Below are 127,932 nucleotides of genomic sequence, written 5' to 3'. Positions count from 1 at the left end.
GGTGGGATGAGGTTAGTAGGTAGGAGATGGAGGTGCGGCTTGAGGTGGGAGGAAGGGATGGGTGAGAGGAAGAACAGGTTAGGGAAGCGGCTGGGCTGGTTTTGGGATGCAGTGGGGGGAGGGGACGAGCTGGGCTGGTTTTGGGATGCAGTGGGGGAGGGGGAGATTTTGAAGCTGGTGAAGTCCACATTGATACCATTGGGCTGCAGGGTTCCCAAGCAGAATATGAGTTGCTGTTCCTGCAACCTTCGAGTGGCATCATTGTGGCACTGCAGGAGGCCCATGATAGACATGTCATCTAAAGAATGGGAGGGGGAGTAGAAATGGTTTGCGACTGGGAGGTGCAGTTGTTTGTTGCGAACCGAGCGGAGGTGTTCTGCAAAGCGGTCCCCAAGCCTCCGCTTGGTTTCTCCGATGTAGAGGAAGCCACACCGGGTGCAATGGATACAATATACCACACTGGCAAATGTGCAGGTGAACCTCTGCTTGATGTGGAAAGTCATCTTGGGGCCTGGGATAGGGGTGAGGGAGGAGGTGTGGGGGCAGGTGTAGCATTTCCTGCAGTTGCAGGGGAAGGTGCCGGGTGTGGTGGGGTTGGAGGGGAGTGTGGAGCGAACAAAGGAGTCACGGAGAGAGTGGTCTCTCCGGAAAGCAGACAGGGGTGGGGATGGAAAAATGTCTTGGGTGGTGGAGTCGGATTGTAGATGGCGGAAGTGTTGGAGGATGATGCGTTGTATCTGGAGGTTGGTGGGGTGGTGTGTGAGAACGAGGGGGATCCTCTTTGGACGGTTGAGGCGGGAGCGGGGTGTGAGGGATGTGTTGCGGGAAATGTGGGAGACGCGGTCAAGGGCGTTCTCACTCATACTGGTCTGACTTGTTTTATTTACCTCAGAACAGGGCACCAGTATAACCAGTACATTCATTTCCAAGTACTCCTGTTCTTTTCACATACTGGTTTTTTCCCTCTGGGTCGCTACACCATTTCAAGGGGTCAAATGTCAACCACATTTGGAATGAGGTTTTATTGTCATGTTTACTCAAGCACAGAAGTACAACAAGGAATACAACAAAAAATTTACAATGTCACTAATTATGGCACCATCTTAGGTACAAAGGAACCTGTGTACAAAATAGAGTCTTAGAGCTGTACAGCATGGAAACAGACCCTTCGGTCCAACTTGTCCATGCCGACCAGATATCCTAAATTTATCCAGTCCCATTTGCCAGCATTTGTCCCATATCCCTCTAAACCCTTCCTATTCATACATCCATCCAGATGCCTTTTAAATGTTGTAACTGTCCCAGCCCCCACCACTTCCTCTGGCAGCTCATTCCATACATGCACCGCCCTCTGTGTGAAAAAGTTACCCCTCAGGTCCCTTTTAAATCTTTCCCCTCTCGCCTTAAACCTATACCCCTCTAGTTTTGGACTCCCCCACCCTAGGGAAAAGCCCTTGACTATTCACCCCATCCAAGCCCCTCATGATTTTATAAACCTCTACAAGGTCACCCCTCAGCATCCGACATTCCAGGGAAAACAGCCCCAGTCTATTCAGCCTCTCCCTGTAGCTCAAACCCTCCAACCCCAGCAACATCCTTGTAAATCTTTTCTGAACCCCTTCAAGTTTCACAACATCTTTCCTACAGCAGGGAGACCAGAATTGCACACAGTACTCCAAAAGTGGCCTCACCAATGTCCTGTACAGCTGCAACATGACCCTCCCAACTCCTGTACTCAACGCACTGACCAATAAAGGCAAGCGTACCAAACACCTTCTTCACTGTCCTGTCTACCTGTGACTGCACTTTCAAGGAACTATGAACCTGCACCCCAAGGTTTCTTTATTCAGCAACACTCCCCTGGCCCTTACCATTAAGGGTATAAGTTCTGCCCTGATTTGTCTTTCCAAAATGAAGGATTTATCTAAATTAAACTCCATCTGCCACTCTTCGGCCCATTGGCCCATCTGATCGAGGTCCCGTTGTACTCTGAGGTAACCTTCTTCACTGCCCAGTAACCTCCAATTTCAGTGTAACCTGCAAACTCATTAATCATAACTCCTATGCTCACATCCAAATCATTTATATAAATGACAACATTTTAGGTAAAATGTAGAAAAATAAAGAAATAAGTCAAAAGTTCAATGTTACAGTTCTTCTCGGTATAAAGTAGCAAATAAGAAACAATGTTAAACTCCAAATGACATTGCTGTGGGCCTGGAGTCTCACGTAGACCAGACCAGGTAAGGATGGCAGATTTCCTTCCATGAAGGACATTAGTGAACCAAATGGGTTTTTACAACAAAGACAGTTGTTATGGTTAGTATCCCTGAGTTTAGGTTTGAATTCTCGGATTATTCATTGAATCTAAGTTTCCACAGCTGCCATGGAAGGATTTGAACTCATGTCCTCTGTGCGTTAGCCTGGAACCTCTGGATTAATTGTCCAGTGACATTAAAGTGACACCATCATCTCCCAAATTTAGTGGGTTGAATAAAGATTTGTAATCAGATATTTCTGTACCTTTTGTCAAAGTGAAAGAGAAGACTTATTGTGAGCCTAAGAGCCAAAAGGTGTGGGCAGGCAATTTGACTTACTGGGGTATAAGTGCTGAATCAGATCTGACTTACAGCCAACCTCTCGCACAAAGCAACGGACAGTGGCAAGGAGCATAAATATTGGCTGCTCATGTATACCTTTCACAACTTATTATTTGAACAATCGCTGCTGTTGTTTCGAACCAAAATATAGATTCATCCAAGGCTCCACACACCCTAACCCCTATTTCATATCTAAAGTTCATGATTTCAAAAGAGAATAGCAACACAGAAACATAGAAAATAAGAGCAGGAGAAGGCCCTTCGAGCCTGCTCCATCATTCATCACGATCATGGCTGATCATCCAACTCAATAGCCTAATCCTGCTTTCTCCCCATAACCTTTGATCCCATTCACCCCAAGTGCGATATCTAGCTACCTCTTGAATGCATTCAATGTTTTGGCATCAACTACTTCCTGTGGTAATGAATCCCACGGGCTCCCCACTCTTCGGGTGAAGAAATTACTCCTCATCTCCGTCCTAAATAGTCTACCCCAAATCCTCATACAGTGACCTTTGGTCCTGGACACACCCACCATCGGGAACATCCTCCCTGCATCTACTCTGCCCAGTCCTGTTAGAATTTTATAAGTCTGTATGAGATCCTCCCCGCCATTTGTCTGAACTCTAGTGAAAACTATCCCAACACAGTTAATCTCTCCTCATACGCCAGTCCCACCATCTCTGGAATCAGACTTGTAAACCGTCGCTGCACTCCCTCGAGAGCAAGAGCATCCTTCCTCAGAAAAGGAGACCAAAACTGCACACAGTATTCTAGGTGTGGCCTCAGTAAGGATCTGTATTACTGCAACAACACACACTTCTATACTCGGTGAAAATGAGTGCAGGACAGAATGCCGCACTAGCCACTAAATGCCAGTCGGTGGTGCTGTGTCTCTGTTCTCAGAAACCAGCCCAGCTTGTGTCTGTATCCTATTCCTCCATCTGCCACTCTCCCATCCCACCCCCCAAAAACAAGTACACCTTAAATTTCATCATTAATTCACTGAAAGTGAGCTTTATGAGGAAGCAAAATATAGAATTCCCAGGACATTTTTCAAGCCCGAGGCTGCTGTAACAGTGAAAAGCAGTATAAGCTACGGCAACAGGTTAGAATAGCATTGGCGGGGGCAGGACTTCGACAACACGATGAATAAAAAGCCTCAAGCACTGTCACAGTTGGGATGAGCTAATTTAGCAAAAGAAAACTCCAGACATCAGGTCTTTGATCTTCTCGTTAATATAGCTAAATATTACATTGTACAGTACCAGCTATTGCCAAGTGGTTTGGTTGGGGGGCGGTGGTGAAGAGAAGAAAGGAGATGTATAAAGAAACATTTTTAATCACCTTGCTCAGACGTGTTATGACAGACCTCTGGGGCAGCTGGCACTTGAACCCAGTTCTTCAGGTAGTGCCCCCATCCCCATCTACCAGTGGGCCATGGGTATCATTGAGTGATGAGCTGGCCTCAGGACTGATTCAAGCCATATCTTTTTCTTTCCTTATTCTCAAATTATCCAAAACTGCACTGTTTCGTGGCGACAAGCGAAGGCTTTTCGCTGTATTTGATTGCATTTTCCCTGTAAAATACATGCGATAATAAAATCAAAATCAAATTGAATCAAGATGTGGAGATGCTGGCGCTGGACGGGGGTGGAAGAAGTCAGAAGTCACATGACACCAGGCTATCGTCTAACTGGTTTATTTAAAATCAATTTGCCAGCTGGCTTCTTTTGCTACTTTTCATCTTTGTACATGCCAATAAATTACTCATTTACATGCAGACTAGCTTGGAATGGAATCAGTCTGTGCCTAACCGACCATCAAAAGGCTAAAGCAACACAATTTTCACTTCCATAATGGCAGTCCTGGTAAATCATTCAGTATTTTCAATGCGAAAGAGGAACTTGCTGTGTGCATTATGTGCACAAGTGAGGTCAGAAGAGTTGCTTTTGTATCCGCCCTTTCAGTCATACCACTGCCAAATATTTTTTCAGAAACAAAAGCTCCCCTACCTAATAGCAGAAAGCTTCCTTTCGGCTACCAACCCTTAGGGATGCTAATCTCCGCTAATTCAATGGAGTTACTCATTGTCAGGCAAGTGACATTGGGGGAAACTTCCTGACCCATAATGTCAGGTTTCCATGTGGTTCCTGGAGGGAATTGAAAGGAAGGTTCCCCCCTCTCAGCACGCTCTGAGAAATTCAGAGCAAAACACATTGGAATGGAAGGAGAGCACAGTTTGGAGGAACTTTGAAAAAAGGCAGTTTCCTTTCCTCATATGTACACAAGACTGCTCACGAGTAAGGAAATATTGACTCACAATTGGTCTGCTTCATGGTTCATACATGGGAGTGGGAGGAGGGGAAGAGAAATTCATCACCTCTCCCGAAACTGACACCTTCTCGCAGGACTCCCTGGGCATCGACAGTTTCCCATACCCTCATCCAAGTCGCCCTTCTTCATGGGGCACCCTGGTCGCACATGACCAACAAGTCTATCCCACCATAGAAAGCATCACAGCGGGGCCCAATTTTGCCCTCTAACGTTTCCGATCACCTTCAATCTTCGGACATGACAATATTTCTCTTCTCGAATCCAAAAGTTCACAAGGCAATTGTGGCGTCCATAGTGTCCCGACTTTGAGATTCACTGGCTCAGCACAAACCAAGGATCAACAGTGAGGATTTCTCAGTCTCCTGTAATTGAGTATCAAATTAAACATTGCACTTACACAAAAAATGCGTTGCGTTCAACCCTTTACTGAAAAATAATCACGATGGTTTCCTTGCTTATTTGGACCAAACTCGAGTGGATTGTGCCGGCGATAATCTGGTCAAAAAGACACTGCACAGAAGCAGCAAGCAGAAAAGTTTCTTCTTTGAATTGCTGTTATATCATGCGTTCAGCAGAGATTTACCAGGATGTTGCCGGGTATGGAGGGTTTGACTTATAAGGAGAGATTGGATAAGCTGGGACTTTTTTCACTGGAACACAGGAGGTTGAGGGGCAACCTTATAGAGGTTTATTAAATCATGAGAGGCATAGATAAGGTGAATGACAGATTTGGGGGATTTCAAGACAAGGGGGCATATTTTTAAGGTGAGAGAAAGGTTTAAAAAAAACATGAGGGGGAACTTTTTTACACAGAGAGTCATTCATGTGTGGAATGAATTTCCAGAGGAAGTGGTGGACGTGGGTACAGTTACAACATTTAAAAGTCATTTGGATAAGTACATGAATAGGAAAGGTTTGGAGGGATATGGGCCAGGAGCAGACAGGTGGGACTAGTTGGCAATGGACTGGATGGACCAAAGGGTCTGTTTCTGTGTTGTATGACTTGATGGCTGTGTTGTCTTCTAGATGAAGTATTAAATTAAGGTCCTGAGATGTTAGGACAAAAAAAAACTTCACAGGAGTTCTCTGAAGAGCAAATTGTTTTCATGGCCAGCTCACAGAGTGTACATACTACCTGGTCATTCAACCTTTTTTCAATCTGTGGGACCTCACTGCACTGGTCTGTTTGGATAAGGTAGAAGTTAAATGCATTCTGGTGAGGGAAGAAGGATATCACGTTGAAGACCTGAGTTCCTCAGGGAAAGGGGTACAGCAGGCAGATAATAAATATAGAGGGTACAATACAGAAAGAAATTATAAAATAGAAGTACGGCTAGCAACCAAAATGGGAGATTAAGAAGACAAAATGGTGTATGATTGAAGAACCAAAAGTCAATGAAAGGGAGAGTAACAAATGATATTGCAAACACATAGATAAAGTATATAAAGGCATGGCATCACTTAGAGACGCGAGGGCCCATTTGGTCATATTTACAGTCAGGAATTGACACAAGTACGAAACATATATGAACAGTAGGCACAACAGGGGTACTTAGCAAGAATGTGGAAATAATCACAAGCTTTTAAAAAGTTAATAGGTCTGAAAGTAGCTACGTCCACCAAGCCCAGAAAGGATGCATAGCATACTACTTCAGGAGATAACAAAAAACATACTCCATCATTTTCCAAAAATCTTTGGAAACAGGAATTATGCCAAAAGACTGGATGATAGCAGACATTACACCCTTGCTTGAGAAGGAGTAAAGGAATAAGCCAGAAAATTATAGGCCAGTTAAATTTATGTCAGTTGTGGGTAAACTGTGAAGGATTTGTAAATTGCGAGTCATCCCTGACCTACTAAATTGAGTAAATTATAGGAGTGTTTAAAGGGTGTAGACTGTGTGGATTTTCAGACGGCATTTGATAAGGACTGTAGAAGAACCTTCTGAAAACACACACGAGAGTCAAAAAAAGACACGAATAGAGAGATGGCTAAATAACAGAAAGTAGAGAAAAGTGATAAATGGGTGCTTTATCAATTAACAGCTTACAGGAAGTATCGTGCACCCTAGAGCTATTCCTTGACATTTTTTCTTATCATTAATATAAATTCTTTGGACATAACAAGGTGGGAGTTGAAGGATAAGGCAAACTTTGAGGAAGAATGTTAATTACAGGAGGAAAGGGCTAAGCTTGCAGAGATAGGTGGTCACTGCAGAGAAACTCGAAGCACTTTATTTTGAGACAAAGACTAGGAATAGGAAAAATATACTTCCCAATTTTGTTAAAAGCTTGTAAAAGGCACTGGTGCAGGTGGAGAAGACTTCAAAATGGCAGTAAAAACAGAAAGTGCTGGAAATAACACATCAGGCAGCATCTGTGGACAGAGGAACAGGGTTAATGTTTCAGGTCAAAGATGAGGTATATTTGGATTTCCAGAAGGCATTCAATAGAAGATGCCACATAAAAGGTTATTACTCAAGACAGGAGCTTAAAGTAGTGTGGGGTCCCATGTTGGAACAAAGAACAAAGAAAATTACAGCACAGAAACAGGCCCTTCGGCCCTCCAAGCCTGCGCCAATCCAGATCCTCTATCTAAACCTGTCACCTATTTTCCAAGGATCTGTATCCCTTTGCACCCTGCCCATTCATGTATCTGTCTAGATACATCTTAAAAGACGCTAACGTGTCTGCCTCTACCACCTCCGCTGGCAACGCGTTCCAGGCACCCACCACCCTCTGTGTAAAGAACTTTCCATGCATATCTCCCTTAAACTTTCCCCCTCTCACCTTGAAATTGTGACCCCTAGTAATTGAGTCCCCCACTCTGGGAAAAAGCTTCTTGCTATCCACCCTGTCTATACCCCTCATGATTTTGTAGACCTCAATCAGGTCCCCTCTCAACCTTTGTCTTTCTAATGTAAATAATCTTAATCTACTCTATCTGCATAGCTGGCCTCCTCCATACCAGGCAACATCCTGGTGAACCTCCTCTGCACCCTCTCCAAAGCATCCACATCCTTTTGGTAATGTGGCGACCAGAACTGTACACAGTATTCCAAATGTGGCCGAACCAAAGTCCTACACAACTGCAACATGACCTGCCAACTCTTGTACTCAATACCCAGTGTGATGAATGAAAACATGCCATATGCCTTCTTGATCTCTCTATCGACCTGCTTTGCCACCTCCAGGGTACAAAGGACCGGAACACCCAGATCTCTCTGTTCATTAATTTTCCCCAGCGCTTTTCCATTTACCGTATAGTTCGCTCTTGAATTGGATCTTTCAAAAGCATCACCTTGCATTTGCCTGGACTGAACTCCATCTGCCATTTATCTGCCCAACTCTCCAGCCTATCTATATTCTGCTGCATTCTCCAACATTCCCCTTCACTATCTGCCACTCCACTAATCTTAGTGTCATCTGCAAACTTGCTAATCAAACCATCTATATCTTCCTCCAGATCATTTACGTATATCACAAACAACAGAGGTTCACCTGAACCAGAGCGGTACCGATATCCTGGGGGGGAAATTTGCTAAGGCTGTTCGGGTGGGTTTAAACTAATTCAGCAGGGGGATGGGCACCAAAATTGTAGTTCGAATATAGAAAAGGTTGAGAGTAGGGGGGTCCGAAATAAAGTTTCAGGGAAGCAAGATGGCACCGGCAAGCAAGAAGTTGGTCTGAAGTGTGTCTACTTCAACGCCAGGAGCGTCCGGAATAAGGTGGGTGAACTTGCAGCATGGGTTAGTACCTGGGACTTCGATGCTGTGGCCATTTCGGAGACATGGATAGAGCAGGGACAGGAATGGTTGTTGCAGGTTCCGGGATTTAGATGTTTCAGTAAGAACAGAGAAGATGGTAAAAGGGGCAGAGGTGTGGCATTGTTGGTCAAGGACAGTATTACAGTTGCAGAAAGGATGTTTGGGGACTCGTCAACTGAGGTAGTATGGGCTGAGGTTACAAACAGGAAAGGAGAGGTCACCCTGTTGGGAGTTTTCTATAGGCCTCCGAATAGTTCCAGAGATGTAGAGGAAAGGATAGCAAAGATGATTCTCGATAGGAGTGAGAGAGACACGGTAGTTGTCATGGGGGACTTCAACTTTCCAAATATTGACTGGGAACACTATAGTTCAAGTACTATAGATGGGTCAGTTTTTGTCCAGTGTGTGCAGGAGGGCTTCCTTACACAGTGTGTAGATAGGCCAACAAGGGGCGAAGCCACATTAGATTTGGTACTGGGTAATGAGCCTGGCCAGGTGTTAGATTTGGAAGGAGGTGAGCACTTTGGTGATAGCGATCACAATTCTGTTATGTTTACTTTAGTGATGGAAAGGGATAGGTGTATACCACTGGGCAAGAGTTATAGCTGGGGGAAAGGCAATTACAATGAGATTAGGCAAGATTTAGGGAGCATAGAATGGAGAAGGAAATTGCAGGGGATGGGCACGTTAGAAATGTGGAGCTTATTCAAGGAAAAGCTCCTGTGTATCCTAGATAAGTATGTACCTGTCAGGCAGGGAGGAAGCTGTAGAGTGCGGGAGCCGTGGTTTACGAAGGAGGTGGAATCTCTGGTCAAGAGGAAGAAGACGGCTTATGTTAGGATGAGATGTGAAGGCTCAGTTAGGGCACTTGAGGGCTACGAGGTAGCCAGGAAAGACCTAAAGAGAGAGCTGAGAAGAGCCAGGAGGAGACATGAGAAGTTGTTGGCGGATAGGATCCGGGTAAACCCTAAGGCTTTCTATAGGTATTTAAGGAATAAAAGAATGACGAAAGTAAGATTAGGCCCAATCAAGGATAGTAGTGGTAAGTTGTGTGTGGAGTCAGATGAGATAGGGGAAGCACTAAATGAATATTTTTCAACAGTATTCACTCTAGAAAACGACAATGTTGTCGAGGAGAATACTGAGATACAGGCTACTAGACTAGGTGGGATTGAGGTTCACACGGAAGAGGTAGTAGAAATCCTTCAGAAGGTGAAAATAGATAAGTCCCCTGGGCCGGATGGGATTTATCCTTGGATCCTCTGGGAAGCCAGGGAGGAGATTGCCAAGCCTTTGGCATTGATCTTTAACTCGTCATTGTCTACAGGAATAGTGCCAGATGACTGGAGGATAGCAAATGTGGTTCCCCTGTTCAAGAAGGGGAGTAGAGACAACCCTGGTAATTATAGACCAGTGAGCCTTATCTCAGTTGTTGGTAAAGTGTTGAAAAAGGTTATAAGAGATGGGATTTATAATTATCTAGAAAAGAATAAATTTATTAGGGATAGTCAGCACGGTTTTGTGAGGGTAGTTCCTGCCTCACAAACCTTATTGAGTTCTTTGAGAAGGTGACCAAACAGGTAGATGAGAATAAACCGGTTGATGTGGTGTATATGGATTTCAGCAAGGCGTTCGATAAGGTTCCCCACAATAGCCTATTGTACAAAATGTGGAGGAATGGAATTTTGGGAGATATAGCAGTTTGGATCGGAAATTGGCTTGCTGAAAGAAGACAGAGGGTGGTAGTTGATGGGAAATGTTCATTCTGGAGACCAGTTACTAGTGGTGTACCGCAAGGGTCGGTGTTGGGTCCACTGCTGTTTGTCATTTTTATAAATTCCCTGGATGAGGGCTTAGAAGGATGGGTTAGTAAATTTGCAGACGACACTAAGGTCGGTGGAGCTGTGGATAGTGACGAAGGATGCTGTAGGTTGCAGAGAGACATAGATAAGCTGCAGAGCTGGGCTGAGAGGTGGCAAATGGAGTTTAATGCAGACAAGGGTGAGGTGATGCACTTTGGTAGGAGTAACCGGAAGGCAAAGTACAGGGCTAACGGTAAGATTCTTAGTAGTGTAGATGAGCAGAGAGATCTCGGTGTCCATGTACACAGATCCTTGAAAGTTGCCACCCAGGTTGACAGGGCTGTTAAGAAGGCATACAGTGTTTTAGCTTTTATTAATAGAGGGATCGAGTTCTGGAACCAAGAGGTTATGCTGCAGCTGTACAAAACTCTGGTGCGGCCGCACTTGGAGCATTGTGTACAGTTCTGGTCATCGCATTATAAGAAGGATGTGGAAGCTTTGGAAAGGGTGCAGAGGAGATTTACTAGGATGTTGCCTGGTATGGAGGGAAGGTCTTACGAGGAAAGGCTGAGGGACTTGAGGCTGTTTTCATTAGAGAGAAGAAGGTTGAGAGGTGACTTAATTAAGACATATAAAATAATCAGAGGGTTAGATAGGGTGGATAGGGAGAGCCTTTTTCCTAGGATGGTGACGGCGAGCACAAGGGGGCAAAGCTTTAAATTGAGGAGTGAAAGATATAGGACAGATGTCAGAGGTAGTTTCTTTACTCAGAGAGTAGTAAGGGAATGGAACACTTTGCTTGCAACGGTAGTAGATTCGCCAACTTTAGGTACATTAAAGTCGTCATTGGATAAGCATATGGACGTACATGGAACAGTGTAGGTTAGATGGGCTTGAGATCGGTATGACAGGTCGGCACAACATCGAGGGCCGAAGGGCCTGTACTGTGCTATAATGTTCTATGTTCTATATGGATTCCTGTGGAACACCACTGGTCACAGTTCTCCATTTTGAGAAATGACTTGAGGACTGGATTGCAGACAGATGACAGAGGGTTGGAAGTAATGGGTTGAAACAGAAGTCTCTCCCATACACACACACAGACACAGACACATAAGTATAGTGGAATACACATGAAATAGTTGATATTTCATTTAGACAACAGGACTATCTACCCTGACCATTAGGTAGCTGGCTAATGGGATTAGATAGGACGATAGGACAGAATAGCTGACAAAGTAGGTAGCTGATGAAACGATCAAACTCTGACTAAACTATCAAACTAAAATGAGAGCACATGATGTGCCCGAGGGAGTGACCAAACTAGAAAGAGCGGGGCGGAGGAGGCGGGGGGGGGGGGGGGGGTGGTGACTGCTGGACAAGTTGTTTCTGTGTATAAAAAGCTGTAACTCACGCTCATGAATTAGAGAGGGTTCTGTATTCCTGCATGTCTACCTAGAACTCCTCTCCCTGCATTTACCAGTAACTGCTTGTAATAAACTGCCCCGTTCACTTAAACAAAATCCTCTGCCTCTGAGTAATTATTGCTCTTATATGGGTCTTTTTCAGGTCGGAAAGATATAACCAGTGGAGTGGCACAAGAATCAATTTCAGGGCCTCAATTATTCACTCACTATATTAAATGACTGGTAGAAGGGGCAGAGTGTAATGTATTTGCTGATAATACAATACTAGGTGGGAAGGAATGCTGTGATGAGGACATGAGGAAACTTCAGGGGTGTAAAAATGGATGGAGTGAGTGGGCAAAACCGTGGCAGATGGTGCTTAATGGAAGAATGTGTGAGGTTTATCATAGAATCCCTACAGTGTGGAAACAGGCCCTTTGGCCCAACAAATCCACACTGGCCCTTGAAGCATTCCACTGGGACGCATCCCCTTATAACCCACCTAATCTACACATCCCTGAACACTATGGGCAACTTAGCATGGCCAACCCACCCTAACCTCTACATCTTTGGACTGTGGGAGAAAACTGGAGCATCCAGAGGAAACCCACGCAGACACGGGGAGAATGTGCAAACTCCACACAGACAGTCACCCAAGAGTGGAATTGAACCCGGGTCCCTGGTGCTATGAAGCCGCAGTGCTAACCGCTGAGCCACAAAACGTTAGCCTTATGGTGCAGCAAGCAATTTAGAAGGCATATGGAATTTTGTTATCATTGCTAGAGAACTGGAGTTTAAAATTATTGAAGTTTTGTTCCAACTGTACAGTGTGTTGGTGAGCCTGCAACCTGGAGTAGCGTGCACAGCTGTGGTCCATATTTAAGAAAGGATGCGTCACCATCAGAGGCAGTTCAATAGAGATTCATTTGGCTGATTCCTGGGATGAAGGAGTTGACTTCTTAAGAATGGTTAAATAGGTTAGGCCTGTATTTATTAAAGTTTAGAAGAGTGAGCCTGATTTTATTGAAACATACAAGATTCCGAGAGGGCCTTACGGGGGAAATGTTGAGATAATGTTAGGGAACCGCAAACTAAAAGACATAGTGACAGAGTAGGGAGACACCATTTGAAACCCAGATGCAAAGGAATTTCTTCCGAGGGGAGTGAATGTCTGGAATACAGGCAGTTGTGGAGGCCCGTCCAAAAAGTATTTGAAGAGGAGTGGGATTTCTGAAATATCAGGGAGTTGAGGGCTACGTTGTTCCAGCATGGGGCAACTCAGCGGTTGGCACTGCTCGCTCACAGCGCCAGGGACCCGGGATTGATTCCACCATTAGGTGACTGTCTGTGTGGAGTTTTCACATTTTCCCGTGTCTGCGGGGGTTTCCTCCCACAGTCTACAGATGTCCACATTAGGGCGGATTGGCTATGCTAAATGGCTACAGAGTCCAGGGCTGTGCAGGCTAGGTGGACTGGCCTTGGGAAATGTGCAGTTACAGGGATGGATGGGCCTAGGTGCAACTGCACAGGGATGGGATGGGATGCTCTTTGGAGGGTTGGCATGGGCTGAATGACCTACTTCCACACTGCAGAGATTCTACGATAAAAGAGTTGAGGCCTGCAGTAGATCAGTCATGATCTTGCAGAATGGAGGCAGTTTGAGGGGCTGAATGGCCTATTCTAGCTGCTGTTTCTTATGTCTTAAAGACCTTTCATCAGAACTTAAAAAGGGGAATTGATTTCTGAGTTTTTAATATATGCGGTCATTGAACACATAAAAAGAAAGGAGCTGATGATTAATTAATACAAAATGTTGTTTAGGCATAATTGGGGAACACATTCAGTTACAGAGACTCCATAACAAGGCAGACACCAGAAGCACAGAACAGGCACAGCAAAGACTTACCAGGACAGCACAAAAAAAGGCTGTAAATACAAATAATAGTCTCAAAAATTAGAGCCTTTTCCAATTGAACAGGAAAAGCTAAGGGGTGGGGAAAATTTAATCGAGGCTTTGAAAATTATGAAATGTTTTGAGAGGTTAAATGAAAAATTGTCTCCAGTGGCTTGCCATATTATTAACAGATGGAGGATTATCAGAACAGCAAGGAAGGGGGAAGTTTGAAGGAATTTTTCCCTATGCCGAAGTTGCTACTGAAGCAGAATCGTTATCATTTAAAAACAGGGCTGGATAAACATTTCAAAAGTGAAATGGGATTAAGGGTGAACATCACCAGTGACAGTCCCAGCCAGCTGCAACATGGAAATGGTGGGAAGAGTGTCCCTCTTTCTGTGTAGTTTCTGTGCATCTGCCTCTGGTCTCTTCACAAAAACCCGACAGCAGGTTCTGTTTTTAAAAAGGCCCATATGGATGCAGAGCCAAGCATGCCTGATCCTACAAGGGATACAATCAAGTGTCTCCCATTAAAGTTGAGACACCACAAGTATTTGTTGGGAAAATTGGTCTACCCAAACTATATTATTTTAAATTAAAAAGCAAAAGTGACAAATGAAATCCAAATACTGCAAGCATTTAGTTTTAGGGCACGTGACAGGGATACTGTCATCTCTTTCCATTATACTAGAGAACTAGAACTTGATGTAAACTACTAGTTCCCATTCGAAAGATCGCCTATTGAATCCTTTTACCAGATTGTCAGTGTAGTCTTCATCATGGCCTGATAAGACCATAAGAAATAGGGGCAGGAGCAGGCCATCTGCCCCCTTGAGCCTGCTCTGCCATTCAAGAAGATCATGGCTGATCTGTTCATGGACTCAGCTCCGTTCATCCGTTCACTCACCATAACACTTAATTCCTTTACTGTTCAAAAATCTACCTTTGCCTTAAAAACATTCAATGAAGTGGCCTCAACAACTTCACTGGGCAGGGAATTCCACAGATTCACAACCCTTTGGGTGAAGAAGTTCCTCCTCAATTCAGTCCTAAATCTGCTCTCCCTTATTTTGAGGCTGTGCTCCCTTGTTCTAGTTTCACCCACCAGTGGAAGCAACCTCCCTGCTTCTATCTTATCTGTTCCATTCACAATTTTATAGGTTCCTGTAAGATGACCCTGCTCATTCTTCTAAATTCCAATGAGTATAGTCCCAGTCTACTCTATCTCTCTTGGACAATTGGAAAGAATGGGCTTGAGATTACCCTAAATCAGTCTTTAGCATTGCAGGCAGAGATGATTTTCACTCTGGCTGGGCTTAGCCCAAAAAGGCAAAAGGACAATGCGGTAAAACTGCACTGTGTGATCAAAAGATCATCTCAACCACACTACATACACACCAGGGTCACTGGGGGCAAATGCAAACACAGCAACACAATCAGTAAACAGTGAGTTTATTTGCATCAGTGTTATTTATCATCTTACATGATTAAATCAACACCAAGAATACCTTTCAGTCACTCATTTATATACATTAGTATGCAGAGAAGCTTTTGGGTGGGGCAACATTGTACTCTGACACAAAAAGACTGGCACATTTAAACAAAGAAAAAGCATCTATTTTAATAAGGATCCCACATTCTGAGGAATGCCAGAACACAGCAACAGAACACAAGCGAGTGAGATCTATCTCAATAAGAACAGAAAGTAGTAGTGACAAGACGCTGGGAAATCAAGTTATCTGTTTGGCAAACTGCAGAAAGGAAAAGCAACAGATAAAAAGAACAAGCTGGCAAATGAGGCCATCCATCAAGAATGCACTGCAGCAACAGGGAAGCAGCAGCTGCTGTGCGAAGTCTAGCAAGGAAGGTGATTCTAGTGACAGCGCAGTCGAATGAGAAGCGATAGCTGTAGTCTGGCAATTGACATCATCGCAGACAATAGACCGCAGGAAGGAAAAGTAACAATGTCCTCCAGCGGGACAAATAAATACAAGTGTACAAAATACAGCAACATGTGATGTTAATTGTCTGGCACAGAGGACTGAGCTTGTGGGAAAATTTGATCAAAATGGAATTAGTTTGGTTTCAACTGGGCAGTAGTCCACCGAGTATTTCTATCAAGAATTCTCTCTGGTGTCTTTTTAAAAGAAAATTTGCCAATAACAACCAAAGACTCGTACAAATTGTTTTAGCAGTGGAGAATGACATGGGCCTAGATATATTTCATTCGAGACCTCAGGATTTATACATTATCCTTCCTAGATGATTGCACTCTGGGAAAACAAATAAACGCACAAAGTCATAGATATCTGCATTCAAGTTTAGGATATTGAAATTAACAGTCAGACAGTGGGTGGATAAGAGTCCCCAACAGGAAAGGGATTGCAGCATTAATGCAACTTTCCTGTTGGAAATCCTGTTGTACAGCTTGTTTAGAATGTCAGCTTTAAATTCTGAAGATGCTTCAACTTCTTCCTCACAAAATGCCCATTTTGCAGGCTCACATTTGAAACTTCATGTTGCAGGCTGTAGCTGTCCTTTATAGACGTATTCTAGGGCAGTGGCGATAGTTCTCATGTCCATCTCAATACTTCTTGCCCAATTCTCGACATCACCAATTTCCTGAAGAGAAAACAAAGAGATTCAGTGAGGCCAGACCAAAGAAATATCCACTTGCTGCTTATCTGTAAGGCTAGCATCCCTGGCCCTTTAAAATGAAACATGCACAGCTAGTTTTTGGGCACTGCCCTCAGATGCCAGTCTTCCGGTAAAAAAAGAATGAACTTGTGTTTCAACAGTATCTCTGTTTTGGTGGTGTTGACTGAAGGATAAAATATTGGCTAGGACAATCGGAAGAACTCCCCTGCTCTTCTCTAAGAAAGTGGCATGTGATCTTTTGTATCTACCCGAGAGGACAGACGAGAATCATGGTTAACATCTCGCTCAAAAGCCAGCGCCTTTGACAGTGCAATGATCCCTCAATACTGCAGTCGAATATTGATTGGGATTATTGCATGTGCTCGAGACCCTGGAGAGAGACTTGAATTCACAACCTTCTGACTCAGAGGCAAGGATTATGACAAGATATTTGCTGATAGGAGCTATTATAGCCAACTGAAATCCTGTCCCTTTGTTAGAACTTATAGCAGTGGTTACTTGATACTAAGCAAGAGGAAGGATGTGGACCGATTTCCTGCTCCCAAGCTGATTTGAGCATCTGCAATGAATGCCTGGAAATCACATCTGAGACACCCCACTCACCCTGGCAGGTAAGATATCTGCTCACTAGGCCATCAGAGAGTTTTCTCTATAATAAACTGGAAAAAGGAAACAGCTGTCTGATTCAAGCACTCCATCAGTAAGTCATAGAATCAAAGCATCCCTACAGTGTAAAAGAGAGGCCATTCGGCCTATTGGGTCTGCACCGCCTCTCCAAACAGCATCCTACCCTATCCCCGTAACCCCACATTTATCATGAGTAACCCATGTAGCCTGCACATTATGGGGCAATTTAGCATGGCTAATCCACCTAGCCTGCACATCTTTGGGCTGTGGGAGGAAACCCACATGACAAAGGGAAAATGTGCAAACAGACAGTTGCTGGAGGCTGGAATTGAACCCAGGTCCCTGGTGCCGTGAGGCAGCAGTGCTAACATCTGAGCCACCCTAATCCCATGATCCCACTGTTCCCATTTCCCTCTATTCTACTTTCTTTCAACCACCTATCCAACCTATCTTCAAGTTTTTTTTAAATGAACACTCTGGAGTAGGTGTGACCTGAACCTGAACCTTCTGACCCAGAGGTAGGGACATTACCACTATGTCACAAGAGTACTAAAGCTTACAGCACTGGGTATTTCTTGGCAGTCTCCCATCCAATACTAACCAGGTCAGAGCTAACACAATGTGGAGTGCCCACAGTCCAAAGATGCGCAGGTTAGGGCAGATTGGCCATGGGAAATGCAGGGTTAGTGTCTGGGTGGGCTGTTCTTTGGAGGGTCAGTATGGACTCAATGGGCGAAATGGCTTGCTTCCAGGCTGTTGGGATTCTATGAACTCAGCTGCCCCTCCCAGGTCCAAAACCATATCAAAGTACATACTGGGGACAGTCTGTAGGGTGATTTGGTATGGCGGCAGAAACAATCTCCTCTGATATATTGAGTGTTGACCCACTTCTTCACGTCTTCCTTTGTATTTACACCTTCTTAAATCAAACAACATGCTCATGAATCTACACTGCACCTTCTGAATGTCTGAAATTGCACATCACATGTCAACTGCAAATGGGTTAGCGTACAGGTGAGATTCTTTTCATTGAATTATATAGTTTCCACTGCCCACCTCCTGTGGAAGACAAAACAGGCAGGTTGGTGATCTGCTCCCAGTCCTGCTTAGGAGAGTAGGCACCGTGACCGGATTTTCTCTCATGTGAAAATGTCTGCAATGGGTTCTGTAGATAATGAGACTAGGATTATGCAAATAAACACAGTGAGGGGTACATCTGCATCCCAGCAGTCATTTGCACTGTAACTTGCTGCTTGACATGCTATTCTAGGACATCTCTATCCATCTTAAACTGGGTCAGTGCCATGCAGGAGGTACAGAACAGTAAAGGCAAGATGGTAATAGTCAATCACGTTAAAGGCATTACAGTTGAACTTGACAACAGCAGGAAACTGGTGATTTGGCTCCTTGAATTCCATTTATATTGTGGAGGGGTGTGCTTCCATGAAAGCTGAAGATATTTCAAAGGAAAGCAATGAAAACTCAATTGGATAGGGCTTGCCAGATTTTGCACAATTTATCTGGTCATCACATGACCACAATTATGCAGCTGTGAAGTTGTTAGCCAGTGTGAGAGACAATTCAAAATCTGCAGCTCAGTCTATCAGTGAGCGTAAAATTTTATACTCTCTTTATTGCTGCTATTGTGCTAATTAGTGCAACATGAGGACAATTTGTGCTAGCTTGTGTATATGGACATGAATGAGCCCCACTATGATGCCCCATACAGCTACATAGCTTACTAACACTGCCACCCAGGCTCTCCCACAGAATGGGTAGTTGGATGAGATACTGAAGGACTTTCTGTCTTTTCAGAGTTGTACCCGTGTTTAGAGCAGGTGAAGGCAAAAAAACAATTAAAAGTCTGAAATTAAAACAGAAAATGCTTTATACTCAGCAGATCAGAAAGCATCTGTGGCGAGAGAAACAGAATTCATGAAACATCCCTCTTTCATTAAAATGTCACGGGCCTGAAGTGTTAGCTCAAGTTTTTCTCTTCACAGGTGCTATTAGGCCTGTTAAGCAGTTCCCTTATTTCCAATTTTTGTCATTCTGACTATTTTGCTTTTATTTCAAAAAGTCTGAAAATGCACGAGAAGCAAGAGTCCTCCATCTAACCTGTGGAACATGATTCAATCCGGATCAGAAGCCTCTGCCCCACACCCTCCAACAAAAGTCAGAGTGAGACCAAATATAAACTGGAGGAACAATGCCTCATATTTTGCCTTGGGAGCCCGCAGCCCAATGGCCTGAACATCGACTTCACCAATTTCAAAATCTCTCCTCCACCAGCCTGTCCACCCTTCCCACTGGCCACCTACAATAACCCGCTACTTGCATCACCAGCTTCAAAGTCTCCCCACCCCCAACCTGTCCATTTTCCTACCCACCTATGCAATCCACCTTTCCCACTGCCCAATCACAATACCCCCTACTGATCTCCATCTCACCTACACTTGCCCCGGCCCCACGCCCCTCCATTTATTTCTGGGTTCCCCTCCCCCTCCCCAATCCTGACAAAGGGTTTTGGCCTGAAACATTGCTCCCTGGATGCTGTCTAACCGGCTGTGCTTTTCCAGTTCCACAGCTAGTGATTCTGGCTTCCAGCATCTGCAGTGCTTACTGTTTCCAAAAAAAGTCATGCCTGATTTAAAAAAAGCAAAAGGAGAGTCTTCCAAAACGTGGGGATCTCCCTTACATTGGAAAATTGTGGTCTAATGACATTAGTGTTGTAATGCCATTTTGACTTCTGTATTTGGAAGGTTCTCAAGAGGCCAAGCCCAACAGCAGAACCAGAGAGTGGCCAGAAAAGGCTGAGCATAAGGTCTAAGAACAGCCTATTTGTTTGTACCTTTGCAGGCGAGGAGCAGAGTGTCTTCCTCCTCTAGACCGCACAAGGATTTCTCAGGTCTTCCCAGCTTTAGCCAGGCCTCTCTGACCCAGCACTGACATTGACTTCCAAATCCCCAGTCCAACACCAGTTTTATTAACTACTCACCTGGGCACCCAACTGGCGCTGTCAGACTGTAAGACCATTGTAGGAGCAGAAATAGGTCATTCAGCCCATTGAGTCTGATAATCTGTTTTAGATGTGTGGCCTTGTAATCTGAGGTGATGTCCTCTGGTCCTAGACTCTCCTACAAGGGTAAAATAACCACCTCTGCCTATCTCCCCTGTTGAGATCCACATCATCTTGTATTTTGTAAGTGAGACCTAGGGTTAAAATTTCCTGGATCTTGTGCCGAAACCCCCTCTGGGGGCTTTATTGCCACAATACATGGTCACCTACCTCCAGGTAAAATTGACTGTTTGAAGTCAGACAGCAGTGGATTCAAACCCAGAGTGCAATACTTGGGCACAGAACCTTGACCAGCTGATCCCAGGACAGGTGAGCATATGACATTGCGAAATAAAGTCACATTAAGCTCCTGTTCCCCTCCTCTTCCCCCAGCTTGTATTGTTCCAGCAGTGAGAATTAGCCAATCATAAAATGAACTCCCAGCACTGGGCTTTGACAACTCTGATCAGTTGGGCTATGAAGTAACTAAAGAAGAAAAGTGTCAACATCCCAGGAGGACCACAGGGCTACTCACTCATCCAAGAGAGACACTGGTTCTCCCTACACTTCTACTTAAGTAGAGTAGAGGTTTCCTGCAGCGTTAGCTATGAAAGTGGATGCAGATTTAGCAACAGGCAGCAGCCCAGTCATTTTCATCACAGGTTTTCATATTTATACAACATATTGTCTCTTGTCATAAGATGTGCAAACTTCATTAATTATATACTGTTATTATGCTACTTTATTGCTGTTTTGCTTTTATTGGCATCTGGGATTGCATTAACCATCGAGTGTTAAATTGGGGTCATATTAGAAAATAATTCTGGAAATGCTGATATAGGCTGACACTTTGATGGACTGGGTGAGTGCTACACTGTTGGAGGTGTCATTTTTCAGATGGGATAGAACATAGAACAGTACAGCACAGAACAGGCCCTTCAGCCCACAATGTTGTGCCGACCATTGATCCTCATGTATGCACCCTCAAATTTCTGTGACCATATACATGTCCAGCAGTCTCTTAAATGACCCCAATGACCTTGCTTCCACAACTGCTGCTGGCAACGCATTCCATGCTCTCACAACTCTCTGCGTAAAGAACCTGCCTCTGACATCCCCTCGATACTTTCCACCAACCAGCTTAAAACTATGACCCCTCGTGCTAGCCATTTCTGCCCTGGGAAATAGTCTCTGGCTATCTGTTAAACAAAAACTAAAATCGGTCTCTAAAAAGATCCCAGTGTACTAATGGAAGAGCAGTGGGGAGTTCATGTAGCTTCCCGGCAAACACGTGCTTCAATCAACACCACCGAAAGTAGATTAACAGCTTATTTCTCTCTGCAGGACCTTGCTGTGTGCAGATTTGTGCCATGTTGACATATTTAACGACAGTTAACTGCTTATCAAAAGGTTAATTAAAGTCAGCAGCTAAATATTTTAGATCGTGAATGCACTATACAGTTGCAACGTCCCTATTTTCATACACCAAAGCTTTAAGACTCCGTTCTAAAGATACCCTCAGTAACAACATTTGGGAATAGATCATAGTTGCAGATTTAGACAGACACACGAACAGGCAGAGAATAGGGGGCTGCAGACCATGTGCCGGCAGATGGGATTAGTTTAGAATGGCATCACGGTTGGCACAGACATAGTGGGCCAAAGGGCCTGTTCCTATGCTGTACTGCTGAGTGTTCTATTGCTTGTGGAAGGATTGGATTACAGCTTCAGGAAGGGAGTAGCCGTCCTAGTCTTAGCAATTCATTATTTCATTACCAAGGCATGCATGATTTTGTTTTTTCTTTGCAAATCAGCTGGATGAACAGAATTGAGAATTTAAGGATTGTGCTGGGCGATGGAGCATAATGGTTCCTGAAACACAGATATACACCAGATGAAAACATGTTACTGCATCACTCTTCCAGATTACATTGTGGCTAAAGTAACAGCTGCCTCTCCGAACTCACCTTTCCAATGATAACAGCAATTCTTCTGGACTGATGATTCGAGTTAAAACTGGATTTGCCAGGGTCATGCTAAGATTGATTTGATTTTTCTCCCCAAGCCAGCAGATGGTGCTCAGTGCGGCATCAATTCAATGTTGCTAACCAAACAGGCTTTATCTTTTCTCCATCTATTTTTCTGCACTTCTCCCTTGACAAAATACTTAACCATGCTGGCGTTTTGTACCTAACAGAGACCCATGAGGTAGGGCTGTCAATCCTCCCAGAGTGTTGCATACATTCTTACAGACAATTAGATGTTGGAGGCATTCAGCCCATCGAGTCTGCTCCACCATTCAATGAGATCATGTCTAAAGTTTTTGAGAAAATTTATAGCTCGGGTTGTGGATGAGGTTGCAGACTTGCTCGCTGAACTGGTGTGTCTAATTGCAGATGTTTTGTCATCGTGCTAGGTAATATCATCAGTGTGCCTCCAGTGAAGCATTGGTGTTCTGTCCCGCTTGTTATTAACATGCCTTTGTTTGCTGGGGTGGTTGGCATCACTTCCAGTTCTGTTTTTCAGATGGTACAAAACATCTGCAATCAAATACACTGGCTCGGCGAGCAAGTCTACAGGATCATGTCGGATCTGATAATCTTCAGCTCCACCCTCCTGCCTTTACCCCATTTCCCTCGATTCCCTTACTGATTAATAATCTGGATGTGAGTTTGCTCGCTGAGCTGGAAGGTTAGGTTTCAGACGTTTCGTCACCATTCTAGGTAACATCATCAGTGAGCCTCCAACGAAGCGCTGGTGTTATGTCCCGCTTTAATTATTTGAATGGTTTAAAAATCTGTCTATCTTAGCCTCAACAGCCCTCTGCAGTAAAGAATTCCATAGATACATTACCTTCTGAAAGGAGAAATTACTCATCTCAGTTTTAAATGTACAACCCTTTACTCTGAAATTGTGCCCTCCATTCAACTAAAGTTGGCACCTCTACTAACAGTATGTCAGACAAAGCGGCTATTCTTTAGGTGTGAGTGTAACAAGTTAATGCCAATCCTCTTACTATCAGGCTAATCCCAACATTCCCAAGCTTCTTCGCTGGACATGATGCAGCACATTTGTTATTTTATCCCCAATTTTGAGAATATTATATTCACATTCAGTCACTGTACATGACCCAGTGAAATCAAAAGGGCTTGATCAATATGGTCATCATAATCCTGGGATTCCTCCTCAAACCGCAGGCTTCCAGTCTTCAAGGCAGACCACATGATGATTTGCATTGCTTCAACACCGGACCGAACCTATTGCAGAGGGTCAGATCATGTGGATTCTGGGCAGACTCCACGAATTGTCTCATTTTAAACTAGCATGGCATGTTCTGTTGGGTCTGTGACTGGGCTCGAGGGACTGCCAATGGAGGGTCCTGGTAGGTAACATCAGCCTTGGCTAGCTCAGAACTGCTTCTTCCACTGAGGGCACCTGTCAGGGCACTCCCCATCATGTGGCCAACAGCTGAGCCCACCGCCACTCCCGCAGCCATGCTTACTATCTGTGCCATCCGACCCAGCTGCCAGAGCTACAGGGTTTGGGGCAATGGCTATTGGTGGAAGATGAGCAAGCCACAGGAAGTTGCTCACTCAGCTCCAGCTTCCTCTGGGCAACGCGAGACCGTGACTGGGAACAGGATCAGAATTGGGCTCCAGCCAAATGGAATGAACTCATTGCCAAAACCTGGGATTGAACCAGGGACCTTTAGATTTTCAATCTAATGCTCTCCCAAGTGAGGGTAGTGGCTAGGAGGATGGTTCCTGGCTGGACAGTGTTGAGCTAGGGTTTACAGTCTAAAAATAGGGCTCTGATCATTTAGGACTGGGAAGCAGATAAATTTCTTGAGACAAAGGATTGTGAATATTCAGAATTCTTGATCCAGGAGCACCGTGTGTGCTTAGTTGTTGAGTTTATTCAAAGGCAGAGATCTATAGATTTTTGTGTACTGAGGGAATTGAGGGATACAGGGCTAGTACAGAAACTTTATACTGAGTGGTGGGGTATGCATGAGGAGCCACAGGACCTATAGATAGGATTAGAGTAGGGAAACATGATAAAGGACAAAATGAAAAGCTCTTACATGAATAGACACAGCATTAATCATAAGATAGATGAATTGATGACACAAATAAGTAAATGGGTACAATCTAATAGCCATTATGTAGACTGGAGTCTGAATTTAATGTTCCTGATGTGAACCCCACCATCCATTTATTCCAAGGATTTAGGATGGCAGCAACAGAAATCCTGTCCACTGAGAATTACCAGGCAGAGGCCAGTAGCTCTCTGTTGCTGGCACTGTCACTAACATCATGGCTGTTACTATATATACAGTGAAGCCTTCACCAGAGATCATTGTGGGACCCACAGAAGAGGCAGATGGAATGCACTGGGGTCACCACCTTTTTTTAAAATGCAAGAGTGGAGGGCTGTCTCTTAGAAGCCACTTGCGTTCCTGATGCTGTGTCCCTCGATCAGGTACTGAAGTGCCTTTGAAAAGAAAGATTCCCAACAGACTGCTGTCGATCCAGACAAGGTTTGCTTGGGTGAACTTCAGGAGAAACAGGAATTCTTTACAAGTCCTGGAGAATCTCTGGGCCACCCTGAAATTTCAGTGAGCTTGTGATAATGATCAAGTGGCCCAATAATGAGCCTGATTAGCCAGCCAGTAGGTTCTCCATTTCAGCCCTACTTCACCACTGTCACAGTGGGGCCTGTTTTCACATTAGTGAGAACAGGATTCCTGGCTTTCCCCAGGATGCAGGCCCACCCATTCCAGCCTGTGGTTGTAAGGTGACCAAGTGTAGGAATGGCACATTCTTGACACTTTAGAAGGGTTGAGCATAGATATGGAAGATTTTCTTTTCCCAGTGAGTCATGAATCTTTGGAATGCTCTACTCCCAGAGAGACTGGGTAAGGCTAGGGTTACTTGCGTGGAACAGATAACACTGACGGTGGGACCTGAATGAGGTCTACGAAATTCTGAGGGGCATAGGTAGGGTTGAAAGGAATAAATTTTTCTTCTTAGCAGAGAGGTCAATTTACCAGGGAACACAGATTGACAGTAAGGGCCAGGAGGTTTGGAAGGGATATGAGGAGAATTTCATCCAGTCAGAAGGTGGCAGGTATCTGGAACTCGGTGCCCGAAAGGCTGGTGAAGGCAGGAGCCCTCAAGACATACACTTGAAATGCCACAGCATACAAAGGTTATGGGACAAATGCTGGGAAATAGGATTAGATTAGATAGGAGTCTAATGACCGGTGTGGATATTTCATAGAATCCCTACACAGTGTGGAAGGCGGCCATCTGGCCCATCATGTCCACACTGATCTCTGAAGACCATCCCAGCCAAGCCCAACTCCCCTACTATGTTGGGCCAATAGGCCTCTTTCTCCATTGTAATATTATGCCTCGAGCCAAGGAGGTGGAATCATTAAAAATATTCAAGGCTGAGATAGACAGGAATTCTTGAACTACAGCTAACCTTTCACTACGTAGCACATGGGCAGGGAGTGGGTTGGTTGATCAAATATTCTGGATAATCAAAAGGTCTGCATAATCAATGTAAAAGCACACACTAAGTAAAAAATGTAATGCAGGAGTATACACATCATTGTTATACTACAGTTGCAGCATAAAACACTGAAATAATTATGAAACTCTGACTTAAGTAAAATTTACTGGCAGAGAGCCTTCTCACCTCGTACCCTCAACTGACCACTTGGACATCACGATGTTTGAGGAGAAATTGACTCGAAAGTTAATCAACTGTCGATATTTTGTGCAGCCATTCGATTGAACAAGTATATTTACACGGAGGTTAATAAATTTAAAAAACTACAATAACTGGACAGAATAATACGGTAAACTATGCAGTATTTTGAGGTACATAAATTTTGCCAGTTTATCAAGCGTGCTGGTTCACAAAGTGCCTGTTAAAACAAAGTTTGTTGCATAAGAGAGTCACAAGGACCAAACAGAAAGGTCAAGTTGAGACTAAAATCAATCAATCTTGATCGTATTGAATGGTGGAACAGGTTTGAGGGGGCCATATGGCCTACTCCAGCTCCCATTTCTGTGATTTCATGTTCTTATCCCTGTTCTTACGAGCCATTAGGAAAAGCCTCAAATAAAAGATTTCTAAACCTTAAAACAAAGATTATACTAATAAAGGCTGAGAATGCGAGAACAGTCAAGACTTTACAAATTGGAGAAAACAGCAAATCACAAATAGCTGAATGAGCCTGTTAAGTTTCAAATTAATGACCGTTAGAAAATGTAAAGAAAACAAAAATCGCTGCAGCACTCTGGCGAATTCATGATACCAGGAATCTTTATCAATTAAATGTAATGCGGAAATACTGTTATCTGTCGGCATTGTTACATTTTCAGTATTTTCTTAAAGTAACAAACTAAGTTGCAATTTTTCATGTGCCCTCATGTGTCATTTTCCTGAAGAAATGATTAACAAATAATATAGAAAACAGTTTACAATCTGCAAGAACCTCCATTAGCATTAAGCAAGGACTTCCAAGCCTGCTGTTCACAAATTTGCAGTAGTCTGGCAGGTGATGAGTTATTGGAGCCACATTGTTCTGAATAATCTTATTTATTAAATTCACTGATCGGCAGAGTGGAAATCTTGTAGCGACTTAATTGCCAGAGTTATAACAGTAGGTTAGAAAAATGAAAATATCAAAGTAACTATCTAAACCCTCCAAATGACAGATCGAGCCACATTTTCCACGAAAATCACAGCCCTCCTGAATGCATTCATTATGAAACAGCTAAGCAGCTTCAAATTCTTGACGCAGAAGGTAAAAGGCTGTTTGAGCAGCAGCTGGAGAGTTGAAAATAATTATAGCATCAATAGTTAACTAGGTCTCTTAAGAGATCAAGCAGCATCACGCCCACAGGTGTGGGCTCTCAATTGAAGGCAAACAGCATACTTGGGTTATTCCACTGCAGTGAAACATGTTTGAGGAGAATGCAATGGGGTGTAATGGATGAGTTCGGAAATGGGTAGAATGCACTACAGGATGATACATAGCTTGTTGAAACATGTTGTCAGATGAACCCGTATAGGACATTCAACTAAAAAGATGGCATTCTTCCTCCCCAGGAAAATGCCATGTGCAAGTGAAGTCTGTTATTTGAGATATTCAACCATGCTTGGATTGTGTCAATTTACAGAGGCCTATCTGAAATGGGGAAGAAAAAGCATTCTATCCGTCCTTCAGAGTGTGGGTAGCATCAAGAAAAACAGATTTACCCAAATGATAGTACGAGCATCCAGTGAAACAATGAGTGAGAGTGGCAAGGGAGTTAAAAAAACAAATCAGTAAATATACCATCACAAACAAAAGATTCTCAGTAACTGAAGAAGGGTAATACCAGAAACGTTGACTGCTCCTTTCCTCTAGATGCTGCCTGGCCTGCTGTGTTCTGCCAACCTCCTGTTTGTCTGTCCTGACTAACTGATTACTGGCTAAGTAATGATGGAGATTCAATTCCCTGACCTGGGACATCAGTGGAGATAGTCATTAACCTGCGATAATTAAGTGATTATGCTGTCCAGACTGTACAGTTTCTCTGACAAGTGCTGGGAAGATGTAGCAGCTCATTATTTCAAAGGGTTAGCACTTCCTAAGTGACTACAGTTAAAGTAGGTATGGCAATGTGCCAAAATCAGATATATTTAATTTCCTGTTCCCACAATTAGAAGCCAAATGTGTACAAGTAAACCAACTCCCCACCTCCCGCTCTCCCCCACCATCACCAATCTCTCAAGGAGAATGAAAATTACAGGAAGCACATTTTGCACATCAGGTTCAGTCAGGGTACAGTGTGTTCACAGTGTTTACAAGGTTACACAGATATTATACACCAAAGCTTCCACCCAGAGATTCTGCAATCTTGTGCATTCTCGGGCAACACTAAGATAGTAAAAATAATTGGTTTTAGATCAAAGCATGAGTATGCACAGAGGATAGCGTTTTCATCCCAAATCAAAATGTCTCAAGATTTAGGCCCCCTTCAGGACATAATCTAGGCTGACACTACAGCACTGCACTGTTGGAGGTAGCCCCTTTTGGTTAAAACATTAAACCAAGGTCACAGCGACTTGCTCGGGGGAGCAGAGATTTGTGGCATTAATTGATAGGCAAAATTCCTAGCTACCAAGATAACAAATTATGAAGCTGGATGAACACAGCAGGCCCAGCAGCATCTCAGGAGCACAAAAGCTGACGTTTCGGGCCTAGACCCTTCATCAGAGAGGATTCCTAGCTACCATTTCTCTTTTAATCAACACCAAAAAAAAGCAATTCACTCGTCATGCATATCATTGCTGCTTATGGGATCTTGCTGCGTGCAACCTGGCTACCAGTTCTATCTACAAAATAATAGTGACAGTGTTTTAGACATTAAAAACAGAAAGTGCTGGAAAAAACTCAACAGTGTGGTTACAGAAAGAGCTAATGTTTCAAGCCCAATGTGACTCTTCTTCGGAATGGAAGACAGGGAGAAATGTGATGGCTTTTATGACAAAAAAAGGGGGACATAGGGCAAATGAGTTAAAAGGGAAGGTCGGGAAAAGACAAGAGGTTGAAGAAGATAGGACACAAAAAGGTGCCACAGAACAGAAGTAATCGTTGTCGAGAGGTGACAAAGAAATCCAGAGTGGGTGCTAACAGCAGAATAACAGGTCAGCTCAAACTCAAGCCAAAGCCATCAAAATGGGATAAGTGATGGTGGAGGGGGTTTATATTTATGCAAATGGAGAACAGAGAACACAGCTCATTGTCTGAAACTGTTGAACTCAGTGTTGAGTCCAGAAGGCCGTAAAGTGCCTGAATGGAATATAAGATGCTATTTTTCCGGCTTGCACCGGGCTTCACAAGAACACTGTAGCAAGTCCAAGACAGAAACATGAGCAAGCAAACAGGATAGTGTATCGAAACGCTAAGCAGCCGGAAGGTAGGGGTCCCACTGGAGGACTGAGCAGAGGTGTTCTGCGAAGTTGGTCACCTGGTCTGCATTTAGTCCTCCCAACAATTTTGGAAGAAATTCATAGGCTGTGAAATGCTTTGGAGACCTTAAGGACATGATGCAAGTTCCTTCTTTCACAGGTCTATGCAGCTCCGACTGTTTCATCCGGGCTACTGCGCAAACATAAGACCAACACCTTGAACACTCTGAAGGGACAAAAATAATTCTTTCCCCCCCGTTGGAGGAAATAAGTCACACTCGCTATTTAAAGTGAATTATTGTAACCAGTCAAAAACACAATCAAGGTAATTAACAAATGTTGGGCTACTTTACTGTATATACAAGGTCCTTGCACTTTTAAATGTACCTTTAGTGCCTGGTTGAAGTTATCCACCATACCAAGCCACTGTTGTGTCTGTTTGGCAAATTGGGCAGCCTGAATCTGCAGCGTTTTTACTTCATTGTCCAGTTTCCGCTGATTCACATATGCCTGAGCCACTCTGAAAGGGAGACAACAATGTATCAATCAGCATCCTTGCAGAGGTTCAGAAATGACAGATAACTTATTTTCCAATTACATGGCTACATATGATGAATAATCTTATCAACATTTGTACTTATTTATTTCACTGAACATTCAGAGTCTATTATTTTGCTGAATAAAGTACAATGCATTTGCACTTTCTTCGTGTGTGTGCTTACACAATCAGTGCATTCTTCAAAAGCATGTCATAGAGGTCTACAGCAAGGAAACAGGCCTAACTTGCCATGTGTATTCCCTGTGCCATTTACTATTAAGACAAGACAGGGCTGCAATGCTATTGGAACACCATCGTGGTCATATTCTCCTTTTAAGTCACACGTACCAGCTTGGTTCAAACATAAATTGCTGTTCCTTAACTGCTGTTGCTAGCAGTACCCTGAGATTCCTGATCTAACTGATCATTGGCTATCACCATGAAAGGACTGCAATCATTCAGTGAGATGTTACCACTACCTTCTAGGGCAAATTTTCCTGAGTCATTCATATTTGAAAACAAAAGTGTTAAAAAATTGTTCCAGCTAACAATTCTCACCCAAACAGGTCACAATTGCTTTTCCTTGAGTCATAACCACAGGCATCTAGATAGAGCAATGCTTTACATAAGGTTTCACTGGTGCTACCAGGCATTGGTTTGAAGGAAATATTGATGGCAACATATAACAGAATGTAAATCAGAATGTAAACCGAGTGTAAATCAGAATGTAGCCGGATTTGAACGTGCCACGATAGCCAAATTCAAGCCCCATTTCCAGAGTCTCTGGGCTGGATTAGTGGCGCCCCAATCAGACAGGAGTACCTACAGCAAAGAAAGAGTTCCTAATTAAGTTTGGGCAAGATGGGGCCAGTGCGGGGAACAAGCCCACTGACCGTAGGAAGCCAATTATTCCTGATCCCACTGTGATTTAATGGTGGCTCAGGGACTGAATAGGATCTTCTCACCTCTCCTGTGCCTTCTGAAGGCCATCCAGCAAACTGTGCTGTGATTAGTTGTGGCCTTGTGAGGGTGGCGGTGGTTTAGAAAGCGGAGGGACCTTACTGACAGGTGCTTAGTGCCTAATAGAGGGACTCGGCATTGGGAAGGGGATGACCATCAAACGCCTTCCTCTCTTATCACAGTATATTACTGGCAGCAGCCACTGTACCAGGACAAAGAATGGCAAACTGTCAGTTTCACAGGCAGGATTTCCTCCCCATTCAGAGCTTGGTTGTGTGGAAGATCCAATGCTTGCAGTAAGTGCTTGAAATGCAGCTAATTGCATCGGGCCTCCCCTTCAGAAACAACGCAGGTGTTCCACCAGTTTTTAAAACTGGTTGGAGCAAGCAGCAAGAGAACATGTTGCTGCGATAAATCCAGCCAACTATTACTGTGTGAGAAGCAAAGACCCAGCTCAAGAGATGGGATGGTCTGCTCTTTCTGAAGCAGAAGTATCTCTGGCAGCAGCTAAAAACAATCTGTTGCTGTCAGGCAGATGATCCTGATAAGACAAACATCACTTTTTTTATGTGCTGCTGCCAATGCTGAGAATCCTTCAACTTCCTGCTGTTTCTTTTTGTTCACCCATGGAATGTGGGTAGCACTGGCTGTGCCCAGCACTTATTGTCTGACCCTAGTTGCCCCTTGAGGTGGTGGGGGCTTCTTGAACCAGTGCAGTCCACCTGCTGTGGCTTGACCCACAATGCCATTAGGGAGGGAATTCCAGGATTATGACCAAGTGACAGTGAAGGAACAGGGATATATTTCCAAGTCAGGATGGTGAGTGCCTTGGAGGAGAACTTGCAGCGGGTGGTATCAGCTGCCCTTGTCCCTCTAGATGGAAGTGGACATGGGTTTGGAAGGTGCTGTCTGAGGAGCTTTGGTGGATTTCTGCAGTGCATCTTGTAGAGGGTACAGACTGCTGCTACTGAGCATCGGTGGTGGACGGAGTGGATGCTTGTGGATGTGTTGCTAATCATGCGGGATGCTTTGTCCTGGATGGTGTCAAGCTTTTTGAGTGTTGTTGGAGAGGCACCCATCCAGGCAAGTGGGGAGTATTCCATCAAACTCCTGACTTGCATCTTGTAGATGGTGGATAAGCTTTGGGGAGTCAGGAGTGGGGTTACTTGCTCAGTATTCCTCACCTTTGACCTGCTCTTGTAACCACTGTGTTTTGCTGAGTTTCTAGTCAATGGTAACCCCCATATATTGATTGGGGAATTTACTCTTGGTAACATCGAGTATCAGGGGGTAGTGGTTAGATTGTCTCTCATTGGTGATAGACATAGCCTGGCATTTGCGTGATGTAAATGTTACTTGTCACTTGTCAGCCCAAACCTGGATAATGTCCAGATTTTACTGCATTTGCACATGGACTGCTTCAGCATCTGAAGGGTCATGAATGGTGCTGAACATCCACGACCATCTTCCTACGTGTCAGGTATGACTCCAACTAGCAGCATGTTTGCTCCCTGATACCCACTGATTCCAGTTTTGCTTGGGCTCCTTGATGCCACGGGCTGTCATTTTCATCTCAACTCTGGAATTCAGTGTTTTTGTCCATGTCTGAACCAAGGCTGTAATGAGGTCAGGATCTGAGTGGCCCCGGCAGAACCCAAACTGGGCATCACTGAGCACGAGCTGCTTGATAGTATTGTTGATGGACACCTTCCATCACTTTACTGGATGATCAAATAGACTAGTTATGCAGTCAATAATCCAAGACACTGTGCATTATCTAATTCAAATTTCACCACTAAACCACATAAGATGATTTCATGACAGCTGACTAAAAGCTTGGTCAAAGAGAATGGTTTTAGGGCTTGTCTTCGAGAGGATTTTGGAGGAAATTTCACAGCCTTTTTTTCCCCCCCATTATTTATTTGTCAGATGTGAGTGTCGCTGGGTGGGCGTCGCTGGCTGGGCCCAGCATTTATTGCCTGTCTCTACTCACCCTTGAGAAGGTGGTGGTGAGCTGCCTTCTTGAGCCGCTGCAGTCCACCTGCTGTGGGTTGACCCACAATGCTATTAGGGAAGGAATTCCAGGGTTTTGACTCAGTGACAGTGAAGGAAGGGCGATATATTTCCAAGTCAGGATGGGGAGTGGCTTGGAGGGAACTTGAAGGTGGAGGAGTTCCCATATGAGCATAGCTCATAAACAGATAAAAAGGTACAGCTAGGGAGGGTAGAACAACAATTGTTTTTAGGATGCTCAAGAGGCCAGAATTAGAGGAGTATGAAGATAATAAGATGTATTCTGGAGCATCCACATATTATGGAATCACATCAATTTGATGGGAACCAATTCTGTACTGTACAGAAGGAATGCACAGGACCATAGAAGGTTACAACAGATTTGGAGAAGGTTGAAAACTCCATTTGAAGATTAACTGGTTAACAATAATTGACTTCCAGGATGAAATATCGCCAACAAGCCAGCACTAATGGCGATACACAATAAGAAACAGCTGACTTAACGTCACTCCAATTAAACAGGCTCGACGTGCTGTATGTACACAATTATGGAGATCATACTTTTCGGCTGTGATGTCCTGCCACAGTTTAGCAGCTTGCCAGATCTCTCTGCCAAGGCTTTTGCACGAGGAATGGTTTGTGCAAGGAGAACATAGTCTAGGCAGACCTTTCAGAAGATGGGGCTGGAATTTAGACGGAAAAACAGAGTATTTGTATCAATATTTATGATTCTCATGCTCACAATGGATATTAGCAATTTCCCAAAAGATTCCTGTGTGATAAATATTCTGTGTTAAGATTCTTGCAAAAACAGCGAAGCAGCTATTTATGGTCCTGCTTCAATTTTTAAGCTACTTTTGTCTTCTTCTTTGGGTTCCTCACATTCAAATTTATTGGAAAGAGTGACAAACAAAATTATTTTGGCTTTCTGCTTTCCGAGATAAAACTGCTCAAATAAAATACATTGAGTAAATACAATCTTAAGAACCTATGCCATTTACTTTCCAGGGTTATTGTCTTTGAAACCCTGAAGCAGTGGCATCTACCTGGACTCAAATCAGCAGGAGAATGTGCCATGGGACGTGATTAGTTTTGTGCCAGAGGCAGCCACTCCTTAACGTCAGCTTATGAACTGAACCGGAGTGATCTTAGGCTGCTGCGGGGAAGCTGGAAGGCATGTGAATCAATGCGGGCTGGGGGTTCTACATTTCAAATACGATTGTCAGAGGCACTCAGACCAGGTTGATAGTTTTTACATAATCAAAAGGTTTGATTAGATTGTTTGAAGATTTATGAAGCAATCAACTACATGGCCAGTTTACTGAATATGCCAGTAAGTTTGTTCAGTGATAAACAGCTAGCAATCCAATGAAGTACCAACATGCAACATCAGGAAAAAATGCTCCGAGCCCAGAAATAAATGATGATATTTGGTCTAAGTCTTTGGAAAACCCAGGAAGGGATGTACAAAACACTGAATCATTATGAGGGAGACACAGGACACTAGTGCAATAAGACCATAAGATGTAGAAGACCACAGGTGTAGGCCATGCAACCAATTGATGCTACTTCATCATTCAATGAGATCATGGCTGATCTGATCATCCTCAGCTCCACTTTCCTGCCTTTTCCCCATAACCCTTCATTCCCCTACTGATTAAACATCTGCCTGTCTCTACCTTGAATATACATTATGACTCAGCCCCTCCAGCTCTCTGCAGTAAAGAATTCTACAGATTTAGCTCCCTCTGACAAAAGAAATTTCTCCTCATTTCTGTCTTAAATGGATGATCCATTAGTTTAAGATTTTCCCCTCTAGCCCTAGAGTCTCCCACAAGGGAAAACAAGTGCATCTACACTGGCCAAACCTCTTAAGAATCTTAAACTGAAGTAACTGGAGGAACTCAGCAGGTCTGGCAGCACCAGTGCAGAGAAAGCAGAATTAACGTTTCAAACCCAGTGACCTTTCTTCTTCAGAAATGATCTTCTTCTGAAGGATCACTTGACTCAAAACGCGAACATTGCTTTCTCTCCAGATGCTGCCCGACATGCTGAGCTCCTCCAGCAACTTCTGCTTTTGTTTCAGGTTTCCAGCAGTTCATTGTTTTAATCCCCTAAGAATCCTGTGTCTATCATTAAGGATGTCTTTCATTCTTCTAAACTCCAATGAGTACAAACCCAAACTACTCAACCTCCCCTCATATCCACAATCAGCCTAGTGTTCCTTCTCTGGGCGGCCTCCAATGCCAGTATATCTTTCCTTAACTTACGATATTCCAGCAGCAGTTATAGTTTTAGCAAAACCTCTATTCCCTCCATTTGCCTTCCCTATTACCCACCGAGCTTGGATGCTAACTTTTTGCGATTCATGCACAAACACTCCCACATCCATCTTTCTGCAGTCTTTCTGGATTTAAATAATAAGCAGCTCTTCTAATCTCCTGCCAAAGTAGATACCTCACATTATATTGCATCTGACAAGTTTATGTCCATTCACTTGTCTGTATCCCTCTGTAGACTCTGCGTGTCATTTTCACTACTTGTCTTCCACATATTTTTGTCATCATACACTTGGTGAGAGTACATTCACTTCTGTCATCCAAGTTATCAATATTGTAAATAATTGTGGCCCCAGCACTAGTTCCCGTGACACTCCACTAGTTACAGGTTGCAATCCTGAAAACCCTTCTGTATCCATCTCTTTGTCTTCTGCGAGTTAGCCTATCTATCCTTGCTGATAGGAGGCCAATACCATGGGCGCTTATTCAATAGACTTATGTGAGATACCTTATCAAATATAAAATCATGAGACGTATAGACAGGGTGGATAGCAAGAAGCTTTTTCCCCCCCAAGAGTGAGGAACTCAATTACTAAGGGTCATGAGTTCAAGGTGAGAGGGGAAAAGTTCTTTACGCAGAGAGTGGTGGGTGCCTGGAATGCTTTGCCAGCGGAGTTGGTAGAGGCAGGCATGATAGCATCATTTAAGATGTAATTAGACAGATACACGAATGGGCAGGGAGCAAAGGGATACAAATTCTTGGAAAATAGTTGACAGGTTTAGATAGAGCATCTGGATCGGCGCAGGCTTGGCAGGCCGAAGGGCCTGTTCCTGTGCTGTAATTTTCTTTGTTCTTTGAATAACATTTAGAAATCCAAATTTGTTACATCAAATGGTTCCACCTTCATCCATCACATCCATTACATTCTCAAAAGAACCCTTAATAGATTTGTCAGGTATAATTTCAACTTTGCAAAGTCATGCTGATTCTGTTTGACTACATTATGAAATTCTAAATGGTCTGTGAGGAAAGCCTTTATAATAGACTCTTTTTCCCTCCCTTTTTGAATAAATACGTAACATTGGCAATTTTCCAATCGTCTGAAACTTTTCCAGAATCTAAGGATTCTTGGAAAATTATTCCTAGTGTATTCACTATCTCTGTAGCTACTTCCTGCACAATCCTCAGATGCAGTCCAACAGGTGAGGGAACTTATCTGCCTTCAGTCCCAATAGTTCCTTGTGCACTTTTCCTCTAGGAGATAATTATTGTGTTTAATTTCTCTCCCCTTTTAGTCCCTTGATTATTTACAATTCTTGGAATGCTATTTCTGTTGTTGACCGTGAAGACTGATGCAAAGTATTTGTTCAACTCTTTGGCAATTTCCTGGTTCGCCACTATTATTGCCCCAGCCTCATTCTCCCAGGCGCCTACATTCACTTTAGCCTCTCTCCTCCTTTTCGTACGTTGAAAGAAGCTCTTGCAATCGGTTTTTAAATTACTTGCTAGTTTGCCCTCAATTTATTTTCTCCCCTTTTACTAACATTTTGGTCATCCTTTGCTGGATTTTAAAACTTTCCCACCCTCTGGTTTACTACTAATCTTTTCTACATTGTATGGTTTTTCTTTCAATGTGACACTATGACTCTATGGCTAGGAGATTTGAAACAGGCCACTATACAAATGATAATGACAGGCAATTCCAGGTCCATTAGTCTTATTTCAAATTTATGTGAAAAAGGAAGACTAGCCAAGAGAAAGCCTGTGCCAATATGCATTCAGAAAGCAGAGACCTGACTTGCTCAGTCCTAAGGCAGATACTAGAAATTTGAAATTAAAATAGAAGATGGCAGATATGCCCAGCAGGTCTGGAACCATCTTGGACGGACAAACAAAAGTGAACGTTTCAGGTCTGTAATGATTCTGAACATTACAGACAAGAAAAATGGAGTTAATGTTTCATGATGTCTAACCTGCTGAGTATTTCCTGTGTTTTGTTTTTATTATTTAGGAAGAAAATACAGGCTGCACTGCCTCCTGAACATTGCTGAAATAAACAAGGGTGACATTGAAAAGACTTACAAACTCCTCATATTCAACATTTCCAGTGGGTATGGACTAGAAATTAACCAAGTTAATAGAATGCTCAACTATATTGCCAAAACAGTGGAATATAAGTCAGGGAAAGCCACGATGCTCTCGTCAGTCTGGCCCTCTGGTTGAAGTTCAGTTCTGGTCACCAAGGCACATGGGATTCATTGTGGTCCTGGAGGCACTGTGTAGGACCATGTGGCTGATTTCCAGCATCAATAGTCTTGGCTATGAGAAAAGGTCTTGAAACTAAACTGTAAAAATAGAAGCAGGTGACAGGCTCATCTCAAAAGCACACACCTTCACAAATATTGTATTCAAGAGAGAATTGGGATGGCAATGTCTGGCATCCAATTTCTCACCTAGGCTTGCAAAAGCCAAAAAATGCCCTCTTCATGACGTATCAGAGCGTGGGAAGGGGAAGCGTGTGTACTGGGAAAAGAGGTGAATTCCAACACCAACTGAGGACAGAACAAGTCATTCCACAGAGTTCAGGAAACAGAACATTTTTTGAAGCCCTCTGGGACCTTACTTTCTGCACATGAAAATGGTATTACAGCTTGATCACAACACTCCAACATTAATTTCCAATAAAAGACAACATTTCTGTTTAGTCACTGAAAGAAAACTGCAGCAAAAGTGGAATAAACTGTTCCATCACAAATTATGTAAAATGATTTCTTTGTTGGCGTTACAGAGATGCCTACTTTCGAAGTCAGTCACAACACTGAGCCATTGTGCTAATGGCAGCATAAATCATTCCCTTGATGAGGGAGCCTCTCAATGCTGGGTAGCCAGTTTGTGTTCTGTAAAAGAGGTCAATCACAGACAACACTGTGCCTTGGATGAAAGCATCTGTATTTTGATCTTCTCAGTCAGTCGATTACTGCAGTGCCAGACAAGTTACGCCATTTTCAAACAAACGAAGAACATTTTTAAAAATGTAAAACCAAAGTCATGTTTTGGTTTGCAATAATCCAGGGAAGTACATGGCTTTATTACACAGTAGAAAGGTCACTTCAGTTGGTTAAGGCAATGACTCGAAGGCAAGCCAGGAGTTCAACACTGAGTAAAATCCTCATCAAAAGGACACAGAAGTTCAGCTTCCCGCACTAGCCTTCAAGTGATCTCATTTGCTTTGTTTGGGAAGGAGGTTGCAGGGAGCACAAGTGGGAGAAAATAGAAGAGCAAAGGGTGAAAGAAGGAACAGTGAGAGTGTAAGAAATTCTGTAAAAGAACAGAACACCCACGAGAAGCAATGGTTCATGCAGCTAATGATGACGCAGGACACAAGGAAAATGGAGGTCTTACTGAGGGAGTTTGAGGAATTTGGCTCTCAATTGAGGTACAAGACCATGTAGGTATCAGGATTTGTTTGGCGCCAGGCACTAGGCACGTTAGGTGTTACATCTCACATTAGACATAGATTAGATAAGAAAGGATTTTCAATTCCTTAGGTATGGAGATACAGCAAGGGGAACCTGTTTAGATGGGATGCCCAACATTTAAACTGGACTGCGGTAACAATATTCCTGCGGAGACAATTAAAAAGATATCTAAACTTCTTAGCCCTGGCAAAAGGGAAAAACCAAAGAGAAAATTTAACAGCAACAAGATCAGTTTTTAAAAAAAATCTTCAAAATGACTGCTTTGAACATAATTGGGACAAATTTCCAGAGATTAGGCTGATAAACTGGCTTAGGTGGGTCAGACAAGGGAGCAAAAATCAAGTGGTGAATCATTCGGCCAATTATCTATCACTGGATCTCACTTCTGGAGCATTGACCACACAATAAATCCAAAAAAACGATGGGAATACATGATGCAATGGATTGTCAGTCACATGCACACGAACCAAACTGGACAGGAAGACTGCATGCAAGTTCTTGGCACAGGGTGTTGTTATGGCTGGGCAAGATGTTTAAATTTTATGGGTACATTTTTACTAATGCAATAAATCAATAGAATTATTAAAAGGAGAATTTTAAAACTTGAAGTAAAATATATCTATCACTTGAGATAATGGGAACTGCAGATGCTGGAGAATCCAAGATAATGAAATGTGAGGCTGGATGAACACAGCAGGCCCAGCAGCATCTCAGGAGCACAAAAGCTTTTGTGCTCCTGAGATGCTGCTTGGCCTGCTGTGTTCATCCAGCCTCACATTTCATTATCTATATCTATCACTTGTTAGTTTTGCAATGGTGTGTGCACTTCAGCAATTTCCCTCCCCAAGCCATCTGAAATGCGTAACCAAAAAGATAGTATAAATGATTTTCTGGGGTTTCACGGGGTAATTTGGAAAGCACAGCAGAAACTCATCCGAAGGGTGAAGAAACATACTGAGGAGAGGATGAGGCAATCGTGACTGACAAGGGACATCAGGACAGCTTAAAAGTTTAAGAAAGTAGGCATATGTGATGAGGTTTAGTGGGAAGCCAGAGGATTGGGAAGCCTTTAAAAACCAGCAGAGGACAACTAAAAACAAACAATAAAGGAGGGAGAAGGTATACACGGAGAGTAACCTAGCTAGTAATATAAAAAGAAGACAGCAAGAGTGTTTTTTAAATATCTAAAAAGCTAAGTGAAATAGCTCAAGAGAGGTCGGTATCTCGTCACCGATTCACCCACTTACACGTGGAGAGTCTTTGACCCTGATCCAGCTCCCTCAGAGCCAGCTCTCAGAGAACAGAACCCTTGACACTCCTGTTTATATCGGTTAGCCAGGGCTTCCCCGATTGGGCCAGATTAACAGCCCCAATCAGGGAATGCAGACTCTATGAGGTCCACCTGGCTGGCCTTGTTACAACTACTACAGTAAGAGACAGGTGAGAGTGGACATTGGGCCGCTGGAAAATGAGGGTGAAGAAGTAGTAATAAGGAACAAAGAACTGGCAAAGGAACCATTTTCACAGGGAAAAACGCCAGCAACATACCAGAGCGAAAAGAGTGTCAGGGGCAGAGGTGAGTGTAGCGGCAATCACTAGGGAGAAGGTGCTGGGACTAGCTGAAACGTCTGAAGGTGGATAAATCACCCAGACCAGAGGGGCTACACCCCAGAGTTCGGAAGGAGATAAAGGAAATTGTAGAGGCATTGGTGGCGATCTTTCAGGAATCACTGGGAGTCGGGGATGGTCCCAGAAGACTGGAAAATCACCAACGTAACAGCCCTTTTTAAGAAGGAAGGGAGGCAAAAGGCAGGAAACTATAAGCTGGTTAGCTTGACTTCGGTCATGGATAAGATTTGAGAGATCATTATTGAGAAGGAGATTGTGGAGTACTTGGAAATACATGGTTAAAATAGGGTGGAGTCGGCACGGCTTTGTCAAGGGGAAGTTTTGCCTGACAAATTTGTTAGAATTCTTTGAGGAGGTAACAAGCAAGTGAGCCGATGGACACAATCTATTTGGATCTCCAGAAGGCCTTTGATAAGGTGCCACACAGGAGGCTGATGAATAAGACAAGAGCCCGTAGTGTTAGGGGCAAGATACTGGCATAGATAGAGAATTGGTTGACTGGCAGAAGGCAGAGTGTGGGGATAAAGGTGTCTTTTCAGGATGGCAGCTGGTGACTAGGGGAGTTCGTGTTGGCGCCACAACTGTTCACGTTTTCCATCAACAATCTGGATGAAGGAATTGAGGGCATTATTGCTAAGTTTGCAGATGAACAAAGATAGGCGGAGGGACAGGTTATGTTGAGGCTACAGAAGGACTTGACTGGCTGGGAGAGTGGGCAAAGAATTGGCAGATGGAATACAAATGTGGAAAAGCGTGAGTTTAAGAACTTTGCAGGAAAAGAGGCGCAGACTAGTTTCTAAATGGCACAAAGCTTCAGGAATCTGAAGCACAAAGGGACTTAGAAATATTGGTTCAGGATCCTAAGATTAACTTGCAGGCTCAGTTGGCAGTAAGGAAAGCAAATGCAATGTTGGCACTCATTTCAAGAAGTCTACAATACAAGAGCAGAGATGTCCTGCTGAGGCCCATTTAAGGCTCTGGTCTGACTGCATTTGGAATATTGTGAACAGTTTTGTGCCCCGTATCTAAGGAAAGATGTGCTGGCATTGGGGGGGGGGGGGGGGGCACAGAGGAGGTTTACAAGATTGATATCAGAGATGGAGGATTTGTCTAATGAGGAACAGTTGAGGACTCTTGGTCAGTATTTGATGGATGGGATGGGAGTGTGTGTAGGGGATGGGTAGTAGGAGAGAAGTGACTGAAACTTTTAGAATATTAGAGAAGCCTGGGTAGAGTGGATGCAGAGAAGCTGTTTCCACGAGTAGGAGAGACTAGAACCCAAGGGCACAGCCTGAGAGTGGTGAATCTGTGCAGAGGGCTGTGAAGGTGAAGTCATTGCGTGTTTGTAAGACAGAGAATGATAGGTATTTGATTAGTAAGGGGGAATCAAGAGTTATGGGGAGAAAGCAGGAAAATGGGGTTGAGAAACACATTAGCCATGATCGAATGGCACAGCAGGCTTGATGGGTCAAATGGCCTCATTCAGTTCCTAACCTTATGGTCATATGGTCTCATTTTGGCACTTGCTCAAATATACAACTACCCTGAACCTAGGAAATCAGCTAGAGCTAGTTCACAGGCATGAGATGGATAGAAATTCCTTCCCACTAAAGACTGATTGCCATCTGTTGTAACAACAGGATTGAATTTCAGGCTGAGACAATGGTGAACTACAATAAAACCTTTGGAAACATGGTTAACCCCAATAGATTTTACTTGACTAATGTAATTCTTCCTTTTTGAGGTACATCCTATATTAAATAAAGTCATACATTGGTAGATATTTAATAAGGTTCCAGGTGAAGAAACTGACCTGACAAAAAACATGAGGCGGCTGAGGAGCTAGGAAGAGAAGCAAATCATAGGGTAGTGAGATTAAGCTGTGATATCCATAGTGAACTTTCTCAGATTCTGGCGCAGAAAGCCCCTTTGTTTCGGGGTTAGAAAATGCCTTGAGTTCAGAATAATGCAAGTTAGCTAGACCAGCTGGTAACATCAAACAGCCTGGGAGATCAGTAGTCTCATAAAACATCTAAGTGGTTACAGAAGGTCCCAGACAGTATTTGTGTGTGGGCAAAATTATAGTAAATTGAAATTTAATGCAGATAAATTCAAAGTTTTTACATACAGGAAGAAAAATGGCAGACATACAGAGTGAATAGTGTTGCACAGCTAATGAGTCCTTCTTGAGAATGACCCTCCACATGAACAGATACCCAATCACGTTTGGTCAGCCTATTCCTACATCATCATTTTATTCACCTCCCTGATCTGATCCCTAGCCAATCTGTGACATCTCACCCTATGACTTTGCTCTCCTTTATAGAGTGGTGCAGGTGAAAAGGCAGGGAAAGAAACAGGAGCAATTTTAAACTCAACCCTAAACAGGTCACATCACTGAATGCTGAGCTACACTGCCAAATCAGTCAAGTCAAAAGCTGAGGCAGTTAAGCCAAAGCTGTATGGTGCTTTTGTCAAGTCGCTGCTGGAATACTGCCCTTCTCATTAATGCACATAAGAAACAACCAAAGTCTGAAGACCGAAGCATTGAGTTGCAAGGAAAGAATGGGATGAATACATACACACACACACACACACACACCTCTGCAAAGAGATAGCAGCTAGTAAAAGTCATCAACATGACCAATAAGGCGTGAGCGAGACTGAGAGTGACAGTGACAGCGAGAGCTCTCACCTTGGATTGCTATTTGATTGGAAGTAGACTGGTGAGTGTAGCAGGTGAAAAGAGTTGGGTGCAGCTGATACTCACTAAGGTTGCATATGAAATTATCGCACAAGAAAGACAGCAGTGTAGATTATTGTACCCCAGCAATAGATGGTGTCTTCAAAAGAGAGAGATAAAAAGAAAATGAAAAACATAACACTGTATTTCTGCTCAGGCTAGATTTCAGAAATTTATAAACAATAAACAGTATTGTCTGTACTACTTGATGGTGCCTGGGACACTCCAGCATACTCTATTCCCATGAATGTTTCAATCAAAATTTGCTGTAATGATCAAACCAGATGTTTGTCACACAAGAACCAAGATTGCTAACATCGTCTCATATTAGATAATCTAACTAAGTTGCAACATAAAACAAAAGGCCTTGTGTTCTGGTGAAAACCACTTTTTAGGTGGATGAACAACTGTGAAGAACATAATTAATTTGGCTGCCAATAATTCTTCCTTGTTACAGCAATTAAAATGGACTCTTCTAATCCTCCGCGCCCTTTAAAAATCTACATGGTTTTAGTCACACATTATTTCCCAAAGACTCTCTGTGGATTCTGTTCTAAATAACATTATTTTCTCAAATAGAGACTGGGATTTGGTTAGCTCAGTTGGCAGGGCAGCTGGTTTGCAATGCATTGTGATGACAACAGTGAAGGTGCCATTCCCACAACCTGTGGTTGGTTCACTCGCCGAGCTGGTTCGTTAATTCACGGGCGTTTCGTTACCCTGCTGGGTAACATCATCGGTGCAGCCTCTGATGAAGCGCTTTTTGTTTTCCCACCTGATATTTAAACTCTGGGCTCCATTGGATTTGTTTACCTCATTTCTAGCTTTCCTTCGCAGTGCTGTGCGATAGGGTTTTGTTCCCCGTGTTTGTTGAAGGCCTTGTTGGTGGAGAACCAGGCCTCTAGGAATTCCCGTGCTTGTCTCTGACCTGTCCCAGGATCCTGGTGTTATCCCAATCGAACTGGTGGTTTTCCTTATCCGTGTGAATGGCGATGAGTCAGGATTGGTCGTGTCTTTTTGTTCCTAGCTGGTGCTCATGTACCCTTGTGGCCGACTTTCTTCCTGCCTGTCCAACGTAATGTTTGTCACAGTCTTTGCATGGAATTTTGTACATTACGTTGGTCCTGTCCATAGTGGGTAAGGGGTCTTTGCGTTGAGTTAGTGCTTGGAGTAGGGTTTATGTGGGTTTGTGCGCTACTCTGATGCCTAATGGTTGTAGAAGTCTTGTTGGTGTGTGGATATGTTCTTGATGCATGGTAGTGTGATGAGTGTGACAGAGTGTGCAATATCTTCCTGCTGTTTTTCATGAGATAGGCACCATTAGATCCAGTTGTTTGGGTATCCATTGTCCTTAAGTTCTTGATGGAGGTACTGCTCTTCTTTTTAGCGTAGTTCTGGGTTGCTACAGTGTGTTGTCGCTCATTTAAATAGTGTTTCCACACAATTTTGTTTGTGGGTGCCGGGGTGGTTACTGTTGTAATTCAGTACTCGGTCAGTGTGTGTGGCTCTTCTGTGTACCTTTGTCAGGAATTCCCTGTAAGCCCTGCGTTCTACAACAGCGTCCAGGCATGGGAGCTGTTGCTCTGATGAAGGGTCTAGGCCCGAAACGTCAGCTTTTGTGCTCCTGAGATGCTGCTTGGCCTGCTGTGTTCATCCAGCCTCACATTTCATTATCTTGGATTCTCCAGCATCTGAAGTTCCCATTATCACTCTTTTCCTCTTGCCTGGTGAATTTCATGCCGGCGAGAGTGTTGTTTATTAGGTGGTGTGTCTCCTCTAGTTTGGTCCATTTGATGATGATGAAAGTGTTGTCCATGTAACAGATCCATAGTTTAGGTTGGATTTGTGGAAGATCCATGCTTTCGAGTCTCTGCTATTAGTCTGGAAACTGGTGACCCCATGGGTGTCCCATAGATTTGGTCATTAAAGGTAAAGTAGGTCGTGAGGCATAGGTCCAGTAATTTCAGTATGTTGACTGTGGAGACTGTGTGTCACTTGGGTCTCGTTCTTTCAGTAGTGTTGCTAGGTGTTTCCCTTGCCAGTGCTATGTCAGTCAATGTGAATAGGGCAGTAATGTCAATCAAAACCATTGTCTCGACAGCGTCTATTCTCACGTCCTTGAGGGATCTGAGGGGCTCCTGGGCTGAGTGGATTGAATGGGGTGACTTGCTGACGAGGTGCTTCAGCGTTTGTTGTAACTCCTCGGCTAATCTGTGTGTTGGTGTGCCCGAGAAGGAGACTATAGGTCTGACAGGTACTTCTAGTCTGTGAACCTTTGGAGGCTGTAGAATTGGGAGGGTGTTTGTCCCTTCTGGTTTCATTTTTAAGTTGCCTGTTTTTTTGATTTCTCTGGTCTCTTTAGTGTGGAGATTATTCTATTACCAATTGCAGTGTTGGGTCTATTTGCACTTGCTGCTATGTGTTCATGCCCGCTAGTAGCGCCTGAGCTTTAGTGAGGTAGTCCTGTTTGTTTAGTATTACCATCGTGCGCCTTTTGTCCGCTGGATGATGTTTTTGTCTTTCTTCCATCCTTCTAGGAACTTCCTTTCTATGTGTTGCGTGTGTCAAGTTCGCTCCTTCTGGTCAGTGTCGGGACCACTGTGCATCTTATGGCTTGTTGTGTTTCCTCATTGACGCTGTTGGTGTTCAGTGTGGCTAGAAGTTCTGTCTTGTTCACACCTCTGTGATTGTAGTGGAGCCCACGTATTAGAACAGCTTTCTCTGCGTCTGTTAGTTTTTGGCCTGAAATGTTTCTTACCCAAATGTCTGACCTATGGTTGTTCTTTTGGTGGGTTAGTTTGGCTAGTTTTTCTTGTAGGATCTGTCCTTTCTTGGTTGATCTATCTTTTGTTGGTTCTTGTTATCTGTTGGCTTATGTTAATGGCTCATTCTAAGTCTGTTATCCAACCTAGGTTGGTAGCGTCTAGGAATAGGGTTTTTTGGTGCGTAATTTCACTGCCATATCTATGGAGCTGGTTGTGTGCATCGTTGATCATTACCTTCACCATCCTGTGGCCAACCCAAACTATGGGTTAGATATGTGGACACTTTCGTAATCAACAAATGGACCAAACTAGAGGAGACACACCAACTGATAAACACTCTCACTGGCATCAAATTCACCAGGCAAGAGGAAAAGAAAAAAAGAGTGAACGGCTCCCATTCCTGGACGTCATGGTAGAATGCAGGGCCTACAGGGAATTCCTGACGAAGGTGCACAGAAAAGCCACACTGACCAAAATGAGATAACGAGGTGTAGAGCTGGATGAACACAGTAGGCGAAGCAGCAGAGGAGCAGGAAAGCTGACGTTTCGGGCCTAGGCCCTTCTTCAGAAAAAGGAAAAGCCACACACACTGACCGAGTACTGAATTACAACAGTAACCACCCCGGCACCCACAAACAAAATTGTGTGGAAACACTATTTAAATGAGCGACAACACACTGTAGCAACCCAGAACTACGCTAAAAAGAAGAGCAGTACCTCCATCAAGAACTTAAGGACAATGGATACCCAAACAACTGGATCTAATGGTGCCCATCTCATGAAAAACAGCAGGAAGATATTGCACACTCTGTCACACTCATCACACTACCATGCATCAAGAACATATCCACACACCAACAAGACTTCTACAACCATTAGGCATCAGAGTAGCGCACAAACCCACATAAACCCTACTCCAAGCACTAACTCAACGCAAAGACCCCTTACCCACTATGGACAGGACCAACGTAATGTACAAAATTCCATGCAAAGACTGTGACAAACATTACGTTGGACAGGCAGGAAGAAAGTCGGCCACAAGGGTACATGAGCACCAGCTAGGAACAAAAAGACACGACCAATCCTGACTCATCGCCATTCACACGGATAAGGAAAACCACCAGTTCGATTGGGATAACACCAGGATCCTGGGACAGGTCAGAGACAAGCACGGGAATTCCTAGAGGCCTGGTTCTCCACCAACAAGGCCTTCAACAAACACGGGGAACAAAACCCTATCGCACAGCACTGCGAAGGAAAGCTAGAAATGAGGTAAACAAATCCAATGGAGCCCAGAGTTTAAATATCAGGTGGGAAAACAAAAAGCGCTTCATCAGAGGCTGCACCGATGATGTTACCCAGCAGGGTAACGAAACGCCCGTGAATTAACGAACCAGCTCGGCGAGTGAACCAACCACAGCATCCACAATCTGAGTGACAAAGCTACTTAAGAACCTTAAATTTCCACAACCAGCTGAGGTTACCTTGAAGGACTTGCCTTCTCCTTCTCAACCTCTCCCCTTGCCTGAGGCGTGGTGACCTTTGGATCAAACAATCACCAGTCACTTTTCTCTAACGAGTACGGACTGTTAGGACTATGGTAACTTTACCTTTTATTTGGTTAAAACATCAAGACCTATGATGCAGGACACCAGCCAAGTTGAAATTTTATTGGATTTATGAAATACAATAAGAGTAGCCTTATTTTTGGAAAGACAGTAAATGGAGGCGCAGGTGGGCAACATTTGAAGAGCAGGAGAATTCACCTTAATGTCCTGGCTAATATTTATCCAAAAATTAACAACTGATTAGCGACACATTCTTTTGATATTAAATGTGTTTCCTTAATCACTTATCAATATCACGGGATTACCATTGATCAAACAAATGCCCGATAAATACTATGGCTAGAACTGAAGGTCGTGGCTGGGAGCTCTGTGGTGTTTAACTCACCTCCAGGTCCCCCCCCCAGGGACCGTTTACCACACAAGCAGAACTGTCAGGAGTGTGATGCAATATTCTCCATTTGCCTGGATAAAAACAACTCCAACACTCAAAGCTCAATGCCTCCCAGGGCAAATTAGTCCGTTTGGGTGGCCCCCATTAACCACCTTAAATATTCACTCCTCGACCATCGACATACAGCATCATTAAGTGGGGACCAAACACAAATGCACGGAAACTGTATATATCAAGGCCCCTTCGACAGCGCCTTTCACACCCGTGACCATCACCACCTAGAAGGACAGCAAATACATGGGAACACCATCATCTACATTCAGCCATGATCTCATTGAATGGCACAACTGACTCAATGGGCTGAACAGCCAATTTCTGCTCCTATGGTTTATGATAATATAAAAAAGTGAGTATACTTCAAAAGTACTTAAGAGCGTAAAGATCAATGGGATCTCCCCAGACCATGGAAGGTCTCAAACAAAAGTTCTCTTTTTTAAAAAAAATCTCAAATGTAAAGATTATTTACTAATTCACTGATATGTATTGTAAAACCATGTGTTGACTATTTCATTTCACCTTTTCTTTGTGCTCGAGTTCTCTTTCAGCACACTCAATACATTCTTTAACTTGACTTCACACAGGAGTCTTGTAACCAGGAAAAGCAGACTCCGATTTCAAAGCCACTAACCCGTACTGAAAGAACTTTAAAACAGTTGAATAATGAGCTGAATCTTATTTTTTTTTTGGTTGTATCAGTTTCATTGAGTTTCATGGAAAATTTCTCCATGAGACGTAGCAAGCTTTCGCACTACATCTTACCAAGCTCACCCCATTAGCGACATTCTCTATTGGGAATGCAATGTGTCACCCACTTCCACCTCACTTAATACTGGACTCTACCCATTCCAGATTGAAAGGAGGCCACAGTAGGACAGCAAGGTTTCAGATGGATGGTGGGCTGCTGACATTCTGCTCCTCAGCCTTGTGGCGAGAATCCAGATTCTGAACACCCAAGTGGTTGGCTGACCGTGTCCAAGCCCACGGACTGGTACTGAAGACTGTCCTCAAATTATTATGCCAGGACCCCCTAACCAAAGGCTTGACGTTAACTGGAGGACTGCTGACAACTGCAATGGTGATAACTGGGGAGCCAGTCAGTAAGAAGCATTACATGGGACAGTGCTGTGCAACATTTATTTTCTTCAGATGGGAAAGGGAAATCAAAGCTTGTACGGTTCTAGCAGTCACAAATACCTTTACATCCAATATCACTTGCTGCTGTTATAGCCATATCACCTTCAGCACACTCAATATGCCTGCTATCCCGCAGAAACAATGCATCAATTAGGTATCACAATTGTAAAGAAACCATTAGCTTGCAGCAGCCTTCAGGCACTAATTCAATGTCTCATATCTCCTGCTGTTCAGGATACACAACACTCTTACAGTTTCTTAAACCATCAGACCTACTCAATGGAATTAATGGCTCAAACCTTGCAATATATCATCAGGTTTACTTTCAAAAAGTCAGGAGAAAAAAGGCTATTGTAACTAATGTAGCTGACATATTTTTCTAGTTATCATCTTTTAGAATAATTCATCACATTCAATGACTACTCTTGAAGGCACTTGTGTCCGTTAAATCCTTGTAATTGTTACGTGCTTAGAAGAGGAGATTTTGTAGTACGCTGATAGTTGGGGAGACAGTGAGAGAGAAAGGAAGTGAGATTTGATTTGATTCAGGCACCATTAGTTCATAGTGGAGCTGGGATGACTGAGGAAAAGAAAGTGAGCACTAGTCCTGCAATGGCATGGGGGATAAGCGGACAGGAGAGAAGGGCTTGCCCCATCATAAGCTCAGAGGCAGCAACAGCTACCGTTTCTTTGTGCCCCTCGTCCCACTCTCACGTGGCTTATATCCCTAACACTTGCTGTCATAGTTCTCCCCACCTTGGGAAAAGTTGATGAACTCTCCTCAAACCAGGACAGCAGTAAGATAACCTCGAACTAGGGTCAGCACTCCCAGGCCTTGGAAGAACCAAATCAAGCTACCTTACGCCTGGCTACTATAAAGGAAAGGTAAAGTCACCATAGTCCTACTGGACCTCAGGACTGCTCTTTCATTAGAGAGAGGTAGGTGGTTTAACCTGAGAGTCACTTCGACAAGGGGAGAAGTTGACAAAGAGTCCTTTGTGGAAATCTCAGCTGGTATTGGAATTGAACCCACACACCATTAGCACCACTCTGCATCACAAACAAGCCATCTATGCTATTATTATAGCCAACACTACAAAGTACATGTGAATGTTACTGGAGGCTAGCATAGCGAGTTTTGAGAAGATTTGTAGCTCAGGTCGAGGTTCTGGATGTGACTTTGCTCGCTGAGCTGGAAGGTTCGTTTTCAGATGTTTCGTCACCATTCTAGGTAACATCATCAGTGAGCCTCCGGTGAAGTGCTGGTGTTATGCCCCGCTTTCGATTTATGTGTTTAGGGTTCCTTGGGTTGGTGATGTCATTTCCTACGTTGATGTCATTTCCTACATTGGTGATGTCATTTCCTGTTCTTTTTCTCAGGGGGTGGTAGATGGGCTCCAAATCAATGTGTTTGTTGATGGAATTCCGGTTGGAATGCCATGCTTCTAGGAATTCTCGTGGTGTCTCTGTTTGGCTTGCCCTAGGATGGATGTCTTGTCCCAATCAAAGTGGTGTCCTTCCTCATCTGTATGTAAGGATACTAGTGATAGTGGGTCATGTCTTTTTGTGTCTAGTTGATGTTCATGTATCCTGGTGGCGAGCATCTCAATAGAGATACCCTTCAGTGTTGAATGGAAAGACAGATATCCAATATTAATGGGCTCTGTAAATGTGCAGACATGAGAGGCATTGTGTGAGTAAGGATTGAGATCACATACAGTCAGCTGGGACATTGGGATGGTACTTTCTTTATATGTTCACAGGATATGGACATTGTTAGATATGCCAGCATTTAAACCCATCCTTAACTGCCGTAAAAGGTGGTGGTGGAGAGGTGCCTTTTTGAACTGCTGCAGTCCATGTGGTATTGGATCTGTCAGGGTGCATTCTGTGAATAAACCTATGAACAAGGAAAAGGATCAAGTCTTGGTCCATCCTTCACCATTTGGCTTGGATCCATTTAACACTCAAGAGGAGGTTAGTTGTTTTTTTCTCCGTACAGATTTGGGCAACCAGAGAGTATCCGCTAACCAACTGATAGTCTGGGCAGGAGACCTGATCCATTTTGAGGGCAGCACCACACTAAAATTTGACCAGAAACAAATGTCCTGAAGCAGCCTGTCAACTCTTGAGTCACTGCAAGGCTTGATGAGCTGGCCAGGGTCTGAGTAAGAAGAAAGTATGTCCCATGAAAACTGAATCTGGTGCAGCAGTCCTGGATAAGTTTGTTCAGGCTGAAGTAGCACTGCTACCCTTCTGAAGCCCTCCGATAAATACTGACAGCTTACCTGTGGGATCCTCTTTGACTGGGCCACCTTGCAAAATACTATTCTAAAATAAACAACGTCCTATCAACATGACTCTGGGTTTACACATCAAAAGGATTTAGGTTCCTGCTTAAGTCAGACACAAGTTTCAGATCAAGGGAGGACTGCAGTAGCAACATCAAACAAATGAGACAGAGACAGAGACAGAGACAGAGACAGAGAGACAGAGGAAGAATTGGTGGCTGCCCATACCTCGGGAGTCGCATCCAAGTATGGGTTAATGCATTTGTGAAAGGAAGACGGGAAAGCAGGAGAGAAGAACTACAAGACTTCACAGGGTACTATTTCTAACAGAGACAGGTTGAAAGGAGAAAAAGGATGGAATATAAAAACCTTTTTTTAAAAAAAAACAGAAAAGCCTAGATTTCAGTTCTTTTCCTGCAGATGTTCTTACTTTTCTAATGGGATTTCTCCTGTTGTACTACTCAGACAATTTAAGCCACAAAAGGTCAGCAATAATGGTGAGTAAAACCCTGTTTTTCAGCAATTTGTCCCATGGCAACTGAGAACGGAGAAATAACATTACAACTTTAAAAGGACTATGTGTATATATGGCTGCGATAATAAACAAAGTTAGGATCCCAGTGCTTACAGCTAGCTGGTTAGCAAAGGTAATTCAAATGAACGTTCTTAAATAGGCTTTCTTTCTGAAAATGGAATCTTTGCTGTTGAAAAGGGAAACATTGAACAACCATAATCACTAGAGCATCCTTTACAAAGTAAAACATCCCAAAGAGCTTCACGGGAACACAGTTTGACACAGAGTGACATAAACATCAGCCATTAGCAAAGATGCCTAAATGCTGGGTCAAAAGAAGAAAGAGGCAGAGGCAGGGAGGTTTAGGGAGATAATTCCCGAGCCTCAGGCTTTGGCAGCTGAAGGCACAAACACCAATGGCAGGACAAAGATAACTGGGGATGTAAAACAGGCCAGAGTTTAAGGAATACAGAGATCTGAGGATTATAGAGCTGAAGGAGGCAGAAATAGGAATAGGCAAGATCATGAAGGGAATTTGAACACATCTCAACTCTAGGACATCTCTGCAGGAGTTCTTCAGTGGAGTGCCCTAGGCGCAACCATCTTCAACTGCTTCATTAATGGCCTTCCTTCATCATAAGGTCAGAAATGGGGATGTTCACATAATGTTCAGTTCCATTTGCGACACTGAACGTTAGATGCTGAAGTAGTTCTGAACCAAATGCAACAAGACCTGGACAATATCCAGGCTTAGGAAGACAAGTGGCCTGGATGGCTTTCACACCACACAAGTGCCAAGCAATGACCAACTCCAACAAGAGAGAATCTAAACACCATCCCTTGACATTCAGCAACATTTCCATTGCTGAATCCTCTAAAATCATCAAGGGTGTTACCATTGCCAAGAAACTGAACTGGAGTAGCCATATCAATACTGTGGCTACAAGAGCAAGCCAGAAGCTAGGAATCCTGCAGTACGTAACACATCTCCTGACTCTCCAAAGCCTCACCCCATCTACAAGGTACAAGTCAGGAATGTGTTGGAATACTTCCCACTTGGATGATGCAACTTCAACAACACTCAAGAAGCTTCCATCCTGAACAAAGCAGCTCGTTTGATTGACACCACATTCACTCCATCCGCCAGTGCTCAGTAGCAGCAGCGTGTACCACCTACAAAGTGTACTAGAGAAATTCATCAAGGCTCTATAGACAGCACCTTCCAAACCGATAGCCGCTACTCTCGAGAAGGACGAGGGAGCAAATAATGGAAACACCACACTCTCTAAGTTCCAATTTACGCAAGACATCATCTGACCTTGGAAATGCACTTGGAACAGAAATTTTGAAATATGGACTGGGAGCCAGTGAGTGTCACAAAGTACATGGAAAATGGGGAAGTGGAACTTGTTGAGTGTCAGAGTAAAACAGTTATAGAGCATGGATACTTGTCCATGCCAACCAGCTATCCCAACCAGCCCATATCCATCCAAACTCTTCCTGTTCATGTACCCATCCAGATGCCTTTTAAATGTTGCAATTGCATCAGCCTCCACCACTTCGTCTGGCAGCTCATTCAATACACACACCACCCTCTGTGTGAAAAAGTTGCCCCTCAGGTCCCTTTTAAATCTTTTCCCCTCTCACCTTAAACCTATGTCCTCTAGTTTTGGAATCCTCTTCTGGGAAAAAGACCTGTCCATTCATCCTATCCATGCCCCTCATGATTTTATAAACCTCTACAAAAGGGCACTCCTCAGCTTCCGACACTCCAGGGAAAATAGCTCCAGCCTATTCAGCCTCTCCCTATAGTTCAAACCCCCATATCCTGGCAACAACCTTGTAAATCTTTTCTGAAACCTCAAGTTTAATAACATCTTTCCTATTGCAGGGAGACTAGTACTGAACACTGTATTCCAGAAGTGGCCTCACCAATGTCCTGTACAGCCGCAACATGACCCTCCCAACTCCTATACTCAATGCACTGACCAATAAAGGCAAGCGTACTTGCAACTCCACTTTCAAAGAATTATGCACCTTCACCCCAGGTCTCTTTGTTCGGTGACACTCCCCAAGACATTACCATTAAATGTATAAGTACTGCCCTGATTTGCCTTTCCAAAAAGCAGCACCTCGCATTTATCCAAATTAAACTCCATCTGCCACTCCTCGGCCCATTGGCCCATCTGATCAAGGTCCCATTGTACTCTGAGGTAACCTTCTTCACTGCCCAATAACCTCCAATTTCGGCGTAACCTGTAAACTCACTAACCACACCTTTACTCACACCAAATCATTTTATATAAAATGACGAAAAGCAGTGGACCCAGCACCAACCCTTGTGACAAACTGCTGGTCACAAGCCTCCAGTCCGAGAAACAGCCCTCCACCACTACCCTCCATCTCCTACCTTCAAGCCAATTTTGTAACCAACTGATTGGCTCCCCTGGATTCCACGTGAGCGAACCGTACCAACCATTCTACCATGTGGAATGGCCAATGCCTTGCTGAAGTCCATGTCAACAACATCTACCACTCTGCCTTCAATTATCTTTGTCACCTCTTCTAAAAAAAAACTCAATCAAGTCAGTGAGACACGATTTCCCATACACAAAGCCACGTTGACTATCCCTAATCAGTTCTTGCCTTTCCAAATGCATGTAAATCCTGTCCCTCGGAATCTCCTCCAACAACTTACACACTGCTGACATCAGGCTCGCTGGTCTACAGTTCCCTGACTTTTCCTTACACCTTGCTTAAGTAATGGCACCATATTAGCTGTAGATGATGCAAATATCTCAGCAAAGGTTCCCACAAAGTTCTGGGAATACACCTGTTCAGGTCCCGAGGATTTCTTTACTTAGATAACATGGTATGAGGCTGGATGAACACAGCAGGCCAAGCAGCATCAGAGGAGCAGGAAAGCTTGACGTTTTGGGTCGGGACCCTTCTTCTTATTTATCTTTGTGTTTTAAGATCTCCAGCACCTCCTCTTCTGTGATTTGGGCACTTTTCAAGGCATCACTATTTATCTCCCCAGGGTCCCTAGCTTCCATTCCCTTCTCCACAGTAAATACTGATGCAAAATCTTTGCTTAGTATCTCTCCCTTCTCAGTCACACACCGTTTCATTTATCAGTTTTACCTCATTCTCTGCTGCGCTCTTCCTTGCCTTGACTATTTGGCTTGCTCCCCTTACCCACAATACCAGCCTCAAATGTATCTCTTTTCAAACTATCTCTTGGGTCCCTTACAGTTTCAGGCCTAGACTTTGAGAGCTCAGCTTGCCCCATGAACTTCCACTTCTCAACCCAGGTCCATCTTCCAATTACCAACACTTTCAGCATTCCCCCCACCTCCACCCATCCCGTCTACCACCATGCTCTCTGCCACTTGGTCCCCTCCCTGCACTGCCATCACTTCTAAATTCTCCTTGTCATGACGACTGACACATGTCCTCCTTCCTTGTTGACTTATCTTTGTCAGCTCCCCTACCAATTAGCTAGGAATTTAGCTTTGATCGCATTCAGTTCAATGACACAGAATTGCAGAGTTTGGTGCAGGCAAAACAGGGAACAGAGCTGGGTGCAGCAAGTGAGCCATTGAAACTTGAATTAGGTCAATTGGACTGGTAAAGAGGTGGCAGCAAAAGACAAAGAATTTGAGTTCATACAGCCTCTTTAGCACGGCAGAACAATTTGTAGGTAAAGAAGTCTTGAACTCTGGTCACAGTGTATCATAGGCAAGCACAGTAACCAAACAGAGCACAGCAAGATCTCACAATCACAGACGTGATAAATGACCAGATACTGGGGAGGAAGAGACAGATAGACAGACACACATACAGAGCAAGAGAGACACAGAAAGAAAGAAACACAAAGCTCTCTGTTCTTATAGTGACATTGATATTTCCATCCACCAATTGGGATCTTGCAGGATCCTGGCTCAGCTGTAAGCACTTGCAGGATGCCCAAGTTGTGGGATTGGAGTACATTGGAGGCTGAAGGCTGAAGGCTAGATCTCAATCCTTCTCAAAAGAGAACCCAATTACCTCTGGTTCTATATCATTTCAGTAAGCTGGTTCAAGGATGTTAATAGTGAGTGAGTGGCGCTTGGGGGCAAATAACATTTGCGATAGTTTGAGGGATGAGGAAGGAAAAAGGAAAAAGGAAGTTAAAACTACTCTGCACAAAACTCATCTGACATCTGGGGGGAAGCAGAGAGAAAAGAAATACACTATTTGCAGTGGTATCTACAGGAAAACACCTGGGATATGGCACTCGGAGGGCCAGAAATTCTACTTTACATTGAGAGAACTGAACCATAATGGAAGGGCGCAAACTTACAGGTTCAAGAAATATGTAGGCATGACAAAAACATGATCCAAGACATGAAAGCTAGACACCAGACTTTCTAACATAATGATGCTAAAAAATTAACTTAAGTCAATAGTTTTGTTTAACAAAGAATTTATTGCTTACTTGCAGCTTGATTCATCTATTTTAGTGTGGTACAGGTTCAGAATAGTTTCATTTTGAATATTTCCGTCAAGTGCCTTCAGCACTGATGGAGCTGGGAACTTGTCACCTTGATGGGTCTAAGTAGCATTGAGGTGTTAGGGAACGCATCTTAAAGTTGGAGTTGAATCTGGCACCTTCTGGAATGGGCAGTTACTCATTTCCTTTACTGAATCATGATGGAAGTCTCTGAAGTGAATATTTGAATGTAATGTCCGTGACAAAAAAATTCCACATATTATATCAACAGAAAGTACAAGTATCCAACTCACAAATACTTCCAATCAATCCAGATTGTTTGAAAACTTGGATTGTTCTGTGCCAAATGAAAAAAATAAAATCCTCAGCACTGTCTTCTATCTTAATGAATACGGATTTCCCCTCACTGGAATTCCTGCATTCGACAAAAAGCTTAATTCTACAATGAGAGGTGAAAAAGATGATTGGGATGGCAGTCAGTAATTTATTTCTGTTTTTAAAAAGACTACTGCAGATGTAAAATGAGAAAACCTGTTGAAAAGATGTCCAAAACATACTCTTTATTAGACATAAAGGGGCATGAACAAGAAATAAAGCAGGTGGGCCAGTTTTTTGTAGAGATCTTGGCTACACAGGGTTATAATTAGAGTGTGTGAATGTCTTGAATTTCTGTTCTCAGAATCTCTGATTTTTTCCATTATTGCAAGGGCTTCTTGCTAGAATTTGCAGGGTCACTGCTCTCAAGCAATCTTGACAGTGATGATAGAGAAGGCAAATGATGGATTGGAATGTACAGCCATTGACAGAAGGAATTTACAATGTTTAAAATTCAGCAGCCTCTTATTTTCTCCTCAGTATATAGAGAACTTCTATTTTAGACTCCTCTTTGTAATATCTGAAATATTTCAGTATTGGAGTCATTCACATCTAATAGTGGATTGACAGCCTATCCACTATCTTAAGCAGTCACTCCCTCCACCACCAGCACACACTGGCAGCACCGTGTATCATCTACAAGATACACTGTCGCATCTCAGCAGGGTCTCTCCCAAATCTGCAGTTTGTACCAACTGGAAGGACAAGGGCAGCAAGTGTGACGAAGCACTTGCAAATCATACACCGGTCTTTGGAACTACATTGTCGTTCCTTCATTAACATTAGGTTAAAATTCTGAAAGCTTCTTCCAAACAGTACTGTCCCTACACCACAAAAGACTGCAGCGGTTCAAGATGGCAGCTCACTTCAAGGGTCATTAGGGCTGATCAACAAATGCTGGCCCGACTAGCAAGACCCCCATTCCACAATTTAAAATCTCTGCGATAAACACAGTTTATTGTACTCTTCAACCCAAAAAAAAGACAAAAAAATCTAAAAAGGTGGATCTGGATCATCAGCAGGCCAATTTCAAGCAAATTATCCTTAAATTCACACAAAAGGAAACTGTACTATCAAAAGTCATTTATTCTAAAATAAACATCTTTTTTTTCCACATATGCCGTTACAATTTATGGGTTCATTTCAGATTTGTATAGTTTTTGATTAAATTCACCAGCAGTAAAGCATACAAGTGGAACTCATGGAATAATCCCAAATTCTTCCTTACCTCTTCCCCACCCTAGCACAGATATTCAAGTTGAGCAGAAAAATGAAATTCACTTAGTTATGGTAGCAATTTTGGATTCTCTGTAAACTGGCAATATTAATCATTGTTATGATAATTCTTAACCAGTACAAGTTACTTCAGCAATATTACTCATCTTTATGAGTCACCAAGCAATTACAAGATATATCTATTTTTAAACTTCCTTCCTAAACCAAGAGTCAGAACAAAGGCTCAACACTACATCTGGACAGGCAGATAAAGCAGTTGACTTTAGATAAACGGTTCTCCATCCAAGTTTGGTTTCGAATGTTTGAGAAGAAACAGTATTCTTTAGTTGGCATCAATGGATAGTCCAAACATTCAGTTCTATATAAAAGAAATTTCAAAATGGAGAATGCTTGCTCTTTTAACCTTTACAGCACCATGCACAAATCACCAGTTCATTTTTCACAAAATCAATGTTTTCACCGTGAACACACAAGTCCTGAAGTCTGGATACTACTTCCACATTTTGCAGCTATGATAATTAGGTTTGTTGTTGTTTCAATGCAAGGTAAATCTCTGCACAGCCTCTTTAAGAAACAGTGCCTTCCTCTGCTAGTGTGACTTTCCCATTTTCCACACTGTTCACGTCACTTCATATTGTTTTTTACACCAATGTTTTATTTTTCCTCTACTGAAGAAGTCCAATTATAGTTAAAAGGACTGATCTGTAAATGTCAGAATCCTTTAGTATCGTGCCCAAGTGGCTATTATTCTTCTGTGAACCATGACAGTACTTGGTCACCAGGGATCCTGATCCTGCACTCAGGCCAGCATTTTCATTTGTATTTACAGCAGGATTCCTTGGATAGAAAACAGGAATGGAAGACCTAGCTGACTTTTTCTTCACTAATTCAGTCAAATCCCTACCTCCAACTCATTCACACTGCTCACTGCATGGTTCTGTGCTATGGATCAATACCCAATGGAAGCTAGGCTAAGCTGACCAGATCTATTTCATTTTGGTACTTTAGAAATTGCATAACAAGAAAACATTTATACAGTGGTTCAAAAATGGTTCTCGATCCACATTTAGTTCACAGTGCCTTGTGAAGAAAGAGGATTCTTTTAACTGGCACCAGAGGAAATCACAAGCTTCCAAACCACAGACCAGTTACATAAGGAAAACTTTCTTCACTCAAAAGGCAGCAAACCTGTGGAATTCTCTACCACAGAAGGCTGTGGAGGCCAAGTCATTTAATACATTCAAGAAAAAGATTGACGAATTTTTAAATTTTAAAGGCATCAAGAGGTATGGAGAGAAAGCAGGAAGATGGCATCGAGAAAGATGATTAACCATGATGATACTGCATGGCAGACTAGCCTCAAAAGTTTGAATAACAACCTACTCCTGCTTATCAGAGATAATGGGAACTGCAGATGCTGGAGAATTCCAAGATAATAAAATGTGAGGCTGGATGAACACAGCAGGCCAAGCAGCATCTCAGGAGCACAAAAGCTGACGTTTCGGGCCTAGACCCTTCATCAGAGAGGGGGATGGGGGGAGGGAACTGGAATAAATAGGGAGAGAGGGGGAGGCGGACCGAAGATGGAGAGTAAAGAAGATAGGTGGAGAGAGTGTAGGTGGGGAGGTAGGGAGGGGATAGGTCAGTCCAGGGAAGACGGACAGGTCAAGGAGGTGGGATGAGGTTAGTAGGTAGCGGGGGGTGCGGCTTGGGGTGGGAGGAAGGGATGGGTGAGAGGAAGAACCGGTTAGGGAGGCAGAGACAGGTTGGACTGGTTTTGGGATGCAGTGGGTGGGGAGAAGACCTGGGCTGGTTGTGTGGTGCAGTGGGGGGAGGGGATGAACTGGGCTGGTTTAGGGATGCAGTAGGGGAAGGGGAGATTTTGAAACTGGTGAAGTCCACATTGATACCATATGGCTGCAGGGTTCCCAGGCGGAATATGAGTTGCTGTTCCTGCAACCTTCGGGTGGCATCATTGTGGCAGTGCAGGAGGCCCATGATGGACATGTCATCAAGAGAATGGGAGGGGGAGTGGAAATGGTTTGCGACTGGGAGGTGCAGTTGTTTGTTGCGAACTGAGCGGAGGTGTTCTGCAAAGCGGTCCCCAAGCCTCGGCTTGATTTCCCCAATGTAGAGGAAGCCGCACCGGGTACAGTGGATGCAGTATACCACACTGGCAGATGTGCAGGTGAACCTCTGCTTGATGTGGAATGTCATCTTGGGGCCTGGGATGGGGGTGAGGGAAGAGGTGTGGGGACAAGTGTAGCATTTCCTGCGGTTGCAGGGGAAGGTGCCGGGTGTGGTGGGGTTGGAGGGCAGTGTGGAGCGAACAAGGGAGTCACGGAGAGAGTGGTCTCTCCGGAAAGCAGACAGGGGAGGGGATGTAAAAATGTCTTGGGTGGTGGGGTCGGATTGTAAATGGCGGAAGTGTCGGAGGATAATGCGTTGTATCCGGAGGTTGGTAGGGTGGTGTGTGAGAACGAGGGGGATCCTCTTGGGGCGGTTGTGGCGGGGGCGGGGTGTGAGGGATGTGTCGCGGGAAATGCGGGAGACGCGGTCAAGGGCGTTCTCGATCACCGTGGGGGGAAAGTTGCGGAAACTTTTCACTGTCCCTGGGTACATGGGACAATAATAAATCAGAAGAAAAATCAAGACATATTTCTTCATTTTGATATGCCTAATCCAACATTACGGGAGGTGGTGTGTAGTGGTAATGTCACTGGACCAGTAATCTAAAACCCAGATTCACGTTCTGGGCAGCAACATCTGTGGGAAAACATGACTACACAGTTCATTCACACAAACCATGGAGTTTTTCCCATAACTGGCCTGTATGGATCTTCCTCAGCTACTCAGAAACCCTCTTGGGAAGAAAGCTGCAAGTGGTTTGTCTACTGCACAAGCTGTGAAATCAGCCCACAAAATACAAGCTATGCATTCCATAGCACTGGGAGCCTTTAAATGACACTGAACTATTTCTACCTGGGGATAATACGCAACATAAAAGGTGGGGTACAATAGTATTTACAGCTTTGGAGAACTTGCTGCAAAAAGTTTCATCCCCTCCCAAATATTAAAGCTTTCATTGTGCAAGACAGAATTTATTGCCAGCACACTGCTTCATTTTGCAAATGAATTTGGTAAATTAAATAAGTGACCGTATTGAGATTGTAAATTGCTCATTTTTGGGCATTTTTTCATACAGTGCACTCTGATCAAAGTACCAGATCTGAGCAAACAAGTTCGGCATTTATCAAGATGCGACTAAATGACTTGCAATAATTACTAGATGTTAGTTCATTACAGATGCATGGTACAAGTAATTATAGTGGGAGTTCAAAGGTTCCACATTAAGGGTGAAATATACAGGGCAGATTCAAAAAAGATATTCATCATTCAGTCTATTATTAAAGAGGTGGGATCCACCTTTTACAAAATGTTCCAAGTGCCATCACTTCAGTCACAGAACAAGACTTACATATTGAATATACCTGAGAAAAATAGAAATTGCTGTATTAGGATCAATTAGCAGGCAAAATTCAACTGGTAGAAACAAAATTTTAGAAACTGATTTTGTAAATTTGTGACTTTCAACCAGTGACACAGTTCCCCGATTTGGGGAAAACACAACAGTGCCGGCCTACAAACTACAGGGAACCTCGCTCTGCACAGGAAATATGTCCAACAAGCATGGGGTTGCTGCCCTCTGGAACTGGGATACCAATCCATGGTTGTTGTGCTCTCCTGGACAGCAGTCCCAAAGGAGATACACCAAGTTTATTTTGTCTTCTAAACATCTGTAACAAGCACATGTCTTGAAAAATATGCAGCTTTCCAACCGAACAGTAATTCAAGAGAACAAGGTGCTGCACAGACTCACAAAGAAGATGCCTGCTTACATTATTAGGTCAGTATGCTCTGCTGCCAAAAGCACATCCCTTCTTGAATAGTATAGTCCTTCAGGTCCAGTTGGCTGCAAGGATTAATGCCCATCCTATTCACCTTTGTGGCTGATCACATGATGGAATCATCACGGCAGTAAACAAACGCTACCACTATTTTGCAGTTACCCCACAGTCCCCTTGACATCGTAAAATATACCAAGACATGTCACACAAAGAAATATCATGAAAAGGTGACTGAAAGTTTAGTTAAATAGATTGGTTTTAAGAAGCATCTGAAAGGGGGAGATTAAGGGAGAGAATTACCCAGGTTAGCACCAAAGTAGCAGAAGGCAAGGCCACCAGCAGTACGGAAATGAATACTAGAGATGGTCGAGAGGCCCGAATTGAAAGAGCACAGCTATCCCAAAGAGTTGTATGGCTGCAAGTGGTGACAGTAATGAGCTCTTCTGATGGCTCAGTTAGTAAATTTCTGATCAGGAGAGAAGAAACACAGTGAGAAACAAATCCTCTACTGATGGGCTTGCTTTTCACATTGCTGCCACCCTATAAAGATTGGCAGAGAATGGGGAAAGAATAAGTTTGCATGGATAATAACTATTCCAAAAATAAATGGGGAAGTCTTGAAATTCTTCTTCCTGCTATGTTAAAAAAAAAACTGACATGTCAAAACCGTGAAAACGTCCTTCTCTTAAACTCTTCCAGAACATGCAGGACACGACCAAGTTACTGTCTTCTGTTGTTAGTCTCCACAGTTGAGTTTGCTATGTAAAATGATTCAACACTGTGCCATGAAAATTGATTTGATCCATTGGTAATCTGGTTAAATAAGGGTAGCTTGAAGTGTAGATATTTTTAATCAACCCGACCAGATGAGGTTTGAATCTCAACCTTCACACTCAGAGATAGGGATACTATCACTATGCCACAAGGGCCACTGGGCTTAAAGAATATGATTCATTAGAATGACTACGCCACATAAACAAGATCTAAATGGCACACCCAGTTCCTGGGAGGAGTCTTCGTTTGAAGCATTGTGTACTGCACTCCTAGCAGTCTTGAAAATTTGTAGTCCACATTCCACTCCCATTACCCATCTTAGGCAAATGCCAATATAAACCAACATGAATGGACTGGGTGGATGCAGGCAGTTCAAGAATGTCCTTCCGAGTAGCACGTTACTTATTCTTCCCACAGAAAAATAAAGAAACAAGCGACAAGTAAAATCTAAAAGGTTACACCATTTCAAATGTTTCAGATTCAGAGGCATTAAAACAAAACATGCAAGATATTTTAGGCTCTTAAATTATTATTTTGCTTGGCCTGTTACATAGTGTAGAGAAGATTTGCTGAACTTGTTTTTATGGATGAAATATAAATCACAAGAGAGTCACAGAAGCCCCTTGTGAAACATGCTTAGCATCTTCACCTCAGAACTAGCAGTGACCTTTTCCCGTTTATTTTAAAACATGGACTTGGGATTTAACAAAGTTTGTTCAGCTGTATACTTCCAAGTTAATGCAGAGCTAAAGCAGAATGAATTGTCTATCAGCTATAGTTATGTATTGTAATATGTTAACATTTACATTCTAAAATTCCTCACCTCTGATGTTCTCATACTCTTTTCGTGAAAGTGTTGACTCTTTCCAGGCAAGGACATCTCACCAATTCTTGACAGTGAAGCAAATTTAGGGTGCTATGTAAATTCAAAGTGTTGTTGGGCAGATTCAAAAATTACAGGGTCAGGACTAAAGGTTCAAAAGTGTTGAGGTATGGAGAGAGGGGCTACATGTCACTTTTTTAAAAAAAAAGTCACATCAACTAGTGTTGCTGTGTTGTAATTCTACAGATGCTAACAGTTATTTGGTACCCAAAGGTCCATTCTTTGCATGTTGAACAAGAGCAAAAGTATCAAAGGGTCATTGCTAAAGCTCAACCATGTCCTCACCCAACATCCACCCGCCAAATTGCACTCTTTCCAGCAGTAGTCATGATATATTTTGCAGACCCTGGGACATTCTAAGTTGTTCTGTCCCTTGCGTGTGGCTGATTTAAGACACTGCAAGGGCATGACACCTTGCACATCATGGTCTGCATGGCTCATGACACCAGTTGATGTTATTTAGCCAACCCATTGCAGTGTGAGGGCAAGGAAAAGCTTAAAATTTTTAAATAAAATGCAAAAAAAAGAGAGGGGTAGGTCAATTCAAAAACATCACAAGTTTCCTCTGATTAGAAACATCCTTCTGAGAACATCAGCTCCAATGTCAGGCTAGCACTTATTATTTGTTATCCACAAAGACAGCTGAATGGCTTAACATTCAGTTCAAAGCATGCGTTCCTCAGCAATTACAGTGCTCGCTCGCTGTGCTGTGGTGCCAATTAATCCTCCATCCAATGCCCTGGGATTGAACGCTCATTATTAATCATCAGTTTCTTGGAATATTAACTGGCATTCTTTTTTCCACAAACCGGACCCGACTCAAGCAAGTTTGAAAGATTCGAAGTATGCACCTACCATTTTGCGTGATGATTTTGCAGTAACTTTTAACACCACAACTGCACTTTTTTTGGCTCCTAAGTCCAACAATTTAGCGCAATTCTGACTGATGATTTTGGAGCAAACTAGGGTTCTTTCTCATGTTACTGAGGAATGCTCCACAAGTATCCCCATCCTCAGTGGTGGAAGAGCCCAGCACCTCAGTGCAAAAGATGAGGCTAAAGCTTTCACAGCAATCTTCAGCCAAGTGGATGATCCAGCTTGGCCTCCTCCAGTGGTCCCCGGCATTACAGATACCAGTCTTCAGCTAGTTCGATTCCCTTCATGTGATATCAACAAAAAAGGGTGGAGGCTACAGGCCCTGACAATATTCCAGCAATAGCACTGAAGACTTGTGCTCCAGAACTTGCCGTTCCCCTAGCCAAGCTGTTCCTGTACAGTTACAACACCGGCATCTACCTGGAATTGTGGAAAATTGCCCAAATATGTCCTGGACACAAAAAGCAGGACAAATCCAACCTAGCCAATTACCGTCCCATCAGTCTACTGTTGATTATCAGTGAAGTGATGGAAGGTGTCAGTAACAGTGCTATCAAGCAGCACCTGCTCAGCGATGCCCGGTTTGGGTTCCACCAGGGCCACACAGGTCCTGACTTCATTACAGCCTTCGTTCAAATCTGGACAAGAACTGTACTCCAGAGGTGAGGGTAGAGTGACAGCCCTTGATATCAAGGCTGCATTCGGCTGAGTGTGGCATTAAGGAGCCCTAGCAAAACCAGAATCAATGTCTATCTGGTGACAAACTCTCCAGTGGTTGGAATCATACCTGACACATAGGAAGATGGTCGTGGTTGTGGGAGGTCAGTTATCTCAACTCCAGGACATCTCTGCAGGAGTTCCTCAGGGTGGTGTCCTCAGCCCAACCATCTTCAGCTGATTCATCAATGACCTTCCCTCCATTATAAGTTCAGAAGTGCATATGTTTGCCAATGACTGCACAATGTTTAGCACCATTCACGGCTCCTCAGAGACTGAAACAATCCATGTTCAAATGCAAAAAGATCTGTACAATATCCAGGCTTGAGCTGACAAGTGACAATTAACATTCATGTCACACAAATGCCAGGCAATGACCATCATGAGTAAGAAACAATCTAACCATTTCCCCTTGACATTCAGTGGTGTTACCATTACTGAATCCCCCACTATCAACATCCTAAGGGTTATCATTGACCTGAAACTCAACTGGACTCGCCACATAAACAGTGTGGCTACAAGAGCAGGCCAGATGCTAGGAATACTACAGTGAGTAACTCATCCCCTGATGCCCCAAAGCCTGTCCGTCATCTACAGGGCACAAGTCAGGAGTGTGATGGGATACTCCTCACTTGCCTGGATGAGTGCAGCCCCAATAACACTCAAGAAGCCTGACACTATCCAGGACAAAGCAGCCGCTTGATTGGCACCACATCCATTCGCTCCACCACCGACGCTCAGTAGCAGTGTGTACCATCTACAAGATGCGCTGCAGAAATTCATTACAGATCCTCAGACAGCACCTTCCAAACACACGACCACTTCCATCTAGAAAGACAAGGGCAGCTGATACATGGGAACACCAGCCCTCCCGGTTCCCCTCCAAGCCTCTCACCATCTTGACTTGGAAATATATTTCCGTTTCTTCAGTGTTGGTCAGTCCAAATCCTGGGACTCCCTCCTTAATGGCATTGTGGGTCAATCCACAGCACATGAACGGCAGCAGCTCGAGAAGGCAGCTCACCACCACCTTCTCAAGGGGCAACTAGGGACAGGCAATAATTGCTGGCCATTCACTAGATGAATTTTTAAAAACTGTTTGGGGTGGGGGGGTGGGGAAGAGGACAAGGAAGGGATGAGGGTTTATAATGAGTACCAGACAAGAAGGATAATTCTAAATCACTTAAAGTCAGAATTTTCAGTGGCTCCCGATATGATTTATCTGTACAGGAAGGAGGGACACCAAGACAGATTGCAAAAATAAAAAATTCAAAGAGTTCAACATCGATGGAACATATAAAAACACTTCTTTAGGTCCATTTCATCATCAAATACTTAATTTTGCATGTTTTAAGGGGATGACGGCTACTGCATTAATGGCTGGTTATTACGGTAATATTTTCAGACATTAGTAACGCGTACCATGCGGATCTGTATTTTTCCTAGCTCCAAAATCAGCTAGGCAGAGCCAGGGAAAAACCCAGCACCAGACATGGGATACTTGGGCCAGAACTTTCAGAGTGGGAAGGGCTCTGCTGCTCAGCCAAAATGATGGTTGAACCCAGATTCCAGAATTTCCACCCCCGAACTCAGCCCTGATAATTTTTGCTGGAGGAAGCTGGGATAATGAGGCAGGATGCATCTTACTTATCCACAATTCAAGGAGGCAGCATCATGTTTGGTAGTGCAGCTACCTTGACTCAGATACAATGTACCTCACTAAGTTGCAGTCGCACAACTTGTAAGCATCAGGCATTTTAGGAAAAGATCTGAACTGATCGGAGTTCTTCCGAGAGCAATGGTACCATTTTGGAGAGATCCAGGTACCCTTTAATAGTAGAGGTTATTGTGTATAAAAAAAAGGTAGATAAGAACTGTCAAGGCCTTAAAATCACTTAAATCCTGTGCTTTTAAATATTGAAATATTAAAAGCTGCCTGCTGTCACACTCAGTTGAAAACATCAAGGTTTTTTCAATTTCAATTGCTGTTTGTTGACAATAAGCCAGAGGGCCTTTGCGTTCCTGGACTGCTTCCACAACCTAACATTATCACAGCAGTGGGGAGCTGCAAATTCACATTTTGATTGACAGCTTCAAACAGTTGTAAATGATTTAGCTGTTTTTGATGCAAGGTTATAAATGAAGTTTTTCTTTGATAGGGAACAACATACTCGGAGTGATTTCAAAGCATTGAATGGGCTTTTATCAATGAAAGTATTTTTCTAACAAAGCGAAGTCCGTAACAGAAATTTAGAACGCTATTTTATTCCATCTCAGCATGGCCCTCCAATATAGGATTTGAGGTTTGTTGGACAGAGAGATGTGGCACATTACACAAATTCTGAAGCCCAAATCCAGTCTTAATCTCACTGGTCAAATTTATTAGTTTGATTTTTCTGCCTTACTATCAGGTAATCCGTTTCGATCAGTAGTATGATGGAGTTTACATGCATTGAATAGATTAACAGGAGTTGAAAAGAATAGAATGCTTTGCTGATAGCAAAAGATAGTGAGGGATGGGTGAAGGAACAGAAATAGCACCACAAACTTGTTTGGCTGAAAGATCTTTTCCTGAGCTGTAAGGTCTAATGTAACTCGACTTATCCATAATGAACTAACACCGAACAGCCCTTTACAAGGTTTATAATATATCCGAGGGGTTGATAGGAAAGCAGAAACTCTAAGCTTTTGAAGCAGATCTGTAGCTTGGGTTGTGGGTTTTGAGAACCAACCTCAAATGCAGAAACTTATGGGTGGAGAGATGACGTGAAAACTGCAGATGCTGAAGCCTGTTGTATAATGCAGTTGATCTGAAAAGGGTTAACTCAGAAGCTGAGCTTTGCCCACTGATGTACAAATGACCACCTCTGGGAAGAACTAGTCAGGTGCCCAGTTTGTTGCTAATTGTTTGTCAGGTCCACAATCTATAGTCATGTATCATAGATTTAGTTGCTATCTCTTAGGAGCTAACGTCTTACCTCGTGTTAATGTAGTTAACGAGTCTTAAACTAATGTAACCTGTCATCTCACTTATATGTAAGAAACTACTTCATATTGCTCAAGTACATGTCACCTCTGGCAAATACCTTTCACTGGTTAAATGATCACTCCTCAATGCGTGGAAGTCCTGTGGACTAGTGTTAGGAGGAGGGTTGGCAGGAGGTAATGTACCCAAAGAAGATCCCAGCTGAACTAGATGCCAGCTGCAGACATCTCTTGCAACAGAGTTAAGAAGTAAATTAAGAAATGGTGGAATTACACAGCAGGTTGATCCAACACTGCTGAGAGAAAAGACAGGCTTGTGTTATAGGTAAAGACCCTTCCTCCAGCCTGAGCATCTTCATGGGAAATAGCAGCTTATCTCCCTTCTTTCAGATGTGGCAGATCTTGTACAAACACAGAAAATATTGGAAATATACACAAAGTGAAGATTAAGCTGTTTATACAGTCAACTAGATTCCCAAGAGCGCGACACAGACTAGCAGCTGAAATTCCCACATTATTCTCTCCCATTTAAGCTTTCCAGTCACCAAACACAGCAGAGAGCATACTCTGGAAACGTAAATGGAATTCTGTGCATATACGGAAATGCACACACAAAAGATTAATAGATTAATAAAAGGTTAATAGATTACTGGTTGAGAGACACATGACAGTAATTGAATTAAGGGCTTGGAATACACCATAAATCACAGGGGAAAAGATTCAGTTTGTAAAGAAATGTTGTCATTGTTATCTTAAATTGAGACAGAGTTTGAAAATACACATACATTGCCAGGATCTATAACTGCAGTATATACATATGAATTAGGAGTAGGCCAATCAGCCCCTCGAGTCTACTCTGCCAGTTGATAAGATCACTGCTGATCTAATTCTGGCTTTGGCGACACTTTTATCTCTCTAACCTCTATACTCTGACTCCCTTGTTAATGAATTACAAACCTATCTAACGCAACTTTAAAATATTCAATGACCTAGCCTCCACTGCTCTCTGGGGAAGGGAACTCCACAAATGAGAAGCCCTCAGGGAAAATAAATCTCATCTCCAAACTGCTTTGGTTATTGATAAATGGCAATTATTACTACCATGTTAAAAAAAAACAGCGATATCTACATTCTATGTACACATTTGTCCATGTTCCTACAAAAACCGAATTGATGCGTTAGAATCCTGTAAAATCCAGCGCAAAACGGCTGAAGTGCTTTTATTAGCTGTGAATCTGAGATGCAACAAGGTGCTTCCACTCTATGTAACAATATAGAAACGAGATCTCAACACAAGTGGGATTTGAAAACAAAACCAGAATAAGCTCTTTAACCACTCGCTAACGCATTGCTGTCATCCCAGCTGGCTGAGCATGTTGCACTGGCCACAAGGATCATTGCACAAACAATGCTCACAGGTGAATCCTTAACATTATACATTTACAAACCGTTGGATGCCTGACTGTAATTCATTCTAATTTGAATTAATAATTCTAATAGCTTGGTTTACAGGAATGGCTTTAAATACTGGATCATCCAGGGTAACAAGAGAGTGGTCCTGCTAACCACTTGAGTACGTTATTGGCTTTACCTTCAAAGTCCAAATTTTCTTGCCTGCTTTCCTGGAAATGTAGATTCCCATTATGGTTTCAGAGAGATGGCCTATCCGCTGGTCCCTTCGTCTGCTGGTCATTTTTAATGAGCCAGCTTAGGTGGTGAAAATTCCTTAGCAGTTCCACAGTGGAGGCATCACAGCAGAGATTGAACACCAGCTCATTCAATTTCTTACAGCTATGTACTTTCTGGCAGAGGTCCCTGAACAACATATAGAACTAAATTGTGATCAGAGATAATGGCAACTGCAGATGCTGGAAAATCCAAGATAATGAAGTGTGGAGCTGGATGAACACAGTAGGCCAAGCAGCATCTTAGGAGCTCCCAAGATGCTGCTTGGCCTACTGTGTTCATCCAGCTCCACACTTTGTTATATAGAACTAAATTCCTGATTTGTCATTTCTTAGCCCAGGAGCAGGGACCAACTGAAGAGTCCCAATTGCTGCAATGTTTGAAGTGAGCTAACTCAGGTACATTGGTGATCATCCTTTGATCAGGATGGTTTAGGTTTATATAGGATTTTGACCAGTAGTATGCCACTAGATAAATATTTGAATTGAACTTTGGGATGCCCTCCACTATGCAACACCATTTAAACATATTCTGTAAAATGTTCCAAGGAAAATGTGAGACAGGGGATTCCAATTAGTAGAAGGTAGCCAGTTGAAGGCACAGCTGCCAATACGGAGGCAAAATGAGAAGATAACAGAAGAGGCCAGAGCCAAATAGATGGGGAGCGTGGAGAAAGGGTCGAAAGGGTGGAGGAGTGTTCAGAAATTGGAGGGGATTTAAAATATGAAGAAGATGAACATTGTAAACTGGAGGCATGGGGTGACTGGAAGCCAATGTGGATCAGCAAGGGTGACACCGGTGAAGATGGGATGCTGGCCAGGAGGTAAGTAAATTAATCAAACCTATACAAATTTAAGAAGTGAATCATTCATAGTTTCACTTTTACTAGTCTGGTTGATTTAAAGAAGGCTTCCTTTTAACATATGCTCAGTGTTGCTTTTAAAAAGGAAAGAGTTAAAAACTGTTGGCACAGTGCTGAAGAATTTCTCTGTTGCCAAATCGGAGAGCCCCAGTCTCTCACAGCTGCCGGCCACTGTAGGCAGCTCAAGGCAGTGTAAACGTCATTCCAGTAAAGTACAATTGCAAGATTTTATTAGTGGGAAACTGGAAAAAATGACAAGAGTTGGTCTGAATCAGTCCAAGGGTGGGGCCATTAAATAAAAGGGTTCTGAACTGAAATACCAAAACCAAACAGCAGTCACGAGCATGAGGGAAAGTCAAGCCAGACGTGGGAAACTTGAAAAGGCAAGCGGCTGTTTGTAGCACCGAACGGGCCTTGCAGTTTTCCAAGAACATGCACACGATTTCTGTCTGAAAACAGATGGAAAGAATAATTTTCTGTAAAAAGCAAAGGATTGGGAGCCAAATACTTCTCACCAAGATGATCTTTCAATTTACATGAACAGCGGTGAATGGGACATTTTATAGAAGAAGAAAATAATTAGAAAGGCTATACACCCTGCGGCTACAAGTTTGATTTTACGTTGGGTTGTAGGGTGTGGTACATCAACAGTGGATAAAATGCTCTAAGTTCTCAGAAATCACCAGCTTAGTGTTAGAAGTTTGAAGAAGAGGTGACTTCGCACAACTTGCATTCTGCTACACTATAATTGAAACTGATAACCAGCCAAACTTTTAAACTCTGAAGTCGAAGTGCATAACTTTTCCAGGCAATTGACTTAATTCCACTATTTTCAAATCAATTTCTCTCTACAACCTCTGTTCAAGCTCTAGTGGGCTTATGTTTCACATATATTTGCTACCTTTGATTATGCACCTATGTGGTCTTCTTCATGGGATCCCAGGCAGATCCTGCAGGCAGGCTATTCAGCTGGGTGTGTCATCATTAAAGAGCCCCGTCATCTGTTCAACAGACATCCACACACACATACAAGCTTTTCACAAGGATTGGGGAAGCCAATTGCAGTTCTTGCTGTGGGCGAGATCAGCTAACTCAGAGCATTTACAGCATCAAAAACATTCCTAGTTTTAACAGAGAAGAGATTATACCCCGTGGAAGCAGAGGTAATTTGGCCAGGCTGTGGGTGCAAGTCTCTTGCCATTCTAACTTTGGGACTTTATTTAAATGTGCTTAGCCTAACTTCGACGGTGAGCCCAGCCTCGATAGCATCAGGCAAGAAGCCAAGGGTTTGGTGAATGCCTCAGGAGGATGCAGCCAGGTACAGACCCCAGCAATCAGGTAAGTGGTGAGGCACTCACTGGGGCAGGGGGTTGAAAGCCCAGGAGCTGAGGTTTCCTGGTGTGGGCACTGCAAAGAAATGTTTAAATAAATGAATAAAATAAAGCAACTTTTTCCATCTTCCTGTGGACTTGCTTCTTCTTCTTGCTCAGTGCTTCTGCTGAAGCTGGCACGAGACAGCACAGACAATTGCTCATTGCGAAATCAACTGACATAGGTCCAAATCATACCATTAGGCTTTAATCTTGGAACGTCAATGAGAACTTCATTGGCTTGTCTGATAGTCTCTGTAAAAACGCTGTTAGGGCTTCAACACCATATATTACAGTGATCAACTGAGACAGCTCAAACAACTCTTATTCAAAAAACATCAGTGCTGACAGGCTTGAAGGTGAAAATGCTTTGGAGAGAATACTGACCACACAGCGACAGATTCAAGGGATGGCTGAAAGCATTTAATCAAAACAAGCATAATATCAACTGGTGATAATTTAGCTCTAACATGCTATTGCGCTGAGCAAACCTTCTCCCCCAAGGTTAATAGTATGTACAAAAATACTACTCCTAAAACCCACAACTTGGCAAAAAATATTGAAAGATAAAAGCATCACTTTTTTTTGTAATTGCTTGGAAATATAAGCGGAAAGAAAAGGCTCTCATGGTGATACTTATTTTTTAAAAAAATCTCAGGATCTCAAACCTCTTTTTTTAAAAAAAGAACAAATTTAAATGCTGCTGTTGCTGTTCTCCAGGGATAGAAGAGGTTGTGGGAGAAGAACTGGAAGCACACTGCCAATCTGCAAGCTTTTACAAAGGTGGGGGGAAGAAAAGAGTGAGTTACACAAGATTGGGAGAAATTATTTTTGCTTGCCTTCCTCTGCAGACCAAGGGTTTTCAATTTGGTTTACAATTCCACAGGCAGCACATGTTACCCAGTACCCTTCCCATGTGGCTTTGCCAGGGATGGTCAAATACCATCAAAAGAATTTTAAAAATGTTGGCAGGTTGTTACAGCGTGGGAACGGGTGAGGAAAGAGGAAAAAAAAAGAAGCAAAGCCAGGCTCAGCTCTGTCCCCTCATACAATTCATGATCATACAGGCACTTAGCAGGGGATGACAAAACATAGCGCTGGGAATAACATGCCCTAGCCAAGTGCATTTTCTGCAGTGGAAAAGGCACACAAAATAAGAATGGGTCCACAACTCACCACCTCCCCAACCATCCCCATAACATGGAGGCTGGGCAGTTGCCAAAAATCAGCTACTGTCCACCAGAGATTTTTAAAATAACCTGTTTTGACACACTTAAAACATAGAATCCTTTCCACAGTGTGGAAGTAGACCACTTGGCCCGTGAGTCCACACCGACCCTCTGAATACCATCCCACCCAGACACCCCATCCCCCATCTTTGTGCCCTGCAATGCCCATGGCTAACCTACCCAACCTACACATCCCTGCCCACTATGTGTAATTTAGCCTGGCCAATCCACCTAGCCTGCACATCTCTGGACTGTGGGAGGAAAACAGAGCACCCAGAGTAAACTCACGCAGACACGGGGAGAACGTCCACACAGACAGTCGCCCGAGGGAGGACTCGAACCCGGGTCCCTGGTGCTGTAAAGCAGCAGTGCTAACCACTGAGCCACCGTGCCACTTCTGTGACAGGTGGGACTTGAACTCCGACCTTCTGGCCCAGAGACAGTACCACTGCATCACAAGACCCCTTTGCTCACCATCATACATAACTGAAGAATTAAGCATCAATTGAGCTTGATAAAACATTGATCAACCTGTCCCACCATAATACGATTGGTATTTCAAATGGCAGTGAGGAAGATAGGTGCCTGCTTGGGTTGGGGTGGGGTGGTGGGGAGTGTTCTTTGTTAATCAGGATACCACCCCCCAAGGTGGCCAAAGCTCCCCACAGATGCCTTTCCTTCCCTGGGTCTTGGATCCATTGTGATCTTCACCTTGGGTCTGGTCTGAAAGCATTCTCCTTCTCCTCTCCCCTTTTCCTCCACATTCAGCAAAGACAACTGCTAACCTTCGATCTGATTGGATTACCTTGTCTGGTGCACACCACATTTAACTTTTCATTAATTGGGGGCATGAGTTTCCCACTCACTGTTGACTTAATCTCCACCATCTGACTTAATTTGGAGAAGTTGTGATTTAATGAGTATTCAGGGCAAGCAAACTTAAGGGAAAAAGGGATTCCCACAACTAAATGGTGTTATCCTAAAGCCCTGCTGAAATGCTGATGATTTAATCCCTTAAACTCAACATGGAATGTCAGCTCCAGCCTGATTAAGTCACCCTACCCAGATTCTTTCCTATTCTTGATAGCTCCATTAAATTCTGTCCACTATGTGAAACCCAGACTCAAGAAATCACAAAAGGGTGCTAAAGATATTCATGTCTAAGCTGTACCATACGAGAACATTCACTGATGCTTCAGCATGAAGCAAATTATCTTGTTCCCTGAAAGCGACAACACAAGTGGATAAGCTGGTAAAGAAAGCATCAGGCATGCTTGCCTTCAGTGGTTGGGGCACTGGCTGTGAAAGCTGGTAAGTCATGCTGCAACTGTATAAAACTTCAGCTAGGTCACATGTAGACTATTGTGTTCAGTTCTGATTGCCACATGATAAGAAGGATGTGGAGGCTTAGGAGAGAATGCAAAGAAGTGATGGACTAGTGGTATTATCGCTGGACTGTTAATCCAGAGGCCCAGATAATGTCCTGGGGACCCAGGTTTGAATCCTGCCATGGCAGATTGAATTTGAATTCAATAAATATCTGGAATTAAGAGTCTGGAATGAATCCATTACCAATTGTTGGAAAACACCATCTGCTTTAGGGAATGCCCTTTAGGGAAGGAAACGGCCATCCTTACCTGGTCTGGCCTACGTGTCACTCCAGACCCACAGGAATGTGGTTGCCTCTTAACTGCTCTCTGGGGCAATCAGGGATGGGCAACAAATGCTGCCTATGATGGGCAACAAATGATGCCCTCATGAAAAAAAACATTTACAGGGATGTTGCCTGAATTGGAGTGCGTTAGGCAGAAGGAGAGATTGGACAAACTGGGATTGTTATCATGAGAGTGTTGCAGGCTGTCCCAAGGGGTGACCTGATGGCAGTATATAAAATTATGACAGGTGTGAATAGTTGGAATCCTTTTTCCCCCAGGGCGGAAATATCAAATACTAGAGGCCATAAGGTTTAAGGTTAGAGGGAAAAGTTTAAAGGAGATGTGCAAAGCAAGTTTATTTTTGCAGAGGGTAGTAGGTGCCTGGAATGCACTGCCAGGGGAGGCGGTAGAAGCTGATATGATAGCAATGTTTAAGAGGCATTTAGACAGACATGAACCAAGGGATCGGTTAAAGTGTGTTTGCTTTAATGCAAGGAGTATCAGGAATAAAAGTGATGAACTTAGAGCATGGATCAGTACCTGGTGCTATGATGTTGTGGCCATTACAGAGACATGGGTTTCTCATGGGCAGGAATGGTTGCTGGATGTTCCAGGGTTTAGAACATTTAAAAAGAATAGGGAGGGGGGGGGGGAAAAAGAGGAGGGGGTGTAGCACTACTAATCAGAGAGGGTATCACAGCTACAGAAGCTTCCATTGTCGAGGAAGATCTGCCTACTGAGTCAGTATGGGTGGAAATTAGGAACAGCAAGGGAGTAGTCACCTCGTTAGGGGTTTACTACAGGCCCCCCAATAGCAGCAGGGAGATTGAAGAAAGCATAGGTCGGCAGATTTTGGAAAAGTGTGGATGCAGTAGGGTTGTTGTAATGGGTGACTTTAACTTTCCTAATATTGATTGGAACCTGCTTCGAGCAGAAGATTTGAATGGAGCTGTTTTTGTAAGGTGTGTTCAGGAGGGTTTCCTAACGCAGTACGTTGACAGGCCGACGAGGGGAGAGGCCATTCTAGACTTGGTGCTCAGAAACGAGCCGGGGCAGGTATCAGATCTTGTGGTGGGAGAGCATTTTGGTGATAGTGACCATAACTGCCTCACATTCTACATAGCTATGGAGAAGGAGAGGATTAGGCAAAATGGGAGGATATTTAATTGGGGAAGAGGAAACTATGACGCGATTAGACATGAGTTAGGAAGCATGGACTGGGAGCAATTGTTCCATGGTAAGGGAACTATAGACATGTGGAGACTGTTTAAGGAACAGTTGTTGCGAGTGATGAGTAAATATGTCCCTCTGAGACAGGCAAGAAGGGGTAAGATTAAGGAACCTTGGATGACGAGAGCGGTGGAGCTTCTCGTCAAAAGGAAGAAGGTAGCTTACATAAGGTGGAGGAAGCTAGGGTCAAGTTCAGCTAGAGAGGATTACACGCAGGCAAGGAAGGAGCTCAAAAATGGTCTGAGGAGAGCCAGGAGGGGGCACGAGAAAGGCTCGGCAGAACGAATTAGGGAGAACACAAAGGCATTTTACACTTATGTGAGGAATAAGAGAATGGTCAAAGAAAGAGTAGGGCTGATCAGGGATAGCATAGGAAACTTGTGTGTGGAGTCTGAGGAGGTAGGGGAAGCCCTAAATGAGTTTTTTGCTTCTGTCTTTACGAAAGAAACGAACTTTGTAGTGAATGAAACCTTTGAAGAGCAGGTGTGCATGCTGGAATGGATAGAGATAGAGGAAGCTGACGTGCTGAAAATTTTGTCAAACATTAAGATTGACAAGTCGCCAGGCCCGGACCAGATTTGTCCTCGGCTGCTTTGGGAAGCGAGAAATGAAATTGCTTCGCCACTTGCGAAAATCTTTGCATCCTCGCTCTCCACTGGAGTCGTACCTGAGGACTGGAGAGAGGCAAATGTAATTCCTCTCTTCAAGAAAGGAAATAGGGAAATCCCCGGCAATTACAGACCAGTAAGTCTCACGTCTGTCGTCTGCAAGGTGTTAGAAAGGATTCTGAGGGATAGGATTTATGACCATCTGGAAGAGCATGGCTTGATCAAATACAGTCAACACGGCTTTGTGAGGGGTAGGTCATGCCTCACAAACCTTATCGAGTTTTTTGAGGATGTGACTAGAAAAGTTGATGAGGGTTGAGCTGTGGATGTGGTGTATATGGACTTCAGTAAGGCATTTGATAAGGTTCCCCATGGTAGGCTCATTCAGAAGGTCAGGAGGAATGGGATACAGGGGAACTTAGCTGCTTGGATACAGAATTGGCTGGCCAACAGAAGACAGCGAGTGGTAGTAGAAGGAAAATATTCTGCCTGGAAGTCAGTGGTGAGTGGGGTTCCACAGGGCTCTGTCCTTGGGCCTCTACTGTTTGTAATTTTTATTAATGACTTGGATGAGGGGATTGAAGGATGGGTCAGCAAGTTTGCAGACGACACAAAGGTCGGAGGTGTCGTTGACAGTATAGAGGGCTGTTGTAGGCTGCAGCGGGACATTGACAGGATGCAGAGATGGGCTGAGAGGTGGCAGATGGAGTTCAACGTGGATAAATGCGAGGTGATGCATTTTGGAAGGTCGAATTTGAAAGCCGAGTACAGGATCAAGGATAGGATTCTTGGCAGTGCGGAGGAACAGAGGGATCTTGGTGTGCAGATACATAGATCCCTTAAAATGGCCACCCAAGTGGACAGGGTTGTTAAGAAAGCATATGATGTTTCGGCTTTCATTAACAGGGGGATTCAGTTCAAGAGTCGTGAGATCTTGTTGCAGCTCTATAAAACTTTGGTTAGACCGCACTTGGAATACTGCGTCCAGTTCTGGTCACCGTATTATAGGAAAGATGTGGTTGCTTAGGAGAGGGTTCAGAGGAGGTTTACCAGGATGCTGCCTGGACTGGAGGGCTTATCTTATGAAGAGAGGTTGACTGAGCTCGGTCTCTTTTCATTGGAGAAAAGGAGGAGGAGAGGGGACCTAATTGAGGTATACAAGATAATGAGAGGCATAGATAGAGTTGATAGCCAGAGACTATTTTCCCAGGGCAGAAATGGCTAGCACGAGGGTTCATAGTTTTAAGCTGGTTGGTGGAAAGTATAGAGGGGATGTCAGAGGCGGGTTCTTTACACAGAGAGTTGTGAGAGCATGGAATGCGTTGCCAGCAGCAGTTGTGGAAGCAAGGTCATTGGGGTCATTTAAGAGACTGCTGGACATGCATATGGTCACAGAAATTTGAGGGTGCATACATGAGGATCAATGGTCGGCACAACATTGTGGGCTGAAGGGCCTGTTCTGTGCTGTACTGTTCTATGTTCTATGAATAGGCAGGGAATAGAAAGAAATGGGCTATGTGCAGGTAGATGGGATTAGTTCAGAATGGCATCATGGTCAGCACAAAGATGGTGGGTCACAAGGGCCTGTTCCTATGCTGTATTGTTCCATGGTTGATAAAAGGAAGTTCTTACTCAAAGCCAAGACTGAACTGACTGCACTCCATCCTCAAAAAATCACGTTGCAAAATTCAATCTTTTTACAGAAAGTACCTCAAAACTGTACACAAAAGTAAATAGAAATTGTAAACAGAACTCTGCGTGTGAATGACCTTACTTGAAAATTTAACCTGTTGTTCTATCTTTACAGACTTGTTTCAATTTCAAGGATTGCCTTCCACAGTTATTCATTCCACGTTGAGAGGTTTGTAAAACTGCCTTTAGCTATGTAGTGTGCTTCAACCACAAAACACTCAACTTTATCAGTTTTTCGTTTGAACAAAGATTAAATTTCACAAATGTAAGGCTAAAGATTTAAAGCTCATGTATTAAGCAAGAAGACTGGCAACATTTATCTATGTTAAACTGCTAGTTTTATATATTGTAATTATTGAAAGGGAGTTGAGCGAGCCCTTGCATTCAACATACCAGGTACGGCTCAGCTACCAAACATTTCCTCCACCCATATGAGAAGCACTTACAGAAGGTCAGAATTTTCTGACAAATACAAAACAAACAAAATCCTCTCCTCTTGTGTATTGCTCAGTTTTTCAATTCTATAACACACTAATGAGTGCTTCTTTGTCTGAACGCTTCAAAAAGACTCAAAAAGGTCTATATTTTTGTCATAACGTGGCAGCTTTTCTTTAAGAACATGGGGTCTCTCCAGCATCATGAAAATGGTTCCAGAGGCTGAAATTTGACCTTCCGGGCGTTTTTCTCTAGGTTGACATTACGGCACTGGGAACTGTCCCAGCTCAACACACCCAGCCAGTAAAAATGTTACTGGCTGTATAGAAATTGCTTCAGTTCTGAGATGGAGTTAGCAGTCTGTGGGCATCTCCAGTTTGGGTGCAGCTTTAACAGTGTTGCTAAAGATAAAATGGCTCATGACAGCTTTTGGAGAAGGGTTCCTCCCAACAGCATGAACTCATGACTGAATAATTATGAGCAGAGCAGCTAATCCACAACAGTAACCATCCAACAAAGAGAATCAGATGTTTATATGTCCCAATCAGTCTACAAGTAGCTTTTTATAATAGAAAAAAAATCTAATTTATGGCTCATATTTCATACAATTAATGAAGATTATATCTGAAACTGAAGTAGTTGAAAAGACAGTCTATGCCATGGACATTCAAGAATCATTGACAAGCAAAGGAACAACAAAAGAGCCGAAGGACAATTCTTAGCCCTCTTGTTAAAAAAAAGTTTGAGTCTACCCATTACTTTAAATGCCCACATAAGGGTAAAGGACTGAAACAAACAAAAACAGAAAGCACTCGAGAAACAAGAGTTAATGTTTCCAGTCCAGTGCCATTTCGAAGGGTCACTGGGCTCAAAACGTTCATTATTGAAATGTTTCTCTCTCAACAGATGCTGCCAGGGCTGCTGAGTTTCTCCAGCACTCTCTGCTTGCTTCAGATCTCCAGTATCTGCAATTCTTTGTTTTATAGAAGAGTAAAGGTCATTTAGGTCAGCCTCAGCAACTCCCCAAATTCAAGCATCCCAGTACCAATGACATGACTTTAAAGCATTTAAACTACTCAACATTAGTTTGATTGACTTCACGTAGCTTGCTGATATTCTCCCGACTATGCACAAACTAAAGGGCTTTTTCGCAAGACAAGCTGTTTTTGATTTTCTGTGGGATGTACCATCAGTTCTCAAGCTTGCTTTTAAAAGACATGGAAAAGTAACATATTAAACTATTGAACTAAATGCTTTCATGCAAATTTTAGTGGACAGATTTTTCTTAACGTTTGAAAACATTACTGCTTCTCCCACTTCACAATTGCTTTACAGTCATATGAAATGGATGAGGCAGACAGCCTACATCGGCATTGTTCAGAGCTGATTGACAGGAAACAGCTTGTGAGATGGAGGATAGGCTCCATCCCAGCCCAACCCCCATCCCCTGTTGATAGTTGTTATGAGAAGTGAAGAATGCTCGAAGAATCGCGAGGCCCATCACAAAGAGCGACTGAATTGGTTCAATCAAGGGTGCAATTAAAGGTGAAATCTAGTTGGCACAATCATTCGAAAAAGCACACAGTATCATCTCCTGGGCCTTGATCGAAAACAAGTAGGAGCAGTGGCAGATGGCTCATTTTCTCATCAGCAATAACGTAGACATTTCTCAGACCAGATGCTGTCAAGAGCTAGTGGCATGTTTTACTGCTAGAAATAAGATTTTTGTGGTCATAGGCATTTATTATTGGCTACAAATGCCTCCACATGTCACACTTCTCACATGGGGAAAGTCATATTGGTTACAAAAAACTTTGCTTAAGAGACAAATGCATGCAGGGGTTTCTAGCTAAGATTGAACACTGGCTGCTAACTCATACAATAAGTTAGACAGCAGACTGAATGAATGCAACAAACTGAGTACCCCCTCTAGCTCCTACAAACATGTCTGTAATAAGCTGTATTGTTTTATAAGTTAGTATTTGATATTTTAATGGTGACTCAAGCTCTGGGTCTTTGCTTTTGCAAACCTATAATGAGGAGAAAGGGCACAGGTGCAGCATATTGTAAATTAGTAAATTTTTTTCATGTGTATCTCAGAAGTTTGATCCGAACATTTAATATTTTTGGCAAACCACTCGTGCATTTATTTGGATTCTACATTACAACAGTTTATGCAGTTTACCCATAACAGTGGGTATTTTACTCTGCAAGTGCTTTGTTATCAAAAGGATCTTTTGTTAAATCTATTTTAAAAACTAAAAGAAAGTGTGGCTTGTTCTAAGTGTCACATAAACTTTGATTTTGACCTTAATTTTGCAATTTAACAGGCTCCCTTTTGTATTCTGCAGAACAACATCAACTGTAGCTTCTTCTGAGCCACCTACATCAGGATTTTGAGAACTACCAAAGCCTATTTCACATCCACAGTTTAGAAGCACTGTAGCCTGGGTGGAATTGGATTGCCATCACAGGCTACAGAATTGTTTACAAAGTGTAGTCCCGCGCTAAAACTGTGACAAAAAACAATTGAGAACGGGCATGACTGGCCAATGTTCAATCAGCACTAAAGCAGCTGCTTTGTGAAGTAACTCTGCATGTCTGCATGTAGAGAGTCAGCAGTGCATGCCACTGCACAACAGATTTTGCTCTTGTATCTCACCATTAAAAATAGAGAGCTTTCCAGATGGTGCATGGGTAAGGGCACTGCGTGGTGTGGCACAAAGCCATATCGGGAATGAATACAGGTGTGATTCCCATCGTCACTGAAGGAGCTGATTCCATGCTGGGATACCAGCTCAGGCTCCAACATCGCTGGCATTATGGAGTGGTGCTGGTGTTAGTAGTTGGGGAGGGAGTGGGAAGAAAATCAGTCATTGTTCCACAATGTATGGCTGTTATCCAAATAAGCTCAATGAGAAATGCATGTGCGTGCCAACTGGTCACATTACACAGAATTTACAGACCAACTGCTGAGGTTGGAGGCCAGGGTCTACCTTCCACACAAGCTCCACCACAATGCCCTTCTCACACACACTCACAGTTTGACTTTACATCCTGATTGGGAATACAGCCCAGTGGCTATCCAGGGAAGCAGAACAGAGGTCCAGATGATTTTAATCTGAGAGCCTTGTAAACACGCCACTGGCTTCCCAATCAAAATGACCTGGACATCAGTGGGAAACAGCTTCCTGGCCAGTGAAATTGGTCAGGAAGGCTTTGCCAGGAACTGTCCCTGGCACTGGGGAAAGTGACCAGGAGTTGGGGCCTGGGAATGCTATGACATCAATAGCAGTTGGTCAGGGTAGGGAATTATCCTGTTCAAGATCCACACAAGGAAACTATTTAACAAAACGTTTTTACATTTTCTTTCTCAGCTTTTCTGGTCCCAGATGGAGTTCCCAATATGTTCAAATCTGGTGGGGAAGCCAGTACTACTCTTTTGCTCGTGGATCAGGTTAATACTGCAATTGGTCCTTGTATATGACAAGAGTCTGACTGGGGCATTTAAATGGTGTGGTTTCAAATGGGTCTCCTTGCCACCTGCAATGTACAGTTACAGTTGACAAGACTGGAGACACAGTGGTAAGTCTTATTGTAACAGCTGTCAGCCTGGCAGAAACCAGGGCAGGGAAGTTCTAATTTCATCCCATTTGGTTCGGGCAGATGAAGACAAAAAAAAATTAATCTATTTTTCTAATAAACCTTTTCAAAGACATTATTGCACACCTCTGGAGATGGTGGGACTTGAACCCAGGACACTACCACTACACCAGAAGACGGCACAGATGAAGACAAGCAAATTGTAGTTAAGTACAAGCAGGGGCCTGTCGCTTACAGATCGGTGCTGCAAATTAAGAGAGAGCAGTAGTTCAAGTCCCACTTGCTCCAAAAGTGTACAATAATATCTCTGAACAGGTTGGTTAGTAAATAGGAGGCAGGAGGTCTAGGTTCAAGACCCCTTGTGCTAGAGGTCTATCATAACATGCCAGAACAGGCTGATCAAGATAATCATAGGTGAGGAAGGGCGAAAAACTGTGGGTGTTTGGGGACGAGTGGCTGGAAAATCAGCTCTAACCATGGAGAATTAATCCAAGAAAAGAATAGAGGCCACACTGAATATAAAATAAAAGTCACTTGGGGCGCATAGCAAAAGACCTACAAAACATTAAGTAGATTAAACACGGCAAGAAACTGTAGGGTAGAACTTCACAAAACAAGGAGGGGGGCATGTCCCTGTCTATATCAATGGTTTCTGGATGTGAGTTTGCTCGCTGAGCTGGAAGGTTAGTTTTCAGACGTTTCGTCACCATTCTGGGTAACATCATCAGTGAGCCTCTGATGAAGCGCTGGTGTTATGTCCCGCTTTCTATTTATCTGTATAGGTTTCCTTGGGTCGAGCTGGGCTGGTTTTGGGATGCGTTGGAGGTGGGGGGATGAAAACGAGCTGGGCTGGTTTTGGGATGCAGTGGGGGAAGGGGAGATTTTGAAGCTTGTGAAGTCCACATTGATACCATTGGGCTGCAGGGTTCCCAAGCGGAATATGAGTTGCTGTTCCTGCAACCTTCAGGTGGCATCAATGTGGCACTGCAGGAGGCCCAGGATGGACATGTCGTCTAAGGAATGGGAAGGAGAGTTAAAATGGTTCGTGACTGCATCCCAAAACCAGCCCAGCTTGTCCCCGCCTCCCTAACCTGTTCCTTTCTCTCACCTATCCCCTCCTCCCACATCAAGCCGCACCTCCATTTCCCACCTACTAACCTCATCCCGCCTCCTTGACCTGTCCGTCCTCCCCGGGCTGACCTATCCCCTCCCCACCTATACTCTCCTCTCCGCCTATCTTCTCCTTTATCCATCTTCGGTCCGCCTCCCCTTCTCTTCCTATTCTCCCCATCCCCCTTTCTGATGAAGGGTCTAGGCCCGAAACATCAGCTTTTGTGCTCCTGAGATGCTGCTTGGCCTGCTGTGTTCATCCAGCTTCACAAATTGTTATCTTGGATTCTCCAGCATCTGCAGTTTCCATTATCTCTGATTAACTAGCCCATGACTGGTTGGTAAGTGGAATGTTTCAGTTCTGACATGACCCGACTGTTTCATTCAGAGGGTCTTGTGGCAAACTAGCAGTTACTACCTCTGGGACAGAAGGTCCAGGTTCAAGTCCCATCTGCTCTGGGCATGTGTCACAGCATGTCTGAACAGGTTGACTGAAATAATTACCACTGTTTTTGGAGGTAGAAATTAAAACTAGCTGCCTCCCTCAAATAAAAGGCAAAGATCTGTGTAAATAGCTACACCATGCTCTCTGTACGCCATAAAGAGGAAGGATGGTGAGGAAACAGCGATCACAAATTCAATTCGACCTGTCATGTTTGCTTTCAGTACAAGAAAAAGCCTGCTAGTGCATTGTCCAGTGCACACTCAAGCAATTCATGAGTCCAGAGCCCAAGTCTCTAGTCCCTCCCTTAAGTGTGAAGTCTCCCATGGAACACACCATATATACATTATAAACCAAGCTGTGCCTGAGTATTTTCAGAATTGTAAGTGTTTGCTTCTATCATTGGCATTTGAGACCAGCAGATCAAAAAACTGATTTGCATCATTATTTGGGAACAGCTTTGGCACCTATAACTTGCCCGAATATTTCCAGTGGAGGTGGGCTGTATGCAAGTTGGGTGCTGCCCCTTCAATCTTACCTGGTTTTCTGAAAAGGAAATTACATTTTGTTTAATTTCTGAGTCCTATGAGCAGGTAACGGCTAACACAGATAAAGGGAAACTCGTGGATATGGTGTACGAGGATTTCCGGATGACATTTGACAAAATGCCACATTAAAGATTCCCACACACAGCAAGAGCCCACGGTGCAGGAAGTAACATGTTAGCATTAAAACAGGAGTGGTTAGCTAATAGGAAACAGAATAGGCATAAAACGGATCATCTTTAAGCTGGCAAGTGAAGTGCTGCAGGGATCAATGCGGAGGCCTCGACTATTTACTTTTTACCAATGACTTGGATGAAGGCATTCAAGGCATGGCTGTTAAATTTGCTTCTAACAAAGAGATAGGTAGCATAATAAGTTGTGAAGACATTAAGAATAAATTAATGGGCAAGAAAATCTGGCAGATGATGGGAAAATGTGGGAAAATGTCAATTTGTCCACTGGCAGAAAGTATGAAAAAGCTGCATATTACTCAACAGTAAGGATGCAGGTACAACAAGTGATCAGAAAGGCACATGAAATATTGTTATTTAATACGAGGGGAATGGAATCCAAAAGTAGGAAAGTTTTGTTTCAGTTATATGGGACATTGGTGAGACCAAATCTGCAGTACTATGCACTGTTTTGTTCTCTTAATTTAGAAGAGGGTATAATTGCATTAGAAACAATTCAGAGCAGATTTGCTCAATAGTTTCCTGGGAAGAAGGGGTATTTTTATGAGACAACCATGGGCTTGTATTCATTGGAGCCTCAAGACCGAGAGAGGTGATGTCATCAAAACATGCAATAGTGAGGGGACTTGACAGATCACATGCTGAATGGATGTTTCCTCTTGTGGAAGAGACTAGAACTAGGGGATAGTTTAAAAGTAATGGGTCTCCTATTTAAGGCGGCAATAGGAGAAAACCTCTCCTCAAATCTGTGGAATGCTCTTCCCCAGGGAGTGGTGAAAGCAGGGTCCTTGAATGTTTTCAAGACAGAGTTTGATTGAAGGTCAAATGGTACGGAGGTAGATAGGAGAATAGAGTAGACAGTATAACTGGATAAACCATGATCTTATCAAAGGGTAGAACAGGCTCAAGAGACCAATTGGCCAATGCCTGCCCTTAACTCACGTACCTCTACGCAGTCGACAGCATAATGTATCGCATTTATTTAAAATGCTTTAACCTAAAAAAAGCCTTCATCACTGTAGCTTTATGCTCAGGCTACACACCTTTCACAGGCTTTCTGCATATAAATCTACTGTTGCGTTGTTAAAAGGTTAAGAAAAGGTATACTTGTTAAGATTTGAAGTGAAATTTAGGCAACTGATTCTAACTAGTTTGCCACGATCCTTTATTTCTGCAGAAGAAATGTTTACCTCAACAGGATTTTCGCAAGCCTTCAAATATGTTCCACTGCAACTTTTGAAATTCAATTAAAATTGCTTCCCTTAGTCTCAGCTATGGTTCCATTAACAGTTCTTGGAATGTGACCCCCCTCATAAACAAACACCTTTTTAAAAAAAAAGTTGGCAAACTGCACACAAACATTTGTAGTGAATTTTCCTTCTCTTGTAACGTTGCCCAGCTGTAATTTTTTGGCTCTGAAGCAAGTGCCACAGCTATAGAATTTCCTGCATTCAACTGAACCACATGTATAGCAGCTAGGAAAGTAAAGTGCTAAAATGTTGCTCTCTCTATCTGCTTGCAAAAGGGTCAAAGCATGAAGAGGACACTAATTCTCTGTAACTTGGCAAAGTTGTGTCTTGTCCGCATCCACGTTCTGGCAATGCCCCAAAGAGACAGAGGCTTTTTTTACATTTATTCTCCAAATGTAAGGATCACTTGAGGCTTAATTAATCGCCCACCATGGGGAAGCGATAGCACATGGGGAAATGTCCCTGAATCAGTAATCCAGAAACCCAGGTTAATGTTCTGGGGACATGGGTTCAAATGCCACCATGGCAGAAGGTGACATTTGAATTCAACAAAAACCTAGGAGTAATAAAAACTCCTACCATTGATTGTTGGAAAAACCCATCTGATTCATTAATATCCTTTAGGGAAGCAAATCTGCCATCCTTACCTGTGTGTGGTCTTCACGTGATCCACAGCAATGAGGTGGCTGACTCTTGGCTGCAATTGGGGATGGCAAATAATTGCTGGCCTAGCCGGCAACATCCACATCCCAAGAACAAATCCAAATAATCTTGCCCTCAGAAGCATCCACTTCTTCATGGTGATTTTTTTTCTGACAAGGAATGGGCATTAAAAATCAAGGTCAAGTCAAGATGTCAAGTACCATTCCCTTAAAATGAAAACTGAAAGAATTGCAGATGCTGCAAATCAAAAACAAAAACAGAAGTTTCTGGAAACGCTCAGCAGCTCTGGCAGCGTCAGTAAAGACAAATCAGAGTTAATTTTTTGGTCCAGTGACCCCTCCCTAGGACCATTCTCTCAAAGATGGTTGGGAATCCGACAGACTTTGACAACAGCACAGCAGCTTTCAGAAACTCATTTGGTCTCCCCAATAAGTAATTTGCTGTTCAACATCTCTTCGTGACTGTGGGTTGTTCTGCAGACAATGAAGGCTGCTCATTTTTGATCCACGTGGTTATATATTTTTGCTTGGTTACCATTGAACTAGTTCTGTGACAACCATGCTCAAACCCAGTGGTCTGGGCACAGGAGTCTAATACTGTTGACTTTATTTGATCCCACTGGACTGAAATTATGTTGAGTGTGTGGAAGTTTTCCAGATTGATCATGAGGTGCACTCAGAATTCCTGATTGTAATTGGTCTACTGTAGGGTTGAAACAATGATCTTCCTTTAGAATGTCTGGGTCTTGCAATATCCTGCTGCTAGTTGCATGTGCATCACTGATCAAACAAGCCCATGATCTGTTCAGTAGGCACCAGTTTCCCAAGTTGATCAAGTGATGCAGATGTCACTTAGGTCACTGACCTGAACAATGATCTAAACCAGGTACTAGATGATCTAGAATTTTTAATAAATTCATTCACAGGATGAGGGCATTGCTGGCAAGGCTAGCATTTATTTTCCATCCCAGTTAATACTCAACCACAATGCTGAGAGTCTGGATTCACATGTAGGATATCAGTTTCCTTCCTAAAGGTCAGTGAAACAGATGGACTTTTACCAACAATCAACAATAGATTCACGGTCAATAGATTCCTAGTTCTGGATATTTTATTGAATTCAAATTCCAACATCTGCTGTGGCAGGACTTGAATCTAGGTCCCCAGAACATCACCCGGGAGTCAAGCTTAACAGTCCAGTGATAATACCATTAAGCTATAATGCATCATTAAGGTTTCATATTTCTCTTTCTGGCAGAACAAGGTATTTGTTAGAATGATGCCATGCTGAGCACACTTTCAGGAGGGAATGACACAACTTGCATTGGCGTTCCCACCCAGTTTTTGCCCCAATGGTTCCACTCCAGACATTGGAGTTATGGCCAACTCTGGCATAAAGTCTCCCAGAAAGATGAACTTTTCTTCTTCTGAGATGGTAGTAAGGACTTTGTAAAGGTCAGAATAGAACTTTTCCTTAACGTTATCAGTATGTAGGCTTAAGCACTGATGATGGTAGCATGTTAATTATTGGCATTTGGTAATTTGTACACATACAAAATCAGCCTGATTAAATGTTGGGATTGAAATGACAAGTGGCTTAATTGCAGGCGTATCATGACAACCCTGAAATTCACAAACTGCCAGACCTTCTACATTCTTCAGTAACTACTTGGCCACATATTTGTTCTAAAAGCTATAAGACAACCAGAATAAAATGTGAAGGATTGATTAGAGAAACAATATTTTAAACTTGAATACAATGTAAGAGACCACATCTTTTCATTTTTGGACTGTGGACTGAAAACAAGAAAAACAGACACTGCTTTTAAGAAGTAAAGAATAATCAAGGAGTGTTTGCAGCTTTGGAAAAAGAAGTAAAGCCTCCTGATACATATGGGACATAGTACCAGCTTGAATCTAGACAACTTGTTGTGGGGCCAGGAGGGCCTGACATAGTAACAACCCTCTGACTGGTTAGGTTGCAGTTTAACACAGACTCTGAGGCAAGAAATAAGGAGAGAAGCAAGGAGACCTCCAGAGGTTGGCTGCAATCAGTCTCTCTTCTCATTCTCTAAAAGTTGCTATCTTCAATTTTATGTTGGAAAAACAGTAAAATACAGAGACACTGAAAGAAGCATTTCTAAAACCCAAAGACAAGCCCATGTCCAACTATGCAACTTGATTATTGCTGTGCTTAATAGAGGTATCAATGAAGAATTTAAATGATCATGAAACTGACCAAACTAATTTTGTGATTTAGACTAGTAATACAGAACGCTGGTCTCCTGACTGCAATTTTCCCTTCCACTCTGTGCCTGTGTTGCTTTTTTTCCCCCCCCTGTGTGGTCATGTATGTATGTGGGAGAATTTTAAAAAGGGGGTGAGTTTAAGTTACATAAATTCAAAATCCTGTTCTTGTCAAGGCAAGGGTTTTACAATAAAGATTTTTTAAAAACTGTTACTAAAGAAAGCTATTATGGTTTGCTTTCACCCTGGGTAGCAATCAGAGGCAAATTGGGAGTACTGGGGCATTTCATTAAATCTTCACATTTGCGGCAACTCAGGAATAGTTCAGCTTGATTTCCAGTGCACACTCCAGTGAGTTGCGACAGTAGAAAAGAACCAACAGCTATCGTGAACTCCTGATTAGATCAACCAGATTGGCCCACAATGTAGCTTTATAGCCCTACCCTAGCACACAGTGATGCAGCCATGTTCAGCTTTGGTTTGATGTTTCAGAAGTCTTGAGCACAACGCCTCTGCAGGCTCTCCTTACAATCCATTTCTTGGCGTTTCCCTGACAGGAACATAGGACTGAGGAGGAAGGGTAGATCATTTGGCCCTTCAAGCCTGCTGCACAGTTCAATAATATCATGGCTGATCTGGTTGTGGTCTCCCGTTTGCCTCCCGTAACCTTCAAATCCCATGTCTATCAAACAATCTATCTAACTGAGCCATGAATAAATTTAAAAGTCCATCCTCCACTACCATCCATGAAAGAATTCCACATGGCTACAAACATTACACAGAAGTGGGAAGGGGTTGGTGTTTCTAAAAGATAGCAGGACGCAGAAGAAAGTGGTGGCAAGGGAATAGAATTTAGGTGTACAAGGTAATGAGAGGCATGGATGGAGTCGATAGCCAGAGACTTTTCCCCAGGGCAGGATTGACTGCCACGAGGGGTGATAGTTTTAAGGTGTGAGGAGGAAGGTATAGAGGAGACGTCAGAGGGAGGTTCTTTACCCAGAGAGTTGTGAGCGCATGGAATACTTTGCCAGTGGTAGTCGTAGAAGCAGAGTCATTAGTGACATTTAAGCGACTGCTGGACATGCACATGGACAGCAGTGAATTGAGGGGAATGTAGGTTAGGTTATTTTATTTTTGGATTGGGATTATTCCATGGCACAACATCGTGGGCCGAAGGGCCTGTACTGTGCTGTATTTTTCTATAAAGGAGGAGCGAATTGTTATCATAAAGCACAGCTGTGAAACCAGAAAGAAGCAGGGGCTTACAGGCCACGCAATCTGTAACAAATTGAGTGCCTGAAGCATTTCAGCACCCCCGCCCACCATCACATCTGCTTCACACAGCTGCTACAGTACTGCTGAGTGATAGGTCACACTGAGGTTAAGCAGCTTCCACTACAGTGAATTTTACCGTGGAAGTAAAACTATGATACCCAACCCGAGCAAAGTACAATCTTGAAGGATACCGCTTCTCAATTACTCCAGGATGATTACATTTCTCGTGTGGAAATCTGAAACACCGAGAACATAACAGCAATAACGTACCCGCTCTCACTCACTCAGCTAATTTCACAAGTAGCCATTATAACGTTTAACTCATTCACTGACTTGACTGGTCTGTTTATGCCTTTTACACAGCTGGGACTTCTTGGTACTTTTGAATGATATGCAATACAATCATCCGTTTCCGTGAGGCGCGGAGACTAGGACCCGTAGGCACAGCCTTAGAATTAGAGGGGGTAAATTTAAAACGGAAATGAGGAGACATTTCTTCAGACAGAGAGTGGTGGGCCTGTGGAATTCATTGTCATGGAGCACAGTGGAGGCCGGGACGTTAAATGACTTCAAGGCAGAGATCGATAAATTCTTGATCTCACAAGGAATCAAGGGCTACGGGGAGAGTGCAGGGAAGTGGAGTTGAAATGCCCGTCAGCCATGATGAAATGGCAGAGTGGACTCGATGGGCCGAATGGCCTTACTTCCACTCCTATGTTTTATGGTCTTATCTCCATAAATATCATACCTGTTATCATGAGAATTATACCCTCGTTGGGATTTAACATTACCTACCACTCCTTTTTGCTCTCATGATACTGCACTTCATTTTCCACTTGTAAAGGCATGCCACCTTATCGATAAAATGAAACAAAGTAAATTGGCTGATTCATCTCAGGCAATGCATGCTCTGAACAACTGGATTTTGTATGGTTTTGTCTGGAATTGTACGTAAATAAAGTAGGACAAAATCTGAGCAAGCCATTCATAGAGGGTCAAATTAATAAATTTAAGGGTGTTATTATGGTTCCATGATTATAAGTGAAACCCAACAAACGGCTTTCATTTGGGTATGAAATAAAAACATTGCTGGTTTCGAATGACTTGCCCAGCATAAAGCCTTTTCTCAATGACTAGACACAGTTACAACATTTAAAAGACATTTGAATAAGTACACGAATAAGAAGTGTATGTGGCAGGATATGGGCCAAGAGCAGCCAGGTGGGACTAGTTTAGTTTGGGATCACGGTTGGCATGGACTCGTTGGACCGAAGGGTCTGTTTCCACGCTGTATGGCTCTATAAATGCTATTTCAAAAGAGACATATGCAGCCAAAATGAGTGCAAGGTTGGCACGTGCTTGCTGTTCACAACTGTACCATTTTCAAATTTGGGATTCATTCAAAGGCAGCTTGTTGCCCAGTGGTCAATGGCCGCAGGTGGGCATCTCGCCAGAGCAGAGTCGAAGTGAGCATGGGACACTAGCAAGCAGCATGTTGAGAGGTTAGCAGCAACATTGCTACTTTTCCTTGTCTCACAAGTGATTGAAACTGTTACTTCAATTTGCAAACGGTATCCTACAACCAGAGAAGGATCCTGAGATGAACAGCAGTTAAACAACAGTTGTTTTGGACTGGAACACGGAACATGCTTTCACAGGCCTGCCTGAAAATTTGTGACTGGAGGGCCCGAGGAGCAGTCACTACATCCCTGCCATTTTCAAACCACCAGCTGCCTCATCAACATAAGGCTGAAAATGGCCCAAAAACAAACCCAGCAGAAGTCACTAGACAGTAACCAGATATGGCTTTTCTAAGCAGGTTAGAGTGGCTCAGTGGCTAGCACTGCTGCCTCACAGTGCCAGGGACCCAGGTTTGATTCCACCCTTGGATGACTGAGTGAAGTTTGCACACATTCTCCTCACGTCTGTGTGGGTTTCCTCTCTCAGTCCAAAGATGTGCAGGTTATGGTGGATTGGCCAGGTGGAATTACTCATAATGCTCAGGGATGTGTAGGTTAGGGTGAATTGGCCATGGGAAATTACCCAGAGCGTCCAGAGATGTGCAGGTTAGGATAAATTGGCCATGGGAAATGCAGGGTTACAGGGATAGGTTCGGGTGGGATACTCTTTGAAGAATTGATGTTGACTCAATGGGGCAAATGGCCTACTTCTGAACGTTAGGGGATTCTAAGAGTACATTGATGATAACTAGAATATCCATACTAATATCAATTTTCAAGCAAAGCCCCAAAGCTTAGGGCCTGTTCCTCCATTGTTCCAAGTCTCCCTGTTCTGTACAGCTGTTAGGATTTTACAAATAAATGTACTTTACAGGATAACAAAGTGTGGAGCTGGATGAACACAGCAGGCCCAGCAGCATCTCAGGAGCACAAAAGCTGATGTTTCGAGCCTAGACCCTCTCTGATGAAGCTGTTAGCCCAATGATAAACACCTTTAACTACTCACTGGCATTCCATCAGTAGATTTTTCTATCTTTAGAGAATATTGAATACAGCTTTTGTGCTCCTGAGATGCTGCTTGGCCTGCTGTGTTCATCCAGCTTCACACTTTATTATCTTGGATTCTCCAGCATCTGCAGTTCCCATTATCACCAATGTACTTTACAGATTGTCTTTGGATTTTTTTTACATATGATGGAGGATTCGTCACAAGTGAAAAGGGATTTGTACTCAGGGAGATACAAATTAGTGGATCTATCTAAACAGGACCTACAGCAGGACATAATCCTGCCTCGGGGCAATCAGACCATTATCCTCTTGTAATTATCACGGATGAGTTGAATATTTATAATAACAAGGCTGTCAGAAAACTGAAGGCAGTGAATCTTACAGTAGTGCCATTTTAAAGGAGGGAGAAACACCTAGCATAAAAATGGTAAAACAGGAAAACAAATGATCAATCATTTTTACAATCATAAGCTCTGAAGAAATGTACAAAAACATGTATTACTTTTTTTTTAAAAAGGTCATTGATAAGAACAAATACCAACCCAACATTAAGATGATCCACCAGTGCCTCCGTGAGACGTGTAGCGGCTGCAACAGCTTCTCTCCTCCTTTTTTCTGAAAGGAAATGAAGACATGAAGTTGGCGAAGAACTGCCTAGTCACTCTATTTTATCCTTGCCCTCTAAAAGGAAGAGAAAAGTAACTACATAGGCACGACCTAAATAAAACCTTGCATTCTAAATACTCAGTGTTGCTATCAAAAATGTGCAATTAGAATAATCAATGGAAATGACTGTCCTCACAGCATACATAGATTAGATATATGAATGGGCTTGAAAACTCGAATGGTATCTAACTGCTCTGCGCTGTTAAGAGGCTTGCGTAAGACAGACGAGAGTGACACACCACGATCCCCCAACAAGCAAGACTGAGAGCTTCACAGGATACACAAATGCCATTCCTTGCTCCCTGTCCTTGACACAAAATGTTCGCTCCTCCAGCTGCATCAGAAGATTGGAGACAACACCACGGCAGCAGGAGTACTTTTCCATTCTATGACCAAACGAGACTGATGAAGAGTCATCTAGCCTCAAAACGTTAGTTTGCTCTCTTCCCATCGATGCTGCCTGATCAGCTGTGATCTCCAGTGTTTCTTGTTTTCAGAGTAAATATGCCAATGTCATTTTGAAATGATTTAATTGCAGAAGAGGTCAATGCGTTTTCACTTTTCAAAAAAAAAAGCACCTTCCCCACCTCTCCCAAGCTGGAAAACTATTCCAAAACAGTTCGTAAATGCCTCTTCAAAGTAGCCACTCTGTGGCCAACCTAAACACAGTTACCATCACAAATGAGTGGAGGCGTTGGGAAAGCAGTGAGGAGTTACCACAGGATGATCAGGAACAGAATTATTTACCCCTTTATTCCCTTCCCCAAAATTAAACCACAAAGTAATTGGGGTAGTCACTGTCTCCCAGTCCCCGAACAGAGATCTGCCCATTCAACACAACCCAAAGATTGAACCAGAGGTCTTTTTGGTCTGAGAAGGTCAGTACCACATTTGCCTTTTATGCTATCTCAGGAGTTTAAGAACAGTAGCGTTTGAATCAACATTGAAAGATATTTTGTTTCTCCATTTTATTTTGCTTAGATTAGCAGGACAGCAAAAGGTTGAATATTGCATCGATGTCTTGTACCACAGAGTGCGCCAGCTCTGTAATTCCTCACATTCTCAATATTGGCCTTGTCATAGGAAAGGAGACATAAAAAGCTTAAGTGCCAAGTGGAAGGCAGGAGCCTGTTCACAAAGAGGAAGAAGCACTGAAGCAAAAATGCAAATATGAGTCACTTTTGGTTAACTTAGCATGCTTTTGGTTAACTTGGAACAATTTCTGGCAGTTGGATTGACAGCACCTTACGAATGCAATTGTGAAACCCAGAGAAAGCATCTACGGATTCTATAATTGAGGATTTTAAGCTGTTTAACACTGGTGGAGAAGTAATAGTCACAGGTCTGTCACTAGTGCTGGAGGTAACTAGAAATAGCACATTAATTGAATCAATAAAAAAATTGATTTCATCATCAAAGCTTGACTTCATATATTTTGAGATCTGATAAAATCAAAAGCATCATTCAAATCAATTCTGACAAAGGAATTGAAAATGACCTGAAACAGAACCCTGTCATTTTGTCTTCTCTGATGCTGACCTATTGTGAATATCCAGCATTTGCAACTTTTATCTTGCTGTTTTGATCTTACTAGAGCACCATTAAGACAATACGGCATTTCCTACAGATTTAGTACAATATGATAAACATGCTTGGTGGTGAAACAAAAACAGCAGTTGCTGGAAAAGCTCAGCAGGTCTGGCAGTATCTGTGAAGAGGAATCAGAGCTGATGCTTCAGAGCCAGTGACCCCTCCTCAAGAAACGTTAACTGATTCCTCTTCACAGATACTGCCAGACCTGCTGAGCTTTTCCGGCAACTGCTGTTTTTGTTTCTGGTTTACAGTATCTACAGTTTTTTTTTCAGTTAAACTTGGTGACGAACTGGTTTTGGTGACTGGGTTGCAAAGGCTTTGTTAGATCAAATGGAATGTAGCGCAGAGTGGCTGCTTAAATATTTTAAAAGGAAACAGGGGTTGCGGGGGTGTCCAGAGAGAACAACATATTATTTTGGGCCTCTGGATACTGGATCCACACCATATGTCAGCAGTTTTTGGAGATTATTATTCCTTACCTAGACTGTGGGAAAAGATGCTGGCCAGACCTCAATGTCTCTGCTCAGAGAATAACTTGGGTCTCCAAGGTAATTAGAACAGGGCCAACTGTGACTGTGGAATAACTTTATCTCCACTAGAGAACACAGATTGCTCTGATAGTGTTTATTCCTTGAAGCCATCTGTTACACTATGGGACGAGGGGTAGAAAATGCTGGACACAGCAGCCAGATCAATCCAGTCAGTCAGTAATTTGGTATTACTGCCACATTTGATTTGATTAGTTTGATCTTGGAAACTGTGGGTAAGTCACAGCCAAGTAACTTAAGGTTGGCCTATTATAACATTTATTGTAATGAGTAGCTTTTACAGTGAATGGCTGGTGAAGGGAAAGCAATAAATGTCATGCAGAAGACTTGAAATATTTCACAAGCTCTTGCTCACTTACAATTGCACAAATGCCAGCATCCCGTGAGACACCTTGCGCAACTTCATGCGTGAGCTTAAAAAGTGAATGCCAACCCGTTATTCAAATTTGGAGGGTATTTCAACTAGACCAACATGCAGTTTGCAGCAGGAGTCACTGGATAGTGAACAGAAGTGGGAACCCTCTTTCAGGGCCAAGATCACAGAGAAACTGGAATTTTCCAAATAGACCGGCTCACTCAGATCAAGAATTAAAGATAAACATTTGTCTGTATGGCTGATTACCACACCAACAGTTCATTTAACCACATAAACACAGGGGAAAGATTGCATTTATTACTTTCACTGCCTGTGAATCATTGCATGAACATGTTACTGTACAGCAACTACATCTCAACAAGGTGGAACTAAAACATATGGTCTCTGCACATAATTTTTAGCAGTGGACAAAGTAAGATGTAGTTGAAATTGCAAGAGCAAAAAAAAACCTCTCAAGAAAAGTGACACCCAGAAAAGAGAATGCCAGTATTTTGGCCACTTGATCAGAATTGAAAAGCTACAGGGATCTCTCCTAAAGGGAAATGGAAAGAAGGGTTGACCTAGTTAGATGACAGATGTCACAACGCAGTTGTAGACAAGCTACAGAGAATGCACGAGGCTCGCGCAAGACAGATGACACACCACGACAGCAGACCTCCTCACACGAGTAGATACAAGCAGCAGCAGCACTTTGTTAATGTAATCTATCTGCTGCAGGACCTATTCTGTCATGAATCACATTTCCAAAATTACTTTCACAGCAATACTAAACATCAGTATTAAACAGCTGCCCATTGGTACCAGGAGAAGTGCAAAGCTCAGTGGAAACAATTTAAAGACCAAGACAGGATTACAAATCAATTTAGCCACAACAAATTGGTTGTTCTGTGCTGGGTAGATATTGCAACTTCAAATCCAGGAGCATTTTATAAAAAAAAATCTTCTGCTATTTTCATTTCCACCTACAAGACAGTGCAGACCAAAGATTTCCCAGAACCCATTGTAAAACACAAGTGGAGATGGCCTCAGAAATTTCACTAGCAATGTGAAGTTCAAACTGAAACAAATTTGCTCACACAGAGAGGTAGCAGTGTCGTGATTGCGCTAAAATATGTAATTTTCAATTTCTATGATCCAATTTTAATGCCCAAGGCCTTTCATAGATGAAGATGGGTTTTCAAAAACAATGGAGAAAACAGTGATTTAAAAGGCCTATTGTAGTCACCTGACAAGACCAAACGAAGCTCATGAAACCAACATAAGATAAACAGTCTGAACCAAAATTAACAATCTATGAAACTCAGCCAGGCACGAAGAAACCTTTGTCTCTTAGTTTTGATATTGACCTTTCTGAAATTTTACACATTTGGATAATTCACACGTAATTTTCATCCATCTTGAAAAAGCAATGATGCCAGACAGGGGAATATACATATAAACTGCATTTTAGGCAAACTGCTTTTGGGCAGAGTAGCACAGAAGAGAAGTAAATGGATTGTAAAGGACTGGAAGCCTGTCTCTCTACAGTTGCGGTCTCTGATACAACGATAATGACTGAAGGATTTCAACTTAATTCTGATATAGTGTTTATATTTTATTTAAAGGATGAGAAAGTTGCGCGTTAAATATAAAATATTTGTTGTGACCAACTAAGGAGGTTCAGAAGAGTGGAATCGATCCATCACTTTTCACCTGGTTGTAGCATTAAAACATAAAATGCTTTCTGTATGTTAATAATAAAGCAGTGGATTGGATTATAATTTCAAAGCGGGGTACTGGATCAGCATTTGAAAATGGGAGACAATTACAAAAAGTGTTTGGAGAACGAGCAGAAAAATGGAATTGGGACAAATGGTTCCCACAGAACTGGCACTGACAAAACTGACTGAACGGCCTCTTCCTGCATTATAGCTCCTATTGAAAATAATTCTATGATGTAATTACAAGCACTGGCGGCGCACTGCAATCAAATTTATAAAACACATACCAATGGCAACCAAGGCCAGATATCCCTTTTGGTTTCATTCCAAAATTAAACATGGAGTCTAAACTGCCTAATTTAACTAGTTTAGATCTAAGTAAGGAGATTCAAAATGTTTTTGCCAAGTACTTCGTTCAGGCAGAGGCCCAAAAAAAAATCAGATCTTAAACTTTCAAAAGCTTTAACTAGCTACACTCTACGCAGCAGCTATTCTATCCTAATTGAAATAACTCCACAAAGGCCAGTATTCCATCACTAAGTCACCTGTTATTCACACGTGCATAGTACATGACACTGACCCAGCTAGCTCAAAGCCAGCTCCTGGAGTGAGCAGAACCCCTGACCCTCCTGCTTATATCTGTCAGCCAGGGCTCCTTGATTAGACCAGATCAACAACCCTAATCAGGGAAATCATACTCAATGAGATCCAACAGACTGATCTCATCCTAAATCACAACTTTATCCGAATTTGAAAATGTGTTCTGGAACTTTCTCTTCAATAGTTTAAAAAACAAAAAGGCGTCCTCAGTGTGCAAGGTCCTACCAGAATGTAGAGTTCCCTCCTGCACCATTCACAGGTGCCGATTTAATACAAATCATCATTCGTACAAGAAACATGCAAAATTAAAGCCAGTACTAGAAGAATAAAAGGCAGCTTTCCAAGCATTGATACAACATGTCCTACTCTCCAGTTTCTCGGTATGTATCCCACTTTGAGCATACCCGGAACCAATGATAAGTGCTATACAGAATGCCAGACGTGGACAGCTAGTTAACAATTAGTCAGTGTGCATTCAGTTTGTGAAAGCACAGCAGTATTAGTTAATGTAAGTGCTATCAGCCTGCCTAAAATTTCCTTCCGTATGCAAGGTTCCATTCTCAATTTGGCAGCTTTATTTATGCTATCACTTTCTTGTAACATTAAAATACCAACAGTAATGGATTCAGAAATGTCTTCAGCAGCTTTCAAAATATTCATTAAAAAATCCTCCTTGGTTGGGGGCAAATGCTGAGTGGACACAATTTGCTGCCACATTACAGGTGGAGTCTTCAGTTCCAGAGTCCACATTCAGCTTGAGTAACCGCACGTGTATGAGTTGGGGACTTATTTTTATACATGTCACTCAGCAAATCTCATGGTGGAACAGGCAGGAAGCTAACTCCTCAAATAGAACCTTAAGGAGTTGGAGGTCCTGACACCAAAGGACATCTCAACAGGCATGCATTCACTGCAAGCCAGAAGTAGCACTGAGGCCCATGGCAGGGACACCTGCAGCTAAACATTCTGGCCCTTGCACTCTTCCCTGGTCAACCTCCTGAGCATGTGCCACTTGCAGTCCATTCTCCCTCCATGCTCTGTGCAACTTAAGACTGCCCACCATGCAGCCTGATCAATCAGGGCACAGGATAGACAAATGCTCTCCAAAGAGGACAGGGCAGCAGCTACTCAGTCCCAAGGCCTGCGAGTACCTAATCTGCTACACACCTCTCATATGCAGTTAGGAACTGGAAGATACATACGGTTTATGCAGGGAGACCTTAGTTGCAAAGATTCATCCTACAATCCATATTCTAAATTTTGGCATCCCACCCAATTAAGGTCAACCGCTTCCCTCTCTTCCTGCTCCTCGGACCAGTGCAAGATTCCACACTATGAAACAGAAAGGGAATCAGTCCAGGTCGGTTACATACAGGTTCTGGTAATCAGTTAAATGCGGCTCTCAGAAACACAGAATGAGAAGTGCAGATGCAGGCCAACCAACCCCTTATCTGTACCGAGTGGCAGAGCTCCTGTGGCACGGTGATAGTGTCCCTACCTCTGAGCCAGAAGGCCTGGGTTCAGGTTCCACCTGCTCCACGGAGGGGTCATAACATCTCTGAACAGACTGATATATAAAATATCTGAGCCTTTACCCTGTAATAGCGCTATACAATGAATCCCTGGCCTTTTCCATTAAAATATTTATCTTATTAACCAACCAGGTTACTCTGCCTTCAATCTCAAGTAAGGAACAGTAGTAAGGGTCTGGATAAGGATTTGGAATTGCTATTACCTATTTCAATCCTTACCAACACTAACAATAGCAACATTAGAATGATCAGTGGATCCCAACTCTAATTATTTTTCACTAAGACAGCATGATAACTTGGGTTAGAGACAATGGGAACTGCAGATGCTGGAGAATCAGAGATAAGAAAGTGTGAAGCTGGATGAACACAGCAGGCCGAGCAGCATCTTAGGAGCACAAAAGCTGACATTTTGGGCCTAGACCCTTCATCAGAAAAGGGGATGGGGAGAGGGTTCAGAAATAAATAGGGACAGAGGGGGAGGCAGACTGAAGACGGATCGAGGAGAAGATAGGTGGAGAGGAGAATATAGATGGGGAGGGGGTAGGTCAGTCCGGGGAGGACGGACAGGTCAAGGACGTGGGATGAGGTTAGTAGGTAGGGAATGGAGGTGCGGCTTGAGGTGGGAGGAGGGGATAGGTGAGAGGAAGGACAGGTTAGGGAGGCGGGGACGAGCTGGGCTGGATTTGGGATACAGTGGGGGGAGGGAGATTTTGAAGGTTGTGAAGTTCAAGCTTCACAATCTCCCCTCCCCACACTGCATCCCAAATCCAGCCCAGCTCGTCCCCGCCTCCCTAACCTGTCCTTCATCTCACCTATCCCCTCCTCCCACCTCAAGCCGCACCTCCATTTCCTACCTAATAACCTCATCCCGCCCCCTTGACCTGTCCGTCCTCCCCGGACTGACCTACCCCCTCCCCACCTATATTCTCCTCTCCACCTATCTTCTCCTCTATCCGTCTTCAGTCTGCTTCCCCCTCTGTCCCTATTTATTTCTGAACCCTCTCCCTATCCCCTTTTCTGATGAAGGGTCTAGGCCCGAACCGTCAGCTTCTGTGCTCCTAAGATGCTGCTCGGCCTGCTGTGTTCATCCAGCTCCACACTTTGATAACTTGGGTTATCCTGGCCAACATTCTTCCCTCAACTAACACAATCACAATGCATTAACTGGTTAATTATCTCTCTGCAGTTTATGTGACCCTACAACATACAAACTGACGGTGACATTTGCTTACAAATAGAATACTACACTTTTCAATGCATCTGGTAACCGAAAAGTGCTTTGGGATATCCTGAGGATATGAAAGGTGCGACAATGAATACAAAGTCTCTTCTTCTTCTAGCTGCTAGATACAATGAGATTGATGCCTTTGGTTACCTATTCTGTGACTCATGGTCTTCCTCTTCCTTCTTATCTTGCTCCTACTTGGCATCCTCAATCACTCCATTATATCTCTTCCCGTCCACTAGAAACTGGATCATTTCACCGCCTGTCCTTTGGTATGTGATTAATTCCAATATATCCCAGTGTATTCACCCATGAATCACTGGAACCCAAAACCAGCCTTCATGTACGAGTTAACAACTAGCTTTCCTTCCTGAGCCTCTTTTAATCCTCTGAAACGTTGTTGTTAACACTCTCCAAATTACTGCTGACATTAAGAACTCAATGCGATAATGTCTCCACCCCCCACCAGTTTACCAATTGGCAAAACTAAAATTATTTTCAGATCTCAACAAAAATTATGCACCCCCTGCTTGCTATGGCTTCATTAACCTTCTTGGCTCTTGAGCTAGGTCAGGATAATTGAAAGCTTGGTGAATGTTTAACCTTAAAACTGAGTTACTTCCCTAGAAAAAAACACTTTTCTCCACTACCACAACATTGTGGTTTCAGCAGTAATATAAATCACAATCTATAGCTTCATCATCTTAAATCTAGACTTCTCCAATTGTCAGCTAAGCTCCACCTCCATGCAGAAAACAAGACGTTGACACTTCCATCAGCCATGTTGCTTCAAAGTTTCAGCGATTCCTACCAAACTTGCCAAGATCCTGGTCCTCGTTGATTTAAACATGCACTATCAATCTTCTCCACCTACAGCCCTTGCATAGTCTCTGCTCCTCTGATATCACACCACTCCTTGCCACCTCCTTTTGTTTTCAAACTCTCCTCAAACTCTTTTTTGTTCAATTATGCCATAATGCTTCCTCTGATCCTCAAGGTTTCCCTTTCTCCATCATGCATGCAATCCAGTTTCATCTTCACAATGTAAAAGATGATTTGAGACATCTTCTTGCGCATGGGATGCATTATGGAGATGAGAGTTGTGGCTGCTGTAAATAAGGTTTGCTAATTCTAACAAGTGTCTAAAATTGCCTGCAACTAATGAAGGGGAAAGTGTGCAGCAAAAACCACTAATACTTCAGCCTTATAATAATCATTATGAAATATTATACAGTATTATCTACATGTTGGTATCAATGTGAAGTGCAAGAAGGTAATTACACACAGTCCAATTGTACAACTTTATAATGATGGCCACTGGACAAACCTTTCTACAACTTGTCAAGCCGTCATGGTAATTATTGGGTTATGGAGATAGAAACATTGCTTTAAGCAAAAACCCCGCTGCTCTTGAAACTCACTCTATAATTTCAGCTGGTTTTAAAAGGCACTTCCTCTACAAAGAAGTGTTTGGCAAATCTTATTAGATCTATTTGTAAACATTGCACTGAAACGTATAATTGAACCACTTGCAAATGTTGTTAGCCAGATATGGTTCCTCTGCCTCCTTATCATAAAGAAAGATTTGTACAACACCGTGAAATCAAAGGCAGTGAGCATCACAACTTAGATTTTCGCCAAGTACATTTTCACGTATCTAGTGAAAAGGACCGCTCTCCAAAAACACCCAAACTCCCAGGAATCCGCAATTTTTTTGCATAAAATCATCCAGGACAGCATTGCAGACTGAACGAATGGCATTCTGTGCCTATTTTAAAATTTGTCATGATGTAATTAATGGGTAATTTTCCATAAAAGAAACTGTAGGTAGAATTACAGAGAAGATATTACACAAAAAAACCCATTCAGTCCAACCAGTCAAGCCTCTTCCCTTCCTCGTCCAACTACAAACCCTCTATTCCAATCTCCCAAATATACGTATGCAGCCATTCCTCAAGATGCATTTATACCATTCAACTCAGCTCAGCTTGCTAGACAACAAGCATGTAGATCGCATTAGTGCTAACAGCTTGGGCTTTGATTCCTGTTCCAACCAGGGCAGACTCGGGAACTGCCTCCTCACCCTATCTGTAGGAAACATCACAGCACTACACTCCGGTTCAGCAAAGGACCAAGACCTGCCATTTGTTGAGGAAATGACAAGGATGAAGAAGAGGAGGAGATGGCGGGGTGAGGTTCTATTTTTGCCTTTTCTGGGCATTCTATTATTTTTGTTGTCATCAACGGTCTATAATTTCTTGGATATGTTCTATCCCCTTGTGAGACAAATATCAGTACATTAACTATCTGCCAGGTCTCTGGCACTACACTCTTATCTACTGAAATTTAAAAAGAAGGCATAAAATTGCTTCTCTGCCATCTCTCCTCTGGACACTTAAAATGCACAAATGCAATCCATCCACACCAGGAGTTCTGAAGAAGGGTCGCTGGACTCAAAATGTTAACTCTGCTTACTCTCCACAGATGCTGCCAGACCTGCTGAGTTTCTCCAGCAATTTCTGTTTGTGTTTCGGGAGTTTTATTAGTTTATTTAGTAATTTTCCTCTTTTGACTTTAAATGGGTATCAATTTTATCTCCTTTTCCAATATCATGTCCAGCTGCTTCACCTCTTCGATAAGTACTGAAGCAAGCAATTCTTCGCTTTTCGGCAATCTCGCTATCACTGACAATATTTTTACTTTTTCCATCCTTTAGCGATCCCATTACGAAATTACTTTTGTTTCTTTTCCATTTTTTAAAATAGTGCCTATAGAATAGAATGGAAAAATTCCATATAGAAACCATAAGACAAATGAAAAGGTAGTTGAAATTGCAGAAGAAAAAGATCTCTTAAAAAAGTGGCAGCCAAAAAAAGAGAATGTCAGTGTTTTGGCCATGGCGTGGAGGTGCTGCTGCTGGACTGGGATGGACAAAGTCAGAAGTTACCCAACACCAGATTATCGTCCAACAGGTTTATTTGAAATCACAAGTTTTCAGAGCGTATCCCTGTCGGCAGGTGACAAGCACAACACCACATAACCCTGCCACAGCAAACTCTGCAACACATCAGATTATCGACATAGATACTACCACCACACATGGTAACACCACCCATTATGTACTCATCACACACTCATGTGGCTCGGCCAACGTTGTCTACCTCATACACTGCAGGCAAGGATGCCCTAAGGCACGGTAGATTGGCAACATTTCACAGATGCTACAGCAACGGATGATTGGACACCGTGCAACAATCGCCAGACAGGGGCGTTCCCTCCCACTCAGGGAACACTTCAGTGGCCAAGGACCCTCAGCTTCCAATCTTCGGGTAAGCATCCTCCAAGGCAGCCTTCGAGATAACAACGCAGAATCACCGAGGAGAAACTGACAGCCAAGTTCCACACCCGTGAAGATGGCCTCAACTGTGATCTTGGGTTCATGGTGCGCGACGTGTGACCCCACCACACTGTTCTGTATCTGTAAAATCTTCCCTACTGTCCTGTTTTGACACCATCACCTTGATAATTTGTTATGATCTCTCTACCTCAATTAGTTCATACAGTTTTGGATTACTTGTTATTTTGCTTAGATCCTTGGCATGCGACTCTTCTACATATCATGTTATTTCCGCCATTTGGTGCATCTCTCCAACACTACCTTATTTTAAATTTTTCTGTTATTATCTCCCTGTTAATCAGTTTATACATTATCTCCTTGACAGCTGTTATTCAGCTGTTGACACTTTGCTCACATTGTCTGACACACTTGACGACCTGCAGAGATTTATTATTCGACACTCCACTCACATCATTTGTATGAGCTTTTGATCGCTCTGCCTATTAATGTCTCCAGTTATAAATTCTGCACCTGTATGCTTTTTTTTCACTTCACCTGACAAAGGGGCAGCACTTCGAAATCTTGTGATTTCGAATAAACCTGTTGGACTATAATCTGGTGACATGTGACTTCTGACCTGGTTCACCCCAGTGCAACATCGGCACCTCCACATCACGCATGAACTGCAGTGGTTCAAGAAGGCAACTTACCAGCACCTTCTCAAGGGCACCTAGGGCAATAAATAGAAATAATAATAACAATAATAATAATAATAATAATAATAATAATAAGCACCCATCTCCTATGAGTGAAAATTTTAAAAAAATTCATGTGATGAGAGTGTCACTGGCTGGGTCAACATTTATTGCCCACGTCTAATTGCACGAGAAGGTGGTGATGAACTGCCTTCTTGAACCACTGCAATCCACGCACTGCAAGTACGTCCCTATGACTTCAGGGAGGAAGTCCCAGGATTTTAACCCAGGGACACTGAAGGAACAGTGATGTACTTCCAGTCAGGACGGTGAGTGGAGTGGAGGGGAACTTGCAGGGGGTGGCGTTCCCATGTATCTTCTGCCCTTGTCCTTCTCGATGGAAGTGGTCATGGTTTGGAAGGTGCTGTCTGAGGACCTTTGGTGAATTTCTGCAGTGCATCGTGTAGATGGTACACACCGCTGCTACTGTGCATCAGTGATGGAGGGTGTGGATGTTTGTGGATATGATGCCAATAAAGTGAACTGCTTTGTCTTGGATAGTGTCAAACTTCCTGAGTGTTGCTGGAGCAACATTCCTCCAGGCAAGATGCAACAAGAATGGATAAAGGAAGCTAATGGATTTACTTAACTTGGATTTCCAAAAGGCATTTGACAAGGTGCCTCACAAAATAGAGAGCTCAAGGTGTAGGGGTAACATCTTAACATGGATAGATGGTTAGTTAGCCAACAGAAAAGAGAGTAGACATAAACAGGTCATAAGACCATAAGACATAGGAGTGGAAGTAAGGCCATTCAGCCCATCGAGTCCACGCTGCCATTTAATCACGGCTGATGGGCATTTCAACTCCACTTATCCGCACTCTCCCCGTAGTCCATAATTCCTTGCGACTTCAAGAAATTATCAATCTCTGCCTTGAAGACATTTAACGTCCTGGCCTCCACTGCGCTCCGTGGTAATGAATTCCACAGGCCCACCACTCTCTGGCTGAAGAAATGTCTCCTCATTTCCGTTTTAAATTTACCCCCTCTAATTCTAAGGCTGTGCCCACAGGTCCTGGTCTCCTTGCCTATCAGAAACAACCTTCCAGCGTCCAGCCTTTCTAAGCCATACATTATCTTGTATGTTCTGATTAGATCTCCCCTCAACCTTCCAAACTCTAATGAATACAATCCTGGGATCCTCAGCCGTTCATCGTATGTCAGGCCTACCATTCCAGGGATCATCCGTGAGAGTCTCAGCTGGACACGCTCCAATGCCAGTCTGTCCTACCTGAGGTGTGGGGCCCAAAATTGGACACAGTATTCTAAATGGGGCCTAACTAGAGCTTTATAAAGTCTCAGAAGCACATCGATGCTTTAATATTCCAACCCTCTTGAGATAAATGACAACATTACGTTCACTTTTTTAATCACGGACTCAACCTGCAAGTTAACCTTTAAAGAATCCTGGACCAGCACTCCCAGATCCCTTTGCACTTCGGCTTTATGAATTTTCTCACCGTTTAGAAAATAGTCCACGCCTATATTCTTTTTTCCAAAGTGCAAGACCTCGCATTTGCTCACCTTGAATTTCATCAGCCATTTCCTGGACCACTCTCCTAAACTGTCTAAATCGTTCTGCAGCCGTCCCACCTCCTCAGTACTACCTGCTTGTTCAGGGGGTAAACTACAATGAGTGGAATGCCAGAAATCAGTGTGGAACCTCAACAACTATTTACAATTTACTCCACTGATCTGACTGAAGGGACCCAACGTATGTCAGCTAAATTTAATGACAAAGATAGGTAGGAAGGCAAGTCGCAGAGTATGCAAGGAGTCTATAAAGGGATGTAGATAGTTTAAGTGACTGGGCAAAAGGTTGGAAGATGGCTGATAATGTTGGAAAATGCCAACTTGTCCATTTTGACAAGAAAACTTTAAAAGCAACAATATTGAGGGGGATAATAAAATGTGAGGCTGGATGAACACAGCAGGCCAAGCAGCATCTCAGGAGCACAAAAGCTCTCGTTTCGGGCCTAGACCCTTCATCAGAGAGGGGGATGGGGAGAGGGAACTGGAATAAATAGGGAAAGAGGGGGAGGCAGACCGAAGATGGAGAGTAAAGAAGATAGGTGGAGAGAGTGTAGGTGGAGAGGTAGGGAGGGGATAGGTCAGTCCAGGGAAGACGGACAGGTCAAGGAGGTGGGATGAGGTTAGTAGGTAGATGGGGGTGCGGCTTGGGGTGGGAGGAAGGGATGGGTGAGAGGAAGAACCGGTTAGGGAGGCAGAGACAGGTTGGACTGGTTTTGGGATGCAGTGGGTGGGGGGGGGGAAGAGCTGGGCTGGTTGTGTGGTGCAGTGGGGGGAGGGGACGAACTGGGCTGGTTTAGGGATGCAGTAGGGGAAGGGGAGATTTTGAAACTGGTGAAGTCCACATTGATACCATATGGCTGCAGGGTTCCCAGGCGGAATATGAGTTGCTGCTCCTGCAACCTTCGGGTGGCATCATTGTGGCAGTGCAGGAGGCCCATGATGGACATGTCATCTAGAGAATGGGAGGGGGAGTGGAAATGGTTTGCGACTGGGAGGTGCAGTTGTTTGTGGCGAACTGAGCGGAGGTGTTCTGCAAAACGGTCCAGCTCTTCCCCCCCCCACCCACTGCATCCCAAAACCAGTCCAACCTGTCTCTGCCTCCCTAACCGGTTCTTCCTCTCACCCATCCCTTCCTCCCACCCCAAGCCGCACCCCCAGCTACCCACTAACCTCATCCCACCTCCTTGACCTGTCCGTCTTCCCTGGACTGACCTATCCCCTCCCTACCTCCCCACCTATACTCTCTCCACCTATCTTCTTTACTCTCCATCTTCGGTCCGCCTCCCCCCCTCTCCCTATTTATTCCAGTTCCCTCTCCCCATCCCCCTCTCTGATGAAGGGTCTAGGCCCGAAACGTCAGCTTTTGTGCTCCTGAGATGCTGCTTGGCCTGCTGTGTTCATCCAGCCTCACATTTTATTATCTTGGAATTCTCCAGCATCTGCAGTTCCCATTATCTCTGATAATATTGAGGGGGACTGAGGTTGTCCAGGATGCTGGTGGGGCCACTTTTGGAGTACTATATACAGTTCTGGTCACCCTGCAATAGGAAGGATATTATTAAATTGGAGAGGATACAGAAAAGATTTACCAGGATGTTGCCAAAACTGGAGGGTTTGAGTTATAAGGACAGGCTGGGACTTTTTGCTGGAGCATAGGAGGTTGAGGGGTAATCTTATTGAGGTTTATAAGATCATGAAGGGCATAGATAAGGTAAATAGCAAAAGGTCTTTTCCCGGGGGATGGGGAGGGTTCAAAGCTAGAGGGCATATTTTTAAGGTGAGAGGAGAAAGATTTAAAGGGACCTGAGGGGCAACTTTTTCACACGGGGTTGGTTCGTATATGGAATGAACTGCCAGAGGAAGTGGTAGACGCATTGTTTCCATGCTCTATCACTCTGTAACTCTGAGGTACTGAAAGATGTGTGTCCTAGTCCATAAATCACAAAATGTTAGTCTGCAATGAAAGGCAAATAGAATGGTGGAATGTAAACAGAAAGGGTGCAGAAACTCAGTGGTCTGGCAGCATCTTCAAGAGACATTCTGGACTCAGAACATTAACTGTCTGTCTATCTGTCAGTCTCTCTCTCTCTATGGATGACGCCAGACCTGCTGAGTTTCTCGAGCACTTGCTGCTTTTACTTAATATTTCCAGCATTGCAGTATTTTACTTTAAAATTGAACATTATTGTTTATTGCAAAGGGAAATGGAATATAAAAGCAGGGATGTTTTGTTATAGTTGCACAGAAAAGTGGGATAAGTTTAAATGGGTCAGCACAAACATGATGGGCCAAAGGGCCGCATCTGTGCTGTTGACTCCACTACTTCAGATGTGATCTCAGGAATATACTGTACAGTTTTTGTATCCTTATTTGAGAAAGGTTAGAAATAGTTTAGAGAATGCTTACTTGACTGATTTCTAGGGTGCAGGGAATGTTTTATGAGGAAATGTTGGGCCAGTAGCCTTTGGAATTTAGAAGAGTCAGAGATGACTTAACTGAACTACACAAGATCCCGAATGGGCTCGACAGGGTAAATGCTGAAAGAGACAGTAAGAAAGTCCTGACCTGAAACGTCAGCTTTCCTGCTCCTCTGATGCTGCCTGGCCTGCTGTGTTCCTCCAGCTCCACACTGCGTTATAAATGCTGAAAGGAGGTTTTCGCTTGTGTGAGGTTAGAACTAGGGAGTACTGTTTAAAAATAAGACTTCTCCCATTTAAGATGGAGATGAGGAAATCTCTTTTTCTTCAGCTGGTTACGGGTCTGTGGAACTCTTTGCCAGAGAGTGGAGGAACCTGGGTCATTGAATATTTTTAATGCAGAAGTAGACAGATTCTTGACTAACAATGGAGTGAAAGGTTATCAGGGGTACGTGGGAATGTGGGGTTAAGGTCACAATCAGATCACCCGTGATGTTATTGAATAGTAGAGCATGCTTGAGGGACCAGTCCTATTGAGGGTCGAGTCTTGACTGGTACGTTTGTACATTTTGAGGAAAATTGTGAAGAAGGACAGCGGGGTTTACGATGGGAATTTTATCATTTAGGACAGAGACAATGAAAAGGACAGCTGTCAAGTGTGGAGCAATTAAAATCAGGGATGCGCAAGAGGCAAGAATTGAGGGAATGCAGAGACCTTGGCACAACATGTTACAGTGGTATGTCAACATCATGTGTAGGCCCAGGCAGGAAATATTTGAGAGGAAGTTGGTAGACTGACATGAAACAAAGGGTTCCAGTTAAAAGGAAGTTGTTTTAAGTGGAGAAAGGTTGCAAGTGGGGAAGTGATGACCTAGTGGTATTATCGCTGGACTGTTAACCCAGAGACAGATAACGTTCTGGGGACCTGGGTTTGAAGCCCACCATGGCAGATGGTGGAATTTGAATTAATAAATACCTGGAATTAAGAGTCAAATGATGACTGTGAATCTTTTGTCAACTGTTGGAAAAACCCATCTGGTTCACTAATGCCCTTTAGGGAAGGAAACTGCCATCCTTACCTGGTCTGGCTGACATGCGACTTCAGATCTACAGCAACGTGGTTGACTCCTAATGACCTCTGGACAATAAATGCTGCCAGGCCAGTGACAGCCTCATCCCGTGAACGAATAAAGGCAAAAAAGAAGTCCTCCAGTGTTGGATGACTTTGTACATAGTTTGCATTTGGGGCTTACACTCAAAACATCAAATGGTGTTGTTGATAAAAAGCATGGAGGATTGAAATACTTCAGGTAAATATGATCGAGTTGCAAGGGTTTGGAGTATGCATTCAAATGGAAAGATGCTGAAAAGTGTTGGTAGAGTTAATCTAGGAAAAAAATGATAATTCCTTGCAAGTCTGAGTATAAATAAAAAGAAACTAAGAGCATTTGGGGCTTCAGAAATACGGGAATAGAGTATAACAGAAAAAAGGATAACTGCTAGGTCCACTGCTTGTCATCATATTTGGATGTGATCATAGGAGGTATGGTTCAGTGAAGTAGTGGACAGCGAAGATGTACAATGGGATTTTGATCAGATGGGCCAATGGGGCAAAGGATTGGCAGACAGACTTCAATTTAGATACATGTGAGGTGTTGCATTTTGAAAAGGCAAATCAGAACATATACACTTAATGGTAAGGTCCTGTGGAATGTTGCTGAACAAAGAGGCCTTGGAGTGCAGGTTCCATAAGTGGAGCGCAGATAGACAGGACAGCAAGGGCATTTAGTATGCTTGCCTTTATTGGCCACTGCATTGAGTATAGGAGTTGGGAGGTCATGTTGTAGCTGTACAGGACATTGGTTAGGCCACGTTTGGAGTATTCTGTGCAATTCTGGTCTCCCTGCTATAGGAAGAATGTTGTGAAACTTGAAAGGGTTCAGAAAAGATCCATGAGGATGTAGCCAGCGTTAGAGGGTTTGAACTATAGAGAGGGGCTGAACAGGCTGGGGCTGTTTTCCCTGGTGCATTGGAGGCTGAGGGTTGACCTTATAGAGGCTTATAAGATCATGAAGACATAGAACATAGAACATAGAAAAGTACAGCACAGTACAGGCCCTTCGGCCCACGATGTTGTGCCGTGGAATAATCCTAATCCAAAAGTAAAATAACCTTACCTACATTCCCCTCAATTCACTGCTGTCCATGTGCATGTCCAGCAGTCGCTTAAATGTCACTAATGACTCCGCTTCCACAACTACCACTGGCAAAGTATTCCATGCGCTCACAACTCTCTGGGTGAAGAACCTCCCTCTGACGTCTCCTCTGTACCTTCCTCCTAACACCTTAAAACTGTGATCCCTCGCGACAGTCAATCCTGCCCTGGGGAAAAGTCTCTGGCTATCGACTCTATCTATGCCTCTCATTACCTTGTACACCTCGATCAGGTCACCTCTCTTCCTTCTTCTCTCCAGAGAGAAAAGTCCGAGCTCAGTCAACCTCTCCTCGTAAGACAAGCCCTCCAGTACAGGCAGCATCCTGGTAAACCTCCTTTGCACCCTCTCCAAAGCCTCCACATCTTTCCTATAATAGGGCGACCAGATCTGGACACAATATTCCAGTGTGGTCTCACCAGGGTTTTGTAGAGCTGCAGCATAACCTCGCGGCTCTTAAACTCGAACCCCCGATAACGAAAGCCAAAACACCATATGCTTTCTTAACAACCTTATCCACTTGGGTGGCAACTTGGAGGGAGCTATGCACTTGAACACCAAGATCCCGCTGTTCCTCCACACTGTCGAGAATCCTGCCTTTAATCCTATATTCAGCATTTAAGTTCGACCTTCCAAAATGCATCACTTCGCATTTATCCAGGTTGAACTCCATCTGCCATTTCAGCCCAGCTCTGCATTCTATCAATGTCTCGCTGAAGCCTGCAATAGCCCTCGATACTATCAACGGCACCTCCAACCTTTGTGTCATCAGCAAACATACTAACCCACCCCTCAACCTCCTCATCCAAGTCATTTATAAAAACTACAAAGAGCAGAGGCCCAAGAACAGAGCTCTGTGGGACACCACGCAGTACTGACCTCCAGGCAGAATACTTACCATCTACAACCACTCTCTGCCTCCTGTCAGCCAACCAATTCTGAATCCAGACAGCCAAATCACCCTGTATCCCATACCTCCTGACTTTATGAATGAGCCTGCTGTGGGGAACCTTATCAAATGCCTTGCTGAAGTCCATGTACACCACATCCACTGCTCGACCCTCATCAACCTGTCTCGTGACCTCCTCAAAGAACTCAATAAGATTTGTAAGGCATGACCTGCCCCTCACAAAGCCATGCCGACTCCCTTTAATCATGCTATGCTTTCCCAAATAGTCATAAATCCTATCCCTCAGAATTCTTTCCAAAACCTTGCTGACCACAGACGTAAGACTGACTGGTCTGTAATTTCCAGGGATTTCCCTATTCCCTTTCTTGAAAAGAGGAACAACATTTGCCTCCCTCCAATCTTCTGGTACAACTCCCGTGGAGAGTGAGGAAGCAAAGATCTTCACCAGCAGCTTAGCAAACTCCTTTCTCGCTTCCCGGAGCAACCGAGGATAACTCTGGTCTAGCCCTGGGGATTTATCAATCTTAATGTTTGCCAAAATTTCCAGCACATCAACTTCCTCAATCTTGATCTGTTCAAGCCTGTTTTCCTGCTCCTCAAAGTTCTCATTCACAACAAGGTCCCTTTCCTTGGTGAAAACCGAAGCAAAAAACTCATTTAGGGCTTCCCCTATTTGCTCAGACTCCACGCACAAGTTCCCTTCGCTATCCCTGATTGGTCCTACCTTCTCCCTGATCATTCTCATATTCCTCACGTAAGAGTAAAATGCCTTCGGGTTCTCCCTAATCCTTCCTGCCAAGCCTTTTTCGCGCCCCCTCCTGGCCCTCCTCAGTCTACTTTTGGGCTCCTTCTGAGCAAGCCTGTAATCCTCTAAAGCTGTACTAGACCCTTGCTTCCTCCACCTTACGTACGCTACCTTTTTCTTTTTGACAAGAAGCACCTCTGTAGCCGTCATACAAGGCTCCTTAATCTTACCCCTTCTTACCTGTCTCAGAGGAACAAATTTATACATCACTCGCAACAACTGCTCCTTAAACAGCCTCCACATGTCTGCTGTGCCCTTTCTGTGGAACAATTGCTCCCAATCTATACTTCCCAACTCCTGTCCAATAGTGTCATAGTTTCCTTTACCCCAATTAAATATCTTCCCCTGGTAACTGCTCCTTTCCCTTTCCATGGCTATGGTAAATGTGAGGCTGTTGTGGTCAGTGTCGCCAAAGTGTTCTGCCACCACGAGATCGGACACCTGTCCTGGCTCATTGCCGAGCACCAAATCCAAAATGGCATCCCCCCCCGCCCCCCCCTCGTCGGCCTGTCCACATACTGGGTAAGGAAACTCTCCTGAACACACCTGGCAAAAAAGGCTCCATCCAAACCATCTGCACTGAGGAGGTTCCAATCTATGTTGGGAAAGTTGAAGTCACCCATAACAACAGCCCTGTCACGTTTGCACTTTTCAACAATCTGCCGGCCTATGAATTCTTCGATCTCCCAACTGCTATTTGGGGGTCTGTAGAAAACCCCCAGTGAGGTGACTGCTCCCTTGCTGTTCCTAACTTCCACCCATACTGACTCGGTCGATTAACCATCCTCGGCAACCTCAGCAGACGAGTCCTCGTCAAAAGTTCTTTCAGCCGCCGTTATACTGCCCTTGACCAACAAAGCCACACCTCCCCCTCTTTTACCACCTTCCCTGACCTTAACGAAAGATCTAAACCCTGGAACCTGCAACATCCATTCCTGACCCTGCTCTATCCATGTCTCTGAAATGGCCACAACATCGAAGTCCCAGGTACCTATCCAAGCTGCAAGCTCACCTACCTTATTCCGGAGACTCCTGGCATTAAAGTAGCCACACTTCAATCCAGCTTGCTGTCTGCCAGCACACTCCTGTGACAGTGAGGTCCTGACCATGTCCTCCCTACGCTCATCTTCCTGTGTACTAGGACTACACCTCAGTTTCCCATCCCCCTTCTGAGCTAGTTTGAATCCACTCGAATAGCACTAGCGAATTTCCCACCCAGGATATTAGTGCCCCTCTGGTTCAAGTGGAGACCGTCCTGTTTGTAGAGGTCCCACCTTCCCCAGAATGAGCCCCAATTGTCCATGTACCTGAAGCCCTCCCTCCTGCACCATCCCTGCAGCCAAGTGTTCAGCTGAAATCTCTCCCTGTTCTTTGCCTCGCTATCACGTGGTACGGGTAACAACCCAGAGATAACCACTCTGTTTGTTCTAGCTCTCGGCTTCCACCCTAGCTCCCTCAAATCCTGCCTGACATCCCTCTCCCTCTTTCTACCTATGTCGTTGGTGCCTATGTGGACCACGACTTGGGGCTGGTCATGATGAGGGTGAATAGACATAGTCCTTTCGTTGAGGTAAAGGTGTCTAAAACAAGAGGGCGTAGTTTCAAGGCGAGAGAGGAAAAAAAGGAACTTGAGGGGCAAATTTTTCACACAGAGGGTGGTGTGTGTATGGACTGAACTGCCAGAGGAAGTGGTGGAGGCTGGTACAGTTACAACATTTAAAAGGCATCTGGATGGGTACATGAACAGGAAGGGGTTAGAGGGATATGGGCTAAGTGCTGGTAAATGGGACTAGGTTTATATAGAATATTTGGTCAACATGGACAAGTTGGACCAAAGAGTCTGATTCCATGCTGTATAGCTCTACGACTCTATAAGTGAGCATGGATAGGGTGAATAGCCAAGGTCTTTTTCCCCAGGGTAGAGGAGTCCAAACCTAGAGGGCATAGGTTTAAGAGATGACAAATTGTAGAGCTGGGTGAACACAGCAGGCCAGGCAGCATCTTAGGAGCACAAAAGCTAATGTTTCGGGCTTAGACCCTTCATCAGAACAAAAAAGCTTTAAGGTGACTGGGGAAAGATATGAGAGACCCAAGGGGCAACATTTTCCACACAGACGGTGCTGCACGTATGGAACGAGCTGCCAGAGGAAAGCAGCTGGTACAATAACAACATTTAAAAGGCATCTGGACGTGCACATGAATTCAAAGGATTGAGGCAGTTATGGGCCGAATGCTAGCAAATGGGACTAGGTCAATTTGGGATATCTGGTCAGCATGGATGGGTCGAAGTGAAGAGTCTGTTTCCATACTGTACAGTGACTCTATGGCTCCATAAATGAGATTTCAGAGTATTTAGAAAAATATATTCAGACAGTTCTGAGGTGAATTAGTCTAGAGGAGTCGTCAATTTAAAATGTTCATTTTAAGAGAGAGAAGCAAGGAAATTTCTTTGCAGAAAGTTGTTAGAATATGATATGCTTTGCCACTGGTAGCAGTTTAGGCAAAAACCATTGCATAATCTCAATCAGAGAAAGATATAGAGCAAGGGCATATGAGAGGAGTGAGATTAGTTTTGGATTGCTTCAAGGAAGAGCATAAATGAGGTGAATAGCAAAGGTCTTTTCCCTAGGGTAGGGGAATTCAAAACTTGAGGGTATAATTTTAAGGTGAGAGGAGAAAAATTTAAAAAGGGACTGGAGGGGGCAACATTTTCCACAAAGAGGGTGGTACATATGTGTAATGAATTGCCAAAGGTAGTGGTAGATGCAGATACAGTTACAACATTTAAAAGACATTTAGACAGGTACCATGAAAAGGAAAGCTTTACACGGATATAGGCCAAACACAGTCAAATGGGACTGGTTTAATTTGGGAAACCTGGTTGGCATGGACGATTTGGACTGAAGAGTCTGTTTCCGCGCTGTATGTTTCTAAGTTCCTCCTTCTGTGCTATAAACATCTGAAGGTCAAAACAAGTATTGGACATGACATATCACATATACACAAAATAAGACAGTTGTGGGAGAGGATGTAATCAGGGTAACATGGTGGCTCAGAAATTAGCACAGCTGTCTCACAGCACCAGGAGCTTGGGTTCGATTCCACCCTCGGGTGACTGTCTGTGTGGAGTTTGTACATCCTCCCCATTTCTGCGTGGGTTTCCTCCGGTGCTCTGGTTTCCTTCCACAGTCCAAAGATGTATAAGTTAGGTGGATTGGCTACGGGAAAATGCTCCATAGTTTGCAGGCTAGATGGGATGATGGGGGTAAAGAGGGTGGGAAGCTCCAGAGGGTCGATGTGGACTTGATGGGCTGAATGGTCTCTATCTGTACTTGGGGGATTTAATGATTCAGAGTCAGAATTACTTGGCTTCAGCCTGGAGTGAGCAGGAATCCTTCAGTCTTAATATTCAAACATCTTGCTCATTAATGACAGAGAGTAATTTTGTCACATAAGTCAGTCACTCAAGTGGTTTATAACAGCCATCTGAGCCTTCAGATAAAATTAGCAGGCAAAACCGGCATAATCAACTTAGTAGGCCAGTAAAAACTGAGCAGCAGCTTAAAAAGCATTAATATAGTACGTAGAAAACTAACAACTTAAAACCAATGCGGGGGAGGCCATCGCCTAGTGGTATTATCACTCGACTGTTCATCTAGAAACCCAGATAATGTTCTGGGGGCCTGGATTCGAATCCTGCCATGGCTGATAGTGGAATCTGAATTCAATAAATATCTTGAATTAAGAGTTTAAATGATGACCATAAATCCATTGCCGATTGTTGGTGGAAAATACCCATCTGGTAAAGGAAACTGCCATCCTTCCCTGGTCTAGCCTCCATGTGATTCCAAACCCACTGCAATGTTGAACTGAAGGGTCTGCTGCCACTGAAATATGGGCAATTTGGGATGGGCAATAAATGCTGCCTAGCCAGTGACACCCTCATCTCGTGAATGAATTTAAAAAAATATATAGGCATCAGTTATATTAAAAATACAGCAGGACATGGACCTCTCTAGTATTATAATGCTGGTTTACTCAACGTGGCTGAGGATTGAGGGAAAAGTTACATCTTCTTCGAGAAATTCTGAGATGTTGTGGATTTGTATTGATATTCTCATAATATTAAATGTAATACGGTGTCCAGCGTTGTTTCTATGGTGTGATATGAAGAAACTCCCAACCCCAGGATCACATTGACATACTCTGCTACTCAAACTTTACCTTGGCATCCTTCTTCCTTCTGCTGAGAGCTGATGACAGGCAGACTAGGAATTTTTTATTTTAATTCACTTGTGGGACAGGAGTGTTGTTGACCAGTTGAGTTTCTGGTCAATGCTAACTCGTAAGATGTTGATAATGAGGGATTCAGTGATGGTAGTACCATTGAATATCGAGGGGTGGTGGCTAATTTTATTGGAGAGGTCATTGCCTGGTATTTGTCTGGCGTGAATATTACTTGCCACTAATCAGCTGTAGCTTACATATTGCCCGGATCTTGTTGCACTTGAACATGGACTGCTTCACTATCTGAGGAGTCACGAATGGTACTGAACATTGTGAAAATGGTGGCAAATATCCCCACTTTTGCTTCGCTGCAGTTCTTTGTACGAATTTGAATGATAGATTATACCAAGCCATGTAAACCTGACTTGTTAACAACATGCTGACCTCCAAATAATAGTGCCACAAGTTAAGATCCCATTTCAGGACTTTAACATTTAATCCAGGCATCTACTTCAGTGTTGTACAGAGTGGAACATTGCCAGAGGTGCTGCTTTTCAGCTGAGACAGAAAGTGTGATGCCATCTGCACTGTTGGACGGATGTTAAATATCCCACAACACTGCACCAAAGTGCAGAGGTCTTCTCCTCATCAACTCACCCAACACTAATCACTCAACCAACTCCACGTTAAAGATATTAACTATTTATCTCAGTGCATTTCGCTTGATGTTTGCTGAATACAGCACTTACCTACAAGACAGTGAGCACAGCTCAAACATATCCAACAAAACACAATGGGATATTGAAAGGAACAATACAGATTTTTTTTTCTTATCTGTTTGCTGAGGCTGTCATACAAAACTTTAAGGAATAGGTATTCCTCCAGTGTGCTAGCCAACGTGCCTCCTTCACCACGAGAAATACATTAACTGGTCTTCATTAGCAGCTCTTCTTTTCCCCCAGCTTAAAAGTTACAAATCCCCTTGTCTGTCTAACCATTCTTCTCTCCCTCTGGTCTCCAGCTCCACCTATTTCTTGCTCCTTTACCCCCACCCACTTTAAAATCTTGACTTCAGCATATATGCCAGCGTTTCCTAACTACCATCAGTTCTAAAGAAGGGTCACTAGACCCGAAACATTTTAAAAAAAGAATACAGAAAATAGGTGCTGGAATAGGCCATTCAGTCCTTCAAGCCTGCACCACTATTCAATGAGGTCATAGCCAATCGTGCAATTTCAGTATCCCACTCCTGCTCTCTCTCTCGTAGTCCTTGATACCCTTAGCTGCAAGGTATCCTATTGAATATATCTAACAAATTGGCCCCAACAGCTTTCTCTTAACTCTTTTCTCTCCACAGATGCTGCTGCACCTGCTGAGTTTTTCCAGCAATTTCTGTTTTGGTTTCAGTTTTCAAGCATCCATTTTCTTTGTTTTATTAACTGGCCATTTATTGTTTATGACTCCAATAACATCTGCAAGTTAGATGTCCTGTTTGTATATATCATAGTGACAACACAGTAAAAGCATTGATAAAATAATTAATGGTAAGACACCTTTAAAACCTTAGATAAAGAAAAGCAAAACGCACTCGTTTTTTGGCCCTTAAACACAGACAAGTGATACCGAATCCAAAATGTTCATCGTTGGTTTAGAAACATAACTCATTATCATATAAACCCCATCAAGTACATGCTCACGACAACTTTGAAGAGCTGTCAATACAGAATGGTGAGAGAATTTTAATGGTGGCATTTTGGGAAAATTCTTTAACTTGCACACAATTACATTGTAATTGATTAAATTCCAGTTTATGGCTTGACATAGATGAGGCGAATATTACTCATGATTGCAGGTAAATTGCATCGAGTATAATTTTTCACTTACACTAACTGTTCGACAACAGTTTTATTTATTGTGCTTGTATAGCTAAAATAGAAAAAAGTTGAAAACCTCAGCTTGCACTATTATTGACAGCTCCATGTACCAATCACAAAAGCGGGTTTAGAGTTACGCTCCAACTTGGGGGCAGACATCCCGTTTCTCAGGGCCAATCAACAGGAGGGTGGGTCCGTCACCATGGAGATTTGGGCCTTGCTCTCAGGCTATGCGCAGGTTCTGCACAGTCGAGCGAGTAAATGGTCTCTCAGGCTCTGGCGGTTAAAGGGAAGCTAAGCTCCGGTGGTGAGAACAATAATGTCTGGACTCACCTTGTATTTCTTTGCGTTCGTTTTGCTTGGCCTGATGATCTTTAAGTAAACGAGACAACATGACGTCAGGACAAGTTCTTATGGAGAGAAACGCAGCGCAGATAATGAACATGGAATTCGGACTCAGATCTCGCGTGAGGGGCGGGATAGAGCTGTTCTGATCATGTGAACAGTTTAATCGCCTCTTTGACAGCTCTATAAAGAGACCTGTTAAGGCATTGGGAAAGTATGAACAGTGTTAGTGTGTCGTACGTTTAAAGTGCGTTTTTAAGCATATGGTTACCGGGTTTATGTATCTCCAGCCCACCTTGCTTTGTAGCTGTGGTTACCTCTGAGGCTCCACTTGAGCACATTCTCCAAGGCAGTATGGAGACGGTGCTACACTGTTAAAAGTGTCATTTTTCAGATGGGATTTTATGCTATCTACCCTATTGGGTAGATGTAGAAGATTCAATGCTCTTATTTTAAGGAAGAGCATAGCAGCATTCTTTAAAAAACCCTGTTTGCAGGGTATGTGCATTAATGACTGGGATAATATCTATTGCCTATCCTTGGTTGCATTTGAGAAGGTACTAGTGAATTGCCTTCTTGAGTCACTGTAGTCCATTGTGTGTAGGTACACCTACAATGCTGTTAGAGCTCCAGGATTTTGACCCAGTAACACTGAAGGAATAGTGTTTCCAGACAAGATGGCTTGGAGGAGAATTTGCAGGTGGAGTAGTGTTGGGGAGTCGGGAGGTGAATTGTTTGTTGCAAAGTCAAGGCTGGAATGAGGTCACAGTGGCCCTGATGAAATCCAAATTGTGTGTATTGATTGGAATCAGCCCAGTTGGATCTCTGAGTATGACATCCTTGATTGGGCTGTTAACCTTGTTCAATCAGTGACCCCTGGCTGACAAATATAAGCAGGAGATTCTGAGCTGGCTGTTTGGAGCCCATGTACTGTGCATATGTAAATTGGTGTCATGATACTGGCCTCTGACATGTTGAAATAACTACACAATGAGCAGTTTATGTTGAAGCAAGTGCTGTTTGATAGCACTATTGATGACCCTTTCAATTGCCTTTACTGATAGCCAAGAAATATTTGTTCTGCTTTTTGGCATACTTGGGCAGTTTTTCATACAGTTGGGTGGATTCCAGTGCTGTAGTTACACTGGAACAGGTTCAGAGGGCACTTAAGAGTCAACTGCTTTGCTGTGGGTCTGGAGTCACATAGACCTGGCTAAGTAAGGATATTTCCTTCCTTTTAAAAGAATTGTGTGGAAGGTTTTAGTGATAATGGTTTCATGGTCATCTTTTCAGCATTTAATTTCAGGCTCTTTTAATTATTGAATTCAAATTGCACTATCTGCTGTGCTGGGATTCAGGTGTCATAATCAATATTTGCTGTTCAGCAAACACTGATTGCATACAGCAATGTGACAATAACCAGGTAATGTGGCATGATGTTTCTCCAATTGCAAGTGACCCCACTTTTAAAGCACTTCATTAACTGTAAAGCACTTTGAGATAGCTTATTGGTTGTAAAACATCTATAATTGTACCACTGTCCCAGCTGAGAATAATCTAAACTGTGGTTAACATGAGCCATGTGTAAAGGGGGCTTGTTGTAAACCTGAATGAATGGAATTGTTAAAATAGATTGGGCTGGTGGCATTTACCCAGCTACTTGGTAAGCCTCTGACTTGTTTATTTAACAGCTGACGTGGGATCAGGGTTACTTTTTCCCCATGGACTAGAGAGCGGCCTCATACCAAAATTCAGTAAGGGTAACAAGTCAAGACTGGGGAAATCCCAGGCCCGTTAACATTAACTTTACTGATTATCGGCAAGTTGCCAGAAGGAATGACTAAAAATATACTGCATGATTTTCTGGACAGGGATGGGTTGATTCAGAGTTTTCTCTGCTTCCAAAGATATACTAAAATGTTTGTTATGATTGTGGTTTTCCTTCAGAAGAGGTCACTAAATAGATGAGAGCTCTTTACAAACTATTCCAATAGGTTGCTCAATAAGATAAAGTCCTATGGAATTGGCCTTGGGTTGGAAATACAAATTTGTGGCAAACTCCTAACCAGTATGATTATTGTTGTTACTTGAGCATTATTAGTGGGCTCCTGCAAAGATTGGTATTGGAACCAATTCTCTTTACAAAATTTTTAATATTCTTCAGGTAGCTCTTGACTCTTTTTGCTTGTCTGGGTGTGCCATGATCTTTTAGAAGATGACACTGTTGCCAGATATGCCTGTCTATTCTGGGGTCTCCTGGGAGTGGCAAGTTGTCCTGGGTATGATGAGTGATAGAATGATGCTAAGATTGGATGAGAGGTGCACCATAGGAATGGGATAGGTAGTTAATGAGGCAGATTTGGTAGGATGTAATCAGTCAGTCACCCAGCATAGAAACAGACCCTTTCGTCCAACTGTCCCATCTGATCAAGATCCTGTTGTACTGTGAGGTAACCTTCTTTGCTGTCCATGACACCAAAATTGTAGGTGTAATCAGCAAACCAACCAACCAACCATACCTCCCTATGTTCACATCCAAATCATTTATATAAATGACAAAAAGCAGTGGACCCAGCACCGATCCTTGTGGGACACCGCTAGTCCACACCGACCATGTTCCCAAACTAAACTAGTTTCACTTGCCTGCATTTGGCCTATATTGCTCCAAACCTTTCCTAATGTTCTTATCCGAATGTCTTTTACATATTGTAACTGTAGCTGCATATACCAAATCCGGCAGCAATTCATTCCACATGTGAGCGACTCGATATGAAAGTGTGGTGAGCCTGTGGAAATATATGCCACAAAAAGCATTTGAGCCCAAAATATTGAATGCTTTCAAGGAGGAGTTAGCCATAGGTTTTAGGGCTAGAGGGATCGAAGGGTATGGGGAGAAAGTGGAAACAAGGTATTGAGTTGATCAATCAGCCGCAAATGTGGTGTTGACAGGTTCGAATGGCTGGATGGCCGACTACCATCCTATTTTCTACAAAAAACTCATCCAGCGTCCACGGAAAGAAATGCTCAGTTAAACTTGACAAAACTGACACTTTGCCAAAAAAGATAAGATTCAGCCCAGAGGGTTTTGTAGTTTGGTGGTCTACCTCTCAGTCAGGAGATCTACGGTCAAGTCCCATTTTCCCCAGAGATGTCATAACAAGTCTGGGCAGGTTGTTTTTAAAATAGAAGTGCACAAATAAACATAGACTTAGTCTTATACCATGGTGTTGGATTAGGAGGAGCTTAGTTGTGATCTTAAATGCATAACTTCCAGAAGTTTGGTTCCAGTTATATCCTTCACCGAGTGGACTTCTGGGCGATGGGAGAAAAGGTGTAAAATTGTCAGATAACCCAATCATATACTGGGCGTTTGAACTATTTGACCAATGGAAGAATGAAATGGATATCAATTATATCCTAACCAGTGAGGAATAAAGATATGACCTTGACCTTATCACCACCTACCACAAGTAAAAGAACTATATCTGTTGTGAGCTTGATGCTTGTTAGTTGGAGAGAGTTGTAGGTTTGGGCCTTGTATTTAGAGTTCTCAGGTAAAATTTTTAAAAAGTTTGCTTTACTGGATGTCTATGAGGCCTGGACAAATTGACAGATTTTTGGATCACAGATTCCATGAAGAAATACATTATGGACTTTAACAGGTGGTATGAAAGATGGATGAATTCAGTTTTGGAATCCAGGGATTTGTACGAGCGTTCAAATGGCATGGCAGGATTACATGATGGTCAGGCTACTGGTTCAAACTGATGTTTGATTCTTGAAGAGGGAGAAACCAGCTGTCTTCTGCCTTGACTGTGTGTCGGGGGTGAGGGGTGGATGTTCTGCGCAACGGTCACTTGCTTTGGCAAAATGATTGGAATATTTTGTGGTGATCTGAGGAATAAAGGACACGGTGATTGACAAATTTTGACCTAGCCCAGATATTAGATGTAGTCAATAATACATTAACGGGTTCAAGACTGACAGACTCAGGACTAAAGCACTTTTAGCAGATCTGATTGCAGAAGGTAGCACTAACAAGAATCATGGATGCATAAATACAAGGAACAATGAAATAGTGTTTTCAGGTGAGACTCTAAGTCTCATTACTGGATGCATTGAGAAAGCAGAGAGGCAGGTTCCTCCTGATGCAGAGAATTGAGGAAGAGGATGAAAATAGCAGTCAATCTGAAGGACTGTGCATTTTCTGGGAGCATTCAAATAGAGGAAGTTGATCAATTTTTTTTAATGTAGTTGATTGTCACAGGGTTCAAGTGGTGTCTTGCAGTCACTCTAGTTTCCAGGAATTTGTATTTGAAATTGGTCCAATGCCTTTTTCGTTTCCTTCTCCTTTAAAGTTATGTCGTTACTGGAGTGTGAGGTGAAACTGAGCATTGTGATTGTCAGTGAATCACTGATAATCATAATGCTCAGTTTCACCATGACCATAGGAGACCGGTTTTCTAGATCAACTGCTACGTTCTAGGCTTTTTTTCATACTCTTACTTGCAAAGCCAAATATTGTACACTAGTAGAATAGTACAAGTTGATTTTTATCCAAAATAATCATTTGAAGTTCCAGGACTTTATGAGCACATATCTACTGAAGTAGTGCAAGGCATTGTATATCATTGTGGAAGAATAATTGAAGTGTCAAGAGCAATTAGATGTAGAATGTAGCTAAAGCTTAGCATTAGAGGTCAGAATGATGGGAAAATAGATCAAGTAAGAAATATAGAACATAGAACAGTATAGCATGTACAGGCCCTTCAGCCCACGATGTTGTGCCAAACTTTTACCCTAAACCTCAGGTCTATCTAGCCTCCACCCCTACATTATACTATCATCCATATGCCTAGATAACAGCTGCTTAAATGCCCCTAATGAAGCCGACTCCACTACCCTCTCCGGCAATGCATTCCACGCCCCTACCACTCTGAGTGAAGAACCTACCTCTGACATCTCCCCTATATCTACCTGCACTCACTTTAAAACTATTCCCCCTCGTAATAGCTACCTCCACCCGAGGAAAAAGTCTCTGGCTGCCTACTCTATCTATACCTCTGATCATTTTGGACATATGTAACAAATTGTTACATATCTGTAGAAAACTGAGAACCTGCTGTTCAATGTTGACCCAAAGCTTAAGACGTATTCTGCTTAAAGATAATGTATCAGCAACCACAAGTTGTGGAACCATGACATATGACATATCATTTGACCTGCCTTAAGGGGATGTGATAAACTGTGTACGAGCTTATCTGCTTGTAACAACCGTCTCAATCTATAACGGCGCGTATAAGTATTGCCTTGTTTCCGTACTCTGGAGATTACAGACCTGACCTCTTGTCAAAATTGGCTCCCCGTGATATCACCAATAAAGTCTCTTTACCTTGAAGTCCAAAGGTCCAGTGTGTGACTAAATTAATATCTTCAACAATCGTGTGCTGTACATATTTTTTTAAAATGTGAAAAAGTAGTAAGATGCTGTTTTTGAACATTCATATGTGTTGAGATGTGACTTTCCATAACTTCTATAAGGGCAGAATCCAAGGTATACCAGAAGAGGGAGATATGTAACATACTGCTGCAATGCCAAGTTGTATTAATTAGCTGTAATTACAAGCCATTCTCTAATAGAGAAGTAGTTCATACTAACTATTGCTTACATTTCAAAAGTTATTACCATGTGTTTAGATGCTTACAGGAATGGGAGCTACAAAACAATTTAAGGTGACCTGGGTAATGTTACTAAGAATATGGACATGGATGAACAGTGCCAGATTCTTTCATTGAGCACTCAGTCATATGAACATCCTTCTCTCTCTAACATTTAACTAAATTACAAATTTTAAATATTTTTATTATTTACCTTTGCTTTTCTTGTCGCATCCCCAACCCTGACATGCACTCATACACATACACACAATTGTCCACACAGAGGGGAAGGCAATGGCCTAGTGGTATTACCATTAGATTATTAATCTGGAAACTGTGTTCTGGGCACCTAGGTTCAAATCCCAACATGGAAGATGGTGGAGTTTGAAGTCACTAAAAGATATTTGGAATTAAGAACCTACTGATGGCCATGAAACCATTGTCAATTGTCAGGAAAAAATTGTCAGCTCACTAATGTCCTTCAGGGACATTTGCCATCCTCACCTGCTTTGGCCTGACTTCAGAGTCACTGCAATGTGGTTGACTCTCAATTGCCCTCTAAATTGGCTGAGCAAGACACTTAGGTGTATCATTCACTGCAAAGTTTCAAAGAAATGAAACCAACTAGAACTAGCGTCATAGAGATATACAGCATGGAAACAGACCCTTCAGTCAAAGTCTCACAGGCCAATCAGATAGCCTTCATAAATCTAGTCCCATTTGGCCCATATCCCTCTAAACCCTTCCTATTCATATACCCATTCTGATGCCCTTTAAATGTTGTAATTGTACCAGTCTCCACCGCTACTTCTGGCAGCTCATTCCATATATGCACCACACTTAGGCTGTTGTTACATATTTCTCCCTCACCTTAAACCTGTGCATTCTAGTTTTGGACTCCCCCACCCTAGGGAAAAGACCTTGCCTATTTACCCTATCCATGCCCCTCATGATTTTATAGACCTCTATAAGATCAGTCCTCTGCCTCCAACACTCCAGTGAAAGTAGCCCCAGCCTATTCACCCTCCACCTATAACTCTAACCCTGGGAACATCTTGTAAATCTTTTCTGAACTTTTTCAAGTTTCACAACATTCTTCCTATAACTGGGAGACCAGAATTGGATGCAGTATTCCAATGGTGGCCTAACCAACATCCTGTACAGTTGCAACATGACCCTCCCAATTCCTATACTCAATACTCCAATAAAGGCAAGCATACCAAATGCCACCTTCACTATCCTGTCTACCCGTGACTCCACTTTCAAGGAACTATGAACCTGTGCCCCAAGGTCTCTTTGTTCAACAACACTCCCCAGGACCTTACGATTAAGTGTATATGTCCTACCCTGATTTGCCTTTCAAAAATGCAGTGCCTCACATTTATCTAAAATAAACTCTGTCTGCCACTCCTCAGCCCACTGGCCCATCTGATCAAGATCCCGTTATACTCTGAGGTAACCTTCTTCACTGCCTGTAACCTGCAAACTCACTAACCGTACCTCCTATGTTCACATCCAAATCATTGATATAAATGACAAAAAACAGTGGATCCAGCACCGATCCTTGTTGCACGCCGGTGGTCACAGGCCTCCAGTCTGAAAAGCAAACCTCCACCACCACCCTCTGTCTTTTACCTTTGAGTCAGTTCTATATCCAAGTAGGTAGTTCTCCCTGTATTCTGTGCAATCTAACCTTGCTAACCAGTCTACCATGCTGAACCTTGTCGAATGCCTTACTGAAGTCCATATAGATCATATCCACTTCTCTACCCTCATCAATCCTTTCTGTTAATTATTCAAAAAACTTAGTTAATCTAGTGAGACACGATTTCCCACGCACAAAGCCATGTTGACTATCCCTAATCAGTCCTTGCCTTTCCAAATACATATAAGTCCTGTCCCTAAGGATTCCTTAAACACCAGCAGTGTCAGGCTCATTCGTCCATAATTCCCTGACTTTTTCTTACTACCTTTCTTAAATAGTGGCACTACTTTAGCCAACCTCCAGTCTTCTGGCACTTCTTCTGTGGCTATCGATGATAAGAATATGTCAACAAGGGGCTCAGCGATCTCTTCCATCACTTCCCACAACCTACGGTCTGGAAAAGACAATGCAGGGTCGATGGGGTTTCTGCCAAAGTCCTGGGGCTGGTGCCAAAATTGAAAGAGATGTCTCACAGACTAGTTAAGCAACAGCTTGACGTAGTCATACTCAGCAAATCATACCTTACAGGCAATATCCCAGACACCACCATCACCATCCCTGGTTACATTTTGTTACACTGGCAGGACAGACCCAGCACAGGTGGCTGTATCCCATCAAGATGGAGTTAACCTGGGAGTCCTCAACGTTGACTGTGGATCCCATGAAGTCTCATGTCTTCAGGTTAAACATAGGGAAGGAACCCTCCTGCTGATTACCACGTACTGTTCTTTCTTGGCTGATGAATCAGTACTCCATGTTGAACAACACCGGTAGGAAGCACTGATGGTGGCAAAGTTGCAAAATACACTCTTGGTGGGGGTTTCAGTGTCCACCACCAAGAGTGGCTTGGCAACTGTACTACTGATTGAGCTGGTCAGGTCCTAAAGGACATGGCTGCTATACTGGGTCTGCAGCAGGTGGTGACGGAACCAACAAGAGGGGAAAACATACTTGACCTCATCCTTACCAGTCTACCAGCTGCAGTTACAGCTGTCCATGACAGTATCGGTAAGAGTGACCATCGCACAGTCCTTGTGGAGATGACATCCTGCCTTCACATTGAGAACAACGTCCATGGTGTTGTGTGGCACTATCACCGTGCTAAATGGCACAGACTTTGAACAGACCTAGAAAATCAAGACTAGCTATTTGAGATGCTGTGGACCATCAGCAGCAGCAGAACTGTACTGCAGCTCAATCTGTAACGTCATGGCTTGGCATATCCCCCACTCGACCATTACCATCAAGCCAGGGGATCAACCCTGGCTCAATGGAGAGTGCAGGAGGGCGTGTCAGGAGCAGCACCAGGCATACATTTAAAATAAGGTGTCAACCTGGTGAAGCTACCAAACAGAACTACTCAAATGTCAACAGTATAAGCAGCAAGTGATCGACACAGCTAAGCAATAACACAACCAACTTATCAGATCTAAGGTCTGCAGTTGTGACACTCGGTTCGCAATAAACAACTATACCTCCCAGTCGCAAACCATTTTAACTCTCCCTGTCATTCCTTAGATGACACGTCCATCCTGGGCCTCCTGCAGTGCCACAATGATGCCACCCGAAGGTTGCAGGAACAGCAACTCATATTCCGCTTGGGAACCCTGCAGC

General features: G+C 43.2%; 1 protein-coding gene and 1 long non-coding RNA gene across 2 annotated transcripts; one reads left to right on the top strand and one right to left on the bottom strand.

Annotated features, from left to right (window-relative positions):
* Positions 1-15,241: 15,241 nt before the first annotated feature.
* bloc1s1 (biogenesis of lysosomal organelles complex-1, subunit 1) lies at positions 15,242-119,087 on the bottom strand. Its single transcript, XM_048523266.2, has 4 exons — positions 118,944-119,087; positions 92,842-92,914; positions 29,513-29,645; positions 15,242-16,428 (listed from the first exon to the last, which is right to left on the bottom strand). Exons 1-4 carry the CDS (start codon positions 119,053-119,055, stop codon positions 16,321-16,323), a joined length of 426 nt encoding a protein of 141 aa, XP_048379223.2. The 5' UTR covers positions 119,056-119,087; the 3' UTR covers positions 15,242-16,320.
* Positions 71,347-92,864, top strand: LOC125448176 (uncharacterized). Its single transcript, XR_007246665.1, has 3 exons — positions 71,347-71,625; positions 78,187-78,240; positions 92,817-92,864. It is a non-coding gene; the product is annotated as an uncharacterized LOC125448176 (long non-coding RNA).
* Positions 119,088-127,932: the final 8,845 nt, after the last annotated feature.

The sequence above is a fragment of the Stegostoma tigrinum genome, chromosome X (assembly GCF_030684315.1).
Source record: "Stegostoma tigrinum isolate sSteTig4 chromosome X, sSteTig4.hap1, whole genome shotgun sequence".
NCBI lineage: Eukaryota > Metazoa > Chordata > Chondrichthyes > Orectolobiformes > Stegostomatidae > Stegostoma > Stegostoma tigrinum.
The sequence above is the reverse complement of the archived record's forward strand: the minus strand, read 5'-3'. Positions and strand labels throughout refer to the sequence as shown.

Excerpts from the sequence above, each read along its gene's own strand:
- bloc1s1 (XM_048523266.2), bottom strand. The coding sequence starts at position 119,055 with ATGTTCATTATCTGCGCTGCGTTTCTCTCCATAAGAACTTGTCCTGAC. Across the intron at positions 29,646-92,841 it reads GTGGATCATCTTAATGTTGG|AGTGGCTCAGGCATATGTGA; the intron begins GTTGGTATTTGT and ends TCTCCCTTTCAG. Across the intron at positions 16,429-29,512 it reads ACTTCAACCAGGCACTAAAG|GAAATTGGTGATGTCGAGAA; the intron begins GTACATTTAAAA and ends TTTTCTCTTCAG.